Source organism: Anabas testudineus, chromosome 24 (assembly GCF_900324465.2).
Source record: "Anabas testudineus chromosome 24, fAnaTes1.2, whole genome shotgun sequence".
NCBI lineage: Eukaryota > Metazoa > Chordata > Actinopteri > Anabantiformes > Anabantidae > Anabas > Anabas testudineus.
Genome location: NC_046632.1, coordinates 6,672,290 through 6,775,455, shown reverse-complemented (window position 1 = coordinate 6,775,455; position 103,166 = coordinate 6,672,290). Strand labels below are relative to the sequence as shown.

At 41.7% G+C, this 103,166-nt stretch overlaps 8 protein-coding genes across 13 annotated transcripts; 3 read left to right on the top strand and 5 right to left on the bottom strand.

Moving 5' to 3' along the window:
* Positions 1-3,445: 3,445 nt before the first annotated feature.
* On the top strand, positions 3,446-13,074 carry znf410 (zinc finger protein 410). Of its 3 annotated transcripts, XM_026341421.1 has the most exons (12): positions 3,446-3,544; positions 3,902-3,988; positions 4,073-4,124; positions 4,226-4,358; positions 5,695-5,880; positions 6,726-6,947; positions 9,371-9,530; positions 10,234-10,415; positions 11,009-11,098; positions 11,268-11,387; positions 12,397-12,516; positions 12,948-13,074. In XM_026341421.1, exons 3-12 carry the CDS (start codon positions 4,092-4,094, stop codon positions 13,046-13,048), a joined length of 1,347 nt encoding a protein of 448 aa, XP_026197206.1. In that variant the 5' UTR covers positions 3,446-3,544; positions 3,902-3,988; positions 4,073-4,091; the 3' UTR covers positions 13,049-13,074. The 3 variants fall into 3 exon arrangements, with proteins under 3 accessions (XP_026197206.1, XP_026197207.1, XP_026197205.1); XM_026341422.1 differs by lacking the exon at positions 3,902-3,988 and having other exon boundaries at positions 3,452-3,544; positions 4,047-4,124; XM_026341420.1 differs by having other exon boundaries at positions 3,452-3,988.
* Positions 13,075-13,832: 758 nt separating this feature from the next.
* On the bottom strand, positions 13,833-20,467 carry LOC113149349 (ectonucleoside triphosphate diphosphohydrolase 5-like). The gene is made up of 14 exons (XM_026341423.1): positions 20,399-20,467; positions 18,603-18,850; positions 18,089-18,168; positions 17,683-17,826; positions 17,121-17,196; positions 16,607-16,642; positions 16,187-16,275; positions 16,005-16,087; positions 15,622-15,683; positions 15,174-15,275; positions 14,751-14,894; positions 14,401-14,457; positions 14,093-14,208; positions 13,833-13,974 (listed from the first exon to the last, which is right to left on the bottom strand). The coding sequence occupies exons 2-14, from the start codon at positions 18,826-18,828 to the stop codon at positions 13,891-13,893; spliced, it is 1,299 nt and encodes a 432-aa protein (XP_026197208.1). The 5' UTR covers positions 18,829-18,850; positions 20,399-20,467; the 3' UTR covers positions 13,833-13,890.
* Positions 20,468-20,554: 87 nt separating this feature from the next.
* On the bottom strand, positions 20,555-26,646 carry LOC113149773 (methylmalonate-semialdehyde dehydrogenase [acylating], mitochondrial-like). Its single transcript, XM_026342042.1, has 12 exons — positions 26,486-26,646; positions 26,165-26,206; positions 25,517-25,591; positions 24,958-25,119; positions 24,746-24,824; positions 23,542-23,844; positions 23,191-23,312; positions 22,716-22,905; positions 22,439-22,620; positions 21,997-22,176; positions 21,518-21,616; positions 20,555-21,436 (listed from the first exon to the last, which is right to left on the bottom strand). The coding sequence occupies exons 1-12, from the start codon at positions 26,522-26,524 to the stop codon at positions 21,332-21,334; spliced, it is 1,578 nt and encodes a 525-aa protein (XP_026197827.1). The 5' UTR covers positions 26,525-26,646; the 3' UTR covers positions 20,555-21,331.
* Positions 26,647-26,882: 236 nt separating this feature from the next.
* LOC113149508 (sterile alpha motif domain-containing protein 15) lies at positions 26,883-28,797 on the top strand. The gene is made up of 3 exons (XM_026341675.1): positions 26,883-27,127; positions 27,245-27,343; positions 28,245-28,797. The coding sequence occupies exons 1-3, from the start codon at positions 27,056-27,058 to the stop codon at positions 28,416-28,418; spliced, it is 345 nt and encodes a 114-aa protein (XP_026197460.1). The 5' UTR covers positions 26,883-27,055; the 3' UTR covers positions 28,419-28,797.
* Positions 28,798-29,469: 672 nt separating this feature from the next.
* On the top strand, positions 29,470-41,115 carry lrfn5b (leucine rich repeat and fibronectin type III domain containing 5b). Its single transcript, XM_026342219.1, has 6 exons — positions 29,470-30,124; positions 35,106-36,022; positions 36,839-37,013; positions 37,749-38,082; positions 38,980-39,280; positions 39,415-41,115. The coding sequence occupies exons 2-6, from the start codon at positions 35,132-35,134 to the stop codon at positions 40,108-40,110; spliced, it is 2,397 nt and encodes a 798-aa protein (XP_026198004.1). The 5' UTR covers positions 29,470-30,124; positions 35,106-35,131; the 3' UTR covers positions 40,111-41,115.
* Positions 41,116-48,520: 7,405 nt separating this feature from the next.
* Positions 48,521-54,642, bottom strand: yy1b (YY1 transcription factor b). 2 transcript variants are annotated; one of them, XM_026341719.1, is made up of 5 exons: positions 53,922-54,642; positions 52,459-52,621; positions 51,816-51,876; positions 51,206-51,364; positions 48,521-49,606 (listed from the first exon to the last, which is right to left on the bottom strand). In XM_026341719.1, the coding sequence occupies exons 1-5, from the start codon at positions 54,460-54,462 to the stop codon at positions 49,424-49,426; spliced, it is 1,107 nt and encodes a 368-aa protein (XP_026197504.1). In that variant the 5' UTR covers positions 54,463-54,642; the 3' UTR covers positions 48,521-49,423. The 2 variants fall into 2 exon arrangements, with proteins under 2 accessions (XP_026197504.1, XP_026197506.1); XM_026341721.1 differs by having other exon boundaries at positions 52,459-52,609.
* A 1,369-nt stretch (positions 54,643-56,011) lies between these two features.
* evlb (Enah/Vasp-like b) lies at positions 56,012-89,341 on the bottom strand. Of its 3 annotated transcripts, none has more exons than XM_026341713.2 (13): positions 88,845-89,341; positions 67,025-67,193; positions 65,804-65,981; positions 61,374-61,440; positions 59,297-59,367; positions 58,931-59,178; positions 58,671-58,768; positions 58,432-58,471; positions 58,140-58,191; positions 57,716-57,773; positions 57,563-57,623; positions 57,302-57,359; positions 56,012-56,875 (listed from the first exon to the last, which is right to left on the bottom strand). In XM_026341713.2, exons 1-13 carry the CDS (start codon positions 88,847-88,849, stop codon positions 56,838-56,840), a joined length of 1,143 nt encoding a protein of 380 aa, XP_026197498.1. In that variant the 5' UTR covers positions 88,850-89,341; the 3' UTR covers positions 56,012-56,837. The 3 variants fall into 3 exon arrangements, with proteins under 3 accessions (XP_026197498.1, XP_026197499.1, XP_026197497.1); XM_026341714.2 differs by having other exon boundaries at positions 58,432-58,468; XM_026341712.1 differs by lacking the exon at positions 88,845-89,341 and adding an exon at positions 80,167-80,261.
* Positions 89,342-90,550: 1,209 nt separating this feature from the next.
* LOC113149530 (echinoderm microtubule-associated protein-like 1) lies at positions 90,551-97,616 on the bottom strand. Its single transcript, XM_026341722.1, has 7 exons — positions 97,265-97,616; positions 94,263-94,457; positions 93,345-93,474; positions 92,248-92,349; positions 91,817-91,851; positions 91,638-91,664; positions 90,551-91,374 (listed from the first exon to the last, which is right to left on the bottom strand). The coding sequence occupies exons 1-7, from the start codon at positions 97,422-97,424 to the stop codon at positions 91,100-91,102; spliced, it is 924 nt and encodes a 307-aa protein (XP_026197507.1). The 5' UTR covers positions 97,425-97,616; the 3' UTR covers positions 90,551-91,099.
* Between the last annotated feature and the right edge of the window lie 5,550 nt (positions 97,617-103,166).

Sequence of the window (103,166 nt, the reverse complement as noted above, 5' to 3'; positions counted from 1 at the left end):
GCTACAATAGCTCATTTGAGGCACACTTCATATTTTTTGGGAGTTACTTGAAGTGAAATTACTTTTAAGTGCATTGTGAGTCATAAAAAGCACACTAGTAGTGTAAACATGCTGTTCCTGTGGTGCAGTAATGCTGAACATTTGCAGTGTCAGATTTAATTATTATTTGCAGCCAGTGTATATGTTTTTGCATATTTTGTATATTTAAATTCATACATTTAGATGTAATGACAATGTACTTGGTGTTTTCATGCTGTTCCTAATGGCTAACATTGAACATGTCTGCTATCATATTTGATATTGAACTATTTCCATATAACATATCTAATTATAAATGCAGGTTATTTTACAAGATCACTGTCTTCTGTGATAACATGTTTGGACTTCTGTATGACACAATGAGTTTGACTCTTTTATTTTTTGTGAATCAGTTGTGGGTGTTCTCTTCATTTAGTTGCCTTTTCTTAGCTTTTCATCTTTGAGGGGGTTGGAGCACACTGATTAACTTGCAGTCTTTATTTTGTAAACAGTCTGACGCAAAAGTTAATTATTTCTTCCAAATTTAATGTGTGTTTATGGTAACGGCCTGTGTCTAACATTAAGCCTTCTGAATGATAGTTTGAGGTTGCATTGAAGAAGTTTGAGGTCATCCTGGATAATCCACTCTCTTTGTTTTCTGCAGTGCACTAGTTCCACCCTCAGCAAAACGGCTCCACAATCTCTTGGAGTTTGAATAGCTCGGTATCTCTGTGATAAACAAAACTGTCTCTTTTTGCTGGATTTCTTAGCATGAACCACTCCAGAGTTGGTCTGTGCACATGTAATCACTTATCCCGCAAGAAACATAAGGTCCAGGGCTTTTAGTTTGTTTTGCACATGAGCTCAGGGAGTTGTCTGCATGGTCTGGTGACTTTGGGATTGAATCGTACCTTAGTAGTCTTTATTTCATGTCATTTTAACTGCTCCAAGAATCACAAATTTGAGAAGGTAATTAGGATTAGGAACTGTTGCTTGATTTTCCCTATATGTCAAATGACTAATCTCCACCTCTAATGAATGAATGCGTCTACCTGGCTCTGTTTGAACAGATGTGTATACGTTTTCAGCAGAATTCAGTAGTAAACACTGACAATGTGTTGGACCCACCTCTATAACACTGTAGTTTTCTACACTACAAATGAAAAAAGACACAATGTAGAGATGTTAATCCATCCATATATATATCACCCGCAATATATATATATATATATATATATATATAGCTTTTTTGTGTCGGTGCTAATGATCCATGTTTTCCAAATGTCAACAAAAAAAGTTGCCAAAACAATAGAAAATCTTCCATGACCCATGTTTGTATCTCGGTAAAGTCTGCAAACCGTACAGATCTGGTTGTTGACCTGTTTCAGTTCTTACAGTTTGGTTTTACAAGCCACATTTTTCTCACAGTAAATTTAATTTTGGGTGCATGAAAAAGTAACAATCTTGTAACTTTTCATATGTGTATAATGTCTGTGCTAGATGGTATTTGTTTAAAACACCATGTCCTTAATGAAGGCCTCAAACGAGGATGGCAGCAAGACTACTGGCACAATTTTTGCCTTCTGCCTTTGGGTAAAAACAAATACCACTGTGTGTCCTTTTTTACAACTCAATCTGCCTGTCAATCCAAATTTTCTTCTATTTCTTGAACAAATGTGCTTGTTTAAACCCAGGACATAATTTGAATTATCAGAATAATTCCTGCATCAGATGCTGTGTTATTGAAATTGAAGTTACATCTTCAAAGTTTGAAAGCATATGATGTTGGTTCACTGCCAGTAGACTGAATGATGGTACTAAAATATTAAAATGGTAAATGGAGCTTTGGAAAATTACATAATTTATTATAGAGTGGTTGCCATCAGTCCATTGAAGTTTAAAGTTATGTTTATGATCTACACTGATGTGGTTACTTTGTCTTGGATCATGTGATTGATCCTTTTTTTTATTTTTATGAACTGTTTTAAATCATGTCTAATGTTGCAGTTACACATGCTACATGCTGTCATGAATTGTCATTGTGACCTGATCCTGTTATGTCACCACATTTTCTGTTCAGACTAAGAAGTTAATTGAAAATGAGTAAACGGTTATTTTTACTTGTACAGGAAGACACTTGTAATTTTGTAACACTGGATATTGACTTTTCATCTACGTGTAAATGCTGGCAGCTTTGTTTCCTCAGTGCATTTCAGTCTGCCTTCTTTCAATTTTTTAAATGCTTAAAAGCTTGTTGAAAATGATCTTTTATATCAAAAATGTCTCAGTAGTGCATCAGCAATGTTTTTGTTTGTGCTAAACAAAAAGATGCTTTGTGTTGGGAAAACAACATGATGGATTGCTTCAGCTAATGGAATTATGCAGATTGAATGTAGTGGGGCTCTTTTTTTTCTTTTCTGAAAACATAAATGCAGGAAGTTGTTAAAAACCTCATGGGACTTGTTACTGTGGAGTATTTACCAAAACATCAGCTTTGTGTCTCATAGTTTAAAATCTCCCACACCAATCAGAGATGGGTAAAGTGCGATTGAGAATGAGGTTTATCTAACATGCTTTTCTACAATTTAAAATGCTCATTGCTTGTGTAATAAATATCTTTCCAAAGAAAATGTTCTTATATGTGCCTCATTTTTACAGTGATGTCTCTACAAGTTAATGGTTCCACTGATTGAATTGTGTTACATGGGAAGAAAGGGGATGACTCAGTATTTTGTCCACTTTGCTCATTAGAATAGGCTGTCGTCCTGCTGCAGTAGATTTACTATTTTTAAATATTATAAATAATACTACAAGCCATTATGCAAAACATGGGAAACACAGAAAACATGTAGTGCAGGTTATATTGGAACCGTGGAGCTACTCAACTGTTAGGGAAGTTCAGATGACTTTAGTATTTTCAATGCATTGCATATATGAATCATTAAAAAAATTGAAAAACATGTTTGCGTGCGCTTTTTAACATTCCACACACAGACACTTACCTCCACGGTGAACTTGTCCTGTGGTCAGTAGTCCTTCAGTAATCCCTCCTTGCTCCTTCTTCTTATTTTAACACCACAGTTTTATATATTTTACTATACACCATGATGGATGTGAAAGGCCCTCTATCCCTCCTGTATAATTCAGCCCACAGACTGAAAAAGACCATAAGGAAATGTGACAGCATGAAAGTTTGGCGTTGACGTCGGGGCCCGAGCTTAGGGGCCTATTCAGGATCCCACCCAGGTTTAATACCAATCTTTGAATTTGTTTATGTTTATGGAAACAAATATAACCAATTGACCAAAGTGCATTTTGCCACTCATATCTTTTTAATTGAGACATAATGTAGTTTATATTTTTGACCACTGGATGGTGTCCATGATACAGGGTCATTGTGTGGAAAACGCGGAAGTGCTCTAACATTGTTCCATCAGAGATTCCGTAGAACAAAGCTGCTACTTGTTTTGAGGCAATAATCGAGCTCCTCTCACGCTGTAGCACGCTTTTAAACAACTCTTACAAGGTGAACGAAGACGTTTCATAGTTCTGGAGATTTAATAGTACTAAGTACTCGCACGGTGACCAGTCTTTGACACCGGGCAGGTAACATCTGGCTGCTAGCCCCGGTTGCTAGTTTTAGTAACTGCTAACCCTGCTAGCTAAGTTAACAAGTCTGACATTTATCTGTGTCTCCACCAGTTTACAGGGAAAAGCGTGATAATACCGACTGTACTGTGGAGCTTTTATTGCTTTTACCGCTATCAACATCATATCCAGTTCAACCTATTTAAAGACTTGTATTGATTGGTTATCAGCTAGCAAAGCTGAGGCGTTCACTTAACGTCGATTTTCCGTTGTATCCTGTTGTTCGACCACCCAGCTTGTGTGATGCTTCTGGCTCAAAGATGACCTGCAGCCTGGACTTATAACATACTGAGAATCTTCAATTTAGCAGCTCAAATTCGAGGTAAATCTCGTTTTCATTCAGTTGTGCCTTTATTAACTAATGTGGGTGCGTTTGATAGGTCGATGTTTTCATGTTGTCCTGCAGGATCCACACAAGGTGACTCATGCTTTCTGATGAGCTTGACTCCAAACCAGAGGTAACCTTACAACCTTACATGCGTAATCTTAAATACAAGAGTTTGGCATTAAGGTAATAGGACACCCTGAGACTTGTCTCACTGTTTATTTCTCCTCTCAGCTGCTGGTGCAGTTTGTGCAGAACGCGTCCATCCCGCTGGTGCAGGGTCTGGAGGATTCAGAGTCCAAACACTCCTGCCTGCCTCTGCTGAGTCCAGCTGAGAGCTCATTGTGCAGCCCCCTTGAGCTCACAGGTCAGCAGATGCTCACTGCTCTTATCGCGCCAACACCGGTCAGAATGCTGGAAGTGATATCAAGAGTTTAGTCATTTTCATTGGCACCAATAATAATGTTCTTTGTTGTGAATCTCCAGTTTATTGTTAAAGTTGAAGTGCACAAACATTTGACAGTTCCACTGCAGGAAAAACAGTGATTATAGTTTACAGTAGTTCACAGTGGGTGGTTCATGTGAGCTGCTCAACAAAACCTGATAGAAACAGTTCTGCAGTTTGTTGTCCAAGAGAATAGTCTCTGCTGCATCAGTGTTTAACTGAAAAGGAAATAAAAACACAACTCTGGAGTGGCAGTTTCTGCAAAAAACACTGTAATCCTTCATGTATTACTATAGATTTGCCCTATAAATAAAAACTATGAAGTACAAACAAACAAAAAATAGTAAATCATAATTGAATTAATAATAATAATAATAAATGTATTTATAGAGCACTTTTCTAAACATATGTTAGAAAGTGCTTCACAAGACAGACAAGAAACACATGTAGCCCAACAAGATCAACTTGAGCAAGCACTAGGCAAACAGTGGAGAGGAAAAACTCCCCCTAGGGGAAGAAACCTCCAGCAGAACCAGGCTCAAGTTAAACGGCCATCTGCCTTGACCGGTTGGGGAGCAGGAAACAGTTATACAAACAAAACAATAATGCAAACAACTACCACATCGGTCCTTGGGAAGACCGTGTAATCTAATGGAGAGTCCTCCTAAGGACAGATTTGTTTTAGCTTACAGAAGATCGCAAAAGGCTCGCCGGTAGAGGTATGTTTTAAGGAGAGTTTTGAAAGATGTTACTGAGTCAGCTGATCTTATATCCTCGGGTAAGCTGTTCCAGAGTTTAGGGGCTCTAACTGAAAAGGCTCTGTCACCTCTAGTAGTCATTCTGACATCAGGGACATACAGAAGATTTCTACCAGAGGATCTCAGGCTACGTGCAGGCTCATAAGGCTTTAAAAGCTGGGATAAATAGCTGGGGGAAAGGCCATGCATAGCTTTAAAAGTTATTAATAAAATCTTAAAATCAATCCTAAAACATACTTATCTATTTTAATGTAGAATCTAAAATGTACTGAGTTGTAATCATGTGAGTCTTGAATTGTGTGACTGTCTGTGAGCATTTGATTGTGCAGAGAGTATTAATAATAAATATTTAATGTGTTTACATGTTAAAGGTGTTCCGTGGACTTTTTTTGTTAACAAACACAGATATGTTTATTTCAGTATTTTGTCTTTTTTTGATAAGTTGCATGTTTACCACATCTGAGTCCAAACTTTTGGATTTTTTTTCTGTTTTGTCCCAGATGGAGGCCTGAGCCATGAGCCCGAGAGTTCTCCCTCCCTGTCAGAGTTTGGAGGTGTGTCAGAGCAAAGCCCTTTAGTGGCCCAAACACATCCGCACCCACGTGCTACACCAAGCCCCCCACCCATCCTCCATGACCTGCAGCAGTCAGACAGCACTTCCTATGTTCTGCTGAACCTCGCAAAAGGTAAAGGAAGTCCAACCTGCCAACACAGAAACTGGTCATAGCTAGACATTTACACCCCCTAAGAACAATGCAGCAGTATTTGCTAAACAATTATGACCTTACATTGATCTGATAGTTTCTAAGGTAGCAACATTGGAGTAACACTGATACTAATCTACATTTTTAAGATAAGGTCTAGCCAGTTTTTGGTCATCAGTTGAAAAAAACAGACATTTATTGAATGCAACCCTAACAGAAACCCATTATATTTCCATGTAATGTGTCATCCTATGATAAAGCTGAAACAAAACTAAGAGTGAAAATGTGTTACATTAAAAATCTAAATCTGAGTTTGTGCCTGTATTTTGTGTCTTCCACATCTCCTGATTCTACACACGCTAAAAAGCGCTAAAAAGAAATGGGGTGACACATTTTCATGAAAAAGTGTGAATTATTTCGGCTGGAAGAAATGATCCTTGGCAGGCACATTTGCTTGGTTCATCAGCTCTTGGCAGGAAGACCAAAAAATTAATTCTGTTCTCCTGACATATACCTTTTGTGCAGTGTGCAATGTTCTGTCTGGGACTCAGTGAGAGATGTGAAGGATAGAAAAAGACTTTCAGTAGATGGAATCACTTCCTTTCTATTGCTGAATTTAATCGTAATCATGGATAAAGGATTGTTTTTGTGTGACTGTTCAGCAGCATCATCTTAGCTTTTCACAATAAAGCCATAACATTAAATTCAAACTTGCTGAAAATGTGACCCAGAGGGGCTCATGATATTGATGATTTTGAAAAAGATTGCATTTGCTTTGAATTACTTGTTTGACTGTGAGCCTTCCTCTACATTTTCTTCCATCTCAGGCATCACTGCTTCCTCAGAGTCCCTGATCTTCGCCGCCGATGGTGCCGGGGAGGATGAAGATGAGGCCGTCTCATCTCGGGACTATGGGATAGACGGCAGCGCTCCCTGGTATCTGCGGGTACAGGAACTGGCACACGATAGTCTGATTGCTGCCACACGGGCACAGCTTGCAAGAGATGCCAAGGCCAGCCAGGATGCGAGAGCTGCTTGTGTCAGTAACGGTAAAGTCACTTTGCTTTATCAAAGAAATGTTTAACCAGTTTACAATGTAATGCTAAATCAAACTGGCTGTTCACGGAAAAATCCGATACTATTTTAAAGTTCATGAGAATGTGCAGTGCTACCGCAAGCGGCCTGTGATGTAACTTCTAGTAAAAGGGTGAAAGAACAAAAAATTAAGCACGTGCACAGAAAGCAGCACATTTTTCTGGTAAGATAACATCAGCTGCTCTACTTATGGCAGGCCTCAAAGACACACAGAACAGAAACAAGGTCGATGTTGAGATGAGAATGTAGTGCAGTGAGCGCTGACTCAAACTGTGTTCAACACTTCTGATCATCATTCTCTGAATCAAAATAATTTTGTAGCTTTGTCTGGATAGATTTACAAGTCTGCTTACAAAAGACTAGTGGAGTAGTAAACGTTACATTATCGTGAAGCATTGATGATGCTTCGGTACATAATGGTGTGCTGTGTCTGAGGACTTGATGTGCCTTTAGTAATATGGCTAATGTGGGCCTTAGATAAAGACAAATAGGAGAGACGGGTGAATCCATTAATCAAGCCATTACATTAATGTTATGTGGAGAATAATAGACTGGCCACCAACATGACTCCTGGTTCTTTTTAAAGGAACAGTTCAACATTTGGGGAAGTATGCTTACAATTTCTTTTGTCAAATCTTAAATGTAATTTTTTTTCTCTGATATTTCTGTTAAATTCAAAGATGAAGACAGGGAGAACAACTAGCCCAGCTTTAGCTTATGTACCATTTTTAACCTAAAACTGTACTGCTGCTGTCAATAAAACAACAGGTTCTTAATCTCAGTGGCATCTCTACTCAGTTAAGTGAAGGTTAAAGGGAGGAGTGGCTGCAGATAAGTAAGTTGGGCAGTCATCCAACAACTTTAGCTTGTTGGTTAAGCATGATTCCTACTATAATGTAAAACAAGCTGATTGAGATAAACCTATTCTGGCCTTAAGCTGTAGCAACTCTTGCAGTTGATGATAAATAGGCTTCACCTATAGAAATCAGGATGCTCCTGAAAGGTTGCTAAACACGGCCAAACAACACACACTCGATTGATGTAATAGTTTGTTTCCTTCTAGATCTTGCTTCGATTGTCGAGGGTTGTTTATGTTTTCTCGCTCAAATTATGTCCTAATCTGTTGCTTGCTTAGTGATAGTTATCTATGCTTTCATCTTATCTCTCTCTAAAGCCTCTAGTCTGATCTAAGATGGTGATCTTTCCTGCAGCACACGGCGCTGTAGCAAGCTGTTGACCCACACCAGGAATCAGGACTATATCACAGCCCATTTTAACTGCTCTCCACAAGCAGCCTCATAGCTAAAGAATTTACCCATGACATTCAAGCAATTAGGACTCCTAGCTACATCTCTGATCTTTGAACCTCTTCTGAGTCGAATTGCAGCAGGTTCTGGTTAAAAAGTGATGCAGGAGTGAAGTTTTATTCCCATCCTGTTTGGTCATAGTAAGTTTTCTCCAGTCTCAACCTGGGTTTATTCTTATTGTTTATGATTGTCGCTTAAAACTCTTCTTGTTCTTCTTGTTTTTAGCAGCACCTTTATGTTTGTTAGAAAATTGATAACAGTGTCACAATTTCTATTTAGATAAAGTTAGAAAGGCGGTCAGTGTCTTGAAATCGGCATACATTGTGTTTTGGCACCAGCTGGAGGATAGAAAACACTTTTTATGCAATTCACTAACTAAGCAGTAGTAAAAAGTGGGTGTTTCAGACCAACCATGTGTAATCATGTAATCCAGATTGAGCTCAACTGAGCTCTTACAGATGTTCTTTTTCTGCCCCTGATGATGTCTCCTGTTCATCCTTGACCTCATTACATCTCCATTAATGAGTAGAGTAGCCGACAGTGAAAAAAGGACAGATTTCTACTGTGTGAGTTCAGCCCTGGATGTCTTTATCATCATCTTACAAGATGAAAGAAATATAAAAGCTTCTTGTGAGCTAGTGTACCAGTTGAGAAGCTGCTTAAAATACTTTGGACATCGTTAGATTAAATGTCTCCAGCAGCCTGTAACTGGCTTCAGTGTTGCTCCTCTATATGAGCCACTGTAATAGCTGCCCTCCCACTAACTTGCATTAGATTAGACAAGTTTCCTTCAGCAGCAGGGCATCGGTTATAGGTGCATTACTGCTGCCATGCTGCAAAATTGGAGTTGTTAAAGACATTCAAAGTAGGGAGTCCAGGCAGGTTAAAAGGGAGTGATTGCATTCAGCTTTGGGTTGTTTTCTCTTGGCTGCAGTTATTCGGCAGGTCTCAGTCAGTACCTGATGATTAGCTTTTCTACAGCTGGGCTCCAGGGGACAGCCACCTGGCATTCCTGTATTTTTTTTTTTTTTTTGCACAACCCTGCTCACTCTCCTCTTCTGGTTGCCTAGGTGACCACACACACAGTTTGACATCAGACGGGGACAAGCGAGAACTACCATCTCGGACCAGCCACCCTCTCTCCAAGCAGATCCTTCGCTGCTCGTTTGAAGGTTGCTGCAGGACTTTCACTTGGCCGGCTCATCTCAAATACCACCTCAAAACACACCGGTAAGACGCCCACAGCATTAGAAGATAATAGAATCAAGCAGTAGTCCCAACAAGCATCAATATTCATCCCTGTGCAAATCCAGGCTAATATGGGTACATTTTCTAAATTGAAAAATGAAAATGTAAGCTTGCAGGCTAATCCTGTATCCAACTCTTAATACATGTCATAAGACACTGTAGCTGCACATGTGCAATCGGATCTTAGCCATTTCAGGAAATTTAAACCCAGTATTTTCTTTACAACCAAAATGCTACACAGATATTTTAAGTCTAAAGCACTCAAGCTCACTTTAAGTGCTGGCATGTTGTGTCCACAAACAACTATGACCATTTATACACAAATCTGAGATTTTGTTGTCACTTAGTGTATAAAAGTGGAGAAACCACAGTAAATACAAAAGATGTAGTTCAACTTGTGTTCTTTTCACGGCCATTTGCTGTAGGTTAGTTCAAGTAAACATAGAGATCACAGCTCAGTTAGTGTTTCCCACTAGTTGGTTGTAGTGGAGGCAGAGAGAGTAGGCAAACAGGAGAAACACAGCTGACTTAGAAGTGTGCACTTGTGCACTGTATGAGTTCTGTTAACATCAGTGTAGGAAATCTATTTGCGGTTGCCCTGTCTGACCTTGTGGTGGGCTGTTGCAAAGGAAACATGTGCGCAGGAGACACTGAGGCTTGTTTGTTTGGTTATCTCGGCTCCCAGGAATGACCGAATGTACAGGTGCGGCGCAGAGGGCTGCGGGAAGAGCTTCTATGTGCTGCAGAGGCTGCAGGTTCACATGAGGACTCACAACGGCGAGAAGCCCTTCATCTGCAAGGAGAAGAACTGTGGCAAGAAGTTTACCACTGCAGGAAACTTGAAGAACCACAGACGTATTCACACAGGTGGGGTAGCAGGAGATACCTGTGTATAAATCCAAAAAACACGCTGGAAGCAAGAACTGACTCACGCCATTTGACTGTGCTTATTTAATGCTTCCTTGGTGCAGTCAGGGCTGGTGATTTGAAGCGTCAGCAGGACTGGTGCTTCCATTCTCTGCTGCAATGAGTAACAGTACTCTGTCATGTTTTATTTAGGTGACATTAAGATTTTTGATGGCCTGTTCCGCAGTCTGCTTCTTCTCTTTTGGCAGCAGTTAGCCGGTCACAGTATTCAGTATTAGTATTTCGCTCGGATGCTTGGAAGAACAACTTTCAATCAGTTATAATATCCACTCCATTAAATTATATTACTTTTTTTTTTTTTTTTTTACATTCCTGTGCATTATAACAGGTCAGCTGTAAACAAAGACAATAGTGTGAACAAAAAAAGCTGCAGTCAACGCTTCCACAGAGTTTTGGTGTCTTTGAAATCCCCATTTTTAACACATTCATTTCTGATACCTTCGTTGCATTGCTCTAGTAAAAAGAGAGTTTACTACATTATGTTGGTTTATTATGCACTTAAACAATATGTATATGTGGGTGGCTGCTTCCAGGAGAGAAGCCCTTTCTGTGTGAAGCAGATGGTTGCGGGCGATCCTTCGCAGAGTATTCCAGTCTACGAAAACACATGCTCGTACATTCTGGTGAGTTGAACAGAGTTTACAGCTGCAGCAATACTTTGTAATGACTGTACTATGCACACACACGTAGTATATAATCGTGTTTCTAAAAAATAAGGATTTAGTTTCAGTTTAGAAAGGATCACCGTATAGTGTGTCTGTGTGTGTGTGTGTGTGTGTGTGTGTTTCCCAGGCGAGAAGCCTCATCACTGTGGCATCTGTGGGAAGACTTTCTCTCAGTCTGGCAGCAGAAATGTCCACATGAGGAAGAGACACGGAGAGGAGGGTCTCAACAGTGAAAGCAGAGAAACAGGTTGATCTCTTCCTTTTTCTCTCACACACCCCCACACCTAGACTCAGTGTGGTAGATGGATATGGTAATCCTTGGATTATGTATCTTACACTATTTAAAATGCTGTTGGTTTCTAGTAGCCTATATTAAGAAACATTTCCTGAATTATTAATTACTTTTCACACTTCTAAATGAATCAATTAATTTTGCCAGTGCCAGTAACTGAACTGCACAACTTTACTGTAGAAACAGGCCCGTTAGACTTCTGGTGATGGGGTCAAATTCATCACGGAAGTATATAATTGCCAAGTTACAATGGCACAGTAACTGAAAATCATATCTTCAAACTTCTCCTGCCTCCCTTCAAACATCTTTTTGTCTTCACCTTACAAATTACTGAGATAAACAAGTGGGTACTTGAGTAAAGCTTCTACTGCAGCTGTAGGAAATTTACCCTGCCACTCCTGCCTCTATTTTTAGTGTGAGCTTCAGCACCTCTACAGATTAAAATGTCTCTCAATGAGCTCTTTACAAACATATGGTCTAATTGTACAAAATCAGCTGAAATTAGTTTTCCTCAGCATCAAGCAATCAGAGCAGACAGCACATTTACCTCCTTGTTACATTTCTGTAGCAGAGGGGAAGCACCGCAGCTGAATCACCACAGAGGAAGCGCTGCCAAAGCTCCAAGTATAAACAGCAGATTTATTCGGGTCAGCGTCCCTAAAGAGGCCGGTCTTTTGTAAAAAGCAGAGCAAAGAAAGATGCAGCTTCACCACAGAGGCGTAGTTTCTTTGTTATTTATAACAGAAGTGACTAGATAAATTACTTAATAAGCTATTTTAGAACAGTCCTTAACAGAAAATGAACACATGGGTCAAAAGGTAACTTGGAAAGTCAGCAATAGAGAGCAGACTTTGTTTGAACATTGACTGTTGGTTCCTGTAGAGCCTGTGGTTTGCACACAGTGTGTGTGTCACTCTCCACTTCGTACTTGTTTTGTGTTGAGACGTTTGTTTGTCACTGACAGGAGAGGCTCTGACACAGAGCAGCCTGCTCGAGGCTGACGGTGAGAACGCTGATGCTATGGTGACCATGACAACAACCGTGGAACCCATGAGTCTTCCTCATGCTATGCTGCGATCACCAGGTAGGCGTCTGCACAAGTATGACAAAACCAAATATGATATATGCATATTACATATGTAATAACAAACATCTGACAACAGCAGCCCTGCAGTAAACACTAATTGAGTGAAGCTTATAATGTTGTGGTAATGTCAGGGGTGCTGACTCAGCTGGTGACTGTCTTGTTTTTAATCACAGTTTGTGACAATCAGTTCAGCTTTGCTGTTATTTCAGGCAGCAGTTATCTTTGTACAGAACTGTTCAGCTCAATGTTTGCAGGCAAATGTATCATTTTAAGTTTTTAGTCCTGAAAGAGTGGGTTTCTCTCATTTAAGCTCTTTACTATAGATGAACTGATTGATTGACTGATCTTACTGTTAAGCAGCACTCATGTCACTAGGCAGCCTGTCCTCTTTTAACCTGGCTCTGTGTATGTGTGTTCTCTTTCCACAGGCTCTGCAGACTCAGTGGTAGTTCTCTCTCAGCAACATGAACTGGTGACCATGACGACCGAAGGCCATGCATATGGAGAAGATGTGGTGGCGTTGCTGTAGTCTACCGTGACGAACGTCACACACTGTGTATTTCACCAGTGCTAGACTTAGTCACAGTGGATTAAACATAGACGTCTATCTGTAAATAGATTAATCACTGACTATAACCCCTGTAGATATTTGTAATTAGAAACCATTGATGGTTTTATTTTGGCAAGTGTGAAATGGCAGAGTTTGTACAAACAACCTTTTTCCTCAAGTTTTTCAACACAAATACTCCCAAAGAAATAATGAGACGGGTTAAAAGGTTTTATGAAAATAGGACTGTGAATTATCATTGCAAACACAAGTGTGAGGGTTGAAATAGTGATCGTCTCAAATGAAAACCACTAAATTTTACTTAAAACTCCAATGGCTGATAAGATTGACAGTCAAATTAACCAGACATACATTTACCACATTCTCCTTATTAGTAATAATAAGACACTAGGCAGTATAACTGATAAAAACATTATCACACTGATGCACGTAAACACTGGCCATGCACAGCACAACCAGCCAGGCCTTCTGTTGATCAGCCAGAGTAAAACACAAAAATATTTATCTCCCAACAAATATCCAGTAATGCCCCAAATCCTCTACATTAAGTGAGAGTTATTGTTAACATCGTTCACTCAAATGTCAACCTCTATTTCACTTGTTCTGAGTAAGGCTTCACATTGCTCACTTACCGCTCAGTATATTAACACTTGCGAATAATTGCTTTTTAAAATTAATTACTCATGAGGTTCTTTCTGCCCTTATGAGACAGCAGATGTCTGGGGCTGTTAGATAAGGTGCTGCACATTACTGTTTGTTCTTGAAGACCACCCAAACCAGCAGTGTTTGTTTCATACTTCTTCTCAGTGGATCTTCAGGTTGTAGAAGTGGTCCAACGTGGCTCCCAGAGCCCAGCTTGCCTCCACGTTGTTCACTTTCTTGGTCAACTAAGGAGGGGGGAGGGGAGGGATCCACCAAATCAGTCAAATGCCTTTTTAATTTATTAAAATAAAAATGAAACTGAATTTTTGTGTAGATTCTAGAGTCTGTGTAATACTGCCTCACCTGCAGCACCGTGCTCTCCTTGAACCCAAATCCATCCTTGAGCAGACAAGTGATGTAGGTCATGTCCAGACACAGGAAAGGACTGATGAGAGCGTACTTGGTCATCTTATTGCACACTGAGCAAATAAAAGGGAATCATGTCTGTTATGTGGGATAATCAGTCATCTGTATTCTGCTGAGAGGATGGAGGCAGGATTTGAGATAGCAGTGAGGACACAACTCCAGACTATTGAGATGCACACTGTGTCTCAAGCACAGGGAGCTATAATATCTGTCATAGTAATGATGCATTGCTTTGCCCAGCTCACCCTCTTTAGCTCTCTTCTTGAAATCTCTGACCTCCAGCATCCCTCCTTGGACTCCATCTGCAATAGTAGGTGATCGGGGGTCATCACTCACATTTTAAATGTTATACCATTCATTATAAGAGCACATCTACATGCACATTTCCATAATACTGATAATAGAGCTTGTGGCCTTTCAGCTCCGACTAGCAGAGGATAGCAATTTCTCTAATAACTACATACCTATAGCTTGTCAAATCCACAGAGACAGGTGCAGATGACTCACATTTTCCTGCTTCTGTCTAGTACTGGAATAACATCCTGCTGGGTCTGTATAATTATGTAAGGTGTGTACAGAGTGTGCGTGTGCTCACCGATAAGGCCTGCATCCACAGCTCTGTCAAAGTAATAGGAGAATGCGTAGAAAACATTGCTGTCTTCAAGCTCATATGGCTGATGAATAAACCCCTTCACCACCTTAAGTACTTCCTGATAACAGAGCTTGTATCCTGAATAACCTGCAGAAGAGACAGTGGTGGAAATTATGCATCTTATATTGGAGTAACATTATGAAATGATGCGTAATTCATTAAGTCCATTTGAGTGGCCTTTGCTAATATCCTTGCTGAGGGCTTCATTGCTGTGACAAAATTTAATGTTGAGTATTCGGCTCATTACCGTATTTTCCCCTTTGATTCACAAGGAAAATCAAGGACGTTTCAAAAATGTTCTTTCGTGCAAAAAGTAGCTTTTTATCGATGCTACTATTGACTGATTATACTTAAACAGGATCTTACCATCTGGGTCCCCGCTAACATGATAGGTTAGACCCCCAAAGCTCCATTCATCCCTGAACTTCTTTGGCAGACACGAGCTTTTAAAAACCCGCCACTCCAACCCTGTGAGAGCACAGAATGACTTTAATTTTACTGCCTCAAACGTGATGAAGGTGTGAGACCGACTTAAGATCTCAGTTACTAGCAATATTCTCTGAAGCCCTTCTGTGATTCATCTCAAGGTCTCGCTAGAATTGTTTATAGGAAGACAGCACTTCAAGAGCACCTCACAGAAACATCTTTCTCTTGTTACCTCGCTTTCTCTGTGTTTGGAGAAATAGGCAGGAAAGAGAGGAAGAAGAGAGCAGTTGCAGAACAGGCTCACACTTGTGTCTTAGTATCCTTCAGAGACATGCTCACAATGAACAACACTGACCCACAGCTAATGGCAACATGTACAGCACAGTACCTTCTGCACCCAAAGCGCCCAGCGTGGCCAGTCGTGCTGCCATCAGCCCATTTCCCAAGTAACTGGTAAGAGTAAAAGGATTGCTATGCAGTTACAAAACCACTCACAGACTGTGTATTTAACAAATCTGTCATATTGAAAATAGGCCAAACAAATGGTGTCTGCTTATTATTCATGTCCTAATGACTAAGAAGATAAGAGAAGTTTTTCTAAGTAAAACAGATCAAGTGATGTTAAAGAGTTACAACATCATTTGTAGTATATATTCAATCTCAGAGGTAGTATAATGTCTACTTGAGGTTAAAATTACCTTAAATTAGAGTGATTCAAATCAGGAATAAACAAGCACTATGTTTTATGAAACACAGATAAGTAAAACTTACCTGTAAGTGTACAGTTCAAATGTTGAGTTGAACATATCAAATCTGGCAACGTAATCAGCAACAGGAACACTTTCGATGGTTTTCTGCAGTTTAATATGAAAGATGCGGTGGGTTAGAAACCGCTAAAGAATTAATTTAAATTTTTTAGACAACATCTCTAAACATGCATTTAAACCACAGACCCTCTGTTTAGGTAGGAAAGTGATCTGTGTGGATCCTCCTCCCAAATCCAATATTCCTACTGTCTTCTTGGTTTGTGCATTCAGGTGACCTGAAAACATTCCCTACTTTAATCCAGCAGCCACAACAGAGAAGTGCTAATCAGTTATACCTCAGATGATATCTTCAAAAGGCCTGTTTGGCACATGTGCAACCCAAAAGCATATAATCCCAACTCTGAGCCTGATAAAGATCAGAGCAATCCCCTCTAGGCAAAGAAATTGTAGCAGTGTACATTCAGCCTGTATTGTTGAACACAGTTCTATAATAAGACTCTAGGACAACTTCAGACACTGACTTCAACATGGATATACAGTAGAAAAGCTCAGAAAACAAAGTAATCAGGACAAATTATCTGGTGCAAAGCTGCAGATAGTACTTACCTGTTAGAAAGTTCAAAGATATCCAAGCCAGGATTCCTACATTTATGAAATTAGCAAACAAGCGAACCATTATTTCAGGTACAACATACAAGTTGATATAAGAAAAGATATAAAGACACATTTTTTTCCAGGAATTACAATGGTTACCGCGCATACTAAGGTGTGAGTGAGAGCTATAAAAACAAGGTTGAAATGCTGACAAGTGAATTATGTTGAGGCACAACAGACAATAACATTTTTCACTACATAATTACGGCCCTTTAAGATCACAGCTATCTTTGTGGTGAAAAGTAATTTTGTTTTCAAGTGTCATCATAAAAGACAGCAGCACTCTACTGCAATTAAGTTAAATGTCTGCAGTAAACAAAGATTCCTTACAGAAACTGTACCACACACTAAAACTAGGGCAAAAGGATCACTGTTGCCACCTACAAAGTACTGCAGCGACAACATGAGTGGCTGTGATAACTGACGGATGTGTTGCTTGTAAGGGCAGGGGGTGGGCAGACGTTACCTTCATTTGTGCCGTTCATTATGCTGACGCTGTTGTCTGGGACCAAAAAGGGAGATTCATCAAACACATGTTGAACCTATGAGACAGGAGAAGGAGAAAGACGGCGAGAGTGAGAAAGCACAAAGGGTGCAAAGGGAAAGCAGTAGAGAAATGGCCTTAATGCTATCTACTGTAATGGTAGCTCATCCGGAGGTGCTCTGCACTTGAAGGGATTAATTAATTCCCTCAGGTGGATTAATATAGTATCATTTATCTTCCAAGGTGCCCCAGGGCCATCCATTACTATTTTATCACCTCCACAAGAGCTGTCCTCACTAAGCTCACACTACTCTGATAACAGTACCTTTCCTCTTCTCTCTGTACCACCTGCCATAGCACTAAAAAGGTTCCCTTTTTTTTCTGCCTGCTCCCTCCCTGGAAAGCGTCAGACAATGTAGAGCTTACCAGCTCCCCTACGACTGAGAACTGCACTCTACAGAATCTTGGTTTTGTGTAAACGATACTCCTGAGATCTCCATCCGATCTCAAGTCTTAGTCAAGTTTTATCATCGTACTCTTTTACCTGGTCCAGAAGAGCCTGAGCTTTCTCTGTGGCCAGCAGCCGGAGTCCGGCTGTGGCCCTGAGCACCACTGGAGTTCTCTTCCACTCCAGACGAGGCACAGTCTTCTTGGCCACTTTCAACAGCATCCTCACTGTGTGTCCCCCCTTCAAAAACAGAGACAATGCTCACTACAGAACAGCTCTTCACAGACCTGTCTTGACAGCAGGGTGACTGGTTAGAGCTGAGAAAACACTAACAACCTCCACTTGTTTGTCATCTCGCTCTTCTCACTTCCTACTTACTTTCATTAGGAATGTGATTTCCCACAGAGAAATGCTATTGGCAGTATTTCTGAAGACAATGTAGAGCCAGCAGACCATTTCTCTTTGGCTCAATATAACTGATTAGATTTTACAATGAACTCACCATTTCAGGGGAGTCAGCATATGCTGACAAACCAGGCTTTATGGAATGGAACATCTCATTGTCCAAAACAGGCAGCTTCTCTAAAAAGATACAAGATCCACCCACATCAAATTTGCAGCAGCTATTAAAAGCATTAGGAGGCCTAAATCTGCTTAGCATACATATGCAGAACATATCCCCTTATTCAAAATGAGGCACGCTGACTTGAATCTGACAGAAAAATAGGATTATTACTGAAGTAAATTAAGTCAAGTATAACCTAAGTCTCCTGAGGTGAATATTTAGAGGTGTTCAGATGTGAGAGGCTGTGAGGATAGAGGGAAAGTCAAGGAAATTTCAATTCTTCTTTCTTAACTGTTTCACAGTGCATGTTAATACAGTATGACATGGCTGCTGTTTGAAAGGTTTCTCCTCCTGCATACTGATATGATATGAAATACATAAAAAGGTAAACCAGCAGACAAAAGTAGGTCAAAGTAATCAGAGACCAGTGTCCGGCTCTGCCTAGCATTACCTGATACACTCTGGATGAACGTGTAGACGTGGATGCGTGTCCCAGTGCTCCCTGCGTCAAACATCACTGCGTAGAAGATGCGGCTGTGGTTTGCTGGGCGGCTGAGGCTGGGAAGGATGCTCCTGATGCTGTTGGTCAAATCCAGGATAGAGTTCTTGATCTGAGCTTGGCTCTGTCCTGCCACATTGAGCAGGACCAGGAGTAGAAGCGGCATGGTGGGCTTCATCTTCACGCTGGAGATGAGAGCTCTGTAACAGTATAGTTTATTTTAATAGTTTCGAACTGTTCAGGAAAACAGCGCAAACTTTTGCTCACTTGTTTTGGGAGATGTCCAATTACAGCATGACAAGAAACAGAGGAGAAAGAAGCAGTTAAGTTATTTACACCAGGTAATTTGGCCACACCCAGTCAGACTTTCGAACCAACCACAGGGACACATCCCAAAATGAGCCCCTCTCACTGCTGACTCAGCTCCCGCATACAGTTTAGAAAATATCACATTTTCAAGCTGGTAGACTTCAATTCTTTGAACTTGATGTTTAATCAATAAACAGCAACTCAAAAATGTCTCAACATCTCTCTACAAAACTTAAATTAAATGTCTTTAAAGGCTCAAACAAGCACCGCTCTGTGCCGTACCTGTGCTGAGACACTGTCAGCCTGCTTGGATTTAAATTTTAAAAAAGCATACGGGAATGAAAGCATTTTACTTGGGCCTGCATGTCTGTCCCTTTACTCATTTATTATTCATTTATCACTGAAATGTTTCAGATGCTATAAAGAAGAGTTATTGTAGAACTACAGATTCCTCATGGTTTTTATTGACTATTGCTCATTTGTATGACTTTAAAATGAAGCACGACACCACTTTTAACACTTCAGGACGTCAGAATACACCACACCATACATTCTCAGTGGGTGCATGCAAAAAGCAGCAGTGTCTGCAGCAGGTCAGTGAGTGGTTTTACTCTTCTCCCCTGAGAATCAGTGGAAAGTCTATCTGTGGCTAAAGAGGGGACAGCAGGCTCTCAGGCTGAGCAAAACAACTCAACTGCATTTTCCACAGCTGCTTCACGGAATTCTAAGGTTTAACTTGTCAGACTTGTTTTTTTAATTGCTCTTTTAGTGGGGAATTGACAGACATAAACCCGAAATCTACCCACTCACTGCAGGGGTCCAAAGAGTCTCCACTGTCACTAATGTGTGTGTGGACTGTGTCTGTGAGCATGCGCAGGAGGTTCATTTGAATAGAAACCGAATTAAAAATAACAGGCTAACAGAGGTCCGGGGACACACAAACTTCATGATTTCTAGAAAACAAACTCGAATTATGTTTTTATTCTGGTGTATTATAACTTGTTTAGTCAGCTGTTGGAGATTCATAACGTTAGCTACTACAGTCGTTAGCCACTACCGTTAGCTAGCATCATCTCAAAACTTAACGATTACCACAGTGAATACAGTTTTCATGCCCTGAAATTGTTTAAGTATCCATATATACGTAGAAAGTCACTTGGCGGTATAATGACTATAACGTTAATACGTGGTGTGTTGACTTTAGCGTAACGTTAGCTTATATCAACCGGTGAAGATTGGCCGGTTACCGTTAGCTAACTAACGTTAACTTGAGTGTTAGCTGCTGCGCGCGGTGCAGCATTTCCTCTCAGAGCTGAAATCTAAAATCAAAACTAAAAAAACAACACTGAAAACAGCCACAAAGACACAGCACAAGCACAGGAGCCGACTTAATGAAGCTATTTTTTTTCTCCTGAGCGCTAGACACGGTTGAGGCTCACCATGATGTCCAACTAGCAGCACACTTCTCACAGCTGACTGCCCGTGACGTCACAGCGCGTCGTCCCCTGCAGGGATCACCGGAGACCACAAACATAAACCAGCCTCCAGACAGCATGAACTGAAACCAGTCATATTTCATTCTTTTTATTCAAAAAGTCAGTTACAGACTCAAATATCCTTATATCTTAATCTTCAGTCACAAGACCTAAGACAGGAGTCAAGGGGATGTTTGAAGTGGCTTAAATACTCTGGGTGAAAAGAGTTCCACTACTACATACTGTAACTACAGCACATCTATTAACTGTATATATTCAGAGGATGTCATCATAATGTTGTTTGAAGAATATGAAAAAAAATGCATTTAACTTCATGACCAGAAAGTATTGCTCTGACAATTCAAAACTGTGCATTGAACAGTCATCAGTTATTCTACTACTGGAAGGTACATAACAGGATATATTATGCATCTAGAGCAGCAACCATTATTTCAGTTTATGTGGAGTAACATGAGTGTGTCCTTTTTTTCCATGTAGCATTTGTTATATTAAAAGTATAAAAACTGTCGTTGTGAACCCCTAAGCCTTTTCATTGCTTTTTTTAGGTTTTAATGTGCAATTTTAGAGCATTCACAGGATCGTGAAAATGATCCACCAGGTTAGCACAGGATATGAACTTGAACAAACATACACAAAAATACAATGACATGAAAAAATGCCATTGCACCATTCACTAAATGAGGTTTGTAGTGTGTGTGTGCGCGTGCAACATGTCCAATATGTTTAAAGCTTAATCACTAACTACTAATAAACCAGTGTGAATATTTCTCAACAGTTAAAATGGACGTGTGGCCTTCTCCCCCTTATCCCTCCTTGAGCTTCTTCTAGGCATTGAGAAGTCAGTGAAGCTAACGATGGACGGAGTGTTGATTTAGCTTAGCGTCCCATGGTCGGCATGGTAACAGCCGGGCTCGTCAGGGTGGCGTCCTCAGCCTTCCATTGTGATGTCACCGTTTTGATCTGAGTGTAGAACTGGATGCCCTGGTGGGTAAAGAGGTAACAGCTGGTCACATTTTCTAGCTCTCACTTTACATACATTATACACGGTTTGTGTTAACTTGCCTGTTTGCCATAGAAGTTGGTGTCTCCTCTAAATGAACCTCTAGAGCCAGTGAAGGAGAACATGGGGAGGGGCACAGGGATGGGGACATTCACACCAATCTGTACAAAGACAAACATCATACATAAGCAGTAGCAAGTAGTGCTTAAAGGTTTGTAAACCACTATTTCTGCACATACATGACCTATGTCATGTTGCAAGCTTCATAAATTCTTCAGAATGACCTCTTCAAGCCATCATTCCAGGAATATTCCCACTTCACATGAATACCGGTTTCTGTTTCCTCTCATCTAAACCTCCTACACAGAGCTGTTAACTCATCAAAGTTTCACACTAATGTCTTACTGAGAGCCAATATAACACTCATGATGACCAGTTTCCATCCCAATATTAAAACCCATCTATTTTTAAAGAACTATCTTTACCATCTCTATTTTGAAGACCTAAAGCTTTAAACATACACTGTAAAAGTATCTCTCACCTGGCCTACATCCACTGCATGTGTGTATTTGCGTGCTGCGGCACCATTGGTGGTGAAGATGGCAGTGCCGTTGCCGTAGGGGTTTTTGTTGACTACAGAAATGGCTTCATCAAGACTGTCAGCCTCCAGGACGACAAGCACCGGTCCAAAGATCTCTTCTCTGTAACACTTCATGTCCGGCTGGAAAGACCAAAACTGAGTTTCAGAATTTCACCACACACAGTAAAAAAAACTCCACAAGACATTATTAACAGTACGTTTAACATAATACAATATAACACATAAATGGTATGTTATATAAATACCTGGAGAAGACAAGGAAAAGGTCATAAGTGCTTTTAGTAACACTTATAGCCATTTTTTATTTTAAGATGTACCATGTCTGAGACTTCATACTTAAAAGGTAAATTTTCAACCTATTGTCTTCCAGTTCTCATCTCACCGTAACATTTGCAAGAATTGTGGGTCCTACAAAGTTTCCATTTTCATATCCTTTAACATTAACATTTCTTCCATCCAGCAGGAGCTTGGCACCCTCATCTACTCCACTCTGGATCAAAGACTCCACCCTGGCTTTGGCTTCAGGGGAGATCAGAGGACCCACATCTGCCCCAGGCTGATCACCTTCAGGACACATACATGTATAATTAACATTGAGCGAGGGCAGATTTAGAACATAATCGATCTTTCTTTACACCAACATGTACTAATGAAGTTACCTGCATTTACACGTAGCGACTTGGAGCGCTCCACCAGCTCTGGGAGCCATTCACGAGACTCCCCAACAAAAACAGCAGTGGAGAGAGCCATACAGCGCTGGCCAGCTGCTCCAAAAGCAGCACCCACCAGCTGGTTGATGGTGTTCTCCTTATTGGCATCAGGCATCACCACACCGTGGTTCTTGGCACCCTTAAATGTAAAATGAAAGATGTCACTCTGAAGAGTTTCTCTCCAGTAGACTGTAGGACATCAGGGGTAGCACAGTGCTAATCACTTGTTACGTATATAAATGACTGACGGCTAAGCGCTGCGCTGTTGTCATGGTAACAGTGATTGCTCCATATGTTTCTGCTGGTAACAGTAGCAATAGTGTTTATTACATGGGTTATCACAAAAAATAACAAGTTCAATATAAGACCAGTGTAAAAATCTGTGAAAAGTCTGTTTAAATAAGCACTGCAAGTCCTGGTGTACCATGTTGGACTGCACTCTCTTGCCATTCTTGGAGCCCCGCTCATAGATGTACTCTCCAGCCTGGTTGGAGCCCACAAAGCTGATGGCCTTGATGGCTGGGTGGTCACAGATGAAGTTGACCGCTACACAAAAATACAAATGGATAATGTAAACCCTCTCTCCATCTGTACTGCACCTTTAAGTCAGAATATAGGGGCAAAAGGGCCGTAGATTCAGAGAATCAAATTCTTTTGACTCAAAAACTCCTAGCTACATATTGCCGGGAAGTATACGATTAGTGTTTGAATCATCCTTGACCACCACCACCTATCATGTGCTTCTGAATGAACAAGGAGACAAACACACACACACCTGCATGCTGGCCGTGGATTATGTTAAGGGTACCATCTGGCGCCCCGGCATCCTGAAGCAATTTAGCTAAGAGCATGGTGCATCCTGGGACCCGCTCAGAGGGCTTCATCAGGTAGGTGTTGCCACACACCATGCCGACAGGGAACATCCAAAGAGGAATCATAGCAGGGAAGTTAAACGGGGCGATACCAGCACACACTCCGATGGGCAGGCGGTAGGTGTAAGTGTCCATATCCTTGGTGATGGAGGGTAAGGTTTCCCCCAACATGAGGGATGTAATGCTGCAGGCGTGTTCAACGACCTCTGGGGCAGGAGAAGTGAAAGAAAGGAAAGGAAGTCAACCCATAGAAAAGTCGAGAGATAAATAGATCTGAAATATTAGATTTATCTAGGTGGAAATATTAGTTATTTAAGATGATAAAAATAATTCCTACATGAGAATAAATTGTGCACTTAGAACTTCTATGTTCTTTCTAAGCCTCTTACTTAATAAACACGGTTAAGTGATTTATTTTCTCTATAAATAAACTGCAGCAGAACTTGAAAAACATCCCAACATTGTAGGAAGTCTCCACGACTGGCAGCACACCTACAGACATACTCTGTCTTTCAGCTAAATTATAAGCTAGCATGCCAGAATAATTTGGGTATCCCAAAACTGGGAATTGTATCAAATACAAAAGATACTTTGGCAGCCCTATCTTGTAACAATAAAGAAACCGCTTAATTTATTGGCTCTTTAATATATCTGAACATAATTGTAGTTTCTGCAAGTCTGCCAAAGTAAACGAGCACACCTAAATAAGGGGAACTGGATATAGCAAACACCTGAAAAGACGAAGCTGCAGAGTGTTTTGCAGAAAAGCAGAAAAATAAACAAGGTAGTCACAATTTAACATCAGGACTGAGCAATATAATGCTGTTACCTTAACCCTTGTTTTGGTAACACTTTAAAAACTTAATGTAATTTAAAAGTGAAAGTCACTTTTCCACAGAGTGTTTGGTTACACTGGAAATAACAGACCCACTACCGTCACTTAGTATTAAACTTTCACCCAGGTCTAGGTATCAAGGACTGTCAAAGCTAAGAACATCTCATCAGGAGATACAGATACAACAGTTTCAACAGGGCAATTTGATTTTTCTATATAGTCACCAGCCCTCCAATACAATCAGAATATCAAAACCCCAGTGCATTACTTACGCAGTCCTCTAAATACATCTCCCTCTGCATCAGCCAGAGTTTTGCCCTGCTCCAACGTGATTAATTTAGCCAATTCTTTCTGAAATATTAGAGGACAAACAGACGACAGGATTCAGACATTAGCATTTTCTTTAAAAGCAAAACATGCTGTCATTTCTCTCTAACGTCAGATATTTGAAATAAGCATGTCAGCAAGGCACAGATTTCCCTACAATGTTGTCCTTGATGAGCTGTTGGTAGCGCAGGAAGATCTGCTGCCTGCTCAGGATGGAGGTCTCGGACCACGACTGGAAGGCTCTGGAGCATGAGTCTACAGCTGCCACCATCTCCTCCTGGGTCGCCTTGGGGACACGCCCCACTACCTCATTAGTGGCCTAAGAAGAGAGTCCGTGCATGACAGGGGGCATCATTATTTAGTATTACTGCTAAAGTATTACTTTGTTCACTGTCATGATGATGAAGGTAGATGACATGCTTGTCATAATCACTCCTCACTCATTGCTGGAGAATCACATTTGATGAACTACACACCAGCAAAAAAAATCATTTTGGAAGATAGGAAACAGGTCTGGCTGTGGAGAGCAGGCTCTGACTTCTCTCGCTTTACAAATTAGGCTATTAGAAATTGGCAAATCAAGACATATTTCCCTCTCCAATGTTCACAAGTTATTACTATAAAGTTGCACTGGACATTTGCTGCCAGCTTTCAGTACAGATCTTATTACTGCATCCTCTGTGCTGGCTGGGTGTAATGTATCTTTGAGTACTTACAGGATTGTGAATGTCAAGCCATTCAGACGTGCTGGACTCAACAAACTTGCCATCAATGAACAGCTTGGTGGTGGGCTAGAGGATCACAGAAACATATGATTAAATATCTTCCTTCCTGGTATCATCATTAGCAAGTTCACTGAGGACATCTATCCATCACAACATTTACACTGTTTTGTGTTACTGGCTCATTTTCAAGTATTGCTGATTCAGAAAGATGCTATTTTAATAACTTATGTCCCAACCCCCAACATATACAGTACTAATTCTAAGAAGTTTTTGAATATCTAATATTTAAGTACTGGAAACGTGATACAATTAAAAGGCATCTGGAAGATATGCACGTGTCCTGCACATTGATTACAAAAGACATTTGAAGACATCAGCTTTGATAAACATCTTTTTGTTATCTCCTCTCACACACATTGACCTGAACTGATAATGAAAACCATTGTCGCTTGAAGGACTAATATCTTTCCTGTTACACCCTTGGTTTTTGAGTGTGTTTTTGATATGGTTTTGTGCTTTAAAATACATACACCTTAAAGACCCATTGTAAAATATGGGTCAACCAATCCTTCCTCGAAAACCTTGCCTGAACATTAATTCATTTCTGAGTTATGAATGCTGGTGATTGAAAGCTCTTACCACTGAGGAGGAGTAACACATGCGACCCAGCTGGAAGGGAACCTGCAAGAAATAAAACACCACAGCACTGCTAGACTTCAAATCTCATTCAAGTCATTGTCTGAGGTCTAATGAGTAAAAGCGTGTCCTGTCCTTACCTCCCCTACTTAAATTGCCATATGATATTAAACACTTACAGGGGGAGGAGTGAACAGTTTGGAGCGTGTGCAACTTATTGCAATGCCTCGGTTAGCAAGTGAGACGTAAAGCTAGCTACACATGAGCTGCAGTAGTAAAACGAGGCTAACTGCTCGGTCAAACGTTAGCATGAACTCGCTTTACCTTTTTGCTTAGCAAAGTCCACCGGAGAACTGCTGCCATTGTGAAAAGTCAAGTTTCTCTAATACTGCTCCGAAGCCCTTCAACCGACCCACAAGGCACCGGAGTGCAGAGAGAGCTAGCTTAAATGTTGCATACACAGCGGTGGAACTAAACGCTGCGCTTTACGCGATCTACAAAACATCGCCGGCGTGAGCGCCGCTGACAACCAGCGACGCAGATGATCTGTTAATCTGTGAAAACTGCTTAGAGCGCCCTGTTCGGTTTCCTTCCGGTGTGGGCGGGACAGACCCACTTTGAAAGCCAATCACTTCGCGCAATAAACCAGCCGCCCTAAATTACAAGAACATGATTGGCTGTTTCTATGGGCAGCCCTTTATATTTACTTTGTTGAGCTTTAAGAGACATTGTTTGTCTGTGGTGTCAAAATGTGGCCACATTGCCGCACACGGCCTTTTAACAATATTTAAAAGTTTATGAATGAACTGACATTAACTTCGGTTGGATGAAGAACACTAATATTAGCATCTCGCAACAGGTAACAGTTTCCATGGCAACGCGCTCGGAGGCAACATGGCGTTCCTACAGTGGAGTTGTGAGGATGTTGCAGGATGGATTGAGTCTTTAGGATTTCCACAATACAAAGTAGGTAAACATTCAGCTTGCTCAACAGAGATATTGACATTGAGTAAGTGCCTGTCAGCCTCCGAGATGACATTTCACTTCTCAAAGCTCTGACCGTGTTATTTATTTTTGTCGCAGGCATGTTTCACGGACAACCAAATTACTGGAAGAAAGCTCATATATGTAAACTGCGTCTACTTACCAAGACTTGGGATCACAGACTTTACAGACATGCAGGTATCTAAAAATACCTTTGTTCTGGCCTGCAGCAAATATAGCTCTTACTGTGGACAGTTGTTTGCATATCACAGATGCAGAGTCACACAGTGTTCAAAGAAGTTTCCACAGCCTGATAATGATGGCCTTCTTAAAGTGCTGCACTGCATATACTCTAACCATCTGGTTCGAAAGCATTCTCCTTTTAATGACTTTGCCTTAATTGATTCAAAATGTCATAATTAATTCTCATAATAGGCTAAACACATTAAGCTTTTTCAAGCTTTTTAGGTTCAGCTCAGCAACTTTTGTCATGGTTTAAAAAAGCAATCAGACAGTTAGGCAGAGCTGTATCTTTAATTGTATTCCTAATGTGCCTCCAGTATGTTTTAAGTGGACTTTAAACACCAGAAAACTGGTATGCAGTCCGTCTCATCTCGTACCATCAGCTGCACATCCCATTTGGAACTTGCACACTTTTTCTTTGAACAGTGTGACATCCAATTAAAGTTGTGCTTTGTAACCTGCCAGCAAACACCCCAGATCAGCTGTATCACAAGCATGCTTTTGCAGTTAAAGCAGCTGCTCTCTCCCTGAGGTCACAACTAAATTGGCTAAAAGCACCTTTATGGGTTCAGTTCTGCTTCAGTATAGCAGCATCAAACAAAAAAAAAAAAGGAATTGGCTTCTCTTGGTGAACGTAAATGCACAGAATCTTGAGCTAGACAAAGAACTGTCTATATATTGTTTAGTTGAGATTTATATTGGTTTAACCCCTTGAACCTTTTCGTTTCATGATGCCACAATCTTGGTGAGTTCTCTTTGAAAGATAATACGCTCTCACTCTCAGTAGGTTTACAGTGAGTGAGAAAATATAAATGCACACCTTATCAAAGACACAACCCTGCTGTGCACCCTGCAGGTCATCTCTGCTCATGTGCGTAAGCTACTGGGGATCACAGAGGCACTGTGGAGTCACAGCATCGCTGAACCTCGCAGGGACAGCGCGGGCCTGTTCTTGGAGAAGAAGAGTCGGACAGGTGAACGGGCGGACAGCCTCACCTATCAGCATTTCCTGGATGACATGCGTCAGTGAGAGAGAGAGAGAGTCCGACATGAATCACAACAGTAAAGCAGCACAACAAAAAAAACGAGACATGTCAGTGTCATTTCTTATTGCCAACTGCCTGGTCGCGATGACTCAGATGAGACATTCAGAACAGGTCATGTGCAGGCCTTGTCATTAACACTTCCCACCAGCAAAATGCTTGTATGTTGTTGTGGCTGGTGAATAAGAGTTTTTTTGTGTGTGTGTTGGTTCCCAGCATGTATTCAGTTTGATAATTAGTTCTGAAATGATTATCTGAAGGGAGTTTTCCATACATGTTGCACACAGCACACACATACAGTGGCATAAATACTTTTAATATTGACTATAACCATTGCTATTGATTTTAAGTTGCGTTGTAACTGGATGGAGCTATTGTTCTAATGTAATAAACCTCTTGGTGACTCTTTGGATGACAACAAACAACTCCTTTCAAAGTGCTAAGAGGCCCCAGGAGCAGTATAGGTCATTGTTCTTGGGGATAAAAAAGAAAAAGAAAAAACACTGAGTCTGCGAGTCCACAACCCCTGTATAGAGACGTATGCACGTTTAGGCTACTTTGCCAACTTGCACAAAAGGCCATAGGATCATTGCATCAGATAGTGGTGGGTCCAGTGCCAAGCAGACCCACAGGGAGCCAGGGCTTTCAGTTTCTGCCAACTCGACACTTTCTTGCCAGTAATCTATGTAATACATGCAGGAATATAAAGCAGCTGTAGCCTATACTAAACTTGGCTTTATCCAGGTTGTACTGAACAGCAAATGTTTTATCTGAAGCATTTGGATAGATTTTCAGCAAGATTCTTAATTAGACCTTTATTGGTGATGGTCTGGTTCATGTGTGACTACACCTGGTTTTACAAACCTCTTTTATTTTTATTTTATTGTTTAATTGAATTCTTAGTGAATATTATAGGCTTGCTGCATTTCCATGCAGTAGAGTTCAACCTACATGAATAAATTATGATGCCTGCCTGTGAGATAGGCTAGGAGGCACTGCATCTGTCTGTGCACACAAATGGTCTCTGTGCAGCTCGCAGCGCACCGATTACCATTCCGAGCACAGCACCTCTGGTCAGAAATGGAGCCGGGTCGGTGGTTGACAGTAGTCCGGGGGCAGAAAGGGGGGGTGTATTATGGCAGCAACCTTTCAGTCAATCTGGATTAAGTCGCACTGAGCCCTGCGTCGCCAACAAAACCCCGTGAAAGCGAGTCGAACATCTGGCTGGATTCAGCACAGCACCAGTCACTCACAGCGCTGTAGTTATTAGAGCAGCCTGTCGCTACAAAGGCGTTTTCTCTTCTGGAGGTGCATACAGGCGGATGCGCAGTAGAGGCGATCCCTCACAGCTGCAGCCTCGGAGCCACACTGGGACCCTTCACGTTGCGTTTCCCAGCATTTTTCCACCAAAAAGGACAAATCCGAGTTTCATTCCTCCGGTGGGAGCGGATCGCGGAGGAGTCGTCCTTTAGCCCACCTGCTGGTTATGGATTTCTTGAAGGACATCACTGGTTTCGCAGGCCGTCACATGTTGTAGGAGCCAAGACGCGTGTTTCGGGACACCTGAATTTGTCTAGGAGGCACCGTCGGTCCCATTTTAGGAAAGCCACTCTCAGTATGCTCACAGCCCTCTTCAGCAGAGATAAGCTCAAACCCACCCTCCTCTGACTTGAATCCATGTTTCATCTGCAAGGTAAATTCACTATTACATAGGCAAGAAATGATGATGATGTGAATTGTAGCCCCTGAACTCTCGGGGAACTGCCTTTCAAGAGACGCAGCATTGACTTGAAGTAGTTCTCTCAGGACCCATCTGAAAGGGTTCAGGTTCTCCCCTGTGACAGGTGTTGTGGCTGTAACTCACCAGCCCAGGAACTGTACCGCAAGGTCACAAAAACCAGCTCATTTGCCAAAGACCGCCGTCAGATTCTTTATTTTTAGTATCCACTTGGCTGAATTCTGTGTTGTTGTTCTTTTGTTTTGTTTTTTTTCTCCCACAGGTGAAACCGAGAATCGTGTCTTAATGTGCCCATTATTCAGGATGCGTGCAGGATGAGATTGCTTTCAAATGGGAGCTGTGTTTGACTGTGTGTTTTATCAGCACAGAGGACCAGTGATAGCCTATCTGCTGGTCTGTGCTGAGATCAAATCTATATTAGCCTAATAATAAAATGGACTGATTTAATAGGATGAGTGAGTGGGCAGGGGGACATGTTGTCAGGTGACTATTGAAAACCAGGGAAAATATGGTGTTAGAGATTTATATAAAAGATGAGGCATAATGGTCCTGTATTATGCCGAGTGTTAGTTATCACATATCTTATTATTCATGAGTGCCTGAGGCTCCATTGTAACTGCTACACCAGTGAAACCAGGCCCACACCTCATTTTGCTGCTTCTATTTGCTCTTACGGCTATGTTTATGCACTCAGTGATGAGGCTTATATGCTGCTACCTTTCACTGATAGCAGAGAAGTGATATGTGGTTCCCCAGCACCGAGGCTGCTCTGCACACCAGCTCCACGTTCGCTGACCCAATTTTTTAACTCACCACAAAATAAGGTTTTATTTTTGCTGAAGAAGTGCTTCCATTAAGATATGAAACACTGAGATTATTTGACACACACGCACACACACCTGGTGCACATGTTGTGTGTGTGCGTATGGCTGCTCCTTTTTGATTACACAACACAATAAGAGAGAGAAGATTATACATAATTTAGCCTTTTGGTTGCTGTGTAAGGTAGAAAACATATGATCTTGGGGGTCTTTGAACAAGGGGGAAATGAGAGAATAGGTACTGGTCATGGATTTTATTTAGGCTATGCGTGTTCCTGACATTTAGACGTGAACACAAACCCTTGTAATAGAGCAGAGTATATCACAGAGAAAGGCAGGGATTTTGGCTTTTTCCTATATTACCTGTACCTGAAATTCCACCTGGGAATTGGTATACTTAAGAATCTATAGACCTGCGGCCCCATGCTGTGGGAGGAGGCCATATTGATATTCAGAGGTGGTGTTCTGCATCTCCTCCTTCCAGAAGAAAATCCCAGGTCATAAGCCCCTCACATCAGGGCACATCACAACAGTGCCAGAATTAAGATCCAAAGTCAGTGATCAGCATTTAAATTTGTCTCCTGCTTCAGTAAGAGACAGCAGCTACACTGAAGTGTTTTGTGCGTTTCTGTGCAATTGTTGTTTATTTGTCGGACTTGCGCTTCAGTCATGAGATATCCAGCATATCAAGGTAGCACGAAATTTCCTGTGATGCCGTGTGAAGTAAAACACTACAAGGGGGAGTTGTAAATGCTGACGAACAGCGCTTCTATTGATGCAGTGGGGTCTACTTAGTATGCCATCCCCCCGGCACACATGCACACACACACACACACACACATTCACACAAAAGCTTTTCTGACAAAAAAAATAATTTAGGTTTTTATCACACGCAAGTCTGGGTAATAATTCAGTCTCCAAAATATGAATCCATTACAAGATTAGCTGAGTTTACAGTCTCGTCTCACAATGCAATGTCATAAATGTTACAATGGATCTGCTCCGGCCTTCAACCAGAACCTTGAGGTCCTTCCTTCCAGAGAAGACTCTTTGTTCTAAATATTATTAGGTGATCTGAAAATGAGCCACTGATTGCATCTCTACCAAAACTGACGTTTTCTGTGTTGCCATGGCATCAAGGCTGTCACCCAAGAGCTATCCCATTCTAACATTGGCAGACTGTAGGAAAAGGATGTCACAGCACATACCCACATTCACAAACACAGATGTGTTAGTTAAACGGTCCATAGCAGCATCAATGTTTGGTCAGGATGTTTGGACTCGAGCTACATGAGCATTTACCCGACACAATAGAATTTCTACCAGCTCAGTCAAAATATGATCCACTTCAGCAGCTGCACAAGCTCCATTTGGTCCCATAAAGCAGGCAGAGGACCTATTTCACTGCTTCGTCGATACCATTTTACCCTCATGTTGCAGCATCAGTTTACCTCCTTGACACAACAGAGTTTATTTTTGGCACTAGCGCACGTCCAGCTGCCTTTCCCTGAGTAACCCAGGTAAGACACTGCCGAGATGCTGCCACTGTCTAAACTTTGGTCGAGGCATACCTAGCAGACTTCCTCTCATTAACGTCATCTTGCGGGATGCTTTCCCTGGTACCCTACCCAGATGTGGATTCACTCACATGAGCTACAGCATAAGTTAGACCATCTGAAAAAATATCCCCCATGACCTCACTGGCCAATTGGCATGCAGTATGCTGCATAAGGCTGTTCTTGGCGAATGCTGCCCCAGGGACACCATAGATACCCTTTCCTACAGTACACGGCTGCTGCTGCTACTGCTGCTGCTGCTGCTGCTGCACATGAACGTCTGTCTCAATAGCTGGGGGTTGTTGTGTAGTGTGGTACCTCTATTAGGCACAAATCCACCCACTGGTGTGCGTGTGTGGGAGTGTGCTGTCAGTCTGTTCTGTTCTCTGAGGGTGATAAGACCTGCTCAGAGGTAGTAAACGAAAATTTGATTGACTAAGAAGAGGATTATGCTTAATGCATCAGTAGAATCTGATTTCTTGTTTACTTGTGGCCCTCCCAAGTCACCTCACCAGAATGAACAGCCCAACCTGGAGGATAATGGGTGTGACATTTAAAAGATGAAGTGCATGATTGATGAATGCATTGATTGATTATCTACTTATTTGTTCATGTACCTGATGAGTGCAACCTGTTATGCAAATCTCCCTGGAACACCCATAATTAAATGCAAATTAGGGAGACGGCTACAGATATTTCCTGCCCCATCTCAGCAGCGAGGGGCTGTCCTTTTGTCCTCACAGAATGAATTCTGTAGGGATTACCGTTGCAACCATTCTCTTCACGTTTGGCTGAGTTTTCAGCAATGGAAAAAAGCCCAATCTCCACAGAGTGAATCAATATCACGTCTTCAGTGCCATTTGAGTCTGGAAGTAGCAGGTCCTCTCCACCTCATTGCACATCCAGAGGCTGTGCCATTCAGAGTCAGAACAAAAGGTGGTAGGCACACCAACATGAACACCTTAAGTTTTGCAGGCTAACCTCGGATACACATGCACACCCAAAGAAAAGTAGATAGAAACTTTCCACACAGGTACTTGAAAACTGCCACACACAGCTTTGCAGCAAAGAGTCATGATAATATAATGACTCCACAGACTGTTTCTCAGCAGCAGATCTTTGCACCACTGCACCTCAGACTACAATCGGGGTTCTTGTGTTGGCCATTGTAAAAGTGGGCCAAGAGGGACATTGATGTATTGCTGCTCGATCAGCAATATTCATGATAATGTCACACCCAGTGTTCTTCTTCCAACAATATCATCCCTCCCCTTGCTATTATGAGTCACTTTAAAGTGACCTCTCGCCTGTCTCCTTGTCAGGCTGTGATACATTCTACCCAGCTGTCAAAGCGTAACCATTTTCAGTGGATGCCCCCACTCCCATTCTCAAGTGAAAAACATGCTCCCACATGACAGCGTAACACTCCTGTCCTGTCTAATACTTTCTGTGGTATTGTCTCTCTTATATGTTCCTCATACTCCAACTGTCAAGGTCATTACACCATGTAATATGTGTCACAACTCTGGTGCAAGAGAAGCGTCTGAACCAAAGAAGGTACTAGGTTGAATGCTAGATTTCTACAGTATGCACGCTCTCCAAGACCCACCATGGACAATAGAGGCATTACCAGCAAACCACAGAAAGCTATAATCTTACATCATTTGCCATTTTCTTCATTACTTAAAGGTTAGCCTTTGGATTTTTACTACAGTTGTGGGATTGGATCTCTTGTTCTCTGTGCTTGACTGTATTAGTGTTCCTCTCTGTAAGGGGACACTCAATGGGGTGAACATTGCATTTTCAACCAAAATGACACTAAATTTGAGTTCTAAATACAATCTCAGCTAATGTCAATCTTGCTTTGGGACATTGCATTGTGCACCTGCAGAACTGTGATTTGATCTCCACTTTCTTAGTTTTATGACATGCTATATCCCTGACATGGTCTCAGGATTCATCAAATGGATCCCTCCTTATCCCCCATCTCAGTTGTGTCATAAGTAAGAGTAGCAGCAGAGAGAAAATCAATAGAAAGGCATAGCACATCCTCAGTAAGGCACTGGGCCCAATCATCCCTTCCTATTGGCCGTGTGATCCTGGAAGATATCCGTCTAATTCTGATGAGACCATGGACTGCCAGTCTAGACTTTCATCCTTCTGTACACAAACATAAAAGGACTGGCATTATCATATCAAAAAAGAATGAGCAAGGGAGCAAAGGCTAAGAAAAAGAGCTGTCACAAATATCACACAAGATTACTGGGGATGTTTCACTCTCAAATCTGCAGGTGACTAATTAGTTTCATGTCTAATTGCACAGCATTTATTGTTTGTTCAGGCATTCACTCACTTAGCTTCCTGCTCAGAATTTAGACTCTGCTAATCTTAGCTGTGAGCTGCAAAGGACAGTGATTCAAATTTGGTGGAAAAGCTTTAGGTATACAGAACAGGATTCCAGAAAAAGAGGGATTTTTTCAATGCACGTGTGACACACATGCAGCAAGATAAAGATCATACAATTTCATAAATTACCCTTTCCTTTTTCGTCTTTTTCAGGTGTATGAACCTGACTGAAAAGCCAAATGGAGTCTCTCCTGGTTTACCTGATAGTGCTTGGTGTGGCTGTGAAGGCCCATAAAGTTCAAATCTGCCCCAAACGCTGTGTCTGCCAGGTGCTTAACCCCAACCTGGCAACTTTGTGTGACAAGAAGGGGCTGCTGTTTGTGCCCCCAAACATCGACAGACACACAGTGGAGATGCGTCTTGGGGATAACTTTGTAACCAGCATAAAACGCAAAGACTTTGCTAATATGACCAAGCTGGTAGATCTGACGCTCTCTCGGAACACTATTGGTGCCATCGCGCCTCATGCCTTCAAAGACCTAGAGAACCTACGAGCCCTACATCTCGACAGTAACCGGCTAACCCACATCACCAACGACACCTTCAGCGGCATGTCCAAACTGCACCACCTCATCTTGAACAATAACCAGCTAACCCACATCCAGATCGGAGCCTTCAATGATCTGACAGCTCTGGAAGAGCTGGACCTATCCTACAACAACTTGGAAAGTGCCCCATGGGTGGCCATCCAGAGGATGTCCAATCTCCACACCCTTAATTTGGACCACAACATGCTCAGTTACATTCCAGAAGGCACCTTCTCTGGGCTACAGAAGCTCAAAAGGCTCGATGTGACCTCCAACAAGCTGCAGAAGCTGCCTCCTGACCCCGTTTTCCAAAGGGCAGGGGTCCTGGCTACCTCTGGGATAATGGGGCCTTTGTCTTTTGCGTTGAGCTTCGGAGGGAACCCTCTGAGGTGTAACTGTGAGCTGCTATGGCTGCGGAGGTTGCGTAGGGAGGATGATTTGGAGACATGTGCTTCACCACAGCACCTCTCTGGACGCTATTTCTGGACTGTTTCAGAGGAAGAGTTCCTCTGTGAGCCTCCTCTCATCACCAGGCACTCTCAGGTATAACCTTTGAATTGAGCTGTGCACTGTTAAGACTTAACACTCACTACTGTTACACTGTCTGAGCCAGACATTGGATTCTGCCTCAGTTAATCCAAGGTGGCACTTTGTGCTTTCTTTGACTGTCACACCAAATATTAGCTTTGTGAGCCAGAGGAGTCTTACTAGACTTGCAGGTTCATCTGGGCCACACAGCAAACTGGAAATTGTAAAGTACATGGGATTTACTTAAAAAATGTAATCAAACTGTGGCCTGTGGAGAGTTTTTAGAGAAGTTCTTTAGCAGGATTTTCTGTTATCATTTTAATAAAGCTATTTGCAGGTTTTTGATGGATCTGCAGTGAAGCTCTTATTACACAGTGAGAGCTTAGTGATTTAGCCCCTGATTCATGCATCTAAACAAAATTATCTGATCAAATCCTTGCCAAATAACTATAGCTATATAATCTAATTTATATTCAGCACACCTATTTTGCATAATTGCAGAGAAAATTATCTTTCACTTTGACTCTACCATGTATACTGCAATGAACTGTCATATTGATTAGCTCGCCTTCATAATCATGCTAATTCAATACTTTGACAGTGATCAATTGTTGATTATATTTACAGGGAATAAAGCTTTTAAAACAAATCATCAAAAGAGCATTGCATATAATGTCTCAATTATTCAGACTGTCTTGGTAAAGCTCAAAAGACTGTTAGTGTTTGTCTAAAGTATTTTTCAGTGTTAGGATGTTGTGCATTATCTAATAAATGTGTGTCTGCATTTAACAAATGTCCTCACATTGACTTCCTTATCTCTTTCTGCCTCAGGAGCTACGAGCTTTGGAGGGTCAAAGTGTGACGCTACGTTGTAAGGCCAGGGGTGACCCCGACCCCATTATCCACTGGATTGCCCCGGATGGACGCCTTATGTCCAACTCCTCCAGGGCTGTGGTTCACACAGACGGCACACTGGACATCCTCATCAGCACTGTCAAGGACTCTGGTCTGTTTACACCCCGGTGGCTGTGCTTTTGCTGTTGACAGAACGAAATTTGTTGTTTGCTTGTGTACGCAGGAGCCTATAGGACTGAAGTATTTGCAGACACACAAGGTGATAACGTTTCGAGTGTGTAGGAGTGTGAGCTTGCGCAATGATAAAGGCCATAATAGAATGAAAAGGGAGTTTTTCACCTTGATGGTGAAGTTTCCATCATGTGTCTGCGCCTTTGTGTATACTTCACATATCTACACATTTCAGTTAGATGGTACTCTTTTTTTTTTTTGGAAAGCAGCCCCTTTAAAGCTCCCTCACCTGTTTATCTATGTGCGAGACTACTTCTTAGCCAGGAGGAACCTTAAGGTTCTGACAAAACTCCAATGATACTAGCATTTGTTATTTTATTTATTTATTTATTTTTCTTTTTTCCCCCATGTGCAGCTAAAACATATGATTATGCGCTTTAGAGCTGCTGCTGTCATACTTTACCACAGCTTGCTACTGTGGCTAAGTTAATTAGCCCCTTTCTCTAGCTACTGTATGTACAGTACTGTACTCAGCAGACATGAGCGTTGTATAAATGATCTCATCTAACTATACAAAAACAAATCTTCAGCAAAATTTAAAACTAGCCTTTTGACGATTGAATACAATTCGTTAGAATTAAATTTGAATGCATGCATGGCCTATAGCACTTAACAATAACAAATTAGATGGAGCAAAATCTGATTTGTGTTCCAGGCTCCTTCACCTGCGTGGCCTCTAACCCAGCCGGCGAAGCCCAGCAGACAGTGGATCTGGTTATTGCTAAACTCCCTCATATTACCAACAGCACAATCACAGAGCAGGAGCCTGACCCCGGATCATCTGATATAGCCACGGTGACCAAGACAGGGGCAGAGGCAGGAGGGGTGCCTCTAGGGAACGCAAAGACAAGTCAGGAGAAAAAAGTAGTAATTGCTGAGGCCACGTCGACCTCTGCCCTGGTCAAGTTTAACTTCCAGAGGAGTATTCCTGGAATACGCATGTTCCAGATCCAATATAATGGCACCTATGATGATTCATTGGTATACAGGTGAGCAGAAATACGAAAATGCTCTTAATTTATGTACACCAAAATAAACACTGCTTATATCTGAATCTGAAGGTATTCAAATAAACATCAGCTCACCAGAACCATATTCCAATCCCATGACCGTTGTTTTACTTTCATAGTCGTCTTTGAATGCTTAAATCCCTTTAGACATTTAGTCATTAAGAACTAGACCTGGTTGTGTACATGATTTTTTGTGGTGTCTATTAATCCTATCAGGAAGACGGACTTATGCACTGTTTCTGACTTCTTATTCCTCGACTCGTAATCCCCTCTTGCCAGAGTGTATCATTTGCAAAACCTTGATAATGCTTAATCAACAAAATCAAAACAGAATGTCAGCAGTAAGCTGTGGACTGATAGGAAGATGAAAGAGTAGTCAGTCAGTGTTTTACAAAAAAGCATCAGAGGCTTTGCACATGCCCTTCTGAGAAACCAGCGTACACAGCATTCTTTCATCTCTGCCTTCCTTCAGTCTGTATTTAGAGTTAATCACTGCGATACGATTGTCACACAGACCCCTTTTTTCCAAACCAACTTCAGAATCAGCATCACATATGGTGTTTAGCGGCGCCTACCAAATTCAGAAAACATAAGAGAGTTGCGTTTGCGATCCTTTTGAACAAACAAAAGCATCCTGCATCCCTAGCTACTGAAGGCAACATTTATCAGTGATGATGCTGGAGAGAATAAATCAAATGTCACAAAACATTATGCCTAGACAGATCTTAAATAGCCTCCTGAGAGATAAATGATTGTCATGTCATTTTATCCCTGCAAAACAAAAAGATGGATAATCTGATTTGCTTCTGTCTGCTTTCATTTAACCCTCTCCAATATGTTTCAGTACTCACAAAGCTTTGTTCCCTCTTTTCACAGAATGATACCCCCAACCAGTAAGAACATCCTGGTAAACAACCTGGCGGCTGGTACGCACTACGACCTGTGTGTGTTGGCCATCTATGATGACCAGGTCACATCCCTGACCGCCACCAGGGTGATAGGTTGTGTCCACTTCACCACAGAACCGCAGTACCTGAGATGCCATTTCATGCAGTCCCAGTTTCTTGGCGGCACCATTGTGGTTGTCATTGGAGGGATTATTGTGGCCTCAGTACTCGCTTTTATCATCTTTCTCATTGTGCGCTACCGGGTGTGTAACCAAGGAGATACAGAAAAGGTCAGTTTGGCATGGTACCCTCTGCTTTGTTCTTTTCCTGTTCATTATCTTTGTTGATATTGGAACAGGAGTGTCTAATAGAATTAGTTTCATTCTTCCCTCTCTTGTTTGCTATTTGTCCAATGTCATGTCAGGCTCTAGAGATGGGGGATATTCGGTCTCTGAGCAGCGATGGACAGCTACAGGGCTGTGGGATTCCCAAGTCCCTCTCCAAGCAGGTTCTACGTCCAGAGAAGAATGACAAGGACTGTCTCAGAGTTGCCCTGCCGCCCCCAGAGCCAGCCAAGCATCGGCCACCGGTTGTTGTAGCCACCACCAAACCATCAGTCCCTGACTGCACTGTCTCTACCTCTGCTGCCAGCCACAGCTGGCACCCGGCCTCCCCAGGCGCTCCAAGGCCCAAACGTTCCAGTGCTCCACCAAAACCCTCAGAGGCTCCCAGAGCTGAAGCCCAGGCAGATGTCGAGCTTGATAACATGAACAGGAATAATTCATCAGAGGTTAAAATAGCTACTGCCGTTGCTTTGGGTGTTCCTGGCCAGCCCACCAAGTGGACATCCGTACCCCGGGGTCCACGGCCCCTCCAGGCCCCTCGACATTACATGACTGTGCCTGCAGGGGCAGTGAGAGTGAACCGCAGGCACTCCCTTAACGCAGACTCATATAGGGAGCGCTGCTATGTGGCCTACCCCAAAACTGGGGCCAGTCTACGCTCCAAGCGCAGCTTGTCGATGAGTGGAGAGCTGCCACAACTTGAGAGCACAACAAATATACGCCGGGCCAGGGACAAACTCTCCAGGTCTGAGTGGCTTCTGGAGAGCACTTTATGATTTGGAGTTTATGACCTGCATTCCCTTGTTTTGTTGGTTTGGATTTGTGGCCCATTGTGGGACAGACAGGGATTTTATGCCTTGTTTTGAGCATTTGTGCTCTTTAATGAGGGACCTGTAAGCTTCTCTCATATATTTGGGAGCAAAGTAGGCGCACAGGGTTATGGAAAACATTTCACATTACATTTGTTTTCTACCTTATAATCTATCAAAGTCTTCTTTATAATGACATTTGACCAAACTTTGATGAAAGGCACAACAGTGTATAAACAACTTCTTGTACAAAATGTTTAGTTGTGTGAGATACTGTATATCTCAATACAACCATAAGTATTCATGTGGTATTGAATGCAGTAACCTGGACATACTGTATAATGAAAAAGAAATGTGGGGGGTGGGGTTATTAATACTACTTGCAGTCTCATTGCCTGTTAAAGTGATACAATCTCTGTAGACTTCAAACATGATTCTTGTCTCCAGCTCTACAGACAGTGACATGTCTTAATTACCTTGGCAACGGTTTGGAGAGTTTACGAATGTGCTTTGCATCCCAGAGGTGTTGGAACAGAATGTAGTAGACAGACAGCCCTCCGTCTTTTCACCATCGACACTCCCAGCCCAGCACAATGCAGCATTTTTGTGGCACAAGTCGACTCAGCCTAATACTGCCCTCCAGTTTGAATCGATACATTTTTATCACATAATTGCATAAAGACTCGGCTCTGATAGGATTCCTGTCATGACTGATTTGAGTGACAACTGAACCAACACCAACAGCATGACAGGTTCGGGAAGTAATCTGATATAACATGTGGATGAGGTCCCGAGGAAAGGTTCATTTACATATTTTTTACTTACTGACGTTATGCCACGCCAATGACAACCACTGTAAATTATCTTGTCGATGTAAGAGAAACGATAATCGCAAGTATGGGAGGACGTCAGCTCTTGATTTTGCTGTTGTTTCTGTTTGATGTTTACCAGTATAAATAAACCAGTGATAAAAGGGACATACTCACATGTATCTTATTTTCAGCTTGCCTTGTCAATTCGCCCAACTTTTATTACTGCGTGAAGTGTCAGTAGCAGAGGCAGGATCATTGCGCTGTAAAGTTGTTTTCTTAAAAAAAGCAATAGCTGTATCCCTTATTTCTGCAAGCTTCACAAGCTAAAGTGTTAATGAAATTTTAGGTTTCAGCAATCTTGCTGCAACATAATTCCCCCTTCTCAGCGAGTGGTGGACCTCTGACAGATCCTGGCCCTGAGCCCTTGTGTTTGTTCACAGAGAGGAGGGAAGCATACTGTGAAACGAAGCCATGCTAGTCACCAGGGAGGACTCTCGCCTGCGCAACTCCACGCTCATCTGACAGCACCGTGCCTGTGCCCTCGGATGGCAGCCACTGCAGAAACCTGCCACAGGAGAGGTTAAACACAACCTCCGCAGTGGGAATGCATGCACGACTGACTCTACAGTTACAGTAATGTCTCTCTGATAGGAGGCGTGACATGATATGCATTATCTGTTGGAATATGATCTCTTATTCACAGTGTATATTGGTGGTCAGATGCTGCCTGATTGATTTTTATATACACACACTGATATGCCTCACGAAGGATTCAGTATATTGGGTAGATATACAATATAATGCAGGGAAAACCTGTTAAGATGAGCTGCAAGTGCTGTATGTAAGATATAAATGAATTGCTGTCACCCAAACACGCTGGATTCAAGTACCTTTATTCATTATTTCTTGCTCATTATGGGTGATTAAAATGCTGAGAAGCTTGGCCTGAACCTTGGTTTGGTCTTTGGCAAGAGAGCCAGAGGTGTATGTTAATAATAGATGCATTTCTGGGTAAAGAGAGACAGAGAACGGGGGGTGGAGAAGAGGCGAAGCAGAGAGGGGTAGAAGGTTTTGTGAAACAAATACACAGTGGAGGGTGGGAGGCAGAGAGGCTGGGTTGAGGATGAAGAAATAGAGAGAGAGCAAAAGGTGCAGAGAAGAAAGAAAGACAGCTCAGAGACTGAGGAAAAGAGACGAGAGGAAGAGGGCACAGGGAGCTGAGAGTGAGAAACAATGTAGGGCGAAACTGAATGAGGAGCACAGGAGACAGAAAAAAAGAGCATCCTTTGTAAGCCAGCCATGCAGCCTCTGGCTCTTCAGTATTCAGTGCACCTTCACAAAGGCAAGGGGGGCAGAGGTGGGGTGAGTGTGGGTGATGGACCTCTGCTGGAGGTCTGGCAACGAGCAGAGTGGAGTGAGTCCTGCGGCCAGATCAGAACCACACGCTCCCCTTCAGAACGCTGCACGAGCCTGACCTGCTTTCCAAACCCCTATAATGTGTTTCCTGGCCCTGGTTTAGTTTTCCTCCTCCCTTGCCACCATCTAAGCCCCTCTCCCCAGCCCACCTCGCCCCTCCTTCTTTCTGCCTTGGTGTCTTGCATCATGCTGACTCATTCCTCTCGATTGCAAGAATCCCACCATGCTCCCCCACCAACCCTCCTACACCACCACCACCCACGCGTCCACTGACACACTTGAGAACTGAACCTGTCTGACCCAACATCTACAAACAGACTGCCCAGTCCCCCCACAGTCCGGGCTGATTTGATATGCTGCTCAAATGCCACTGGAGTTACAGTGATTGTCAGAATCATTGATTTGATGCCCCCCACCCCCCACCCTCCTCCTTCTCAACAGCAGCGTTCCTGTTTCATTGATTAAATTAATTCTCTGCTGTCACTGCTAATGGGCTTTTCATTCCTTTGTGTGACTTTGAGTTGGTTTCCACAGGACAAGTTCCTGTTTAGTCTGTGTTTTAATGACAATTATGATGTGGCAAAATCTCACTGGGACATTGATGTGTCCAATTTGTGGTGAATTGTCTTATTAAAATAGACTGATGGGCTTATTTTAACTAACCAAAGAGCCTGTTAGAAACGCAGTTAGAGGGGAGTAATAGGGATCCTTAATCGAAGAAGACTGAGGTCCTTCAACAAGTGTGTTAGCGTCTTTTGCTGTGTATGCTGCAGCTCTGTGTTTCATTATCTCAGCATGCAGTCTTAGTCAGAGTCATATGTGAGGCAGTGTTTCCCTGGCAAGCACTGTGCCTGGCAGTAGATGTGGAGAGAACCAGGGGCCAGATAGCAAATGTAACCACTGGTATCCATATCAAGGGGGAGCAAACAGAAGGGAGGTGGCACAGTGTAAAATATGCACAGGCAATTCCAAAGAGTATGCATTATTGAGAGGAGTAAATGGGTCCTGGATGAACATCATGGCTCATTAATAGTGAATGTGATCACTGTTTCTGGGAATACATCAGTCTGGGCAAGGGGGGAGATAATTGAAATGGTCAAATCTGAACTAAAGACTTCCTTGTTTACTCAGCACCAACTGTTACAGTCTAGTCAAACTCGTGACTACAGCTGATAACTATTGCTGCCAAGTGTCCTTTTACGATGTTAATTGCACACACACACTGCAAACTACTTTACTTTCCACTTGACCAGTGTTATCCTGTGTCTGACTTTGACAGTTCAAGAGGTTTGGAGATGGGTTGCAGTCATTCATTTTTTATGATCTCAGCTTTTGAGTCAACTGTACTTCAATTACCAACAGGATTTGAACAAAGCCAGGGACAGAAAATGAGCGAGCATTTTTGAAATCCCATTAGGATGTGGATGAGTTGGCTGACTGAAGGTCACACAACAGGGGGTGCTGACTGAGTGACTGCCACTGTTTGACATGCAGACTTATTAAGTGACACAGCATCATCCTGCAGCAGAGACACCAGATTTTGTTTGACGTGAACCCAGATTATCGTGGTGCCCCCCTGAGGGGTTCCCACGCTGAATGAACAGATGCTTCTTCCTCTTCCTCTCCTGTCCTGCCGCCTCCTCTCTTTCAGTTACATATGCTCCAGGGTGATGGACGACAAAGAGGCTGGCTGCAGTTTACACCAGACATACCAGGCACCATTAGGGACCATTTTCTGCCCATTTGCCTGATAGCTGCTATCGCTTATGAAAGTGATTTGCTCTCTGTCTGCACACTGAGCATCCCCAGTGATGGATCTCTGATTGATTTGCCAGTTTTGGAGATCACTAAGAGAACGGTGCAGGAACCAAGCAGATGTGCCCGTCAGCTCTCAACTATCTATCAGCTGCTGGTGAAGGGGGGGACAGTTTAAGCCTCTTTAAGGATCCCATTCACAGTGACTTACTAAAAGTGCTTATGCTAATCTTGTTATCGCTTCAGGCTTCTGGTAATGGAGGATAGGAAGCTGTTGGGAGGTCGTGGGCCACATTATTTGGCAGATACTTCAAGTGGTCCCAAACCATGCACTCCATGTCCCAAATTATTACATGTTACTGCGTGCATCCTTGCTTTTCACTTGGCCACTGATGAATAATTTCTTAATTCTCACACACAGAAATCTGCATGGCTTCAGGGCTTTCATAACCAGCTCACACTAGGATTATGAATGGACTGTGTTTCTGAGTGCTAATCTTATTTATTGCTCACAGTGATCTCATCTACGTGCACTTGTTAAGTTGAGATATCCAACCATGGTGTCCCATTTAACATGAATTACATGCTAATTGAGCACATAAAGCGTACGTGCTAACACACAGGGATATGGACAGAAAAATAACAACTCAGTGGCCCCGCAGCTATTGTTTGATCAGTTGTCAGCCACTCTTGCTGATGGCACTGAGCCACTGAGGGTAAAACTGAGAATGTCATGTCGCTCATTCATCTTCTGTGATCAACTGTGATCATGGTTGGAAATTGCAGGTCTACCACATGCACAACCGACAAGCCCATGATTGGAAATGTTGATACTTCTGAAGAGATTTCACTTTTAGTAAGCAGGTGGAGCAAAGTGACGACATGATGAGGATCCTGAAATGAAGCATTCATCAGATAAAGACTGATTTATGATTGACATTTGGTGGCGCATGGATGAGAAATCCAGGTGCATTGGAGAGAAAGAAAAACTGAGCAGGTTAGACTACAGTAAAAGACAGTACTGGCCTCACACAATCTGGACCAATCAAACTGAAACAAAGAGGAAAGAACAGTACATCAGTCTTTGAACATCTGCCACAAAAATCTAAAGTAAACCCAAAGCTATTGAAAGCACTGAACAGACAATAGACCAGACCAGATTATCCAGGGACAGAGAGGAACCATGAACTGAAAACGACACTAAATCCAGAGTGAATGATCGCAACCTGGCTACTGAGACTGTGGACAAACCTGGCAACGTCAAGACAACAGTGTTTGTCTTCCAAAAACTCGACAATGAAGCAGAATGCCTATGTCTATGTAAAGACAGAAAAAACAAGTTATTTACCATAATAAAACTCAGCTACCAGGAATTGGTATTAGCTTCAAAATGTAGGAGGAAAAAGAAAGAAATATAGGAAAAAGAAAGAAAAAGCAGGTTTGCTGTACAAATCTGTATCTGATTTGTCTCTAATCTTTGCTTTTTCTAAATGAAATATTTGATTATTTAACCTCTTTCATTTTAATGAAATATTCCAAGCAATTAAAATTAAAATAAGTCACTAACAGCTCTTTGTAAGGGGTCTTATGTAAATAAGGTGTAACAGCTTTTATCTCTAACTATACAGTGTATTTTATAGGATGCGCTCTTCCTCTTTCTTGACTTTGTGAATAATAATAACTGTGTTACATACCTTGTACAAGCTGCTTTGACAAAAGTGTAGATAATTATGGCCTTGCCGTTAAAGCAAAATTGAGTTTGACAGACACAGAAAGAGGACGAGATACTAGACAGATGTGCGCACAGAGAGAGAGAGACGAGGCTGAGGAAGAGGAAGGAGAGAAAGGCGATCTATATATAGGAGAGACAGACTCGGAGAGAAAAAGAGCTGATAAGGGAACCAGAGGTGAGAAAGAGGGTGAGATGCAGAAAGAGAAGAAACCTGAAAGATGAATTACAACCTATTCTGTGACACTTCAACTAATAAAGACAGGAAATAAATAACTAAATAAATAAACTGTGGCTTGGCCTTTAAAAGCATGACTCACTCACTCCTTGTCCTTCTGATGAGGAGTGAGTGTTGTACACAGGTTGAAAATCTGCTGTAGCAATGTTGACAGGGTGGAGCACTGAGCTCCATGTCTGCAGCGGCAGTCCTGGTATTCAGGGGGTATCTCAGTCTCTCTCACTCACACACACACACACACACACACACTCTCACTCTCTCCTCTGTTACCTTGGCAACATATTTTCTGCATGGAAATAGCATCTCTAGCTGTGCCCACCGCAAAAAAGGCACTTCAAGAGATTTAAACATGTCGAGAACAGATTTAAGTTCAGACCTACAGACGGGGTGAAATTGAGTTATACTGTACGGTTCTGCATGTCTTACCATCAAATTGGCTGTGTGACAGAGCAATGGACGGTTTAGATATAACAATCATTGGCAAGCCTTTAGTATATGTAACCAAGGATGTAGTGAAATATATACAGTGACCTCAGTATTCAGATTTTCAGTAAAAAATGTGGGTTTTAGTGCAAACTGATGTGCAAAAATGGCAATTTGATCAACTTGTACATCATAAAGTGTGCAAAAAACAATGTCTTGAGTGTTTCTGAGGCCACTGTCTCTACATAAAATTTGTATTTGCAATAATCGTATCTTAAATTGGCTGAAAATGTACAAAAAAATGTAACACTTAATAAACTAATTGAATGTTAAACATAGCATACACAGTATTGTGTTTACACTGGTGTTTGCCTCTGAATTTTCTTATATATAACACTACATGACTATGTCATTCAATTCTTGACAAGCAGAGCACAAGCCAGAGAAAGATCTTTGCTGGAGTGTTATTAAGAAATGTGAAATAAATAATAAAGCACAGAGGGCTGAAGGTTGATCTGTATGGATTCCAGATTTAGTCTCCAGTCACAGATGACGGGTTTAGTGCAGCAACTGTGAGTATCTTCCTGCTGAGGCTGCCTGGTATGCTCCAGTGTGATAAACCTTTGTTTGCTTGCTGTCGAGATATATAGAGAGAGAGACAGACAAGGAGAGAGACCCAAACTAATGAAAGGAAATCCAGGTGTTCAGATTGTAGGTGAGATCACATACAGCTGCAAAAAAGCTAAGACTTGGCAGAGAGAGAAAGCGAGAAAAGGAATAACATCCTGGTAAACACGCAGCACAGGATTAAAAAAATGATAAAAAATAAAAACACAAGTGCCCTGACTCCTGGGCGAGAGAAGCCATAATGAAATAAGCATCTGAAAGAGAGCAGGTGTTGGAGGCTTGACAAACTTCAGCTGCATAACAAGTAGCGCATTTACTCTCTGCCTTTGTCAATCACAACAACCAATCCTGTGAATAAATGCTCCCTTAGAAAAAAAAAAAAAAAAAAGACAGACAGACATCCAAGTGGAATCATGCCTGAATCAGCCTTTGCATCTCTGACTCTCTCCCACACACAAAGTTGGTCTCAGGTAAAGTGCGCCTAGTTCCAAATTTCAAGCAGCAGGACTGAGCTGTTTTGAAGTCTAAAAAAGCCAATAAGACATTCAAGCTAAATCAATGTAGTTCCCCAGCAGAAACACAAAGCAGCAGCGTTGCCTTCTCTTTTTCTTCTCCTCTTTGGATTGCTCTGACAGTGTTCAGGTGTTTAAAGACACTACTATTCTACCACACACACAGGTTTCATATAATGGCAGCCACAGTCTGGAGATCAGTACCATGGACAGCACCATAACCTGGCTGGAGGCTGGGGGTTATTACAGATCAATGCCAGTAGGGGGCTGTGAAAGCAGGTCTGGATTCTGCAGCAGGATGACCGGGATCAGGCCAGACCTTAGGGGGACGCTGAGGCAGACAGCTGTGCTAATCCTGCTGGCTGAGCAGAAAAGAGACAGACTTACATGTGGACTCACAAACCGCAACTGGAGGCCCAAGAAGGAAGTAAGGACATCCACCGGAGCTCGAGCAGCTTTTAGAACGGGGGGTTATTCTGAGTTAAACATGGATGAAGTCGTATTTGGGAGTTGCTTTTCCATTACTAATAAATACACATATACAAGTCAAGTGACGAATATTGTGACATAATTATCAATATAACTGGGTAAGAGTGACAGGATCTTGTAAACATTAAGTCTTTTTTACAACACTAAAAGTAATGGCCAGAAACGCTCGATACTGAAGGATAGAGGGCCCTTCATCTTGATAATGGGCTAATCATCATCAACATCACAAATACAAATAATGTCTGCATGCTGAAACACTCATATAGAACTGACAACAGACAGAAAAATATTTGCACACTTTCACCATTACTGTAGAACAATGCATGTCTGAATACAACAAAGATGATCAGGGGTCAGTCAAAAATATAACACTTGGTGTATTTTGACAGGGTTGGAATGACCCATTTTATTGTGGGCAGCTGAGATACATGGGTGTAAATATCAACAAAGGAAGTTAATGGTTGACATCTGTACATTACATTCTAACAAAGAAGTGATGGTCTCGCAGTCAATTCGATGCACTTTCAGATACTTTCATCCGAGACAGGCTCTGAGTAGATTTATATTACTCATTCATCTGTGTAAAGACAGTTCATAGAAAATATAAAGCAACGCATGACTAAAAGTTTAATTGGTTAACACTTTAAATCACACCTCTGTCTATGTCTACTTAATTTCAATACAGCCATACAATACAAGTATACAAGGTTATTTTGTGGTTAGAGAAAATACAACCAAAGAGGGTATGGAAATGCAAACATACAGCTCTTTTTAAACTTCTCATACATGTGAAACAGGTCACACAAGGCCTTTTGTATCATAAGTATGATCTCATAATGCAGGAGGAAAAAAATTGTCCTAACCATTGCCTGAGTCAAGTGTACAATGTGCACACTTGAGGAAAATAAAAGCTACGTGAGAAAATAAAAATACTAATAGACTGCTGTCTCCTCTGCTCACTCTGGTAAAAATAAGTCTCTGATGTTTGTCCATGGGTTCCATCTTCTGGCGGCTGAGTGCCACTGGAGAAAGAAAGGGACTGTGGCGGCCCAGGCTTTGGGGAAAAGTCGCGTGTTCCTCATCCAATATGACAGCAGACGAAAGGGGAAACAGGAGAACTAGCTGGATTTCATTGTTTTTAAAGTCTTTCAATCTTTCCGATTTTTTATATAAATCAATGAGTCTCAAGCTTTTCATTCTGTCTTCAAAGGAGGTTTCACGTGTGCCGCTGGGAGGCTGTTTTTTTCTTCTGAGTGGCTTGACACTGGTGGTTGGGTTCTCATTGGTTATTTTTGGCTTTGGCGTGTGTGAGAATGTGAGACTTTAGGTTGGTTGACTGGGCAAACTTTTTATTGCAGCCGTCGAAAGGGCAGACATAGGGTCGGTCTCCAGTGTGGATCCGCACGTGTGTGCGCAGGTTGAAGTCCAGAGAAAACCTTTTCCCACAGCCCTCAAAAGTACACTAAAAGAAATAAGAGGAGCATAGAGTTAGTTTTCATGTTGACCTTACAGTGTGATAGCTAACTTCTTAACTTCAAATAGTTTGTTTAACTTGTTCCTTAAACATTTCCGCACTACAACATAGCAATGGCACTGCATCTTGTAGTTGAGTGTACAATAGGCAGAAGTGTCTGTATTTAAATGGTTTGGAAGGTTATGTCATTTTAACCTCAAGCCAAACACAAAGGAAAAAAAGCAACTTGCAAATGGACTTCTACCAGATCCAGCTCAGATACCGTATCTTCTGCACAACTTCAAAACCCACTGGGAGAGTTACAGAAGTGTAGCAGTTGTAGTTCTGATTTTTCTGTGTAGTTAAATCCTTTCTTTTTTTATACATACCTAGTGCTTTGTTGAACTGTAGCCTAAAAAGTCTACAAACACCATTGATCAAAGGTTTGTGGCTGTGTTTTGGGTAAAAAGTATTTCACTCATCCTTGTTATTATTTTGTATAGCTATATTTCACATACACTGCATGGTAGCAGAAGGAAAACACTAGTGTTTCTTTCTGAAAGTCTGCAGGGGTGTTAGGATTAATGGGCAGCTGTGTTTCGGGAGGTACAGCAGTTGTCTCTTAATCATGGGATCAGTGATTCGATTCCCAGCTCCTTGAGTCACATGTCAAAGTGTCCTTGGGCAAGATACTGAACCCCAAGTTGCCCCTGGTGAGTCAGTTCATCAGTGCCGTGTGTATGTGTGTGTGTGTGTGTGTGTAAATGGGTGAATGAGACACAGTGTAAAAGCACTTTGAGTACCAGTAAGGCAGAAAAGCACTTGAGTATAAGTGAAGACCATTTACCATTAATGACAACTACCTGGATTGAATGTTGGATTGAAAACGAGTATCAGAAGTGAGACAGCTATGCAAGAACAACAGTTTCTTACGGCAAAGACTTTTTCACAATATTCTCAATTTAGATTTAGGTTAAGAAAAACAGAATATTTTCAAATATCTTTAAATATTTTTAGTTGAAACATTTTAAAATGTTTAGCTCACTGTGAAGCTTAATAGCTGCAGAAATTAATCTTCAATGCCAATTGTCATCAGCTAACAAGAAGCAGTCTCCTTTTTTCTGTCTTGACACATTATGTCAAATATTTCTAAGAATTTTAAAGGTAAATCTGCCACTGTTAACTCTGTAAACTGTGTATGTGTGAGAGGGGAAAACTTCACAGGCATAGCAACAGTAATTAAGGGAGAGGAGCTTAGTGAACAGTCAACTGAAAAGGATTTTAGATGTCAAAAATAACAATTAAAATATTTCAGTGACAGTAATTGCAGAGAATCCAGCACATTCAAATAGTCTCAAACTTTGAGTTCCTGCAAAGTGTTGAATGCTCCCAGCTAATGTGGTAGGGGACCTTTGATCTCTCCAACATGGCATTTGGTTCTTGGTGGGTGTTAATATTTTAACCTTGTGAGTGAGCCATTACTTATTATCCTGTTCTCCTTAGCCTGAATTTGATTTCAAACTGTGATGAGCTTAAGTGCTTAAAATGTAAAAATAGAATAAGTGGATCTGTGCGTGGGGTGTGTGTGAAGTTATTCCAGATGCCAACCTGGAAGGGTTTCTCTCCTGTGTGAACAAGTTGGTGGCGTTTGAGTTTGGAGCTCTCAACAAAGGCCTTGCCACACTCTGCGCAGACGTGCACGCGGGGTCCGTGGGTGTGGAGGTGCTTCCTCATGGCAGAGTTATCCCTGAACATCTTTGTGCAGCCCTAGAAACGAAATAAAAGTGTGACAGAGTTGACAAACGACAACAAAAACTGAATAATTCAAGTCCCGCAACGGTTCACCAAAGCAGTTTTTTTATCGCCATCTTCTAGAACTTATTTTAGTTGTGAAAATTGAACGAAGTGGAACTGTCTTTTTTCTTCTCTGAAGGGGTAACGTACAGTTAATAACATCACACTCCAATAGCAGACTGCTCACAGAGCAAACAGAAGCTTTTACATTAACTAAACATGTAGGGTTCAGACAGGGCCTGGTTGTTCTTGTAAGTACATGGAAATCAATATATTTAAGTGCTTTCTTTGATTTAAATAATTTTTTAGAGAAATGTACAATCATACAGAAAGCTGTAATGTAATGCAGTTAAACCTAACGGGACCTATGAACTCCCATAGTGAAGTGGCAAGGTTTTTTGGGGATAATATCGTTAAAACTCACTTTATGAGGACAAGCTATTGTCCGGGGAGCATCGTCCTCTTTGACTTTTCTGGGCTTCATTCTGTTTTAAGAATAAAACAAAAACATGGGTCAAGAGTTTTGACAAACAAAATAAGACTACTCCACCTGTTTAAAAAACTACCCATGTCATCTACTAGTCCAGGTTTAATGTTGATTTTTTTAGTTAATGAATAACCAATATCAGCAGGAGGTTGTCTGCTACTGTAGAAACATCCTCACTTGACATTTCACCTCCAGACATGACATGTTTACAAAAAAGCAAAACACAGTGAAAAGATTATATTATGTTATTATGGTATGCTCACCATAATTTAGACCCGTTTTCCATATCATTGAGCTGTACTTATAAGTCTAAAGACCTAAAAGAATTGATTAAACAATCCGATTAAACAGTTGATTAATCGGAAACTGTTTGACAACACTGAGGTTGTCTTTGTCACTGGATACACACTAGTGTATCTCCCATCTTTTCCTTTAACGTTTCATAACATTTAACATTTTTAATTTCAACCACAATATAAAGCGTATACTGACCTGCATATAACTGTAAATCGTTCAATCACATGACTTCCTCAGGGAACGGGTGTGTTTACAGGGGATGCTAAGACCCTGACAAACTCACCTGGCAAATTCAGCCAGCTGTTTGGGGTCTGAAAGGTCAATGCCCGGGATGCCACCAGGGGGCAACTTCTTCCCCGTCATGTACTCAGAGTAGTCTGGAGGGGAGTTCTCCCCGACGATCTGCTCCTCCACCACTGACTCATGGTCAATGTCTGTATTGTCATCTAGAAGTACATTACAGAGACTGAACCGATAACACATTGGTGTTTCCCTAGCTACAAGCCTGAGGGGGTAGAAAACATCTGCAGCTGCCTTTCCCCCCCAGATGATCTAGAAGTCACATTATTGTTTTATTACTTTGGAATTACACGGGTACACACAATGCTGCATTGTTTGACTGTTAATTTGACTTTTTAACATTACATCGCCAGTTTTCCTGTCAACCATACATGAAGGAGAAACCTGACAGGAGCGCAATGTAGAAAATCAAGCAGAGGCTTTAAAAAAGGATCACAATAAAAATAATTCATAAAAACCTACATCATTTCAACTTGATCACACTTTGGCACCAATGAGACTTCATTATACAACTTTCAAATAGCACTACATTACTTTAAAACACTTGAGTAATGAATCCAAAATAACATTTTTGACATATGGTTGAATAACACAGGAAGGTGTGTGTCCTCATTCAGTCAGAGTGTCTGTGTATTAAAATGACTCCTTCTTCCCACCAGCCAGCAGAGAGCACTAAAAATAGCTGCTGTCCACTAAAAACACAGCTGAAATAGGCGCACTACAAACCAACAGTTGGTGAACACGCTCTTTTTACATTCAATTGAGCGGTGAAATCTAATTAAAATGTGTGAAATTACTGGACGCCTTAATAAGCCATCACTCTGTGGAGGCTGATTAGCACTAATACCCTGCACACATCATTAGCGTGTCAGTGCACAGGTTCGCTAGCAGCTAGCTGCTAGCTGCTGCTGCAGGCGCAGAGCTGTATGGTTCACTACCACCAACAGAAACAAGAGCTAACTGCTAAATCATTTACGAGCTAAAATAGTATCTCGCTCAAAATTTCACGCATGTGAAACTTTCACCGCCTACATAATGCTCCGGTGCCCTAGCTGCTGTTGTGCAGCAAGTGCGCCACACTTCTGCGGCCTGCAGATAGCCCAAACCCAGCTGTCTGTCTCTCCTCCAAGCACCGCCGCCATCTCTGCCTGGCCGCCACTATCGCCATTTTTTCGGGGCCGCCGCCATACTTACTAGTCTCGGGGAATATGGCGGCGCCCAGCAACACCTAAAACATGGCCTCCCTTCAAAACAAAAACATTTCGATATGACAGAGTGGGGTTTTACAGCGAAAACCTGCACTATTTGTCGCGTCTCACAGCAATGCGACGGACCACTCCAGGAAATAGTCTGGTGCAGCAGGACAACGCCCTGGCAACGAGGCCTCATGCAACGGCTAACAACGGAGCTGACAGACACGGCGGGGCTAACGTTCACGTTACTTACCCGATGCCCACATCGTAACAGAAAATTCCCCCTCCAGTGTCTTTATTTGCACCTGCTTCTGTTCCCATTTTCTTCCGCCAGCTTCTGCGCCGCTTAAATAGCTCTTTTTGCCCGCTTTCTTCCCACCAGTGCCGCCTCCCCGTTTCACCCGACCCACTGAGCTCTTTCCACCCACAGTTACCAAAGTCTGCTCGATGTACTCGTCCTCCACCCCCGGAGCCGGTACCGGGATGAGGATCTGGTCCTCGAAACCGCTGCCGCCGTCCGTGTGCAGGTCCGAGTCGTCCCCACCGACCACCTCTTCCCGGGTCTGGACCAGGATCACCTCCTGGTGGTGGTGGATGGAGCTGGGGTCGTCTGTGACCAGCGGCTGCAGCGCGATCATGGGCTGCCCGTCGTCGTCGTCGTCATCCCCGCCGACCACCGTGGTCTCGATAGTCTCCACCGGTATCGTTTCCACTTCTATCTCGTGGAGCTCCACGATCTCGGCCGGCATCTCCGAGCCGTCTGTCTCAATGTACAGCGTATCTCCGGATGCCATGTTGAATTCCGCCAGCTTGCCTCTCTCATTCACGCCGTGTTGTGCTCCTTGTCGGACCTCAAACACAGTCACACACCCCCTGCTCTGCTCCGCTGCTCTGCTCCGCTGCTCTGCTCTCCCTCTTCTTCGATAACAACTCTCTTCACTCTGGCCACCGCCAGTTCTCGTCGCCACTGTGCTCGCTTATACCGAAAACATCGCGAGAGTTTGGGTGAGCGTAACTAGCTTCGGTACTTGGTGTTTCATGGGGGTACCCTAAGGTTTCAGATAATAGAAATGTCTTAAAGGAAAACAAAAGTCAGATGTGCATATTAACACTGACAGATGTTCTACGTTTTGTAATTAATTCTTCAGTCTATACTGGTCATAAATAGATCCTTTCGCCGAAGCCTTCACAGTAATGTAACAGTAATGCTGGATAGCTGGATATCTAAAGCTACTCTGAGGCTTCATCAGTCTAAGATAATCAAATGAAGAGGATATCTTAGTGTAAAATTTCCTTTGTGCTTCCCTAACTAGTAGTAACTAAAAGAGGGTTTTTGTGTTGAAAGGACTGCTCTTGGCACAGTATATTATTTTATTATTATTCTTCAGATAAACCTTATCAAGACACTATTTTGCAGAGTTTGAACCCCATCACTTATTGGCAGCATCAATGTTTATATTGGAATCTGACTTTTGTTTTAATACACCATTGAAGTATTCAGCTTGAATGTGATCAGGTGGAAAAGCAGACATCACAATTCATTTTCAAATGTTTCTTTAATTGAAACATTGATATTTATTAAGAGTTCTAGAGTTTCGACTGTCCATCGATTGCATCTGGAACAAACTGTTCAGCTTGATTGATATCTGTTGCATTTAATGGGAAGTTATTCTCATGGTCATCAAACCTTTCAGAGACTCATCATGTCCTGTGTGGACAAAGTCAGCATTTGCAATGGTCTGCCACTCACGTGTCACTCTCACATACTGTATATGGTCACGCTCTTCACTTATTCTAAAGAGTAATTCAACAATGAATCCTGTTGCTTTCTTTGAAATCTTGAAGTGGTTGGAATCTAAATTGGTACCATCTACATATTTTAACAATCTTCTATTTAGAAAATATTTGTGCAGGGCATATTAGTACATCATCATCCCTGTATGTAGCATTTTAATATCACAGTGACACTGCACAGAAACAGCTCTGATGTTTTATTCTTCATTGTGCTGCACCAGCTATAATTTATGGCACCTATTGAATAAACGATATAAAAAGAGAAAAACAACCAAAAAAGAAAAAAATTGTCAGACAAAAGCATCAGACTGGGATCAAAATAGCATCCAGCAACCACAAAAGGAAAAAGACAGCCTCAATTATCCAAGACATTTTAACAGTTTTATTTGAATTCATTTTAAACTTAGTGTTTTTCTTTTTTTTTTGTTGTTGTTGTTGTCCAGGAAGCACTTTGTCAGAAAAGGAAAGAATAAAATGAACAATACTTCACCATATCCTTGCAGCCAAAAAACATTTTATCAACAACATGATCACAAATACTCTGGTGTATTATAATTTTTTTTGTTGTTTGTTTATTTGTTTACAAGATTGCAATATCCAAAGAAGATATTCACTCGGTTTCAGGTCAAAGCCTGTTTTTTTTTTCTGCCATGGTTCCACACATACCTGTATTGATTAAGGAAGGATAAAAAAAAATCTGGATTAAATAACGAAAAAACCTGGGTTAAATAATCAAATGTAAAAAAAACGAAAAATAAATGGATGTGCTTGGAATCAAAAATAAAATCAAATGAAAGCAACCAATATAAAGTACAAAAGGCCGACATAAAATGATGTGCAATAATATTATTAACATTATAATTACTATCATATTCTCAATATCATTTCCTCATTATTAACATTATATGCACTACACTACTAATACTCATATTAACATTTCATTAACAATCATAAAAATGATAGTAATAATAATGAAAATTATGGTCATCAATAAAAAAAGGTTTAAAACAAACTTGTGGGAAAAAAAGCAAAACAAATAAAAATCATATGAATTTTATCCATTTTCCTTTAGGCTGAGGACAGAGGTGTAAACTGGGCGAACAAACAGAGAAAATGTTATGAAATCAGAGTAATCAGTGCGAGAGTGTGCCCCATTCCCGTCTTTTCTCTCCAAACAAACAGACCAAATGTTAACACAGACATGTAACATGAGGTGTTACAGCAACGTTGCTGTGTTGCTTCAACACCACAGCTGAACAGGATGAGTAGATGTCACAGTTTGGGCCTCTGTTTCTGACTTCTCCTCCTTAGGGCCACAGCAGCTGCTGCAGGGGCAATGGTTCAAAAAAGGTGGTTCATGTCCGGTTCCGTAAGATTATGTCGTGCTAACTCGACTGAGTTCATGTCTAATGGCTGTAAGGAAAGGAGACAAAGCAGAGGAACAAAGTGAGGTTTATAATGTAGGTAAGATTAGTAATATATCATTATAACACAATATAAGTTAATAAGAACAGTTAAGGAGAACAGTGCTAATGCTGCTCATATTTGGACATCCCCCAAAGGCTCACAGACTTATACAGTGCCAGTTTTTAAAAGAACATGGTGCAACTTGAGGAATTTATGACTAACAAACAAAGATAAAAAAAAAAAGTGGGTACTAATTTCAATACAATTGTTTTTGTGATTCTAGTGCAACCTAGTGGCCACAACTCCACACAACCACCATCCCAAGAGAGAGATTTCCAATTAAACATTCATTACCTTAAACTAGAAGTGAGGCAGTGTTCTTAAATAATGATTGATTATCCCTGTTTTGTGTTTTAAGAGAAGTAAACATACCATCAATGATTTCGTCCTTAACTTTGTGCAATTCACGAAACACTTCTTCCAAGATTTCCTAATGAAGCACAAATAAATAGATAGTCATGCATTTGTAGGACTGTTTACAGGGAGCAAACCTGTGTGCAAAGACCACAGAGCAAACAAATGATGCTGGCATAACAAATAAGTCGCATAGAGAACGGTTACCACAAATAAAAGTTTGGTGTGATGTTATTTCGCAGTGAGTGTGCCGGTAATAATAGAGTGTGTTTCCTTTACCTGTTTCATTTTATCAAGGTCTAATGAGTCTGTGTCACCACCACTCCCCACAGGTCGTATCCTGTGAAAAAAAAAACAATTCTCCATTACATTCAATGCTGCTGTCCTGCTTCACAACAATATCTACGGAAATGTGATGCCTCCCCGTCTCACCTTGAAGCCATTGACCTGTCTGCAGAGTTAGCTCGTTCCCATGGCTTCTTTGCACCATCTACAAGAGAAAGAAGCAGGGTCACACAGGATATCCAGCAGGGTGTCACTGCTGCGTCTACAGAGTGGGTCATCAGACTGGCAGATAAACCAAAGTTAGGAAAGTAATACAGGTGATTTACATCAGGGCTGGTAGTGAGTTTGACTCAAAAAAAGATGAGACAAACAAGAAAAGGTCTGTGATGTAAAGTTGTGTAATAACTAGTAATTAATTTCACCATTTCTGTGAATTGTGTGTGTATCTGCTGTATGTTAATTTTTTTAATATTTCTGATGATCCCTGAGATGAGATAAGATGCACAAATCATAGGTAGTAGACAACACATTGTTTGGTTGCAGCGGTTTTCACAGTGCTGAGTTTCCCCACCTGTAGCATTCTGTCCACTCCGGGTGCTGGGTGACGGAGAGTTTGGGTCGTCCTAAACAAAAACAAAGGAGTCAGTGAGAATCGTTGGAGATGTGACATTTTGCATTTGTTAATGTCTTTTATTGACTCCTATGTAATAGTTTTCCTCAGTGCAGAACGTCATGATGACTGTGTTTCATCAATTTAACAATTATCATCACATAATCATACTACCTGCACCTACTACCGTTGTAAATCAGACAGCAAACGTAACATTCGTGAATTGAATTATCACTGTCTAACATTCACTCACATTTTGGCCATCTTCAGTCTTTTCTGAAGCTGCTTTCCTTCTGGGGCAAAGAAGAAGCCTCAAGTAAGAACAGGGCATTGCATTCAAATCCAGAAATGTCAACAGTTGTAAGGATGATAAAGACTGAAACACCTGAACTGCACATTCATTAAAGATTTCAGTAAACAACTATGTCTGCTGTGGCCACAGGATGTCAATGTTAAAATGGTTTCGTGGTTTTCTCTATTAATTGCTCTGACCTTCGCGCCAACAGTGCGTTCATCTCCTCCATCAGTCCTCCGCTCCCTCCGCTTGTTCGGTTCACATCGTTTTTGGTGCCTGAAGAGCTGTCTTCCGTCTGAGGAGAGTCCAAAGTGACAAGTTACTTTCTGATGTGTACAAATAGTAAACTTTTCCAGTGCGTCAGACAGGTTTGGTGGAGATAATCCACTTATATCCTGCGTGACCTGGAGAAGCTTCATCAAGACATCAAAGCCGCAGAGATAAATCGGTTTCTCACCCTTTGAACGCGGCGCAGTTTCGCTCCAGCAATCATAGCTGCGAGTCCCGTTGGTGCAGGAGACTCGTCCACGTGACTTCCTCCGCCAATTGGCAGTGGAGGAGGGAGAGGAGGTTGGGGTGCCCCTGCTGAAGGTGGTGGCGGTCCTGGCGGTGGTGGAGGGGGAGGAGGGCCTCCAATGTTCATTGGTGGAGGTACTACTGGTGGGGCCACGGAAAGCACAGCAGGGTGGCCTTGGAAAGGAGAACCTAGAGGAAATGTTGTAAGTGAAAATAGAAAAGACTCAGTGTCTCAGTGATTTATATGCACCTGTGCTTCTGTAGAAATGCACTTAGATGACGACGAAAACATATTTACTGAGAGGACCTGAGTTGGAAGACCGTCGCTCCCGCTCCATGTGTGCCTGCATCTGCTGCTGCTGCTGCTCCATCATCTGCCTGAAGGGACGACAAGATGCACGAACAGCTGGATGACTTAATATCACAAGTGCCATGTCTTATCCACAGTTCTGTCATTTTTTGTCAGCCTGGAGGAACAGCACAGCCAACCGTCTCACAGCAGGAGCTAAAAATCCTCCATCATTAAAGCTGCACATCCCCTGTGAAGAAGTACTTTGAAGTATATATCTTTTAAACTAAAAACGTGTGAGTATACTTTTTATGTAATTGTCAGAGTTATACTAAACTCAATTATATTTAAGTTTTATTTGTTTATACAAATAAAAAAACTTTACTACATGTTAGGGAAACAGAGTAATGACCAACAACCAAAAATGTTTTCTACACAGATCAGATAAATTAACTTGATTCCTATACAAATTATCTTCACGTGTTCAAGGTAAATTGTTGAAAGCAGCATTAATTACAGTATGAATGCACCAGCTGCTAGCCACAATGGATATAACATTTAGATATCCTTGCCTTATATACATAACGTGTGCTACCCTTTTTTACAATAGTAAGCGCTCGGCTCTGTTTGTCTGATAGAATGAAACAAATTTATGCTGGGCCGAAAACCACAACACTAATCTAAACGAGACGAGACGAGAAACACTTTATAGAGCTGACAGATTTGTTGCTTGTTGATGTGACATGACCTTTAGTCACTGACTTGTCTACACATTTTGAAAACCTACGTGCTGAATAAACTTCTTTCTCCTCATCTGTCCAAACCCACTACACGCTGTCCTTAATCTCCGTCCACCTCCACTCTCCACTACAACCCTGCCCTCACATCTCTGTCTTTGATGTGAGAAGCATGTGTATGCCACAATGCGATGCAAGAGAGGCTGAAAGAGGCAGCCCATAGAGAGGAAGCTGTGTGTTGGAGATGAGAAGTGCTGAGCCAGCAAACTCCCTGGTGTGACAGGAGCGCATGCAGCAGCGGAGCTGCTGAGCAATACTGCCCTGCTACCACTGGAGAGAGCTCAGTTAAATTAATTTGCATCCGCTGATACAAACACACCCAAATGCATAAGCACACAATCTCTCCTCACAATCACAGCTGTAATCCTTTGTGCCAGAGGTGCAGTTTAGCAGACATGGGATCGGATTGTAACTCCCATCATATTTGTTCTCTTAAGCCCTGGCATTTGGCATTTGGATGAACCAATAGGCAGAGCTGAAATAGGTTTAAAAACAGTAACAAAGACCTAGTTGTGCCTGAGTCTGTATCTGAGAGGGAGATAGGAATAGTAGCCGCACTGGAAGACATGCTGGCTGACTTGTAAGCCATGGAAATAGCCTCAAGCATCAGTTTAAATACTGCTCATCCATTATTTCTGGATTCTTCAATCATTCACATTGTGATTCAGAAGAAACATTGTTGTGTGTTAGAGGTTTTTAAAGTTCACTGTGTTTATTTTTCTAACCTATGGTGGTTAGTCATGTGAGGGAGACAGAGTGCACTAAGGGGAGGAGAGCGATAAAAGGGTGTCTGTCTGCATATCTCAGCTGCTTCAGTTACATGGTCTCTGTGTGTTGTCAGACACATTGGACTACACTCACTTTGCCCTTATCCTAACCACTGCGTCTGAACAAAGTTCACTTCAAGTTCACCCATTCGTTTGGACATAATTGCACTGAAAAACAAGAAAAATGTCAACACAAGCAGAAGCTCTACACATAGCCAAGAATCTTAATCATTCATCACTCTGAATGTGTTGCTGTGCTGTCATTGCACTGTTGGTCACACAAGACTCCTCTTTCATTTAAAGCTTCTCGTTATGGGAGATGGGATCCTACATTACACACCAGGTTTTGGTTGTAAACAGTGCTGGAGAAATAGTGATCTTACATAGCACAGTACTATGGTAAATCCTAATCTGATGATCTCATCAGATCCCCACTGGGTCCAAATATGAATTAACACAAGTTTAATGTTTAAAAGGTCCTTTTTTCAGGAGCGCTAAACATTTACAAGTTTAAAGGTTAATAAATTTTACCTTGCTCTCTGAGCTTCTATCTCATCTGATGTTGGTCCATTCTGGACTTGGCGCTGGACAGCTGGACCTAAAACCACACATAAAACCAGAAAGAGAGAGAGAGAGAGAGAGAGATAAAGTGACTTTAATAATCCATTACAAGCTTTACACTGTTAATTAACATTAGTGTCAGTCAAGACAATTAAATGACACCGAATTAAATATCAGTTGATCATTACGCTCTCTGTCTTCTCTAATGAGTAATGTGCAATGAAAAGCATAATAATCCTTCACTCTTGGTAAATGAGCATAAATTAATTCATCCGTTTGTACAGTTGACGACGAGCAGAACATAATCCACATAATACTGCGCATACTGCTGTTTAGCCCTGCCATCACACTGACCTGCTGTTTACTCCTGTTACCCACAGTGCTCTATTAGAGATACATGATGCTCCACTTGATTCTTAATACTGTTGAGAACAATGTACCGATCTCTCACACACACACACACACACACACACACACACACGCACACACATACACACACACACACACACACACACTCACACACACACTCACACACACGTCGTTGTCTGGGTTTGTTTCTTTTATTTAACTAGAAGTAGACTTGAACTCCAAACTGTAACGAGCACACACAAAAATGCAGCTTTCTGTCTCACAGTCGGTTGTTTAAGTGTTGAAGGAAAGTAAGAGGAGGGCAGAGCGTAGAGTCTGGTCTGTGTAAGCAGGCTGCCCTTAATTGGAAACAGAGTAAATTCTGCTGTGGTTTCCGTTGAAAAGTAAGTGACAACACGGTGAAGCTTCTGAAAAATCTGCTCTTAGGATGAAGTTTGGCTTGTTTTTAATCTTATTTAACTTATTTTTTTTAAGAAGGACCTTCTTTAGAATAAAATGAAAACACTCAAAGAACAAACAATTCTATTGTACAGAAAACAACAGGAGAGCAGAGTCATAATCAAAGATTTGTGACTCCAGGATCTACCCATCTGGCTTTTGATGTGATATGAGCTACAAGGCACTTGTGTTGTAATCTGTTTAACACAGCGAGATCTGCAGATTGAGAGTCAGATAGGGAATGTAATTAATTTAAGACACGATAAGATGAGGACAAGAGGACATCAACCCGGGGATTACAATCAAATCAGAGGGAATCACTCGTTTTCACTGATCATTTTCACATCAGTGAATTACTCTGGGACAATATTAATCTTCAGTGTTCCTCCCAATAACAACTGGAGTAAAAAGACTTTCATTGAGATGTGATTGATTTGCTATTGTAGTTGAGGTGTACAAAGAAAAATAATTCACATCTTTACCTTGGGTTGGCTACCAAACATCCCATAACCCTTCTGTTTAATGAAAGATGTCCTTTACATAAGACATTCACAGCTTTACATGGTCAGGCCCTTTTTCAGGGTCGATACTCCCTGCTGCTTGTATTGCTAATGGAAGTGACTCACTGGCAAACCAATGGTGCTAATGGCCACCATTGATCAAGTAACGGGAACCCAAAAATAACACCAGACTACAAAAGACCTGACTCATGCCTACTATCAGATACCTCACACTCTATACACACACACGATGGAGCAAACACCATGTTTGATCATGAACGTGCAAACAACTTCAGTTCCCTAAAATGATGATTACCATCATGACATCATAACCTTGTTCACTACACATAAGGTTGTATTAAAAGTGTAAAATTCAGCTTTATGCCTTTAATTGCAGTTTGTTTCTTAGTTGGTCGTGCCTGTTCTGAGGTAAAACATCTTACTCCTTTGTCTGTCTGCTGTTATGTCACTTGGAAACCTTGAAAATTTAATAAAATAATATATTAAGTTTTCCAAGAATGTGATAAAACTGAGAAAAAGAGCAAATCCTCAATTCATTAGTGAATAATTTATATATTTACATATAATCAACAGCAATTAATCAGTTGCTGATTAACTGATGAATTGTTTCAGGACTACTACACAGTACATCCAAATAAAAACAGCCTGTGGGTTTAACTATATACACATTTAACTTCTCCTCTATAAAAGGGAATCTGTGTGTTAATACACAAGAATGAAATAAACTCTTGTTATTTAATGCTGAGTTATCATTTTGTTCACAATTATAACATCCTGAATTTAAATTAGCACCTATATTGTAGTTACACATTAAAATCATCAGGTTCAGACACACACACAGCATTACTACCTACATGACATGCTGAAGAAGAGGAACCGGTTGTAGCAGACACAGAGGCACTGACAGACCCACTCCCTGCTGACCATCTCTCACCTGTTCCTGTTCCTCCTCCTCCATCACCCTCCTCTCTACCTCTGTCTGCTCACCTGCCTGCGACTCTCCCCTCCCCCACCCAGTCACAGCATCATATGTCATCTTCATGTAACGCACACCTCCAGGCAGCGGCAGCAGTGCAGCGAGCATCACTGGTTAATGTTTCAGAAGCGAAGCTTTGTTTGTTGACTACACAGCCTGATGTCACTTATACACATATTACAACGAGCTGATCTACATGCATACCTGGTTCACTGACATACATAAATACACATTGTCCAATATTAAATTGCAGGTTAAAAAACTGATGTGTTGATGTGTTTACTGTCAATATTCTGTCTGTGTTTGACTACAGCTACGGCTTGAGCACTTTTAACTACAGCAGCAACACAAAATTACTGCTACAGATGCAATGTAATATTATAAATAAAGCTTTCATTTATCAACAACTTCCGACAAGGTCAGAATTTAACTTTCACAGTCAATTGTTCAAATGAACATAGGTGAAAAGTCATTATAGTGATTAGGTAAATGGAGATTTTAACCTGGACTCTATAAATGCTCTCTTATGCTCTCTTTAACTTATTATTATATGAGTAACAGTACTATTTTTATCCATTATGCAGGATATACCACAATCTGCAGTGTTTACTCAGTCCTCCAACGTGAGAGGAATACGAAAGGACAAAAGGTCAGGTGTTGACCTCCTTGCCACTAGAGGGCGCAGGCACACCTGCTTGGCTCAGAAAGAAAATGATTAGATTTTTGCTTTAGAACATGTGAATGTGTCTTATCCACTGAGTATGAGCAGAGTAAGGTGTCAAAATCACACTGAGAGAAGGAGTAGAGGGATCCAAACACCAACACATAAATTCAATCCCTCTTTCTCTCTCTCAGTCACAGAAGGGAACATACAAACTGCTATTCTTTTGTTCTCTACCACACACACACACACGTGTGTGTTTGTTAGATGGTATTAGCACATCTATCTACTCTGGTTGTATCTGCTCCTGCTGCTGTGTTGTAGAGAGCTGGTTATGCAGAGGCTATCAGTCTATCTGTCCCGTGTGTGCATGCGTCTCTTGCGTATTTGTGCACTTGTGTTTGGCTGCTGTCACTTGAGCCTCTTTGTTCCCCATCCCATGTTATTAGGCAGATGAAATGATCTGCTCTCTAGCATGGCACCCAGGGGAGATCATCTCAATGACTCATTCTAATTAAGAGGCTAAAGGGGACTGCAGGAGGAGACACACTGCTACTGCTGCTGATGGAGTAATGACTGGCAAGCTGTGATACTTGCTCTGTCTTCCTCTAATTCCATCAATGCCCAATTTATATTTGTCTGTCTATCTTTCTGACATGCATCCTCATCCACGCACAAAGCTCAAGAGGAGACATGCGCTTTGCTGCCGCTGGGAGTCTTTAGATAGATGTTTTACACAGCAGACATTTTGACTTGAAGCAGGAAAAACACAGGTGGAACTAATAACATTAACAATGGCTCTGTTCCGCTGATGTTTGCCTGGCAGCTATAGTAGTCAAATGAAATGCAGCTGCTATCAGTGGTAATTGTTGTGAAAAGGGTCAATTGTAAATTAAAAGAACAGAGATATTCTTAGATGTGATCTCAGTTGCACTCACACTTGAAAGGCTTCGTGATCATGCATATGCATTCAGTTATTATTTGGTGCAGATGCTGTGTCATGACTTATTTTCCAGAGAGCCCTGTAGAGGTGTTGAAATGATGCTGATGTAGTTGATAGCACAGTAGGAGTGGGAGAGAAGGGGGATGAGATGCAGCAAAGATTCCTAGCTGAAATCCCCCACAGATTTTCATTCAACGATCATATTCTGATTTATGCTTTATGCAGTGGACTCACACCTAATCCTAAACCTCATCCGGTCCGAAGGCAGGAAATTGGAACACACCACATGACCTGAGAGATAACTTTATGTGATTTAAAATATATATTTGATGAAGAAGAATGTTAGAAGAATATAATTTAAAAGAATGTTAAGACTCAGATAGTTATTAATGAGTGTGAGCGTCTCCCAAAATGAGGAAATATTTGAAAGTAGATGTCTCGTGTGTTCATTGTGTATTATATGTGTGATTAAGGCCCTAAGAGAAAACACACCTCCATCCTGAGCACTGAGGACGTTAAGGGCGAAGAGCATAGCGTTGGAGAAGGTGGTGGCCTCTTCCTTGCTGGCGAAGTTGAGGCCATAGACCTGCCTGGCATCCCTCCACTGGTGGAAAGTCGGCGTGGCCTGGTTGTACTTGAGGCCCTTCACTATGGAGTAGTTAATAACCACCTGTGAGGGATGAGGAGGGAGGATCAGATCAGAGATGTAATGTAATGACGTCTGTTTGTTTTGCGACAAATTCTATATTAAATCATTTAAATTTCACAGCAACATAAGATTAAGATCTGCTTCCAAATGTGGTAACTTGTCATAGTTGAACAGTCTGTGTATTGTGCTCAATCCTTAGGGAGGTGAACTGAATCTGCCACTACAAATTAAAGAAACCATGTATGGAGAGATATAGGAATCAGCAGTCTAAAAGATACCTAATAAAACAGTCAGCAGTTGTATGAGAGGACCAAAACAACTGAAAATGTTGATAGCACATCTACCAGTGTATGTATCATCACAGCAGAGCTGTACTGTGACACAAATAAAGAGTTTAGGCTGCTTCAAATCCACTTCACTTGATATGCGGAGCAAGCACGCAACGATTGAGGTGTTAGAGTAGAGAATAGTGAAGGGGTGTTACATTCTCAGGTGTTACGAGTTTAATAATGGAAAGCTATCTGCATTAAAACCCAGGATTGAGACGCCATGACAGCGTTCATGTTGCTGCCCACCCCAGCAAACGTCCACAGCACGGTGCTGCAGACCTGGGCCTCCGCTGCAAATACAGCTGGCTCTGGGCTTTTCTGTAGCACGCTGTGGAGTTAGTTGTCCAGTCTGGCTCTGTGTCATATTACTGCACACATAAGCATAGATGTGAGAGCTGAGTTCTAATGAGATGTTGCCTTTGAAGGGACTGACAGATGGGAGGGAGATGTCTGTCAAGTCACAGCAGAGGATTAGCACTTAAAACCTTTAATGATTAAACTAAGTTTCAACACACACACACACACACACACACTTCGTGATTTGGTCTTGGTTATTTGGTCTTGCATGTTACTTCAAAAGGAAACACACAGTCACAATCTGTAATAGTCTGAACGTTCTGTGTGTTGCAATCCTCCCACAGAGCAACGAAATCTCTCTCTCGAGTGACTGAAAATCAGAAATGAGTAAAACCCTTTTTACTTCTCTCACACTGCAGCATGTGTCCCAAATGTTACCTGCTGGTCCTGCAGTTTGACGCCCACCACTCTGAAGGTGTTGTTGGCAGTGTTGTGGTAGATGTTGATGCGGCTGAATCCCTGCTGTCCGGGCTTAATGGGCACCCACTTCTTACTGGTGTCATCGTAGACCATGACCGAGGCTCTCGCCTGGCAGATACTCTGCTCGCTGGGAGAGAAAGCGACAGAGAGAGAGAGACATCTATTAAAGAAACTAATTAAGGAAGAAATCCAACCTTGGACACTCTTACATTGTTCAAGACCCTTAACTTATAATGTTCAAAGTGTTTCTCATGTTACTTTGTAATATTACTTCGCTCAACAGTTGCCTTCAGTAATATTACTGATAGTGGTTTATTTTAACAGCACACTTGCTGTGTATTTGTCTGAGGATGTAAGTGAGATAATTATGGCGACCAAGGCAACAACTCAGTCTTCTAATCCAGTGTTATACTAATGGTCTAATCCAAATGTAATCAAGCGCTTGTCCAGCATCTGTTGATGTTCTTATTGAGTGTGTGTGTGTTTGTCTGGCCTCCAGTGTTGAGTCTGCCTCTCTGCGATCTGACTGCATTTATCAGTCTAGTGGGGTTCCTGCTCTCTTTAACACACATACACACACACACACACACACACACACACACACACACACACACACACACACACACACACACACGTTTACTGTAAGCACACACACACACACACACGTTTACTGTAAGCAGAAGCACCCATGACGAGAGGACTTTCATGACCCTAAAGAAGAAAAGGACATCTCTGCAGAGTTTTGAAGGGGAGAAGTGATCAAGGTGTAAAAAGTTAAAGAGGAATAAAGAAGAAAAACACAGGAGGGAGGAACAGAGAAACAATTTGACTTGCAAATGAGATTAACAAGAACAGTCCCATCTGTTAGAGATCTTTGCCAAGCTAAAATTAGTGGATCGACCCCTGAGGCCCAGTGAAAGAGCTGCGTCAGAGACGAGAAGGAGAGGAAAAAGAAAAAGAGAGAAATGTTTTGGTTTGAAGAGTAATGCAAGGATGCAGCATAAGGTAGAGTGAGAAATAGTAAAACATCATACGTTATTTGCCTTCTTGCCAGGAGATGAAAAAATTGACATCAGTTTCACATAACTGTTCACTAAATGCAAAACTGGGGCCTACACATGATTAGCTTATAAAGCTTGGGGGTAACATGTCATCGTCATTATTATCATCAAAATACAGCTGATATTGTTCCATCTCTCCTGACTTCTCCGGTGGCAGTTGTGTGTTTATTATCTTTCGTCCCCCAAAATGAATTAGAGGGAATAAACCTGGATAAACAGGTACTTCTGCATAGCTTTCCTGTTTGACTATTCTCAGGGTAGAAATGCACGTTTGCCAGTGAATGGTGTCAAAACAGACACAAGTTGAATGAAAGGTGATTCTGCATCATGCATCATCTGATTTAAAATAAAGTGCCAACTGAGATACTTTCTTCCGGTTCTGGGACTTTTCACATACTACACCGCTCCATGCATTTAAAGCTAGAGGTATAAATAACTTTTTCCCAGATTGTGTACTCTCACTCTCTTCTTCAATGTTATCTTGCATTAGAGGTTTTGAAGTGCACACACTTGAAATCAGCCCGAGCACCAGCAGGGCAATGGTGTGTTTAATTTATTTTCTTAAACTTGTCGACTCTGTTAATTTTTAAAAAGTACTTCTCGGCAACTAGCTGAAAATGGCATTGAAGGCCCAGCAGCATGAATAAATGAGGTTCTTGTGCTAAAAGAGACTCAGGCAGGAAAAACAGAGGAGACAGGGAGAATGAGATGGAGTGGTGAAGGGAAGAAAGAGAGAGAGTAGAGAAGCTGTGAAGAAGCTGAGGCAACAAGAAAAACGAGTTTTCTGACTGACAGTTATAGGACACAAACACACACACACACACACACACCAAAATACACACTTGTACATATATACAAATTTAGTAGCCCTCAGTGGTGGAGACTGTTCTACGCCACACTTGTTGAAAAATTAACAATTGCTCCACAGGTCATGAATAAATCAGATGCTTCTGAATTTACCTTGACAGCGCACACTCACTGACATATGCAAGCATGGACACAGACACACACTTTAAATGCCATCCTCCTTGGTTCTCATGACCAGTCTGAGCTGCAGTAAATTCAAACTGACAGGCACAGAGAAATCTCAGAGAGCTGTTTGGAAATCCTTTCCTCTAGTCAGAGAGCAGGGAGTTATATGCAAGTGTAAAAGGTGTTCACTCCGTATCACAGGCTTTGATATCATTATAATAGTTCTGAAGGTCTTTTCAGTCAGTCAGAATCAAACATAATCTGATTCCCTCAATTACGCTGAACATTACAACATAACCTTGACAGTGCAGACAATGATGACTACAGCCACAGGCAACTGAGCACAACACAAACACTGAGAGCAAGTGTATGCAGAAGAAATGCATTGTGGGGATGATTTTGCTCTGAACCGAAAACATTTTCAGTCTGAAACCACTAAACTCAAAACAGCACGAACAGATGAAAATGTCAGACTATCATTAATAAGCATCAATGTTTTTAAGTTAATAGGCATCTAAAGTCCGTCTTAAATCAGATTAATGAGGGTCATGATGATAAGTAAATGAATTATTCATCCCACAACTGAATATTTGCAGCGTTGAAAAACACAATTATTGCTCAAAAGCGCGTCTATACTCTTCAATTCTTTTTCATCTCTTCTAAATACACACACACTGTACAGTGAACAGCCTCATTAGTTTACTCCGCTTTGGGTCTGAGGTCACTTCGGGGTTAATGAGATACTGTTTCCAAACTACTTCCACCATCTTTGGTTTTACTCTTTTCTCGTTCCTCAGGCACACAAAAAATTCAAGACAAATTGTTCACATGTCCCGAAAGTGTGCAGCGCACAGGTCAGATGGCAGCACTTCACATGTTCTCATTCATTTCATTTGTCACTGATGAGGATACACTACACCTGTCTCACACCTGCACCAGTCACTCTAACCAGCAGTGTCAAAGCGTATAGTTCCACTTTCTATTTCTGTTGCCAACCTTCCCGTCTGCTTTCACTAAATTCACTCCGCTGGCATCACCCCTCTGATCCGAGATGAACAGCAAAACCGTACGCTGTCAGAAAAGAGGGATATGCTTCTGACTCACAGAGGAAACACAGGTGGGGAAAAACATGCATGCAGAAGAGAGAGAAATATGGCTGAAAATACATGCATAAAAAAACCCAGAAGCATAAAACATAATAAGCACTTTCATCGTCTTCTGCTGATCAAATGCCAAAATAGATGGAGGTGGAATTTAAATTCATAGGAGGGAATTCTCCACATCATTTGTTTCTGTCTATTTCGTCTGTAACAATTCAAATCGACAGAAGATGAGATTCTTTTTCTAGGTGTTTTTTATGAATTAGCTCCAGAAAGAGGCTTCAACAGTTAGTGAGGAACTAAAATCTCAAAATGAGTCTCTCAGAGACATTTGTGAGCCTTTAATAATAGAACATTATGCAGAGTAAAGTGCATTACTGTCAATCCATCCTCTCATGAACATTTGTGCTGCTTTTCTTGTGCGAACACGCTGTGAGTGATTGCACGTGTCAGTCCTAGTCTGTCTCTTACGCTAATCTGTGTTGTCAGAGGGCCCTGTACACATCTCAGTCCACGCAGCAGGAGGGCTGAAGCTCCTTCACCACCCTGCAGACGTCACAACATCAAAGCTATTGTGCTGCTCCACTTTCTGGGGCCCTTGAGCTCAAGGCAGCAGCGAACTGACAACAAAGAGGAATCTGGCAGAAATAGACACTCTGACACTCATGTCACTACATGCAAATTTGGGCACATACACAGTATAAATTAGAGTAGATTAATCCTATATATCTATATCATAAAGATCAGATTAAAAACAATTTATATTGGAAAAAGCTGATTGAAAAAAAACACTACTCTTAAATGTTTCTTCACAGTTCACAGACAACTGTAGCGATCAGAGATGTGTTCTGTGTTAGCGAAGTGAACTTTCACTTCTTGATTCATGATCACTCAATTTTACAAGATTTAGCAATGATTTAAGGAACAAAAACTATATATTAAGCCCCTAAAATAGATGCAGTGCAGTGTTTACCAAGAAAACTGGTGCCCTCACATGCTGTAAGACATGATACTGTAGATTACTGTCAGAAACCTTCAACCACCTTTTAACAAATGTCTGAAGTCATTTTCTGCAGTGTATCACAGAGACAATAAATGGATTCTAAACGTGAACATTGAGCAAACAAACTGACTAGCAGTGTTGTGCCTAAATGGAAACCTGCCAGTGGGCAGCCGTGACTGTCATTAGGAGATCAAAATGTCCTAAACCGAGTTGATGGATTAGCTGGTCCAGTGATGCTGCAGCAGCCAGAGCAGGAGGTTAGTACCAGAAAAAAGAGACAGAGACAGCAAAACAATTGACATCACCATAAACCTACATGGCTATAATTATAGAGTAATAAAGGCCAGACTGCATAGCAAAACGTAAAAACAGAAAGAAAGAAGCATGTGAAATATAGTGGAGACAGTATGTACCTTTAAGTAAATAGATAAGACTACAAGCATTGCCCTGAAAAACACCCGCCACTTGATACTTGAAATAGTCAGTATACTGTAGAGTAGATGAAATGGCACATATGCATATTGTAACTGACTGTGCTCGATCATCTGTGAAGATAATATCTGATAGTCCACTATCAGACATCATTTAGCCACATAGTCAAACGGAGATCAAATGTTAGTGTGGCCCACGACCAGCAGCTGAGTCCACAGTAATCTATTACTGTCAACATCACCTGTTTTAAAGGATATCACAAAGTTTTAAAAGCCTTCACAGGTGTCCCCAGACTGAACAATATTCCTGCCATTGGTCTGTCACTGTCACTGTCATTCACTATCCTTGATGATTTGTGCTTCTGTGATTGTTGATCACAGAAAGTGTCTTTGTGTCCCACAGCCAGCTGCTTAGAGGCAACGGCCAAATCCCGAGAGTTCGCTGGCAGAACAATCGTCGCCACAAAATGTTTGTCTTTTTGTCTAACTCCTTCACAAAATGCCCTGTGTTTTCCTAAACAGGAGGAAAACGATGGCGAACACTGTGGCTGGAAACTGGCCAAACGTGGTGCACACTGAAACGTCTAGTATGTGTGTGTCTATTTTTGTGCATGTCAGCTCATCTTTATGAAACATCAAAGCTGCATAAAGCGGAAAGAAGAACAGCTGACAGTTTAAACATTTATGAGTGTGCCAGAGCGGAGCTACATTAGCAATGAGACTGAGCCTATAAGCTAGACCACTTTCACAGGAAATGGGATCAATAGCACTAAACCATCACTGCAATCCAACCATGAGGATTTGGTAAAATGACAATAATTTCAGCTCCCATCTGAAGCTCCAAACACTCATCTACTGTCAATCACTACCTCGGAGAAGATGAACAATCACTGAGTGGAAGAGTCTGTCCCAGTTGCTGCTGCTGCTGCTGCAGATTCTGTAAAACTAGGACTTGCTGCTTCTTCAGGCAGCTTGTTCTCCTCAAACTTTTTAAAAGATCGGAAAGTTCTGACGTGCAAATGTCAGAAGAAATGTCTGCACATAAAACTGTCAAAGGCAACAGGAGACTCCACTAGAAGCAGACAGCAGTACTCACAGCAGAGAGTAGTTTTAAAGAAAGCAAATATAGCTACAGTATATATTAAAACATTGAATTTCACCATCAACAATCTAGGATTAAATTAAATTACAGGTAAAAGCATGAAGCGGGAAGGTGGAATTAATCACACTAGAGCACAGCAGGATCAACTGAGACAACTGACAAAGAAAATAAAAGTAATGGTTAAAATAAAAGAGCACTACATGCTCACTGCAATTACAATGTTAGTTTAATTTTCAAAATGTAGACATATTCACACATTATTAAATTGAGTGGTCTAATATTGACATTTAAATTCATCCAAGCATGACTCCTGAGGGCCTCTGATGATAATGTGCGGTTGGCTGACCACAGATTTTCTTGCCCTGGGTTTAAAGAAGATGAATCATGTCATGAACGAATGATATTAAAACCTTAATGTTACAAAGTGCACATGTGAAATCCTGTTAAAATAAAAGTTGAACATAATCTCTGATCTGGTAGAAACAGCTACAAAAATCATCTCTTCATCTTTATTCAAACCTTTGTTCTTCCTATAAGTATACCTGCATTCATTTCTGTTAAGGGGAGTCAGTGAATAGGAACGGTGTTACAGTGTGTGTGAACATGCCCCTGTAAATCACAGCGTGTTTATCTGCAGATATGTGCTTGAGCGTATATCTGCTGAAGAATGTCGGGCTGGTTTGCAGGTCAGTTACATAAGCAGCTCGCTTGCTTGCGTATTTGAGGTTTTGGTGGTGAAGGATGGCAGGTGGAGAAAAAAACGTGAAGCAGCCAGAGTGAAAAAAGCCAAAAGACTCAGAAGAGAGAAAAATTGGTCTGTGCTGACAGCAGATTTTCAAAGATCCTGTCGGGTCTAATAGAAACCGTTATAAAACAAGCCACATTGCTCAACTTGCAAAGGAGAGGTCTAAAAATAACTAGACTTGGCTGAATTAGGTTGGAAGTTATGTGTGGAAATCATGCTCACTCAGTGTGCTTGTGTAAATGTTATAGCTAAGGATACTCAACACAGAAGATGATCATCATCATGTCTCACACATCATGTCTCACACAGGCTGTTAAGCAACGGATCAAGCCATAGGAAAGTTGTCGTCTGACTCAGTGAGAGTGTTTTTGTTGGACATGACACTGCAAATTAGAACCAAAATAGAACAGCGCTTTTTAAACCTCATCTCTGTGGACCCGGAGTTTGAAATCATCTCTCTCTCTCTGGCCCAGTTTTTGAAGCTTATTGCAAACTACTCCAGCAAAATTGTGCACTGCTGTAGACCACTGACACAGTTACAGGGACATTTCCTTTCATTATCATATAGCCAGAAAAAAAAATCTAAATAAACACACCAGCATTAATCCAGGGTTTAGCCAATTTATTTAAAAAAAGAATTAATGAAGTGGTTTTGGCAACACAGGAGGTATATGTGAAAAACAGCCCATCCCAAAGATTCTCAGTGGGGTTAAGGTCTGAACTGAAAATAATGTGTCATGCTCCCTGAACCACTCTTTCACAATTTGTCATTCATTTGGCATTGTCATCTTGAAATATGCCTGTGCCATCAGGGAAGAAAAAAAATCTATTGTGATGGAATAACCTGGTCATTCAGTATTTTCAGGTAGTCAGCTGACTTTGGACACATAACACTGCTGAACCTAAACCTGACCAACTGCAGCAACCCCAGATCATTGCACTGAGGAGTTACTCACTGCATCAGTAAGGGTTGAATAATTGCTTGCTGGCTAATGCAATGCAAATCAGCACATTAGAGGAAAATGTCTCAACAACTACTGGACACATTCATTCATAAGCTTTACACCTCGCAACATCAGCTGCACTTTGTGTTTAGATCTATTAATGAATAGTTAGCATGTCCACAGCATCGTCACTGAGAGCGTTTATGATTCAAAAGTTTGAAAAATATGTAGTAAATATGTTTATGCCATGTGAAGTCTACCACAATTTCAAAAGCATGCTAATCAAAGTGTACGGTTTGCACCGGGGCGTGTGTGTGATGCACTTGAGTGTATTCAGCTTGTGTGTATTTGAATGGATTCCAGGGCCCGTAGACCCCGCGGAGAAGATACACACAGACACACATATAGTACATCACATGCACACACGAGCACACTCATAGACTCGACTGCTGAGACTACGCAAGAGCACGCTAATCTGTTGGCATGACAACTGAAGTGGAATATTCACTTGGCCTAGAAAAGATGGCTGTGAAGAAAAGATGAATGAGCCGCGAGAAACAGTGGGAAACATACTGTAAGCCTTCAGACAGTCTGCTCTTTAATTACAGACCTGACTGTCTTTACAACAATGCCGCATAATGTCCCGTCTCATCCTCTGATCATCAAATAACTGTCTCGTAAGGCTGCAGCTGTGTATTAGCACAGGTGTATGGACCCACATGAGGGAGTCGGTGTATGAACTACCTTGAAATACTGTACGAGTTCTAACTGCTGTCCCATTACCTTGAAGGCAGACGCTACAGCCTCAGTAGACCATAACATGTATTTATACATGTTGCCTCGCTTTGGGGGTTTTGTTGTTCCCCTTTAAACCACTAATAAAGCCTTAAATGTGTGACAGTCCATGGAGGTCAACTGGTACAGCCAAAAAGAGCAAACCTACATTCTGGTGCCATAAAACAGGTCTGAATTTATGGTTCAACTCCAACTGAAAGCCTGCAATGAGAGTGCAAGGAGGATGTTTCTTTTACTGCTACTCCACATGATTGCATAAAGCATTTAAGAGTTTCCTCAACCTCAAGCGCCACTGCATAGAGTCCGAAAACAAGCTGCACAGCATTGGGAAATCTTACTGCGGAGGGCTAAATCAAGTGGATTAAATGTGGGATCGGGTACTCTCGGCTTTTATGTGCGACCAATACCTGCATGTATTATTAAGTGCGAGAAATGAAAAAATCATGTCCTTAGATCAGAATTTGAGTGGTTGAGCGGTGTGTTAGGGGTTTGAAAGTAGGATGTTTTAATTGCCTGTGATTTTGAGCAACATCTACAAACCTTAAAAACTTGTAAAGGTGTGTTTCAGCAACATGACTGGTGCACGCGGTCTGACAGTGAGTCGATAAGTTTCCTTTGGATGGTCTTAACTCCAGACTCTTTACGTCAGCTTGCACCCTCTTTACTTATCCTCCCATCACTGTGAGACGACGCCAGCTGGAACAATAGAAATTAAAGAGAAGTCTGTCTGACCTCACTTGGCTTATACAGACAGAGTGGAAAATAACTAAGAGCCTCAGTGGCAGAGGATTTAGATTTAGGATGGTCCTTTATGTCTCCGTAGAGACGGTCAAATCCTCTGACATAACAGAGGCATCGGCAAAGGCAACGCATCGTCAATAGATCCCCCGATGAGTTGACTGCAGGCCTAAAGTTAATCTGCCATGAATCCAGTGCAACCTGGCAGAGACAGCTGGGATGTGATAAGGTGCATGCAGCTGAGAGCTGAAACCAGCAAGAGGATCACCTTAAATGAACAGTTTGCCATTTCGTGAGATACACATACTCGCTTTGTTGCTGAGCGAAAAGAAGTCCACCACTATTGTGTCTGTACAGTAAATACGAGGCTGAGCACTATGAAACTCCAAAACAGCCCACTAAAACACGTAGCTAAAAATGATTAGAAATAAGTTACAGATTGTAGCTTTGCTGTTAATTCTGATTTTGTACTAAAGACTCCAAGTCCAGCAAAGAGCGAGACATTCCTGTCTGGTTTGTTGCTCATGAGAATCTTGATCTGGGCTTAATGAGCACTTGCTTTTATTGCTGGATTGTTGAGTCTGGTGCCTCAGGACATCATCATCGACCTCCACCAGAAGCTGAGCACTACTGTAAACATTTTAGAGGAATTATGCTCTGGTGACTTTCCCTGATGGGGGTGTGTGCATGCGTGTAGGGAGGACAGTGATTCATGTCGTAGGCATGAACCTGTGAATTAAGCGGTCGAGCCTGGACACTCATGCTCCACGCTGAGAGGAGGCAGTAAGGGTTGGGATGGCCCAAGAGACTGAGACAGAACATGAACACGGAAGAGCAAAACAGGAGGAAATAAAGTCAGAAACAAGGTAAATCGAGAGTACAGAGAGTACAGAGAGTACAGCGATGAGCGAGGAAAGCTTTAACATTTCATGCATCTCAATATGGCCGAGTGGGAAAAAGATCCCCAGCAGAGAGACGACTATAGGAGAGAGCATTAACACTCAGACTGTCTCATCCCTGGAAGTAGAAATTAAAGAGTAAATGAGATGAGGAATCTGCGGTGAGTCCCTGCAGTGAGCATACACATTCGCACATTAAAAACCCACGCAGCACAGACATGTGTACATGTGATTTGTTTTACAGCTGAGCATTTGCCGAAGCCCATTAGATTAAGTGCTCGCCACAGCAGAGAACCATCGTCTGTATAGCACACACTCACAGCCATCTCGTAAATTGGCTGACTTGTGCTATTTGGAAACACACAGAATGATATGTGGTCATGAAACGTTCCTATCTGTGCCAGTAATCATCAGTCAGCAGATTCAATGACCCAGAATATGTTGCAAAGTTCCAGCAGTGTTTTCTTGTGTTTGACATGCATGTCCGGTGGACTGCATCTCTAATCTGTCATACCGCCGTGCACTGAGGGAATACAACAGACATTTGGTCTCCTCTGGGAATCCCGAACAGCAGAAAGCCTTTCCATCATCCCAAGACATAATCCTCAAGCAATAAGTTACATTACAGCAGCTCTTGGATTTAACTCAAAGGCTTTCAAGGTGAATCAAGTGAGTGAGCTGAAGGCAGAAGTGGCCAGTACAAGTGAAATCTGAATTTTAATAGTGAAGAGATGGCATGGTGACGAAAGACATGTTGATTCAAGTTGATATTTAAAGCAGCCTTCCCCTCCTTGCGAGTATCACATCTCACTGTTGTTAAATGTAACAAATGGCCATTACATAAGATTCATCTGAGCATTTAGTGGCGAATACCTAATATGTTGTAGCTCAAAAATACTTTTGTATGACTTCATTATAATGGAATTGTCAATGCTAGCACTGCTTGAGCAATGTCATTATAAATTATATAGGTTAATAGTGTGATGCACACTAACCTGCAGGAATTAAATGGACCAATAAAAGTTGAATTATGACCTGACTTAGAAACTTTTTAGATGGATGATCTGAATAAATACTACTCACACAGCACTTTACACTTTACCAAGAAGCAGAAGGGCAACTGTGTGCATACATGGACTGTATGCGTATCAGTGCTCTCACGGATGGTGTCAGCGCTGGTTGTCATGGTTATCTGGCCATACTGTGACCGAGTCTACCTCAGTCATCATCGAGCTCAGGCTGGCTCCAATACCTTAACATACATCGAAAAAGGCTTTTCCAAGGTGTGTGCAACAAAAGAGCCACACCTAAAAAACCTGTTTCTCCTGTATTTCCACCTCCATACGTCTGCCTGTTTCCCTCTCACATTTACAGTCCACTCTATCTTCCTTTTGCTTAGCTTTGCTTTTCTGACCATCCCCCCTCTCTCCTCTGGTCTCTGCCTCTCCTCTCATTTCCCTCCTCTCCTTTGCTCTTCCTCTCTGTCTCTCTTGGTTTATCCCATTTCTATCTATCTGTCCTCTTTCTATCAGCCTGCCTGCCTTTTTTCCTCCTTCACTCCAGCTGTTATAAACCTTGTTAATAATATGAATAGTGATGCTGCTGTGTAGCTGTGTCCATTTCCTGTTCATGGTGTGCTGAATTAATGTCAGTGCTGAGGAAAATATGACAAGTGATTAATCTGCACAGGCACAGCAGTCTATTTGTTTATGTGGATGTCTGTTTTTTTAAGTGGGTATTCATTTCATAAAATCTGATTTGTGAAACATTAATATTGCTTAACAGCTTGAATTTGTTTGTGAGAACACATTGCATTTTAAATCCATTTAATCTCTGCAAAAGCACACACAGCTTCTGCGTAATTGTGTGTATGTGTATATTGTGAATTAGTTCTGTGTTTCTTTTGCAGCGCAGAAGAGAAGAGGTGTGAGGCACAGCCAGAAATGTGCAAGACTGTTGGTTTTTTTTTGTTTTGTTTTTTAATTTGACTAAGGCTGAATTCTACACAGACAAATCATACAGTAATATTAGCAGACCGTAGTCATTTCACAGAAGGTTACTGAGGTGAGACTGTAGTGGATCAAACATGTTTATAGTCTATTAGGTTTAAAACACTTAATCTGTAATCAATATACTGGCCAAGAAATGAAATACCAACCTGGGTTAAAAGCAGAAGGTATAATGGTACAAAGTGGGTGAACCATAGCACTAGTCCTTATACCCCCTTGTTTCAGAACCACTGAAACAAGGGGGTAGCCACTGAGTGCTCAGACATTTTCACCTGTCTTTTTCTGAGGGTCCAGCTCTACTATGAATGCCCTCAGAATGCTGTGGCGCCGTCAGGGAGCTCGGCCAGGCAATGATAGTGACACGCTGTAGCCCCACAAAGCTGCTCCAGCCTGGAGCACCGGCCAAACTAAAAGCTGCTTAGTGGGGCAAAACTCTGGCTGAGTCCCTTAAAGCTGCACTAATCAGAGCTGTTAGAGGAGGAATCGTCAAATGTATCACACACAAGATTACAAGGACATCTCAAGCTATGGATGCAGAAATGGATGGATGGATGGTGATGTATGGGGGACATATGGCAAAAATAATAATATGTGCTTAATTGCATGGAAAGACGAAAACATCTTGTTTGGATGTCACAGTGCACAAGGGGTGAGTTCTTACATGTCTCAATGCAACAGTTACATCAAGCACAATTACATCTCAACAAGACAAAGAGCAGGGAAGCTGTTGCACATCTGAGCATGCGTGTTGGTGCGCTTTGCCACCATGACATCAGGCGTCGGCTGTGGATGCAACAAGCCACCCAAAGCACTTTGAGCATTGATTGGAGAGGAAGAGTAGGAGAAAAAGAAAGAGAGAGGCGCAAACACAGAGAACAAAAGAGCCACAGAGGAAGCCAGCAAGAGGGCTACAGCAACCACAGGGCCGTGGATGGTAAATATAACACAAATGCAGCACTGTCACCCCCTCTGTCCAAACTTGGCAAGCTCCTTCGTAAGCAATCAATGCCCTCTACTCCTCTTAGGAGCCTAACACTTATTTACACAGATAGCTGACACATTAGCACACAGCCCCATCCCCCTGCAAAGACAACCAGCTGCTCACAGCACCACTCATCATACACAAAAATGCTTCATGTGCAGTAGCAGCATATCTGACAATCATAGTGCTCTAGCTAAATTTGGGTTGGATCTAAAAGGCACTGGGTGCTGACAAAAACAAAAGAAGACATGACATATTGGAGACTCTCATCCCTCATTTATTGACAGATGCAATAAGTTTCCCACCTTTGGAAGCCTACCTGACTTTGAACTCAGTGACCTGTGGCTGAGTCCCCGGTTCAGCACAGTAGATCTGTGGGAAGTAAAATCGGTGCGACTGGAGGTTAATGTCCATGGTGTCCAAACCACGCTCGTGTACGACTACAAAAATAGAAGAAAAAAAGTAATTCTTCTTTCCAGGTGCTTCTACTGGGCAGGTGCTTTTTCCTTTGTCTGTCTGTATTCTTTCTGTTGCTGACACTAAAGGTTGGAGTTCAGCAGAAACATCCCCGGTCACCTTCTCCCCGAATGGTCGTAGGGCTACGGAGCACTACCAGCAGGAAGGCATCCCCCTCCTCTTCATCTCCTCCTTGCACTGAACATTCAATCACCTCTGGTGCCTGGTATCAAACAGGCACACTAACCTATTTCCCCACTAGCAGCCTTTGCACTCAGCAGCTGTGAGAACAAGAACAAAGATGACTCCAGTATGAAGATATAGCCTCCTAAGGACACAGGAGAAAGAAGAACAACCCTGGTTTCGGTCACCAATTCATCCTTAAGCCAGTAGAGAAGCAAAATAAGTGAAAAATGAAGGAGAAATGTTGGACTGTGTGGGAAAGAAAAGCTTAAAAATATGAGAACAGCCCTCAGTCATATACAAGGGGAGACTGAATGGGAGATGAAAGTCCTTTGGTTTTTACGCTTCAGAGACAGAGGAAGGGGGGAAATGAGAGAGAGAGATGGAGATAGAGAGAGATTCCCTGTGCTGTGAGGCGTTGCCCTCGCACTGCCTCTCCTCTCTATGTCTCATTGGATTACCTCCCCTCTCTATACCCCCACTCCTGCTTCCTCCATCCTTCCCATCCTCCCCTCCCAGCTCTGACGAAAGCAATGGGCAGTCTGCCCCTGAGGCTGCTGGTCCTGCTCCTCCTCCTCCCCCTTCTCCACCCTCATCCTCCATTTCTCCTCTCTCTTATTCCTCCTCCCACACCCCCTCTCTGCTCTCCCTTCCCAGCTGTTGGATTGGCTGAGGTAAGGATGCGTAAGAGAGAGGGATAAGAGGCGAGGAGGAGGAGCAATAAATTTTAATTCATCTGATGCTTCCCATTTTTCCTCGCATATGATTTGAGATGGCATGCCGGGCTTGGGTGGAGCTGGGGTTGCAACACAATGATAACACACCGCGCACACATGCACATACACACACACACTGATCTGACAGCTTATGCTAGATGTTCAATAACAGAAAGGATGGGTGGAGAGGGAGAAGCAATACATCCTTCTTTTGAACCTGGCTGTGAACACAGTGAATGTGAGATTCATTTACTGTGCATGTGCATAGGCTGTAAAATTCAATTCAATTAAATACTGCATCAGTGGAATATAGGTCAAACTAACAAGAAACAACCAAATGTGAGCATGAACTATCAAAATTTGCAGCTTTAATGTTCTCCTGCACCATCTGTCTAGATGTATGTAAACTATAATACACAGAAAGTGGTGTGTGGCCACTAATCTTCTTGCTAGGGTCTGCATAATCCCTCCCATATTTAATGTGTCCTCTGACATTCCAGAAAATATCCCACCCATGGTCTCTTTCTAGTACAGCTCACCCTGCTCATAACACCCACATGTGTCCTGCTGTGTTGTGCCAGCAGGCAATTTCATTGATTGGACTGGCTGTAGAACTGTTGGGTGACATGGTTTGCTCTGTAATCAGTTTGGACACTAGTGCACATCACAATTTGACAGCAATTTAGTGCCTCTGTACTGTAGTGTACACAAATCTTCATGTCAATAAAATGTCATCCTTGTGATATTAAGTCACACATTTGCAAAATCCTGAAAAAAAATATTTTCACTTTAAGTTAGATGCAAATGTGTGATTGCAGTGAGTTGCATCACATAACCTCCTCACAGGAATGGGGCATCATTACAGCATGTGCAGATTTAAAAAGTCCAGCAATCCAGCAAATTTGGATTCTTATTCCTGCAAAGTTGGTTACAGAGTGCAGTCCATGCAGCAAATAAGTTGGAATCACCTCATTTCCTGAAGTAAAATGAAGCTCCTTGCAGCTGCTCTGTGTTTTGGATGCAGCGACTGTAGCTTCTGTCTGTTTTCTTTTTCTATTATTAAGTTAAGCAAAGAATTTGATAATCTAATATATGTTGCATTGGAGTCATCTTGAAACAAGTGCACCCATCTGTCATTGTGTCCTGGCTAACATTAGCAGTTTTAACAACATTAATTGAGAGCTCTGGTGTTTAAATTCTTTAAACAAGACAAACTGCACTGTGAACAACAGCAGTTTTTCATTTACATTTACACATTTAGCAGATACTTTTGTCCAGCAAGCTACACTCCAAGTCACAGTAGATCAACAGAAGAGAGTGAAGAAGTCAAAGAAGCCTTTTCATTCTCAGATTAGTGAATATGTATTGAATTACTAACACTCACTGTGTGTGAGTATATTGTGTAGTTTCAGCAGAATTCATACACTTCTGTACATGACTATACTGCAGTGGTCAGTGTGTCAACCACAGACTGTAAATGCATTCATTATTTGTCTTTACAAAAAGGGCAGCAACAAAGAGCTCACTGGCTGAATAGAAACTTGTGTTCAAGTCATTCATCCTTCTCTCTCTCTTTTTCTTCAGTAAGTGAAGGGTATTGTTAGAGGCCTTGGTCTCCACCTGAGCAGCGCCAACAGTGTCTCAGTGAACAGAATTGGAGATAATAAAAAAAAAGAGAGACTGAAAGACAAAGAATCTGTAGATTGTTGAAATAGCAGGAATAATTATACAGCACATGAATAATTGGCTGCAGTGATATTTCAGAGGAAAAGGACATGCAGGGTGATGGGTAGGGGAACTGGAGTAAGCAGATGGACAGACAGGTAGAACTGTTAAATGCCTGGTGTGATGGAGATAAGCTGCATGGCTAGAGAGAGAAAGTCATGGGGAGAGCAGGAGAGGAAAAAAAGCAGAGAGAGAAAAAGAAGAAAGGCAAAACAGGAAGGGTGAAAGGACATCCAACCTCCAGTTGCAGTATAAAACCATCCCCCTCTCTCTCAGGTTAGACCCCGGCAGCAGACTAATCCTCAAAGCTACACACCTCTATTACCACAGGGAGAGGGCAGCCCCTGATAACTGTCTTATGAGGACATTGTTGGTGGTTGTATCATACCAATGAGTGTCCTCACAGCTCTAAAAAGAAAACCACCAGTTCTTTTTTCAGACTGAAACGCATGATTTAGTAGAAGCTCTTGGGAAATGCAAACCTTCAATAAGCATAAATAAATAAAATTCCCTTATGTTTCATTTTCCTTCTTCATCTGTTATCATTTTTATCGCCATCTCTTCATTTACTCTCACTCAGTACTGTGTGACAAGAAAAAGGAAATGTACACATAGAAGATATCTTTGCTGCATCCTAACACCTCGCATCTCTGTGTGAAAGGTTTCTGCTCTGAATCGACAGCATGGTTCACAAAACCTGTCACAATATATGTCACAGAAATATGTTGTTGCATGAATATGAATTTAATATCGTCACTTGCTAAGCACCACATGTTTGAATTACATGAAGAAGCACAACATATGGTGGACTACGGACAAAAAAGAGCTGTGATCCCTACACAGTTCATCCAACATGGATGTAAACACTGTCATATTAATGCTGAGTCTTGGCACTTTGACCTCATTGTCAATGTTTCATTTCTAATCCAGTGTCTCCAGTGCTGAGCCAAAATGACAAAAAAATGTGTCACTGTGCAAAGATTCACCCTGCAGATTACACTCTATGTTCATCTAGTTATCCAGTCACATGTGGTTCTGTAGAATCCAATCTGACTTCAAACTTTCATCCCCTCAACACCCACAATCCACCTGTAAGCAGTCACGCTATACGAGGTAAAGTGAGCTAGAGAACGAAAAGGATTAACCGAGTGTGAGAGGTGTGACAGAGAGGAGGTTAAAGATCGTTGGCATTTCCTGTCCTCTCCGTTAACTCACACTCATCCACTCAGGCCGGGGGGATTGAATTTCACCTGCAAACAAATAGCACACACGCAGGCATGCGCGTGCAGCATGAACACACCATCTGATCCACACGAGCCGATCATTTTAATTACGCCACGCACCAAAAGGAGCTGGCAGAGAAGAATCAGAGGGGGGAAGGGAGACAGAGCGGGGAAAAGGGAGGAGGGAGTGATTCCCCACTCATTCACAAAGATTTGATTAACTCTCTCTCTCTCTCTCTTAAACACACACGTCTGAGTGGATCAGCCTCAGCGCTGTGCCTCCTGACGCCTCAGTGTGCATAAATATGAGTCATAAACCACACTGTTGTCACCCAGAATGCACTCTGTTATTATACAGATTCAGACAAGACGCGTGACCTCACACCCGACACTGGATGTATCATAGTGTGTAAAAAAGCTTCTCCATTTTGTGTTGTGTGCGTTGGACTGCATTATGACACGTGTGCCTGTATTCACTCAGAGATGTGCTATAACAACCACCATCCCAAGCCATCACAACACAATCTGTAAACTACACCTTCTGCTATATAAGTATAAACATATACAGGTCACTCGAATCTTGTTGATTTCACTCAGCAACCAGAAACCGCCACAGCTGAACTTATTCCTCACAGATGTCTGCGCATTCTTGTTCCTGCGCAGTTAAAAATGTAGTTTTCATATATATTGATTTAAAATAGAGCGTGTAGATGCAAAATGACTATGAATGTAATGACGGCGGAAGCATCACAACCCTATTCAGCTTTGAGAGATAAATCTGAAAGCTATTTTATATACTACAAAACTAAATGTATACTGTTTCATTGCTGCTTGTCTTTTGGTGAATGAAGTGCTACATTCTTGTACTGCACAGAGGTCACAGGAAGGTAAAGGGAGTACAGAGTAGTAGTAGGGAAACAAGTAAAAATGTTCACTAATAGGCTGTTTATTTGTAATTTTTAGTGGGAAAAACTAAACAACCGTGTGACTAAATCCATCACTGTAATCTAAAAACTGTTGTCAATTACAGATGATTACTTTTAACCTAGTGCTTGACATCTCTCTCTGTTAACCCACTGAGATTACATAACAGGAATAGTTCGTGCAAAAGCTTAGGGGTCATCAATAATCAATAGTGGTAGTCAATATTAATCAAAATTGCAAGAAAACGCTCACGTAATTTCAAACCTCTATTTAAACCTACACTTGGAGGAAGCAGAAACAGGAGGAAGCTGAAAAAACACTGACATGTTTCCTCTTTTAAGTTGAAATGTAAACTTATTCATAGCAGATAAGAAGCAACATTAGCATGCATTTACAGCCGTGTTTGTAATCTCAGGCAAATATTCACCCTCCTTTTTAGTTGGGTTGGATTCTTATATTTTTAATCTTTATCTGCAAAAATATTCACAAGCCAGTTTCTGCTCTCGTCTGTGCTGGCCAGATCCTGCACAGTTGGTCTCTCAGAGGTTTTTCCACAGAAAACAGCCTGCTCTGTCTGGACACAAGGACAAGTTCAGAGCAGGGAGAGTGAACCAAAGCTGTTCATTTGCAGGCCATGAAACCAAGCCAATGTCAGCAACAGTATAAATGATATGCTAAGTACAGTATCACACTATAGATGTGAGGGGACCAAATAATCATTATCTGTTGTCCATCATCAACAACACTGTTTGCATTGCACATCTTCACCTGATCCATTGTTTGTATAAAAATATTGATTATTTAACTACACACCAGGTGGCATTTTAAAGAGAATGAAGCCTTGTAACCATGAAAACGACCTATTAGATCTATTTTTAGGATCATAAATGTACTAAAAGGCAGTGCAGTGTTTATCATGTGGAGAGAAATTGAGATGAATGCATCCTCCATCGTCGAATTAGAACTTCCAGCACGTCGGAAAATGCTAAAAATACCTCAACATGAAACATTTTAACAGGAGTGCAATGAAGAGAAAACACCTGGGCGACTTCAAAGCACACAGCTTTGAGAACAACGTACTGAGAGAGAAATTGGACCCCCACTGGAAATTACGACTCTCTGGTACAGATGGACGTAAAACATGATATGATTTGTTTCAGGTCAGCCACCAGATGAACACAGTATAGAGGTACAGTGTTGGAGTGTTATGTAAATCACTCTCATGCCATGTTTCAGAATGACACTGCACACTTGTGTATTCGTATGAATGAGTATCGAGGGTTAAACTGAATTTACCTCTACATGTTTGCCCTTGTCCTGATTTATTTCAGCACACAGTTACTATTAATGTTGGTATTCATATAGGTCACACACGCACCACCAGCTGGTCCTGTCAATACACATCAGGCAACACTGATGATGCTGAATCGATAGAGCCTGCAGTTCACTTTCAGAGCATAATGAAACTCTACACGCAAATAGAGGAGGTGCCATCGGTAGGCAGGAGCGCACACATCATCACACATCCGGAAGCCGTTGTTTAGTTAACAACAGTTAAGCAGGGCTGTTACACTTTCAGTAATTGTTTGTGATAATTTCAATTTCCCCCATGACCCTTGAGTGGACAAGCGGTCAAGAAAATAGATGGATGGAATTTCTATTTCCAAGAGTGCAAGGTTGAGATCTTCAAATTGCTTGTTTTGTCTTGTAAAGAGCTCACAACCTCAAATTTAATCAGTTTCTAGTGACACAAAACAGAAACGCAGCAATTTCTCATATTTAAAACACAAAATGAGCTAAAGGTTCTGACAGTGTTTGGAGACTGTTCTATATATCTATATTTATTAAGTAGAAAATAGAAAAATGAAAGATTTAAAAAAAAAAAAAAGAAGATCAGCTTCATGCCAGGGAATCAGCCCTTCAACCTAAATCTCAAACAAGAATCACCAAACCACGGTTGACTAGTCCATGATTTTCCCCAGCACCTTCTACCTCTCCACAGCTGGAGAAAATTTAAAGTAATAGGACTAATCTGAAGAAACGGGAAACAGATACAGTGCTGGAGAGAAGCTTTGCATTCCTCTGTAATAAAAAAAGAAAAAGGATTTAGATATTAAGATATATCAAGCACGAGTCACGGTTCATGTTATGAACAAATTCTAATGTTTTTATAAGAGTATTAATGAATATGAAATATTCTGATTAAAAAGCAGGACAGGGTATAACTGCCATTGACCTGTGACCTTCAAAAACACTTCAAAACAACTTCTAGTTTCTGAGGTTTTGCCGTGACAGTCTGCATTGACCATTGACCAATACATCCTGAGATCAGTGCTCATGAGGTCGCAGCACAAAACAACTGTTTATCTCCTCATAACATGCATACTAGTGCACAGACACACACACGTGACGGACTGCACACTGGCACAATCCCATTCACCCAGCAGAGTCCTCCAGTGAAGTAATGGCTTGTGGTGGTCAGTCACAGTCTGTGTTGCCACCTACAGAGCAGCTCCATAAAGCACAGAAACTGTGCTCCTGGTTGCTTGACTTGCATTGTTTTACGGATTTACAGTATTTGCACAGGAGCCACACAGTTATAAGTGCATCTCACAGTCTGTATGTTTTAGTTTGTGCTAAAAGATGCATCAAAATGTCAGTAAAAAGCTAACACACTAAGACTAATCAACAATTTGTCTAAGTGACGGAATAAATTAGCTATACTCAAAAGGCAGCTTGTGCACAATACACTCAAAACACTTGATTGATGAGTTTGTTGTTGTAATGCTCCACTGTATGCATGCATAAAGAAATTGGAGGAGCTGTTTGCAGGGGAGAGAAATTAAATAGATTAGGAACCAAGAATATCCCAGTAGAAAACAGTAGGTACACTCCAAATCTATATTTGACAGGAGTAGAGTATTGTTTTGTCAGGTTTTTGGGGTATTTGTCTCATTCTTTATCATCAGGCTACAGTATTAACACATGAGGATAAAGAGCTATGCTCAAAGGACTGTGTGGACCCACATAAGACCAGATACTGGGGCAGAGCTGACATGAAGAACAGCGACTGTGTGACACTGACCTATGGACACCGTTGGCAAACTCCCTCTGTGACCTAGGGACACATGACCCCTGTACACACACTGTCACACACTGACTCCTGCTGTTCATGGTGAACCTGGGCCAAGCCCCACCCACTTTGTGTGGCAGCAGGCTTGAAGGGGATTGGCTGAGAGGCTGGACCCGACAGTAATATTACACCTGATAGGCTCTCAAGGTCCGGCACCAAACCCAGCGCGTGCATCCCTGAGATGTGTCCGCGCGCGCTCTAATCAATGCTGTCAGCTGATTGGTTCTCAGGTGGGAAGGCGTTTTGCGAATGCGTGCGTGTGCGCATGCGGGGACTTCATAAGGCGCGCGTGCGTTTGAGTGGGCCTGTACAATAATAATAATAATAATAATAATAATAATAATAATAATAATAATAGTAATGATACAATGAAGTTTCCAAATGATGCTACCAAGCCTGCACGTGTAGTCTGGTTTCCATGACAACGCCCCCTTTTCTCTGCAGACAGCCTCCACGTGACACATGACAGCGCTGGCAGGTTTCACGTTAAAAGCTGCAGATGAGCCTTTGGACTGATTAAAGATCAGGTGAGCGGCTCCTGTCCGGCCTCGGAGCTCCAACCCCCCGTCCTGTCTGAGAGCTCCTAACACTGCGCAGCGGAATCACAGCGGACACAGCGACGCATGCCTGTGCTTACCTCATCTTCCCTCCTGTCCTCCTCTGATTCAGATCCCAAATAGTCTTCTTCTGTTTTACCCGCTCAGTGTTTAGTCCTTGAGTACAGCTGTGGTCGAAACGTTCAGTCTGTTGTGAATTAATAATAATAATAATAATAATAATAATAGCCTAATAATAAAAGAACGACAAACAGCGGCGCCTGCAGCCTGCTGGATGTGCAGATGTGGAGGCTGGAAAGGCGACAGGGTGTGGAAAATGCTACACGGTTGTCCACAGTTTTCAGGTCTGTCCCGACTCAATACACAACTGCTCCTCGGTGTCTTGTCAGGAGGCTGGTGCTTCGGACGAGGCCATTTCACCAAGCAGATCGCCGCTGTCCGGAGGACGAGAAGCCGGGTGGAGTGGCTGACAGCGGCTTCTGAGGTGCCATCTTTTCCTCCCTTCAACCACTGGGATGCTGGATGGAGAGAGAGAGAGAGAGAGAGAGAGAGAGAGAGGAAGCAGTCAGCTGAAAGATCCAGACCGAGGTGGATCCGCTGCGCCGTGGCGCCCTCGGTGCATGTGGTGATGCAGCTGCCGCGGCGCACAGAGTTGTGCCATCATTTAAAAACAAATCCAGCCTTGAAATAATCAGGTTTATTTCAGTAGTCGGAGGAGTTGTATTTTGCAGCAGTACAGTAGAATAGAGTAGCTACAACATCTGGATCTGGACTCATCCTCATTTATATACTTATTGTGCATCTCATTTATAAAAACGGTGTTTTTGTTTAGTTTTTTGTTCTTGTACTGTACATTAATCAGTGAGGACCACACAGACTAACATTTAAAACCTGTTTTGGAGTTGTTTCCCCCATCTGTCCTTTAGACTCTGTGTCACATATTCCATTTGCTAGAGGTGAAGTAGAAGCTGCTCAGGAAGTAATTTTGATATATTTCTATCAAGGTGTTAATAACCTACTAGTACAATAGATCATTAAACAACGTAAAGGTTTCATCTAGTTTGGTTTGCACATTCATTTGCTTTGTTCAAATGTGGCAGACTGTCTCTGGCAGTTCGTCCTTCTTACCAGCAGAGGTCGTCCTCATTTCTCTAGAAACTGGTTCAATGGTGCTGAGGATCCACTTCGTCTTCATACCAGCACACGCCGGCTTAGGGATCACTAAAACGTTCATTCACTCATGTAGTCCAGCTCTTGTGTTTAGTTGGTATCGATCCGTGGAGCAGGAGCTTTTCAGTGACGTTGTAATATTTAGGGCCTGGGTCTATGCCTTTTTATCTCCACAGGGGGGCGCTGTGTTCACACCCTTCAGCCTGTTATACTAGGAAAAGTTCAAAATAAGACTAACAGGAATGTCTGTGTATGAAGTGTGACTGTATGGACCTATTAATAGAGAACTATTAAAATAATATTAATAATAATAAATTCATGCTTTTTATACTAGACTGCTTTGGAAACATTTAAGTTAATTTCTGGATTTTGTAGTGGAGATGGAAAAAAAACCTGGCACAGCCTCCATACATCTTGAAAAGCTTGTCTCATGACACGAGGCAAGCTTTTCAAGCAATTCCCTGCTAATCAGACTGTTAATTATTATTTGTTATTTGTATTTTTGCCCTGCAGCTACTTTGTGAAAGACAACGTTGGATTAAAGGGACTGTCGCACTCCAAGCTGCTGATTGGACTTTCAGTGTCAGGAAAATAGACATTTAAACATTTAGTCAGGTTACTTTATTTTAACAGGTACTAACCACCAGAAAAATACAACCATGACACACACGTGTGCACATTTAATGGCAGATCATATAAATCAGATCCATACTGTTAGTAATCATAGTTACTGTTTGTCTTCAACAAGAACGGTACACTCTGTGTGTGTTAGCTAAGTTGGAACAACAACTACTGGAAAACACTGGAAACGTCACAGCAAACAGTCACTGACACATGCACACATACATCCAGTGGAACAATATGCAGGTACTAGCTTAGGTGAACTGAGAAGGTTTAAATGCATCACAGCTTCCACGCTACCTTTACAATAAATAATCCCTTATTAAAACACTATGGTGACCATTTCAATTAGTCAGACCTCGAAATGCTGTAGTTTTCATCTTGTACATTAGTGCAACAATGTCAGTGTGACTGACAAACAGCGGTGACACAATCTGAGATGTGTGCTCATGCCCTCTGTAAAATCAATTTTATATCATTCTTTTATTCTCTGTTTGAGTTTAGAAAGCTCGATGGCAGGTAAATCTGTTTCTCTGCCATTTGTTTAGTAACAAATCTGAAAGTACTGGCTGGGTGATTTGATGGGGCTCTTGTAGCTGGATGTGTCCTCCAGTGTGTTCTGACTGGCTGCGGTTTTCTGCAGGTTTAAGCTGAAGGATGGGGATGTTTTCCTTGTCTCCGGCTTGCTGGTCTTATTCGCCTGAGGGTTGTTACGTGTGGACGTGGGTCCACCACTGTTGAGAACTGCGGCCGGAGATTTGGCAGTCTCAGAAGACCCAGTCTTTCTTGCGTGGGGGCTCAGATAGATCTGCATAGTCACTAAGTGAAGTGGTGACATGAGGTGAGGAGGGTGAGTGAATAGACAGAAGGAAGGTTGGAGGACAGACAGTGTGGACGTTTAAACAGGAGATGGGCGGGGCAAGAGGTGAGGGAAGGCACACAAGTCATGGTGAGATGTGCACAAATGAAGGGCGAGCAGAAAACAACAGCTCAAAAACAATGCTCTTAGCTTTTCAACAGAGTACCGATGTAAAGAGTAATTCACTGAAGTATGTTCATGTGTTGTCAGGGGCGAAGTCTACCTTTGCAGTGGGTCACACGTCTTGTCCCTGCATCAAATGAGCACACAAGCAGAGGAGTGACATTAATTCACCTGTAGTAACCAATACTAATACTAATACTAAGGTCTTGTCAGTGTCTTTTTTTCACATTCACGTTAAGTGAATTTCAGCTAGAACAACTTGACAAATTTCTGTCTTACCTACACCTACTACAGTCTCCTTGGATTTGCTGCCACTATAATAAAAAAAGGAGAGAATGAGATGCAGGGGTGAGCATGTCATATAGTCAGATGGCTGGGCGGTAAACACCCTCAGTTTCAGGTTGACTAAACAGTTAAATGTCCCACGCACCATCTCTGTGAAAGTCATGTTCTTCTGTGGTTTGAGGTGTTTTTACATAAAACAGGATGTTGTTGGTTGGAAATAACCTTGTGTTCACTGTGTCTGTGACTTGATCGGGCAGGAACATCAATACAAAGTGATATGAAGCCCAGTTTGCAAGAAAAGTACTCATAATTAAATAAAACTGATGTTTAAAGTACTAGAAAGGCGAGAAGACTAACAAAAACAAGGCACACTCCAACATCCCATTTTGTTCATAGAGTGCATGTTTAGAAATGCAGCTTCTTACCCTTCCTGGAGTTTTCTGCTGATTGAGGCTGCAGACGTGGGTCGTGATTTAGTGCTCTTACACGGACTGTCCTTCACGCTGCTCGGTGGGCTCTTCACGCCACTAGAGGGAAAGAAACAAGTCCTGAAAGGTCATGGCTTGTTTTGTCTACATGCGTCCAGGTTAACAGTTCAAACCACACTCAGCATCCTTCAAACTCTGTGTTGCACCTGTATGTGCAAAGACAAGTGTTAAGTTACTCCGACTCTAATCTCGCTCTAAGATTGCATCACATCAGAACTGATTTGGAAACTGATTAAAGGCCAGTACACAGTTTGTACAAGTGACATTGAAGTGAAACTTGAAACTTCTAGTTCACACATGCTGGAAATTGTCTTTCTTTAGTGGAGTAACAGACTCTTTTGTGCAGCAGTTAACATTTTACACATGGAGAAATCTGAATGGATAAATTTCAGTCTGACATATATTTAACAACTAAAGGCACCAAGTAAAAAATGTAAAGAAGTGTGCACGAATGTGAGAAAAGTAGACAGAACGTAAGCTGGCCATTTTAAATGAATGGAGATTTACCACTCTCTGTGCAGCTATAGCGACATATAATAGCAGTGCATTAAGGTACCACCTTGCTCTCTGACTAATGCGATCTAATGACAGTATCAGCTGAAAGGCAATTGAGAGGAAGAGATGTGCAGAGAGTGGTTTGCCGCTTTATTGCTTTGAAATAATGGCGAGCGTAGTAATAATTATTGAGCATCCATGTGCAGTGTGTCTTGGATAATGGAGGGTGTTTGCTGATTGCTTTTGCACATTAGATAATTACAAGTGACGCTCGAGATCTGAGGCGGAAGCTTCACTGGGAGCTGCTTCATTAACAGTTCGACTGTATGCAGTCACCTTTTCATTGCCCTTGGATGTTCCAGAGATGAGTGGTGTTGAATGTTGTGATTTTTTTTTTTGCATCACAGTATCAATCAACAGTTTGTCTGTACAAAAACATCTCAGCACATATATTTACTTTTACTGTGTGAAGATCTGAGACTGTCTCAGGAGACCACGTCACAGTGTCCTGCCTTCAGATTGGAGCAGCAGCATTTTACCTGCGGGGCGGTGTAGGGCTGTAGTTCCTGGTTGTGGAGCTGGAGGGCAGCGTGGAACTCTTCTTCAGGGAGGCAGCACTTGAGGTCACCATGGGCGGTCTAGAGGGCAGAGCTAGAGACACTGGTCTGGCTGTGGGAACACACACACACACACACATATGGTTGAATATGATGTATGTGTGTTTGTGTATGGTGTGGATAGGGGGTAATTAAGTGGTTTATTCTGATCTATTTTCTCTGTCTTTAATAGTGACTGGATTATGTTTGTTGTGATTGTTGGGACTGTTTGTTGTCTGCACAAATAAAGTCCCCTTTGGAAAATAAAACAATTAAATCTGACTGACAGTGGGGATAGAAAAAGCAAACGCCCATACAGCTGTCAATACATCTAAGAACACAAGTGGCAGATTGAAACATGAAAACAACCTTTAGTTGCAGCCTTAAAAAGTACAAAAATCTTTGCAAGCACGCTTCAAATATAGATATCAAACACTTACGACAATGTTTAAAATGAACATATAATTTAAAAGAAGCCCTTTGACTATAAAACATTTCTTTTTTCTTTATTATGTACTGTAAATACATCATGTCTGCATGACTGTGATACAGTGACAACTACACATGGTTATCACTCAGCAGTGGTAAATGTGTAAATATACTGTACTCACACTTACAAGTAAAAGTCCTACATTCAAAATGTTACTTATGTATTAAATCTAGCTTAAAAATACTTGGTGAAAGCAAACTTTGTGCAGAATGACTCATTTTACATCAGAAAATATATATTTATTATAATTATCCATGCTAAAGTGTGTTCAACACATTGGCTGGTAATGATGGAGTTTAAAAAAAGTAACCATATCAAATAAATGATAATGATAATAACTCAACACGATCCACAGATCCACTTTTACTCACCCTTAGCGCCGGGTGTTCTCCTGCCAGCAGCAGCAGCAGTTGCCTGGTGCTCCTCAGAGATGTTGAGCCTCTTGAGGACGTCAGCTAGAGCCATCTTCAACATCTGGATTTCATCTTCCTGCATCTGCATCCTCTGCTCCAGATAGGTCAGCCGGTCGGTCACGTCCAGGCCACTGGCTGCTGAGCTGCGGTCATCTGAGACAGATGGATTATAACCCACTGATGCTGTGACAGTGATACACAAAACCATAAACACAGACACAAAATGCTGCTAAAGAAATGAATATGCCATTGACTCATACTGAAACCACACAGCAGGTTGGTAACAGAAAGTGCTATGTAGCCACATAACTGTTGTTTTCTGAAAAATAGAAAGTGAGAATCAACTGGTGAAGACATTAAGCATCCAAAAATACTTGCTAAAGACAAAGCTAGAAACTCCAATTTAATGGGTGAAATTTGTGTTTTTCTTTCAATATAAAGATATAAATATAACCAGAGAAAGAAATAAGCTTTAACCTTCTCTGTTTGTGCCTTTACAGTAGAAATCAGGCTAAAGAGGTCACAGCACAGCTGGACACAGCAGATCAGCCGCACTGTCATCTCGTAGCATGTAAACAAAGGCAGTCACACATCAACACTTTCAGCTGGTGCTAACACACTAGAGTTTCCCTTTCAATCAACTTCGACGCCTAAACCATAACCAGTATCAGTTGGCAACTGCAAAGGAAAGGGAATACCGTGGGAGACACTGGACCCTGAAGAGCAGTCAGGGTGCCTCTGCTGGCCGGATGGGCCTTCCTCCACCACCCCAGACGTCTTTCTCCTCTTCCTCTCCTCTCGCGAGCACAGTCTCTCACTCCTCTTTCCTCCTTTCGCTCCAGTCACATAGGCCAGCTCTCCCTCCATTTGATTTTGATCCACTGGCTGGTGTCCACTAAGATCTCATCTCCTCTGCTCCACTTGTATCACGCACACAGAGCAGCTTTTCTGCTTGTCCACCTCTGTTTACAGTTTGCATTCAGTCATTTAGAGCAAGAGATAAGGCTGCTGATGATTTGATCCCCTCACATTTCCTTGGTGGTCTCCTGGCACACTGGGATGCAGAGATGTATATGACAAAGTGTAAAGCCCTCCAACCAGTGTGTGTGTAAAGGTGGGGGTGGAGTTGATAATGCTTAAAAAGCCAGCAGTTGACCCATTCGGCCTAAATTGTCTGTGCACGTGTGTGTGCATGCACTTGCATGTGTGTGTGGGGGTATATAGAGTACAATATTAATCCCTCAGACTGAGCCTCTTTGACCCCGCCCCCACACATAAGCCCCGTGTCACTATGAGAGATTTAGACACAGAGAGGAAACAGCAGAAATGAACCTGAAATGTGGCTCGTCCTTGTGTTTGGGCTCCGAGAAACATCTTGTACAACGACACTTACAGAGGTTACAGGTCACTCTGAGTGAGTAGTAGGGAGGACGGCAGAGGCTCAATTAAAAATGCATGGGGTACTGTAGTTGCAGAGTAACCCTCTACACTTCAACTAAAACTTATGCATGTGTGTTTTCTTTCTTTATTATTTTTTTCTTTAACTGATTCTTAGCCAAGGTTACTTGTACCCTAGAGAGCACTTCTCCAGTGCCCTATGAGAATGTGTGGAGAGCAAGTGATGTTAAAACAGTAAAAGAACGTAGCTACAAAAGACTAAAAGAATAAATGGTTGGTCAAAGGTAAGTAGTAGCAAGTAGCACTATCAGGAGTTGTTCTGACAGGATCGTGGGGGCACATCATACAAGAAAGGATGGGAAACCAATAAACTAAACTGCTGGGTGATATGAAGCAGTAAAATGTGCAGTAAAAAGGGTTTTTTCCTCTCTTTTCTGTGATTCTTTTTCATTTTTCCTTCACAGATGACAGAGATAATCTGCTGTGGATACAGACTTAAAGCACAATAATGCAGCCAGCAGTAATCTGTCTCTCATGGAGAGTTGTCAGTCTGTGTAGGCCTGTGATTTCCTCCTCTTGTTCTGGCCGTGACATCATCCTCGTGTCACCTCCATACACCCCATATGGGATTGGGATTAGAATAGCACATAATCCCAGTGCTGTAAAAGGGAATTAGTAGCCCAAAGCTCAATCTCTGCACTAACTCAGCTATACAGAGAGCACGCAGGCTCCCTAGTCACCGTTCATGAAAATGGAAGCACGCTTACAAACACATGCATTGAGTCTATCTTTGTGCCTCTGACTCACACACATACATTTGCACATGTGCATATAGCATCGACATCTTAACAATTATACGTATTCTATTATGCATTTAGCAATGATAATCCATTAAGGCATAACTGTAGTGCAAAGAAGCAGTGGCGTGCTTTAATCTCTGCTCGCAGATGGTGTTTCTTGAATGAAGATACAGCATCTGTGTGCTCATATCAGCCCCCTGCATGCTGACACACACTGGCCACGTGGGCACGTTGGATCCTTCACTTACTGTATTAATCCACTGATGCTAATATCTGTGAGGGAGCAGAGCATTTCTCTAAATCTACTTTCTGACGCACATTCCATAACACCCACAAAATGATTGTGGTACATGTGATACATTGGACAGGTATGCAGGGTACTGTGCAGGGTAAGAAAAGAAACACCTGCTGTTTTTCAAATACAAACAGACAACAAAAATTGCACTTACAATTAGCAATAATGCCATTGTGGTAGAACATGCTAAAGAGTCAGTTCACTTTTGTCTACCTATTAATAGGTCTATCAGTCACTTATTTGCATAGGGCTGAAGACAAATAACTCAAATAATCAAACTTTCTAAATGTAAAGTACCACACATTAAATCAGGCCAAATACCATTCACCATCATCATACCAGTAAATAGAAATCACAGTAATGCAATACAACCATCTGCAGCTGCACATGCATTTGCATCTCCATGGCTACATACCAGAACAGGTTTTGTCATTTAGGTGAACTGTCCCTTTAACTCAGCTAACTACCTGTCATGAAGTCAGTGTCGGGTGCCAGCAGTGAGTCGCAGTGGTAGCTCTCCCTCAGTGAGGGCCTCCTCAGCAGGCCGTGTGCTGTCTCCTCCATCCCCAGACCTTGGTCTACCATCTCCTCCATGTGTGTGTCCTCCTCAGCTGAGCCTGCTTCCATGGCCCTGAAGGAGTGTGTTAGCGCGATCCTGTGTGCTCCCACTAAGTCTCCTATGCTTCACTGCTGGGCTAATTCACCTTCCCTAAACCTCTCGTGGCCACCACTCCTCGCTTTCTCTCCCTCCCTCTTCTCCAATGTCCTGTAAAGAGCATCTGTAGGGTGCTGGGAGAGGGTGATGTCATTCAGAGGACAGATTAAGGACCTGGTAAGCCATCTGAAGCCCTGGTTAGGAGAGGACAACACTATAAGAAGTCTGTAGTGTGTGAGAGTATTGTACATCGTGTGGACATAGGTCAAGGAGGTCCCACACAGTGAAAACTCTTTTATTTTTAACGCCCCAGAATGACTTCCTTAAAAAGATAAATTGCGTAACCTCCAGCGTCTTCTGCAGGGAGGAAACAGATGAGTAACAATTCCTGACCTGTATGCTGAGAGCACTCACATCCTGACAGAAAAACACAGCAGGATGGGACCACGCAATTTGCTGTTGCATGCAAACTTGCAGACAAGCTCACAATTGCACTCCTCAAAAGAGCTTACATCAGGCTGCCATCCGGTGTGGCCAGCCCTGGTGTACTGTAAGGATGATGAGATTCAGAGATTAGGGAGCAGAACTTGATTAATTACACTCATCAAGAGGATAATAAACTGGATGTGGTAATTAGACCAATAGAGGAAAAACAACAGGAGCAGATGAAAAGCCAGTTAAGCGATTGAATCGGGGTCTCCCCAAGTGCAGGCTGGCTTTCTGTCTATTTTGCATTTGCTGGATTTATTCTTTCTCCACCAGATGCCTATTTGCTGATCTGTCGAACCTCTTTGGCCACATAGAGTAAGTCACAAGTGCAAGAATATTAAAAAATGCTGTCAAGTACACTTTTTCATGATGTTGTACAAAACCATGAATTCAGATCAGAAAAATCCTAATAAAGAACCGGCAGTTCAAAAATGTAGAGACAAACAGGACAAATATCTTTCTGAATTCCTTTTAAGATCCTGAGTTTCAGCGTGGCTTGAGTATGCTATTTTTAAAACATTAGTACCACTTGTGCTTTTCCTGCTGCAGACAAAATGCTCACTGTGATTTTTTTTTTTTTTTTTTAAACACCCCACTGCCAATGCTTCAATTTAAAGACCATCTTCACAAAATAAATCTTCTCATTGGATTAAGATGTGATGATCCTCTCCCTCCTGGCTTCCTGCTCAGTGTCTGCGCCCTCCAGGATACCATGCCAGTAGAGATTGTCTTGTATCTTCCACATCGCTCGCTCACGTGACCCCTTCAGCGGCATTTTTACACACTTACCTGTGGCGCTTTGCACTCCTTGGGTCTTAAAACAAAACTTAACATAAGGTGTTTTAAAGCATTGGTGAGTATTCAGATATGTTCCCCAAGTAGACCACCAACAATAAAGAAAATCAGCTTAACATCCTGTATTCTAAAGCCCATTGAAATTAAAGTGCAATCCAATAAATGTGCAATCCATGCATGTAGCCAAGTGGTTTCCAAGGTAGGAGTCAAACCTCTCCAAAGCATCACATCCTGCTCTGCCAAAACCCATAAATCATGCGATCATTAAAGGCTACTGAAACAATCAGCGCTTCTCTTTATGTGATGCACTGGATCTTATTGGGACTCAAACTGTCTCAAATGTCTATTTTGCTTCAAGTGCTTATAACGCACACACATGACAAGAGGCTCCAACGAGACACTTCTGATTTTTAATGGGGGTCATGATGCAGGAAAACAGCTGGTTTATTCTTCACCACTGAATTGTATTAACTTATCTTAGATGTTTTTATGTCAACTAAATCTGAGTGCTTAACGAATAAGTAGAGGAGTAAAATGGAGTTTAGGTGTAGTGAATAAGAGTATAAAGTAACAGAACACAGATACATGTAGTAAGTACCTGAAAATTGCACAATAAAGCACTTATAGTTAAACTGCTTTCATACCTCTACTGGTTTTAAGAAATCTTAAACGAATTATTCTTCATAGTTAATTCTTGTTTTTCTACAAACATCAGAAATTGTAAATGTGAGACCTCAACTGCAAGAACATGCTCTCTTATGATCTACCACTACTAACATGGAAACATTAACCAGGCTTAAAAATTGAGAAAGCACTTCTCTTTACATGGGTTTAAAGTAACATGTAAAGGATCCTGAATGCATGAGTGCTGTAGTGAAACAGCCAATAGTCTTACAGCAGACTGGTGTGAATGAGATGCCTCTGAGGTCAGAGTGTGCACTTAGTTATGTTAGTATGAGATACTTCTCACGCTCTGGCTGCTGTTATCCTTGTGTAAGGACCCGTGCAGTGTGTGGCTGTGTGCCGGACATTCCTAATGCCCTGAGACGGGAACAGGGATAAAGGACAGACAGATAATGACTCTGCTGACAGAGGAGATGTTGGGAGAGTCTGAAACCTGTTTACTGCTGATTAAAGTTACCGGCTGATCATGCTGCATATGCCCTGAGGTCACGGAGGGTCAGACCCTGACCTGATCACACTGTCTCACTACTGACCTCCTGTGGAGAATGAAGAGCATAACAGTTATAGGAGCTTCACTGACTTCCTATTGAGAACATTTTCTCTTTTAAATAGTACAAAGTCCCAGGAAATGGAAATTTTACTTGTTTATGGGTGAAGTTCAATTATTTAAAAGTTAATGCTTTCAAATATTTACATAAGCAAGTCGCCTAGACTTAACAAAAAAAGTGAAATAAAAACTCCCACACAGTTTCACAAAGGACTTAAAATTTATAAATATTCTTTCAATGGAACATTAAATCAGTAGGGATGTTATATAATTCTTTAAAAAAAATCCAAGAGATTTTCAGAGAGCATGACAAAGTGACAATAAAATGATACACACATTGTTTCTTTACTCCAAAAATATCTAGACTTTTTACTGTATATCCCCCGTTTTGTCCAAATATATCAAAATATATGTTGACAATAAGCATCAGTACAGACCACACGAAAAGCTGAATCTCATGGGTAGGTGCTTTAGTTCTGACTCATGGAGTGAACACACTTCCTGTGTGGCATCAGTGAAAAGATCACACTGTGTTTGACCCCTGCCACTGTGGCCCCCGTATGCACACAGAAACTGACTTCTCTTATGTGCTGGCCCTTCCTAGCTGTCATGGTAACAAGGGATACATCTGTGTCCATGCAAAGCGGCTAGGAATTAAGACACATAAATTACAACATACAATCTAATCCATGCTTTTTACAGGGCTGGCCAGCACTTGGGAGAATGACTCATGGCAGCTTCCTTCTTTTCTGCATCTTATTCAGTAGACGTAAGATAAGGTTGTGAGGAAAGAGGTCAAGAAGAGGAAGCAGTTGAATAGTATTGGGATGTGGCCATGAGCACGTTCTGCGAACAGTCCTGCCCTCTAGGGGTCAAACACCATTGGTGCACATCTGGGAGAAGGGCAGCAGTGGTCAGCTGTTTTAAATGTTGGGAGAAGCTGTTCTCCAAATTCTTCTAGTCCTTATTCATAAATCAGTCCACTGGAAAGTCTTGTCCCATTAATAACTTTTGTAAGAGACTGTGTGAAAATTATTTGCGGTGGGTAGTCGGAGGCTAAATAGGCTACATTTTATAGAACGAAACAAAATGAAAGCAAGGAAACAATAATATTAATATTTTTATTGAACTCTGACTTAAATAACTACAGAGAAATTTAATTTAAAAAAATTTGGGAAAGCACAGCGACTTTCTGATTCTGAGTGTAGTTTTTACACTGCTAAATGGTTGGATCTGGCCTGTAAAAGTCATTCAGTGAGTGAGGTACCGGAATATTTATGCCTGTGCATGAAAGAAAACCCTCTCCTTTTCTAATTAACCCACACTCACTATTAATTTTTCTTCAGTCCCTACTACGTGACACTGAAAATCCTCTGTAACATTAAATTTTTAGCAGGGAAACTGGTCATAGTTCACCGCCTGAGAGGATCTTCTACCTCATGACATACTGTCCTTTTTTGCCCTGTCCCCATCTGTCCCCTAACAGGAAGAACCAAAAGAAGCTCAGGTGACCATGTTGCCATGACATTCTCCCAGACGTCACTCTTAAGGTTAGTCATGTTGAGCAGGAGAGCAAGAAGGTCTCGTTTTCCACAGGTCTCAGGTCAGATCTGATGCACATTGGATCGGGAAGTCTGTGGTTTTCGGCCACTTCTGCTCTCCTGTCTGTCAGGGTGTGCTTCGGTCTGGTCTCCACCCCCTGACAGCAATTATACAAGCTAAACAACATTTACATCTCGGTCAACAACCACCACTCAATCATTTAATCTCTAAACTTATAAGTTACAAAAAAAACAGAAATCACTTCGATCCTGGAGCACAAAGAGACAGGATATAGTTAATCAATTAGACACAGTATTTCCAAATAAGTTAAATTGAAATCTTAATATATTGTACTGTTTACTCCATTTAAATATTTTTTTTCTTAGTTTAAATATAATTATTACAGATCTCGCAAAAATACTACACTGTGCATTGGCTGTCTGCTTGTTTAAAGAGTGCCCGGTGCTTCCTGGATTCAGATATGTACACTTCATTAGAAATTACCCGGAAGGCTGCCTATTGTCTATAACCGTAGGTCATATGATGGCATGAAGTCCCTTCATTCTCCTCTATCTTCCATTTGGTCAAATCTCAAATATCGCTGTGATGATTTAAAACTAATTTGAAATAAAGTAAAAAATAATGCATATTCTATTCTTGATTTGTTAAGTTCATTTTCCAAAAATAGTAAGTCTTAAAAATATATTGCATATGCCATCTTAGGAAACTGACATAATAAAATATTCTTAATAAGGAGAAATTGCAAAGTAGGAGAATATATACTACTTCTTTGAAGACTTAGGGTATTCATAGAAATAAACAAAACCCAATGATCAGGATTTGATTTTGTTTTGGGTCACACTGCCGCAAATTGAGAGAAAGTTAAAGATGGCTTTTGAGTGTTAAAAACTTTTACGGCTTGTCCAATGTTGAAGAACAGGGTGTTTGCTGTGTAGGAAAGCGATCGGGTACTCTTTGTTTTATAAAGGTACACACACTCCATGTCGATTTCTGAGTGACAGTGAAACACTTGCAGGTTAAAAGGCAATGAATGAGAGCGGCTCGAAATCCACCCCAACTCAATTAAGTATCAAACAATCCCCCCCCCCCCCCCCCCCCCCCAACACACACACACACAAACACACATAAAATGACCCCCACAACCCCCACTTAATCCGTACACACATCAAACATGGTGCTACGTTGATCAGCACAGCAAGGCAGGTCTCCATCTAGGTGCCTTTTAAAATCTAAGCACATTAACAGTGTGAACATATATATATATATACATATATTCACACTGTTAATGTGTATATACACTATATATATAATATATGTAGTGCCTATAAAAAGTATTCACCTCCTTGGATGTTTCATCCTTTTATTGACATTATAAATTAATCATGGTCGTACTTCAAAATACATTAATGTCAAAGTGAAAACAGGTTTCTACACAGTAATGTCCTTTAAATAAAAATATGTTAGGTGAAATCAGTGTTTGTATTGATATTCAGCCCCTTTAAAATGACTGACCTAATCCAACAGAGGTCCAGATATATGGTGCTAGTAGTCCCATAATTAGTGAAATAGGGATCACCTGAGTGCAGTCAATGTGTCTCAAGTGATTGCAGTATAAAGACACTTGTGTCTGGAAGGT

Coding starts and splice junctions, on each gene's coding strand:
- znf410 (XM_026341421.1), top strand. CDS start 4,092: ATGCTTTCTGATGAGCTTGACTCCAAACCAGAG. Junction 4,125..4,225: donor AGCTTGACTCCAAACCAGAG/GTAACCTTACAA, acceptor TTCTCCTCTCAG/CTGCTGGTGCAGTTTGTGCA. Junction 4,359..5,694: donor CAGCCCCCTTGAGCTCACAG/GTCAGCAGATGC, acceptor GTTTTGTCCCAG/ATGGAGGCCTGAGCCATGAG.
- LOC113149349 (XM_026341423.1), bottom strand. CDS start 18,828: ATGAAGCCCACCATGCCGCTTCTACTCCTGGTCCTGCTCAATGTGGCA. Junction 14,895..15,173: donor TGTTAGCGGGGACCCAGATG/GTAAGATCCTGT, acceptor TCTCTTCTGCAG/GTTATTCAGGATACAAGCTC. Junction 13,975..14,092: donor AGGAGAGCACGGTGCTGCAG/GTGAGGCAGTAT, acceptor CCCCCTCCTTAG/TTGACCAAGAAAGTGAACAA.
- LOC113149773 (XM_026342042.1), bottom strand. CDS start 26,524: ATGGCAGCAGTTCTCCGGTGGACTTTGCTAAGCAAAAAG. Junction 25,120..25,516: donor GGCTTGACATTCACAATCCT/GTAAGTACTCAA, acceptor CTCTCTTCTTAG/GCCACTAATGAGGTAGTGGG. Junction 24,825..24,957: donor AGCTCATCAAGGACAACATT/GTAGGGAAATCT, acceptor CTAATATTTCAG/AAAGAATTGGCTAAATTAAT.
- LOC113149508 (XM_026341675.1), top strand. CDS start 27,056: ATGGCGTTCCTACAGTGGAGTTGTGAGGATGTTGCAGGATGGATTGAG. Junction 27,128..27,244: donor TAGGATTTCCACAATACAAA/GTAGGTAAACAT, acceptor TTTTTGTCGCAG/GCATGTTTCACGGACAACCA. Junction 27,344..28,244: donor CAGACTTTACAGACATGCAG/GTATCTAAAAAT, acceptor TGCACCCTGCAG/GTCATCTCTGCTCATGTGCG.
- lrfn5b (XM_026342219.1), top strand. CDS start 35,132: ATGGAGTCTCTCCTGGTTTACCTGATAGTGCTTGGTGTGGCTGTGAAG. Junction 36,023..36,838: donor TCATCACCAGGCACTCTCAG/GTATAACCTTTG, acceptor TTTCTGCCTCAG/GAGCTACGAGCTTTGGAGGG. Junction 39,281..39,414: donor ACCAAGGAGATACAGAAAAG/GTCAGTTTGGCA, acceptor ATGTCATGTCAG/GCTCTAGAGATGGGGGATAT.
- yy1b (XM_026341719.1), bottom strand. CDS start 54,462: ATGGCATCCGGAGATACGCTGTACATTGAGACAGACGGCTCGGAGATG. Junction 51,365..51,815: donor CAATAGCTTGTCCTCATAAA/GTGAGTTTTAAC, acceptor TTTCGTTTCTAG/GGCTGCACAAAGATGTTCAG. Junction 49,607..51,205: donor CAGGAGAGAAACCCTTCCAG/GTTGGCATCTGG, acceptor TATTTCTTTTAG/TGTACTTTTGAGGGCTGTGG.
- evlb (XM_026341712.1), bottom strand. CDS start 80,261: ATGGACATTAACCTCCAGTCGCACCGATTTTACTTCCCACAGATCTAC. Junction 65,982..67,024: donor TCAAACTGCAGGACCAGCAG/GTAACATTTGGG, acceptor CATCCCTCACAG/GTGGTTATTAACTACTCCAT. Junction 59,179..59,296: donor GCGACGGTCTTCCAACTCAG/GTCCTCTCAGTA, acceptor CATTTCCTCTAG/GTTCTCCTTTCCAAGGCCAC.
- LOC113149530 (XM_026341722.1), bottom strand. CDS start 97,424: ATGGAAGCAGGCTCAGCTGAGGAGGACACACACATGGAGGAGATGGTA. Junction 94,458..97,264: donor CGACACTGACTTCATGACAG/GTAGTTAGCTGA, acceptor CATCTGTCTCAG/ATGACCGCAGCTCAGCAGCC. Junction 91,852..92,247: donor AGCAGAAAACTCCAGGAAGG/GTAAGAAGCTGC, acceptor TTTTTATTATAG/TGGCAGCAAATCCAAGGAGA.